The 144,179-nt window shown below is 41.3% G+C and overlaps 2 protein-coding genes across 2 annotated transcripts; one reads left to right on the plus strand and one right to left on the minus strand.

Moving 5' to 3' along the window:
• Positions 1–5,913: 5,913 nt before the first annotated feature.
• Positions 5,914–30,892, minus strand: LOC130021141 (transcriptional regulatory protein AlgP-like). The gene is made up of 6 exons (XM_056111960.1): positions 30,835–30,892; positions 16,680–16,763; positions 15,842–16,121; positions 15,186–15,244; positions 6,519–6,844; positions 5,914–6,192 (listed from the first exon to the last, which is right to left on the minus strand). The coding sequence occupies exons 1-6, from the start codon at positions 30,890–30,892 to the stop codon at positions 5,914–5,916; spliced, it is 1,086 nt and encodes a 361-aa protein (XP_055967935.1).
• Positions 30,893–31,066: 174 nt separating this feature from the next.
• On the plus strand, positions 31,067–54,851 carry ZC3H15 (zinc finger CCCH-type containing 15). Its single transcript, XM_056111646.1, has 10 exons — positions 31,067–31,266; positions 41,038–41,139; positions 45,322–45,433; positions 46,270–46,422; positions 46,981–47,072; positions 48,482–48,664; positions 50,129–50,275; positions 50,434–50,535; positions 51,567–51,690; positions 54,043–54,851. Exons 1-10 carry the CDS (start codon positions 31,192–31,194, stop codon positions 54,231–54,233), a joined length of 1,281 nt encoding a protein of 426 aa, XP_055967621.1. The 5' UTR covers positions 31,067–31,191; the 3' UTR covers positions 54,234–54,851.
• Positions 54,852–144,179: the final 89,328 nt, after the last annotated feature.

A 144,179-nucleotide genomic window follows, 5' to 3' on the forward strand; every position in this document is an offset into this window, starting at 1 on the left:
AGACACACACTAAAAACCCTTATAATTAAAGCGACAAAAACATAGAATCCTAAAAAGCAGTAAGAGAAACACAAAAATTTGCATATAAGAAAATAACCTTATAACAGTAGATTATAATAGTAGCCTTTAGTAGATTTTGCAACAGAAACTCTTCAGACCAGAGAAAGTGACATATCTATATACAAAGCGCTATCCAACAGCTGTCACATGCCTCCACCAGATTCCACTGCCTCATGACTGAGTTCCACAGAGATGCTAAACTGCTGAAGTGTCTGCTTACACGGGTTCTGGGAGGCTGAAATCTCTAGGTCTTCTCAGTCAGGATGGGCAGCTTCCCTGCACCTCCTTATACTTCCGGAAGCCCTGGCAGCCACACCCAACGCTGCCACCATGTAAGGTCATCTATTGGCGTTATTCCATAGACCCATAAATCTCAAAAGAGATCAACTAGCTTCAAAATTTTCTAGAAGATGCTGTTCTAGCTGAGACCTCTGGGGCAATCTTGGGATGGAGACAGGCCAGTTTCCCTCCCTAACAAAGTCCCAGCAGCCACAATCACACCCCAGTGGCTGCCATCATACCTCCAGCCAATCCAGTTACGTATTATAGATTCTCTGGAGTACAGAGCTGCAAACTCTATAGTGCTGGTACCCCATTAGGAGCACACTAGATTGGATGGGAATGTAATTTAGAAGCCAACTAATACCAACTAACAAAGACATTAACACCGAAGGCTTAACTTGCACCAACAGTTTAGTAAACGCTCAGACAAGGACTAAATGCTCCCATGGTGAGATAACAATAACTTCCACAAATTCTCTCCTATGGAAATATTTTTTGGTCATTTCATTAGCCACTTAGTGGCAACAAGCAATATAAAATAAATTATTTTGGACGTGCTACAGTGGCAGGCTTGATGGGTGGTTGGGAAAATGGAGACAATGTTAGAGGGAAGGGGACTGGTGGTGGGATTGGTATTGGAATACTGAATGCCTGTAACAAATAACCATTAACATCTTTGTAAATCAAAGTGTTTTAAAAAGTGTGAAGGGAGGGGGAGAAATAAGTAAATAAAAATGAGGGTAAATCATTAAATGGAAAAAAACCCTCCAAAAAAGAATATTCTACTCATCTAGGTTATCACTCAGATTTAAAGTAAGAATTTAGAGCTTTTCAGAGAAACACAGACAGAGCCATACATTCATCAACATTAAACAAGCCCTTCAACAAATACCAAATAAATCAAATAACAAATACCAAATGGCAAATACCAAGGTAAAACATACACTGCCTAAAAGTATCAGGATCTATAGGCATAAAATGTGGGCTAGAAGGTGATTAGCAATAAGGACTCCATTTTAAAGTTTATTAATTTTTATTGCTATTGCCTTTCATACTGAAAAAAATTGAATGGAACGAACAGGGTGAGAGACTGTCTGAGTTCATCATGTCAACCAGGACCATCCATGGTTATTCACAGTTCCAGAAGGCAGAATCTAAACATTGGACATGGGAGTCTCCCGGTGGACGATTCCACAATGAAATAGACCACATCACATTCAATCGGCGGTTTTGCCTAACCGATGTTGCTGTTGTCCCAAAATTCCGAACGGGATCAGACCACCGTCTCCTTCGTGCAAAATTCTACTTCACAGAGCAGGGAGAAAGGGCTGCAAAGTTCAAAAAGAGAAATCCCAGAATGACCACCAACTGGGAACTCTTTGGCACTATTGCGGCAACATGGGAAGATGCCATTGTTGACAACATTGATGAGGAATATGATCGACTGGTTCAGCACCTCCATGAATGTGCAAGGAACGCCAAGAGAGAGATAGCCACAAAAAAATGCCTGTCTTCGAAAACTCTTGAGCTAATTCGCCAGCGTGGTTTGGCGCATGCCTCAGGCAACCGCAAGCTAACGTCTGAGCTCGCAAAGCAGTGCAGAGATGCGATCAAGGAAGACTTCAAAGAGAGAAGAGCAGAAGTGCTGGCAGATGTGGCAGAAGCTGGGAAAAGTATTCGTAACGCCTGCCTGTCCTTCGCCAACTACAAGACCAAGATGACTGCCCTCCGACATCCTGATGGATCCATCACATCCTCCAGAACGGCAATGGAGATTATCCATGACTTCTACTCAAATCTCTTCAATAGCCATGTCCACTTGCCGACATACCAAATTCCACAGGATGGATATGTCGTTCCCAACGTTCTCCCTTCCGAAATCCGACATGCCATTTCATCGGTAAAGAAACAAACAGCACCAGGCCCAGACAAGGTCAGACCTGACCACCTGAAAAACCTGCCGTCAGTACTCATCAATACACTGGCTCGGCTCTTCACTCACTACCTGTCTGAATGCAAGGTTCCATCCCAATGGAAAACCAGCAGGACCGTACTACTGTTCAAGAAGGGAGACATCCATGACATTGGCAACTATCGCCCAATCTGCCTATTGTCTGTCATCTACAAGTTATTCACTCGAGTCATCCTAAATAGGATTGGCAGAACACTAGATGAAGGACAACCATGCGAGCAAGCCAGGTTCCACAAAGGATTTAGCACCATCGACCATATCCACACGATAACCAAGCTCATTGAGGTTTCTCGGGAGTTCAAGATGCCACTCTGTTTAACGTTCATTGATTTAAAGAAGGCCTTTGATTCTGTTGAGACAGAAGCGGTCATTGAAGCCCTAGCCAATCAGGGCATTCAAGCCCCATACATCAAGATCCTCCATGAGCTGTATTGCGGATTCACTATCAGGATCTCACCATTCTACAAAGAAGTGATCGTTGATGTCAAGAGAGGGGTTCGGCAGGGTGATACCATTTCACCGAAACTCTTCAGTGCCACCCTCGAGAACATCATGCGACGACTGGAATGGGAAGGAATGGGAGTGAAGATAGATGGTCGGCAACTACACCACCTCCGCTTTGCTGATGACATTGTTTTAATAACACCAAACATCAGCCAAGCGGCACAAATGCTGGCCGACTTTGACCATGAGTGTGGAAAGGTAGGACTACAGCTGAATCTTACGAAGACAATGTTCATGAGAAACAGCCTCGTTCCTGACGCCCCATTCGCTCTCAACGGAACAACCATCTCCGAATGCAACAGCTATGTGTACCTAGGTCGAGAAGTCAACATGACAAATGACCTGGCACCCGAGCTGCGCAGAAGGAAGAGAGCGGCTTGGAACGCCTTCAAGAACGTCGAAGAAATAGCTAAGAGGACAAAGAACCTCCAGCTCCAGGCACATCTCTTTAATTCCACTGTTCTTCCTGCATTAACATGTGCCTCAGAGACCTGGGCCCTACACAAATAGGATGAGAACGCTATTCAGGTCTCCCAAAGAAGAATTGAAAGAGCTATGCTTGGAATATCACGTTTCACTCAAATGAGAGAAAGAATCCAGAGTTCCGACATCCGTCGACGATCAAGAATCAGGGATGCTGTCTCATTTGCCAAGGTGTCAAAAATCAGATGGGCTGGTCACGTAATGAGATTTAAAGACGACCGCAGGACTAGAGCTGTTACCGACTGGATTCCAGGGGATGTCAAAAGACCGCATGGCCGCCCACGTACCAGATGTCAGACTTCTTCGTCAAGATCATGAACGATCGGTTTGAGGCTCTTCATGTTCCCGGAGTGAACAGATGCCATTGGGCTACACTAGCACGCTACAGGGACAAATGGAGACGTTACTGGCGCCCGCTCGAGCAAATCGACGACTAACGGGAAGTTAAGTGATTAAGTGATTAAGTGCTATTGTCATTCTATTAAAATTTCAGATATTGTATTTTTATTTGTTTTTTTGGGGGGTGTGCCGTATGAGACAGTGATTAGAGGTTGTGTCCCAGTGGTGTTAAAAGGACTATTGAGGGGCTGGAGTGATAGCACAGGTGGTAGGGCGTTTGCCTTGCATGCAGCCAACCCGGGTTCGAGTCCCAGCATCCCATATGGTCCCCTGAGCACCAAAAGGAGTAATTACTGAGTGCAGAGCCAGGAGCAAACCTTGTGCATCGCTGGGTGTGACCCAAAAAGCAAAAAAAAAAAAAAAAAAAAGAACTATTCAGTGCCAAGGTCTGAACTGGGGTCAGCCAGATACAAGGCAAGTGCTATATACCCTTGTAAAATCTCTCTGGACCTGGATATTGTATTTTGATTCTAAAATTTATAGTTTTCAAATAATACTAGGTTTTATATATTAATTTTTAGCTTATTTTCTATCCCATCATTAAATATAGTTAGATGTTTACTATTATTCTGCTGAATTCAACATTAGCCTCGAATTGGGGATTATCTAAATTGTCTGGATTCTTTGTTGAATAATTTTGGATTTAAAAAGGTGAGCATAATTTAAATAAAAAGCAGACATTATTGAACTGAAAGCGAATTCCCTGGGCTGAATTTAGAGAGCCATTAGAGACCATCAGAAATCTATTACTCAGGAAATTACACATCATTGAGAGGAACCATAGTAAATACTGTTTAGCTTAAATGAAGAAAATAATAATATTCATAAATTGCACGTCTTGATTTATTGACAAATGCCATAATAATAATCATAATGGGTCCAAGTAATATCTGAAAAAAATGTAAGTCACCCACATAAGTCAGATATTTATAAGGATTTTATGTCAATGTAGGTTGAACTGAAGTTTTAGAAAATCAAAACTCCTACTGAAAAGTTAAGGAGTTTTTACAAGCTCTATTGAAACATTGGCAAATGTTCTATAATAGTTTATTTTGGAGAAGAAAAATGTATTAACAGAATTGACTCCCTTCAAAAGCATTTTGAAGCATTTAATGTCTAAATCAAAGTAATTTTCAGTATGTATTGTCTCAATTCATAAAACAAATCAGAAATTTGTGGCCAAGTAATTGAATCTTTAGGACAATAATTTATTTAAATAACTTCAGAGTTTTGCCTTTGTACATCATAATAGCAACACCCAAATCACAATTTGGGCCTTTAAGGCAGAAACTTCTAGTTTTCTAGAACTACTGCAACAAAATAATAATTCCAGATATAGATAATATAAGAAATTTTTCTAGTATTTCTGGAGGCTAGATATACAAGGTCAAATTGTCAACAGGGTTTAGTCTTCTTGCATTGGCTATTTTCTTACTATGTCCTCATGTTATAAAGTTTCCTACGTGAAAATGGATGGACATGGAGAATATCATGCCAAGTGAAATGAGTCAGAGAGGGACAGACATAGAATGACTGCGCTCATTTGTGGAAAATAATGTAATATGAGACTAGCACCTAAGTAGAGTAAAGACAAGGGCCAGGAAGATTGCTCCATGGTTGGAGCCTACTTCATGAGCTGGGGAGAAGACAGCTGGAATAGAGAAGGGATCACTAAGTGAATGATGGTTGGAGGATCTCTTAGGATGGGAGATGTGTGCTAAAGTAGATAAAGGACCAAACATTATGGCCTCTCAGTATCTGTATTGCAAACCATAATGTCCCAAAGTAGAGAGGGAGTAAGAAGAAAAGTGCCTGCCATAGAGGCAGAGGTTGGGGTCGGTTGGGGGGTGGAGGGAGAGATACTGGGGATATTGGTGATGGGAAAGGTACACTGGTGGAGGGATGGGTGTTTGATTATGGTATGACTGAAACTCAAATCATGAAAGTTTTCTCGCTATCCCATGGTGATTCAATAAAAAAAATGTTTCCTATGTAAAGGCATTTCTACTCTGCTTATGTGTGCAAATTTCTTTACTTGGATTAAAATCTGCTCTAACAAGTTGTTTTATAATTGCCTCTTTTATAAAGACCCTATCTGCAAATAACTACATTCTGAGGTGCAGGGATGCAGGAATGTGGGGAGGCGGGGATGCTGCTGGGCGGCCTCCCCGGGGCATCCCGCCCCGCCCCCGTCTGCCTCCCGGGCTCCAACGTCACAGGCGCGGGGCAGGACCTGGGCCGGGGCCAAGCTGACAGCCGCAGAGGCACCGCGCCAACAGCCGGCGGCGGGGCGCGCTCATAATCCGGCAGGGGGCGCAGCCGCTCAGCATTTCGCCCGCTGCCAGGGGCAATGCGAAAGCCGGCCGCAGGGGATCATTCCCGGGTTCACGGGCAGCGGGGGCAACCACTTCCCAGGCGAGGCACCGGGGCTCAGCCGGCTCGCTGAGGGGCGACCGAAAGGCAGCCCTTGGGCTCCCGGATACACGTGAGTGCTGGGGCAAGTCCAGGACAAAGCGCTGGCTGGTCCCTTATCGATCACCCCCGCGCCAGGGGGCGTAGGTACGCTTGGTCCAGCAGCCAGCCCCCAACGCCTTCGGGAGCCCGGCAGCGGCCGCCAGTCGCAATGACTTCACAACCGAGACCCGGAGGACCGCTCTTCCCCTCCAGGACGGGTGGGCAGCGTGAACTCCTCACAAAGTCTCGTGGGCCGGCCCCTCCTGGCCACGCCCCCGTCGCCACCCCTTTTCCCTTCTGGACCTATCCAAGGAGGCGTGTGGCACGGGGAGGCGGGGCCTCGCGGAGGGTCGACCCGCCCCGCCTTTCGAGCGGGCAGGCACGGAAGCCGGCCGCAAGGGGGAGGGGCACGGAAGCGATCCGAGCTCCTATTGGCCGGGCGGAGCGCGGGAGAGGCGGGCCGAGCCGGCCGGGGGCTGCGATAGGCGGGGCGCGCTTGAGTGGCGGCCAGGGCCCCTGCGCTGGAAGCCAGGGCGTGTTCGCGCGGAAAGGGACTCGGCCCCGCAGGGGTAGGTCTTAAAGCGCGGCCCAGGTGGCCTCCGGGCGGTCGCGGGAAGGCGGCCAAGGCAGCCCGGGCCGCAGCGCCCCCGGCCCCGGTTCCCCTTAAACACGTCAGCCCGGCCCGCGAGTCTGCAACCCGGCCGGAGGCTTAGGGCGCACGCCCCAAAGGTTCCGCCCCGAACCCGGGGCTCTGCAGATGGGCCATAGCCCCTGCACCCCGGGGAGCCTCAGCCGCCTGCTCTGGGCGCGCGGCTACAGAGACACACTGGCACCCAGTGGGACGTGTGTGTCTGTGTGTGTGTGTGTGTGTGTGTGTAAAGAGTTCAGTATTGTTGCAGGATGGTAGCTTGCCAGACTGCATGGTGAAGCACCCTGGGGGAGAGGGGTGTGTGTGTATGCGTGTGCATACGCGTTCGTCTGTGCACAATGGAAAGTTCAGGATTGGGTGTGTGTGTGTGTGTGTGTGTGTGTGTGTGTGTGTGTGTGTATGTGTGCACGTATGCACAATGAAAAGAGTTCAGAATGGTTGCAGGATGGCAGTTGCAGAGTTGAATGGTGAAGCACCCCAAGGAGAGGGGTGTGTGGGTGTGTGTGTGTACGTGCGTGTACACGTATACACAATGGAAAGAGTTCAGGATTGTTGCAGGATGGCAGTTTGCAGGATTGCATGGTGAAGCATCCTGGGGAGAGGGGTGTGTGTGTGTGTGTGTGTGCATGTGCGTGTGTGCACAATGGAAAGAGTTCTGAATTATTGCAGGATGGCACTTTGCAGGGTTGTATGGTGATGCACTCCGGGGAGAGTGGTGTGTGTGTGTGCACAATGGAAAGAGTTCAGGATTGTGTGTGTGTGTGCACGTATGCACAAAGGAAAGAGGTCAGGATGTTTGCAGGATTGCATGGTGCAGCGCCCTGGGGAGGTGTGTATGTACGTGCGCGTGCACACATGCACAATGGAAAAAGTTCGGGCGGTTTGCAGGATTGCGTGATGCAGCACCCCAGGGAGAGGTGTGTATGTGTGTTTGTACACATGTCCACAATGGGAAGAGTTCAGGATTGGGGTGTGTGTGTGTGTGTGTGTGTGTGTGTGTGTGCATGTATGCAGAATGGAAAGATTTCAAGACTGTTGCAGGATGGCAGTTTGCAGGTTTGCATGGTACAGAGCCCCAGAGAGGTGTGTGTTTGTATGTGTGTGTGTATGCACAATGGAAAGTTCAGGAATGGTGTGTGTGCGTGTGTGTGTGTGTGTGTGTGTGTGTGTGCACAATGGAAAGGGTTCAGGATTGTCCCGAGATGGCAGTTTGCAGGATTGCATGGTGAAGCGCTGTGGGGAGAGGGGGTGTGTCTTTGTGTGTGTGTTTGTGTGTGCACGTATGCACAATGGAATGAGTTCAGGATTGCTGCAGATGGGCAGTTTGCAGGGTTGCATGGTGCAGCACCGCTGGGAGAGGGTTATATCGATTATATAGATGCAACCTCGCCCCGGCCAGGCCTGGAGGTCAGGGGCCGCTGTTTCAAATCTGCTAAAGCATCAACGTTGCTATCCAGACAGTAACATGGAGCTTGAGGACAGCGGCCCCCACCGACCCTGGTGCTGTTGGCAAACTGGGATGCATTCCATGGGGATCCTCGGGAATTCGGATCTCTGCAGATGTTACTTGTTTTGGCATCTGGAATTGTGATCTCAGCAGATGTTTCTCTACCCTCTCTCCACCCCCCAAAGTTCCGTAAAAATCTAGGGAAAATAATAAAATAAGAACGGGGGGGGGTGGCAAATACCTTGGGCCTTATTCGTGTTTCCAGTCAAGGAATAAAGATATATGATGTGTTGTTTGTGTGGTATCTGTGTGTCTGTGTATGTCGGTGTAAGACATGTGTGTCAGTGTCACTATGTATTTGGCTGTGTGTCTATATATCAGTTGTCACTCTGTGCATGTGGCTGTGTGTCTGTTTATCTATGTCTGTCTATATTTCTGTGTGTGTTCATGTGTCTGTAAGAATGTGTCAATGTATGTTTGTTTCTCTGTGTGTCTGTGTACATGTTTGTGTATGCGCATATGTCGATGTATCTGTAAATGACTGTGTGTGTGGATATGTGTGGCGCATGAGTGTGTTATTGTGTGTGTTTATCTCAGTGTGTCTTGTGATTATGCCTATTTATATATCTGTGGCTCTGTGTGTCAGTATATATGTTAGTGTGCATTTTGATGGTGTCTCTCTATATCTGTCTCTGTGTGCATGTGTCAGTATATATGTCTGTGTGTTTCTGTGTGTCTGTGTGTATATTTCTCTGTGTGACTGTGTGTGCCCACATGTCTCTGTATTGTCTGTGGGTCTACATGTTGAAATGTTTCTGTGTATGACTGTGTGACTCTCAGTTTGTGTAAGTCTGTGTCTGCATGTTCATGTCTGTGTATATGTATGTCTCTGTGTGCATATGTTTGTGTCTGTGTGCATATGTGTCAGTGCATGTGTCTGTGTGTACACACCTGTCTCTATGGTCATTTTTCTGTGTGTGGCTATAAATATGTCTGTGTGTCTGTGTATATGTCTGTGCTTGCAATTTTGTGTCTGTGTCTCCGTGTATCTATCTATGTCTCTGTGTTGATATGTCTATGTGTGGTATATGTCTGTTATCTGTGTGTATACTTATAAATGTATGTTTGTGTTTACCTGTGTATACTCTCTGCATATGTCTGTGCTGGACACATGTTTGTATTTTGTATATGGGTATATATCTGTGTTGACTGTGAATATCTGTATTTGTGTACATGTGTGTGTGTCTTGTATATATGTGTGTTTCTGAGTGTCTGTGTATATATCTGAGTATGTGTGTTCACATGTGTTTCTGTGTACATGTCTGTCTCTGTGTGCATATTTTTCTTGCATCTGTGTTTGCATGTTTTTGTGTGTTTACATGTATATGTCTGTGTTTCTATGTGTATAAATATCTGTGTATTTGTGTGTGGAGGTGTCTATGTATGTCTATGAGAGTCTACGTGTGTGTATATTTCTTTTGTGTGTGCATGCTTACATGCCTGTGTTTCTGTGTGTTTTTCTATGTTTCTATATGAATGTGTCTGTGTATATGTCAGTGTATATGTATCTATGTGTATGCATTTGTGTATATGCAGGTGTATATCTGTGTGTTTGTGCATCTGTCTCTGTGTACATTGTATCTACCTGTGCATGCTGTATATATGTCTGTGTCATTGTGTGTGCATGTGTGTCTACCTCTGTGAGTGTCTATATATTTGGGTGTCTGTGAGCATGTGTATTGTATATGTCAGTGTATACGTATTTTGGCGTATGGATATGTGTGTAACTGTCATGTGTATGTCTATGTGTACATGGGTGTCTCTGTCTGTAAATATGTCTGTGTTTGTGTGCATGTCTCTGTGTGTCTGCATGTGTGTTCATCTGTGTATATGTCTGTATGTGTATGTGTATCTATGTGTGCACCTATGTGTGTCTCTGGATGTTGATATATTTATAATTTTGCGTCTGTGAATACATCTTTTATGTTTCTGTGTGCGCATTTGTGTGTCTGTGTGTGACTGTGCATATGTATGTGACTGCATATGTCTCTGTGTGGATGTGTGTGTTTCTGTCTACATATTTCTGTGTGTGAGCAAATGTGTCTGTGTATATGTCTGTATGTGTATGTTTAGTTGTGTGCTTCTGTGTGACTTTGTATTTGTGTGTAAGCATGTGTGTCTACGTATGTGTGTATATTTGTGTGTCTGTGTATATATCTGGGTGCATGTGTCTATATTTCTGTGGATATGTCTGTGTTTCTATGTGTGCATATGAGTTCGTATGTATATATGTCTTTGTATACCTGTGTGTGCAAATGTGTCTGTGTATATGTCTATGTGTTCATGTGTGTATCTGGAAATGTTCCCATGTGTTTGTGTACACATGTTGCATTTCTGTGCATGTGCATTTGTATATAAGTCTGTGTGTGTTGGTGTAACTGTATGCATGTGTTTATGTGTGTCTCTGTGTTTATGTGTGCCTCTCTGTGTGCCTGTGTTTGTATATAGGTCTGTGCGTTCACGTGTCTCTGAATATGAGTGTGTGCATCAGTGTTTCTGAGTGTTTTTGTGTATATGACTGTGTTTCTGTGTATATGCATGGGTATGTATCTTTGTATATATCTTCTGTGTCTGTGTGTTCATGTGGGTACATGTTAGTGTATCTGTGTGTCTCTGTGTATGTGCATGTGTATGTATCTGTGTAAATGTGTGTATCATGTGTGCATGTCTGAGTGTATATGCCTATGTGTCTGTGTGTTTATGTGTTTAGTGTATCTGTATGTCTGTGTGCATCTCTATGTCTCTATGTGTATCTCTGTGCACATGTGTATCTGTGTATATCTCTGTGTTTGTATGTCTGTGTTGCAGGTGTGCATATGTGTATTTGTGTGTACATGTATGTTTATCTACATATGTCTGTGTGTCTCTGTGGTGCATGCTTGTGTCTATGTATGTCTCTGTGTATATATGCCTATGTTGTGTTGTACATGTGTGTGTATTTGAGAGTACATGTGTTGTTCAGTGTATATGCCTTATGTGGGTCTGTATGTTTGTGGGAGTCTATTTGCACGTTAGTGTGTCCATGTTTGTGTGAGTCTGTGTATATGTCCTGTGTGAGTGCATATTGGTTTGTGTGTGTCTGTGTATATGTCTATTTATATGTCTCTGTGTGAATGTGTGTGTCTATGGACATACCTGTGTCTGTGTATCTGTTTGTGTCTCTGTTGTCATTGTGTGTACATACTTGTGTGTCGGTTTATATGTTGGTGTATCTGTATGTCTGTGTATCTATGTGTGTATCTATGTCTCTATGACTGTTTTGTGTCTTGTGTATAAATGTGGGTGTATTTATGAGTAAATGTTTGTGTGGATACTAGCATATGTCTCTGTGTATATGGTTCTGTCTGTGTATACGTCTCTGTGTGTCTGCATATCTATATGTCTCGGTGTGTGCATTGTGTGTCTATATCTGTTTGTGTGTCTCTGTATATATTACTGTGTCTGTATGTGCGTGTGTTTTTCCGTATATGTTTCTGTGTGTCTCTTGTGTGTATGTGGGTGTGTACCTGTGTATATATCTCAGTGTGTATTTCTGTGTGCAAATCTGTATGTATATACGTTTGAATTGTGTGCAAGAGTATGTCTGTGTATATTTGTGTCTCTGTTGTGCATGTGTCCACCTTTATATATCTGATTGTGAATATGTGTGATTCTGTGTGTGCATGTGTGTCTGACCATATGTGAGTATCCAGTGTATGTGTCTGTGTTCTGTGTGTGCAGATGTATTTGTGTCTCTGTGTATATCTGTGTGTGCGTGTGTTTGTGTCTATATATATTTGTCTTTATGCATAAATGTGTTGTGTGTCTATGTTGTATGTTTGTCTGTATACATCTTTGTGTCTGTGTAATACTGTGTTTCTGTATGTTTTATCTTCTGTGTGCATGTGTGTCCACATGTGTGTATATGCCTGTGTCTGTGTTGTATATATGAGCATGTGTGTATCTGTGGGTATATATCTGTGTATTTATGTCTGTGTGAATGTGTGTCTGAGCATATGCCCATATATGTCTTTTGTGTGCTTGTGTCTGTGTGTATGTATTTGTGTGTCTGTGTGTACATGTCTGTGTATGTTTATGTGCTCATGCATTGTGTCTTTGTATATATCTGTGTGTATATATGTGTGTATATGTGCATTTCTTTATGTTTGTATGTGTCTTGTGTCCTTGTGGATGCCTCTTTGTATATGTCTGAGTCTCTCTGTGTGCACCTGTATATGCGTTTGTGTATATCTCTGTGTGTCTGTGATCATGTCTATGTGTCTATGTATATATCTACGTGCCTATGTGTCTCTGTTTATATAAGTGAGTGTCCCTGTGTGTGTGTTGTCTGTGAATATCTTATTTTTGTGTGTCTAACTATATGTCTGTGCATATGGGTGTACTGTTGATGTGGGCAGTTTGTGTCGCTGAATGAATGTATAAGTGTGTATAAATATCTGTGTGTATCTGCATATGTCTGTGTGTTCATATAAATATCTGTGTCTGTGTTCCTTTGTGTACATCTGTAGGTCTTTGTATGTGTGTGTCTGTGTAAATGTCAGTGTGTGTGCCTATGTTTCTATGGTTTCTATGGTTAGCTCTGTCTGTGTTTCAGTGTATATGTCTGTGTGTCTGTACGTCAGTGTGCACATATATCCGCATATGTCTGTGTTATATATCTGTTTCTCTGTGTCTGTGTCTGTCTCTCTGTATATGCGCATGTGTGTGAGTTTATGTAGACATCTTTGTTGTGTTTGTGCATGTGTGGGTGTGTCTGTGTGTGACTGTGAATGTGTATATGTTTGTGCCTGTGTATGTCTGTGTGTCTCTGTGAATGTGTCTATGTTTGTGCCAGTGTATGTCTGTGTGTATTTGTGTGTGTGCGTATCTGCATTGTGTATATACCGTGTGTGACTGTGTGTATTTGTCTATATGTATGTGTCTGTTTATGTCTGTGTATGTCTGGGTGAGCGTGTGTGTGCACTGTGTGTGTTTCTATATATGTCTGTATTGTTTCTCTGTGCTCATGTATTTTACATGGAAGTCTGTGTCTCTGGATGTGTGTGGGGAATGTTTTTCTGTGTATATGTCTGTGTGACTACCTGTTTGTGTGTCTGTGTACATAAGTGTACGAGTCTGTGAGTGTGTCTGTGTGCACTTGTGTATTTATAACTTTGAATGTCTAGAAGTATGTGTGTTGATGTGTGTGTCTGAGTGTCGGAGATTCTGTATTTATGTCGGTGTAAGTGTATGTACATGACTGTGTGCATGTCTGTGTCTCTTTGCGTGCACGCATGCTCCGGGTGTGTCTGAGGATGTCTGTGTCTCTGTGTGTGAGCGTGTCTGTATGTGACTGTGTCTGTGTCTATAACCAATTGTGTCTACCTTATGTCTATTCGTGTCTGTTTGGGCATAGGTTGTATGTGTATACATTTATGTGTGTCTATGTGTGATTGTGTCTGGGCGTGTTATGTATATATTATGTGTCTCTTTGTATCTGTGTACATGTTTGATTGTGTTGTGTGTCTGTGTATGTCACTGTGTGTATGTGTCTGTGTGTATATATGTCTTTATGTCTGTGTGCATGTGTATACGCCTGTTTGTGTCTTTGTGTTGCACTAGATGTATCCTGTGAATGTTTGTGTATCTATCTCTGTGTATATTTGTGTGTATATGTGTGTCTATATGTGCATGTGTGAGCCTGTCTGTACATCTGTATGTCTTCGTGTGCACAGGTAGATCAGCGTCTATATCTGTGTATGTATCTGTCTGCGTTTGTGTAAATGTCTGTTTGTGTATCTTCGTGTGTCTATTTACATGTCTGAGTGTGTCTGTGTGTATATATGTATCTGTGTATATTTCTGTGTGCACATTTCTGGCCCCTCTCCTCCAGGCCTTTCTTACACTCGGCCACCAGGCTGCTCTTGCTCATCTGCAGCTCGTCCACCAGGGCCAGCAGCCCCAGCTTGGCGACCTGCAGCGCGTCCTTCTCCGCACAGACCCTCTTGAGTTCCTGCTGCACCGCCCTGCCCTCCTTGAGCACTTTCTCTTTCTCCGCATCGCGGGCTTCTTGGCTGAGCCACTGCTGCTGTCAGAGCTTCTCCGTGGTGCGCCTGGCCTCAATGATCTTCTCTTTGTCTAAGAGAATCGCTTGGTTCATCAGCCAGAGCTTCCTCTGCTCTTCCCGCAGCGAAGAGTTTTTGGCCTCCGCTTCTGTGAGCTTCAATAGCAGCGACCCTCTCTCTGACTTCAGAGAGAGCTTCTCCTTCGCCAGCAATTGATTCTCTGACCTCAGGGCCCTGCGATCATCCCACATCAGCAAAATTTCCTCTTTGGCTGAGGTTAATAAGTAAGTTAATGACTACAGAAACAAAAAGCAGGGAAGAATGGAAACAAGACTGAGAACAAGCAGGCACAAGCAAGCCAAGCACTTCATGTGGCCTAAATACCAGAAATGAAAATCTCAGAGTAGTCTTAACTGCGCAAGTGCGCGCGCGCGCGCACACACACACACACACACACACGCACGCACGCACGCACGCACGCAGGATTGAGAGGCTCTAACACAGTTAGCTTCACAGGGTCAACATACTGACCTGCCTATTTGGGGGATGGGGGCCCCACACCTGGTGGTGTTCAGGTCTCGCTCAGGATTTTGTGCTCAGGGATCACTGCTGGCAGGGCCGGAGGACCATACGGGATGCTGGGGATCAATCCCCGGTTGACCGAGTACAAGGCAGCACTACCCATTCTACTATCAGCCTATTTTATTTTTTAAAAGCCGTCTGAAATTATTTCTGACAGCTCCCTGGAAGATTTACGTACAGTTGGATCAGAGGGGTTCCGAACCCAGGAGGCAAGCTCTGCTGGGGGATCCCAGGATGGCCCCCAGATACCGGCACTCTCTGCGGAAAACTCCGACGCCGTGCCCAGCAGGGGCAGGCTGGCCGCTCTGCTAAGCGTTAACAGTGCAAGAGTCAAAGCTGAATGGTGGGGCTGGAGCGATAGCCCAGTGGGAAGGGCGTTTGCCTTGCATGTGGCAGACCCAGGTTGGATTCCCAGCATCCCACTGGGTACCCCGAGCACCGCCAGGAGTAATTTCTGAGTGCAGGGCCAGGAGGAAGCCCTGAACATCTCCGGGTATAACACCCCCCCCCCCACTAAATAATAAAACTGAATAGTTCTAAACATGCCCACAAAAGGTTTGTCTTGAAACACTCGTTCTTTATCCGGCAGCTATGCAGAGGGAAGAAGACAAGGGCTGGAAGCGGCAGAGGGGGAGCCTGCCGTGAGTGGCCGACCTGGGTTCCACCCCAGCACCCCATTATGACCCGGCAGCTGTGCCAGGAGTGACCCCTGAGCAGCCCCAGGAGGGGCCCTAAGACAAAACAGAGAAACTTCTCTCCATGTGACACAGGTCAGCTGTCCTTCCTCAGATGGGGACTATTTCCGCTACCTGGGACTGGCCGTGCCACAAGCAACCCACCACCTTTTCTTCACAAATCACACAAAAAAGTGGGTGACGCTGCGACCATCCTATTGAGCAGCTGACTTGAGGGTCCATGAAGGAGCCTGAGAGATCTCAGAGAGGGCCTCAGACAGAATTCTGGGAGGGTGACTCGCGGTTGCAGGCATCACCACAGAACCTTCCGGAAAAGCAGCCCGACACACCCACTTCTCCTGCAGGCGTAGTTCATCATTCATTCTCGTCAGCTGTGACGAGTTTTCCCCGGACATTTTCACGATGTCCGCGATGTCGTTTTCCACCTTGGCCTTTGCCTTCGTCGACTGCTCTTCTCGCACATCTCTCTCTTTGAATTTGGCCTCCATATCTGAGGGGAGGGGAGGAGGGGGCGAGGGAGGGAGGGAGGGAGGGAAGGAGGGAGAGGGACAGAGGGAGAGAGAAAGTCAGGGAGAGATGCAGGGAGGGTAGGGGGGGAGAACAGCGTTGGGGTGTCGTAGGCAACAAAGCGTTCCCTGCGCTTCTGTCCCAGGCCTCCCTCCGAGGACGTTTCACTCTCTGGCCCCTGAAAACTGCTCGAACCGAGCAGCAGCCAGTGAAACCAAGGACAACTCACAAGACGGGGAAGAAACACAGGCAGCGAGCAAAGGATGGGGCCAGGACGGGGGTCCGACCGTACAAGCGCCTCATAGATGGCCCTCATGAGAGAACCTGGGGCAGCATTTGACAGTCGTCCCAGGGCCACGGTGGCCGGAGTGTCACAGGGCCCCAGGAACTGATAGGGGGGGTGGGAGGGAGGGGGACTGGGACCTGCTGTGGGGGCTCCCTAAGGGAGGACAGGAGGCTGAGGAGGGGCCGTGGGAGCGTCAGTAGGGAGGCACCTCACGCCCGGGGTGACCCTGCACGACACCCGGAGATCATCTCTTACCTGTTCGACTTCCTCGCAACTTCTCCAGTTCAGAAGACAGCGCCTTAAACTGTTCTTCTTTTTGATGTAACTTATCAACAGATTCTAGTTAGGATAAAGTTAGAAGTTTAATATATTTCACGCACCATCGGGATTATTTGAGAGTCTGTCTGGCAGGCTCCATCAAATCTCACACTGGAGTTTGAGGTCACGGGGGGGGGGGGGGGGGGGGTGGCGATAAAGCATCTCTACGGGAGAAGCCCCCGGCCGAGGGCAACACCAGGAGGTTTCGGCATGGAGACGGCGGGTCTGGCGCCAGGAGGAACTCGGGGTCTTGGCTGGGGGCATCCCAAAATCTTCCCACCCGGCCAGCTCCCTGCCAGGTCACACAGCACTTTCCCAAGCACACCAGCATGTCACCACAAACAGTGATGTAGGGACTATGATGCCACCAGCAGGTCAACCTGTACCTGCGGGGAGATTGCATCAGCAGCCTGATGGTGCCTGCAGACTTCCAGATACCCCAAAATTGCTCCTGTGCCTTTGGTCAGACCCCAACAACTTGGGGTCAAGTTTACCAAGAAATTAAACAGACAAAAGTTCAGTATGTGGGAGACACACCCACAAACCACTATATAAGCTTTATAAGCTATATAAGCTCATCTATTGGCTTTATTTCAGAGACCCATACATCTCGAAACAGATCAAAAGATGCAGTTAGGGTCAGTGGCCCGGAGGTAAACGGGAACCCGTGACTGAGAGCTCCAGGCTTGCTCAGATCAGGACTGGGCCTCCTCCCACCACATTCCCAGTTTTCCAGTAGCTTGGCAGTCACACCCACAAACTGCCCCCCAGCACAATGTAATCTCATCAATGGCCAAGATCCAGAGACTATACAGTACAACTCCCGGAAGAGAATGACACAGATATTCCTGGTCATTATATTCTAGCCATAAGAAGCAATACGAAACAAATCATCTAGCATTGCCTTTTCAGCAGGTTTGAGCGCTGGTGGGACTGGTGTCAAAATATCGAATGTAACCAAAGTAGAGAGAGAGTATTGGGGAACTTGTCTGCCTGCCACACAGGCAGGAGAATGGTTGGCAGAGGCGTGGGGCTGGTGGAATACTGGGGATTTTGGTGGTGGAAAAGGTGCACTGGTGATGGGACGGGTGTTTGATGATTGTATGACCGAAACTCAAACATGAAAGCTTTGTAACTCTATCTCACATGAATCATAAAAAGGAGGGAAATATAATAATATGGAAAATAATAAAATAAAATTAACATTCAGAACAGAATTTTAAAAAAATAAGTAATGTGGAGTACATGCCCAATTAAATCAGCTCAATCAATGGCTGAATAATTAGTAGTACTCCTACATTATTAACAAAAAAAATAAATTAAAAAAAACAATGTGTATGTGTGTGATGTGTGTGTGGGGGGGGGCTTTGTGCGCGCACATGCTACGCCCAGGGTACCTCCTGGCTCTACACTCAGGGATCAGCCTGCTGGTATCAGGGATGGATACCAGCTTGGCAGTAAGCAAGGCAAGTGCCTGGCCTGCTCGCATCTCTGGGAATGAACTTTAAGTCAAAGAGGAAAGAGCCGGAGCAAGTCAGCTGCGGGAAACGAGCGGGCAGAGCCCTGAGCGTGGCCCCCCAGAGTCCCGCCCCGGCACAGCCACCTGGTGGCCCGCACCCACCTTGCATGTTTTTCTGAACAGAGGCTGACTCTTCTGAAGCCTCTGCGACTTTTCTTTCTAGAGAAACAGAATCAGATATTCAGACCAGGTGGTTGCAAAGCAGCTTCCAATCAACAACATGGGAGACACTCCATTTTGTGATGCTGTTCATGGAAATGAACTTGCACTCCAAACGTAGATATTGGGGGCTGAAGGGCTGGCACAGGGTCCAGATGCCCGAGTCCAGCCAGCCGGTTAGACCCTGAGCCAGGAGTACCACCGAGTTAGGGGGGAGCCCCAATAAACACGGTGAACATCTGGGGGCTGGGAGAGAGCACTGGGTAAGGCCACTTGGCCCTGCTTGAATCGCGGCACTAACAGGAATATCCTGAGCACAAAGCCAGGAGTCGCCTCCAAGGACTGACACGCATGCCACTAGTCCCCCACCACTACAACCAAATAAAAAAATATATATATATATATATATATATATATACACACACACACCAGGGCCAGAGCAATAGCCCAGCGGGGAGGGTGTTTGTCTTGCACAAGGCTGACCCGCCTTTGATCCCTAGCATCCCATAGCGGATGCACCGTCAGTAGTAATTCCTGAGTGCAGAGCCAGGAGTGACCCCTGAACATCCCCAACTGTGACAAAAAAAGACAAAAAACAACAAGAACTACAACAAGAACAAAAAAACCCAGAAAACAAAAATAATCCACCCCAAACTCAGCTATCAATGCCCAGTGTGTATCTGCCTGGCAAACATGAGTGAGTTGTGCAAGTATGTATGTACTTGCTTGCATGTCCAAGGACATGTATGAGTCTGCACATGCACAGAAGCCCATGTGTGTATACTGGGGTGTGTGCATGGCTGTGGACACACGTGTGTACACATGTTCTCGACCACACACAGATAGAATGTGATGCCGCTTGTGCTTGGCCCATGCTTCCCCAGCAAGGACGCTTCCCTTGGAATCCTCCTGCAGGTTCTGAAAGGCTCCTAAGTGCTCAGTCCCGGGTCCTGACAGGATCCAGTCAGCACTGTCTCAGCAGAAAGGCCCGGCTCACCCAGGCCCAGAGACAGAGTGACAGGACAGCGGGAAGGGCATTTGCCTTGCACATGGCTGACCCAGGTTCAATCCCCAGATCCCATTGGGTCCCCAAAACTCCACCAGGAGTAATTCCTGTGTGCAGAGCTGGGAGTAACGTCTGAGCATCACCAGGTGTGACCCCAAAAGCCAAAAACAAAAACAAAAACAACGAGATGCTTTAGGTGTTTTGCTTTGTATGTATTCAACCCAGGTTCAATCCCCACCATTCCACGTGGTCCCCTGAGGGCCACCAGGAATGATTCTTGAGTACAGAGCCAGGAGAAAGTCTCAGCACAGCTGAATACAAGAAAACCCAAGACACAAACCAAAAAAACAAATACAAACAAAAAAATACTAAAAAGAAAACACACTTTGATCCAGTGCAGGAAGGTGTCTGGAAGGTTCCAGAAAAGCGGCCTTCCCAGCGAATGTCTCTCACCCCCCTCCCCTTGCTGTGAGCCCCCAGTGCTCCCAGCTGGCAGGGGAGACAGAGCTGAGGGGGCAGGGGGCGCTTCTGAGGGGAGCAAGGAGCCCGGCACTCCGGGAGCATCGCTGGCCGGTCACTGATCAGGGAGAGGCAGAGGGCATAGCGGAGACAGAGCAGCGCACCTACCTTTGCTGCCCCAACGGGGGCTCGCGCAGCCCCTGGGGTTTCCAGCTGACACGCTCGTGAGCCTCAGAGGCCACAGGGCCGAGCTCGCCTGAGGAGGCTTCGCTGTACCCTCAGCAAGGTAAAGATCAGCGTCCGGCTCCCCTGGTACTCACCAAACTCCGAAGCTCTTTCTCCAAAGCCTCGTTCATTTGGCTGGCGGAGAGACGGTACAAAGGGCTGGAGTACACACCAGGTCCGAGGTAGAACTGCAGCACCACTGGGCGTGCCTGAGATCGATCCACAAGCTGAAAAGACCCAGTACTGCTGGGCGGGAGGACCCCAGAGCCGAGAGCATGGCTTGGCGAGGAAGAAGGAAGTAAGCAAGGGAGGAGGGAGGCTAAGGATAGGAAGGAGGGAGGGAAGAAACAGGGAAGAAAGGGAAAGGGATGGGAGGGAGGGAAGAAAAGATTCTCTTTTTTTTTTTTTTTGGCCCGCTCGAGCTAATTGATGAACAACGGGAAGACAGTGACAATGACAGTGACCCTATGGGATGCTGGAGATCGAACTCACGTAGGCCGTGTGCAAGGCAAATGCCCTTCCCACTGTACTATCACTCTGGCCCCCAAGATTTACTTTCTTGTAATTTCTTGTCTGTGACTTTAAAAGTCTGAGGGGTTTCAATATGAAATTTAAATTGAAGAACCTCTAATCCACTAGACAGCAGTCACCAGAACTTGACGTTGGTTACATCTTGATGTGAACAAGTGGGTCAACTATCCCCTGCTGTGTCCTAGGAATTGATTCCGTTTGTTTGTGGAATGCCAGCTAAGGAGTCCTGAGTCCTGAGAGGAACTCCCGGGGGTCTCTGGGTCCTTCTGTTATGTCTGTCAGTCCTGTCTACAAATCCCACAGCCCTTCCATCTTGGCCAACAGAGAAGTTTCTCCAACAAAGCTCCCAGCGCCGGGGGGGGGGGGGGGGGGGGGGCGTCCCTGCCACCACAATCCTATAGGAGGAAATGGGCATTTCTCAGGGCTCCTTGGTGAGAACTGCAGCTCGCGCGGCTTGGCTCAGAACCACTGTCTTGTCCTTCCCCAAGGTCAGGGCTACTGATGTGGGCAAGTAGACAGGGAAAGGCCCTTTGCAGTGAAACACAATTTCATGGAAGAAGAATTCTAGGAAGGACCCACCTTGTGGATACAGAAAGCAAAGGCCTGATAAGACCATCCGCAGACACTCAGGATATAGGCCTCCCCATGAAATTCCTCTTTTTGGACCTCCCTGGTAACCCCTCTTGAGATGTGTCCTTTCATGCTTTCGCCTCTCTCTCTCTCTCTCTCTCTCTCTCTCTCTCTCTCTCTCTCTCTCTCTCTCTCCCCCTCCACACCTAAAAATCCTCCAAATAAAATTTGTTTTACTACTTGTCTACTCCTGAAATTCCTTTCTGTGAGGCGAGACAAGAACCCAGTAACCCTGGGTCCTGGGTGGCAGAGGCGGGTGGGGAGAAAGTGACCATCTTTCTCCTCCCCGCTTCACATAAGTCACCCGTGGGGCCCACCGACATCAGATGGCGGCCACGAAGGGACAGGCAGTGAAGAAGTCCACGAGGAAGGAGGTAATCATTGGAAAATCTGCTGTGGAGGTTGAAAGAATCCATATTAGGGCATCAAATTTTTGTGTACTTCAGCTAACTTGCAACATTGCTTTCTGTAAAACTGCTTGGCTGCTTTGCACCTGGGGGAGAGGGGACTTGGAAAGTGAACAGGGCATAACTTCTTTCTAAACCAAGTGTGACAGGATTCAGGTGTATTTACTGTTCCTGAAATGTATTGTCTCAGTAAAGCACCCTGCAGATTTGGGTAAGGATAACTCAGGATGCGGGTGGTTGGGGGAAATTGCCCTTTCCTGGAATGTATTGTCTCACTAAAGCACCCTGCAGACTTGGGTAACTCAAGAGGATGGTCAAGGGAGATTACCTAAGGCTTAATGATTCCAGCTATAACCTTGCTTGTGCTGACAATCGATGTACATGTACGTAAATGCTGATCTTTGAATCTATAGGCTAAGGAGTGAGGTACTTTTAAATGGATTGGTTAAGAAAGTATATGTTGTTACAAATCTATTGGCTATGAAATGCGCGGGCTTTGCTGTAACGGCCAGTGAAGGCCTATATAAGATCCCCTTTGAGGAAGTTCGGGGCTCTCTCAGCCACTGCCCATTTTTGGGGTATGCTGCGGAGCCCCAGCATGCTGGTCTAAATAAACCCTGTTTTTACTCCTGCAGGAATTGTGTCTATCTGGTCTCTCCGCGCCTCCCAGGGCTAGGGAACTCCCGATCCCAACACTTTCAGATATATATAGAAATGATACATTGTTCTACATCTTTGGTTTCTTTTATCTTCCTAGACATACATATTTATTAAGATTTAATTAGTTATGTCACTGTGTAATCTTAAGGTATTCGAAATGTTGACCTCTATGGAGACATCTTTAAAATGGACCTGGGAGTCATTATAGAGTAACTGCATATCCATATAAAAATATTTGGACAAGGCCAAAAAGCAATTATTTCAACAAACCATCAAGCAAACAATACAGGACTCATCCAAATTATTAGAAGTAATTATTATGGAATTTTAGCTGGAGGGTAGAATTGTTCATCTTTTCTATAGAATTGGTAACCAATTGTGTACAGTCAAAAATAAAGCTTATTAATACTAAACAACTCTATAATCACTTGCCCTATCATTATCTTACCATAAAGCCCCTAGATTTTATCCATCCTTGGGAACACATTTTAAGTTTTCCATCTGAAATTAGGTTTTCCAAACTGTATAATTCTTTGATCCCAAATAAATGCACCTTGTCTTTTTAATGGCCTCCTGAATTTCTTGACCAACAGGTTACAGGATGATTTAATATGTATATGCATACATACTGTGACATAATTATTACAATAAACTTTGCCATCTCGTATTATTTCTGGTGAAAACATTAAAACCTACTTGCTTAGTAACTTTCAAATATGTAATATAAGTAAAGGTAAAGTAAAGTAAAGGCCCTCCTGTTGATCATCGATTTGCTCAAGCAGGCCCAGTAACGTCTCCATTGGAGACTTTGTTGTTACTGTGTTTGGCATATCGAATACGTCACAGGGAGCTTGCCAGACTCTGCTGTGCGGGCGAGATACTCTCGGTAGCTTGCCAGGCTCTCCGAGAGGGGCGGAGGAATCGAACTCAGGTCGGCCATGTTGGCTGCGTGCAAGGCAAATGCTCTACCGCTGTGATAAATAAAGATGAAAGACACTTGCCCAACTGGCAAGCACTGTCCTCCAGTTGTTCATCAATTTTGCTCGAGCGGGCCCAGTAATGTCTCCATTTTGAGACTTGCTGTTATTGTGTTTGGCATATTGAATACGTCACAGGTAGCGTGCCAGGCTTTGCTGAGCGGGCGAGATATTCTCGGTAGCTTGCCGGGCTCTCCAAGAGGGGAGGAGGAATCGAACCTGGGAGGCCGAACTGGCTGCGTGCAAGGCAAACGCCCTACCGCTGTGCTATCACTCAGCCCACCTGGCAAGCAGGCATATTAAAAATAATATGTTCACTGCCATCTGTGTCAGGGAAATCCACAAGAGAATAGCAATGAGATATTATCTGACACCCTGGCACATATCAAGAGAACTTAAAGACATCCATGGCTGGCAGGAATGTGGTAAAAAATAACCCCTTTTTCACTGTGAGCTGGGAATGTTGTCTGGTTCAGTCTCTCCAGACAACAGGATGGAGACTTAAAAAATAAACAACTTGGGGGTATGGTGCCGCCAGCAGGTCAATCTGTACCTGGGAGGCAAGTGCATCAGCAGCCTGATGGCACCTTTAGACTTCCAGATACCCCAAAATTGCTGCTGTGCTTTTGGCCAGACCCCCAAAGACTTGGGGCAAAGTTTACTAAGAAAGTAAACGGCCAAAAGTTAGGTATGTGGGAGACACACCCACAAACCACCTCCAGCTTAGCTGTATCACTGGAGGCATAGTCTCTCTGGTTTCTGATCGAAATGCTTAAATCTGTCCAGATTTAATTGTCAAAATTTCGGAATTTCAAACTCACACAGCCACTACGGCAGCCGTGTGACATCATAGGTTATTCATAACCAGCAATAGAAAACAAATTGTCTAATGTTGGGGTAAAATCTCAAATAATAATGGTAGGTCTGGTGTCAAAATAGAGAATGTAATCAAAGTAGAGAGAGAGTAATTTGGAAATCATCTGCCCCACAGGTAGAGTGGGTGTGGGATGGGGGTATACTGGGGTTTTTGGTGGTGGAGTATGGGCACTGGTGAAGGTACCGGTGTTTCATTGTATGATCTAGACTTAAACCCAAAAGCTTTGTAACTACTCTCATGGTGATTCAATAAATAAAATTATAAAAAAAAATGGGAAAAAAAAGTTAGGTGGAGTTCATGCCCAATTCAATCAGCCTAATCAGTGGCTGAATAAATAGCAGTACTCCTACATAAAAATAAATAAATAAGTAAATAAATAAATAAACAACTTAATAATAGAGAAGGGAAGATAGTGCAAGGGCTTAAGCTGCTTGCCTTGCATGTGGCCAACCCAGGTTCAACCCCTGGCACCACAAATAAACATTGACCTGGGTAGCTCCTGAGTAGAGAGCCAGGAATACCTCTTGTGCACTGCTTAGAATGGCTCGATCCAATACACACACAATAACAAAAAAAGATTTTAACTAAGAATAGAGTTTTTAAAAGGCTCAAAGATTATACTTCTTGGCATCCATTTCAAGAGCATAAAAATCATTAATTCGAAAAATAATTATGCACACCTATGTTCATTGCAGCACTAGGTACAATAGCTAAAATATACAAATAACCATCCAATGACAGATGGATTAAAAATTTATTGTATGTATACACAGACTACCAGGCAGCTATAAGAAAAGATGTGATCAGATTGCTGCAACTTGCCTGGAATTGGAAGGCATCCTGTTAAATGAAGTTAAGTCATAGGAAGAAGAATAAATACCATGTGTCTCATTTATCTGTGTTATACAGAGAAATAAAATAAGGGAATAGACATATTGAATAGGAGCAAATTCTAGGCCCTTGAAGAACTGGGATTATCAGACACTGGATAGGGGAGGAAAGGGAGAGACATGGGGTCACATGTGGACAGTAATGGGAGTTCCTAGGCACTTTGACCATAGTGGAAATGCAGAAACTCTGCACATAAAAATTATGGGAGAGGAAGAGAAGGACAACATGGAGGGCAGGATCCACAGATCCCGAAGGAAAAAAAAAAAAAACAGGTTCCAAAAAGAGCCGAGATCATCGGGAAGCCCCAGATGGGGTAGGTACCGCATCCCGCCTCCCCCAGATGGAACCCCGGTGACCAGAAGCCTCTACAACCACAGCTCGAGTATGCGGGAACTAGGACTTTTCCTCAAAACCGCGCGGCCGCTTATGCGGCCGCGCGACATCTCTCTATATACAAAGTGATCCATATATACAAAGTAAACCACCCAACGTTTCTCTCTGAAAATCATAGTTAAGTTTGGAGCATGGCCATAGCCCCAGAAACACAAGGACTTAATGCAGAACCCAGCAGCTTGGAGCAGAAAAGTGAACGGACTATGCGTTAATCCAGGCCATCATGACTGTCCAGAGGGGAAAGGGTGCTGCCCCATTCGCCCTCTCCTCTCTGGAAAGAAAGATGGCGGCCACATGGGAGCCTTGTGGACAGCAGGCATGAGCCGGGGGAGTGGGGGCAACTAAAACCTCATGGGAAGGGGGGCGTTCCGGTCCATCCTTCACACCCTACCGAGGTCACCAGTTGCCCCCACAATCGGCTCTCCAGCAGGGCCACAGCCCCAGAAGCACAAGGACTTAATGCAGAACCCAGCAGGTTGGAGCAGAAAAGTGAAAGGACTATGCGTTAATCCAGGCCATCAAGTCTGCCAGAGGGGAAAGGGGGTTGCCCCATTTGCCCTCTCTTCTCTGGAAAGAAGGATGGCGGCCGCATGGGAGCCTTGTGGACAGCAGGTATGAGCCGGGGTTGTGGGGGCAACTAAAACCTCATGGGAAGGGGGGCGTTCCAGTCCGTCCTTCACGCCCTACCGAGGTCACCAGTTGCCCCCCACGAGTGGCTCTCCAGCACGGCCACAGCCCCAGAAGCACAAGGACTTAATGCAGAACCCAACAGCTTGGAGCAGAAAAGTGAAAGGACTATGCGTTAATCCAGGCCATCATGTCTGCCCGGAGGGGAAAGGGTGTTGGTCCCTTCCGCCCTCCTCCCTCTGGAAAGAAAGATGGCGGCCACATGGGAGTCTTGTGGACAGCAGGTATGAGCCGGGGGTGTGGGGGCGACTGAAACCTCATGGGAAGGGGGGCGTTCCGGTCCATCCTTCACGCCCTACCGAGGTCACCAGTTGCCCCCCGCGAGCGGCTCTCCAGCACGGCCACGGCCCCAGAAGCACAAGGACTTAATGCAGAACCCGGCAGCTTGGAGCAGAAAAGTGAACGGACTATGCGTTAATCCAGGCCATCAGGTCTGTCTAGAGGGGAAAGGGTGTTGCCCCAGTCGCCTTCTCCTCTCTGGAAAGAAAGATGGCGGCCCCATGGGAGCCTTGTGGACAGCAGGTATGAGCTGGGGTTGTGGGGGCGACTAAAACCTCATGGGAAGGGGGGCGTTTCGGTCCGCCCTTCACGCCCTACTGAGGCCACCAGTTGCCCCCCACTAGCGGCTCTCCACCACGGCCACATATCCAGAGCACAGAAATCAATTTCTTAACTATCTGACTTTCAGTAGAAATACTTCCAGGGTCAATAAGTAAAATAGCAGAAATCCAAAACCAACATATAATTCTTGAACACAGCTGTAGAAAGCAAATCACTTCACAATGCTTTTTCAGCATGTCTGATTTGGGGGGGGGGGGGGTAAACTCTAAATAAGAGTCGTGAATCTTTTATTGAAACAATGAATCTAATCAAAGCAGATAGAGTGCTAACTAGAATTCATCTGCCCCACAGGAACTGGGAGGGGTGGGGGGTGGGGTTTTATTGGGGTTCTTCATGGTAAAAAATAAGTTTTGGTAAAGGGAAATGTGTTTGATATTTGCATGACTGAGACCTAAACCTGAAAGCTTTGTAACCTTTCCCACGGTGATTCAATAAATAAATAAATTAATTAATTAAAAAAAATTTTGAAAAAATTATGGGGGAGGGGGAGTTAATGCAATTATAAACCATGTTACCTAAACTACGTAAATAAAGTGTGCCTGTGTGTATAAATACATAGAGTATCAGTAACTACATTCAGTATTAAAATCTCTATCACTAAGATAGAATCACTCCTGCCTTCTGAAATTCCATCAGCAAACCAAAATTTGACAGCTTTTTTGTCCTGTAAATACTCTGCTAGACAAGAAATAACAGTATATTTAGTCAACCAATCTTCAAATTTAAAGTCAGAGCTGGAGAGATAATACCAAGGGCAGTCCACTTGTTCTACATGTGACTAACTCGAGTTCATGCCCCACCACCCAATATGGTCCCCTGGAGCCATGCCAGGAGTGATACTAGAGCACAGAGCCAGGAGTGAGCTCTATGCTCCTCTGGGTGTGGCCCATAACTCAAACTTCAAGTCAATGCTGGACCTTCTCACCCTAAGGGTTACTATTAGATAATTTCTATTTATCTCGTCATTATTTTCTTTGTCCTACAAATGTTTCTTTGCACACAATTTTATAGTTCTGTAAGACTACTAATGGTAGAAATTATTAGTGTGTGTCATTTAAGTTGTTTTTTACTTTTTTTTGCTATATAAAAGGAGAGTTGATACTAGATAGGAAAAAGAAAAATAACTTTTGTAGTAAACTTTTAATCTCACACTACCTAGTGTCTTGTGCTTAAAAAAATAGATCCTGGCATCTTAAATTACAGAATTATGGAAATGGACTACATCCAGGGCAGTAAATTCTACCAAATTTGGCACCTACTCTACCAAATTGGACTCCCTGTTTAACGTTTTTAGGTTTTTTCCTGTTATTTTATGGAGTTCTCATTTAGTTCTTGTGAGCTCAATTACCTTAGGTTTGACCCTGTCCCCATGAATCCATTATTTCACTCATCCTAAGTGTATATTACCACTTTTCATGACATTGAAATTTGCAATCCCTGATATTTGGTTTTACATAAATTGGGTTTGATTTATAAAAGATTAGAAAGTATAGAATTCCTAACATTGTTTCCATTTACTATTAAGGCACCACAAGCAAGCACTTAAGGAAACTGTTTATTCATAGGTCTAGATTTATTTATCTTTAATCTATGAAATAATGGCAAAAGGGACCGGAGCGATAGTACAGTGGGTAGGGCATTTGCCTTGCACACGGCTGACCCGAGTTCAATCCCTGGCATCCCATATGGATCCCCAAGCATCGCCAGGAGTAATTCCTGAGCGCAAAGCCCGGAGTAACCTCTGAGCATCTCTGGGTTGACCCAAAAAGTAAAAAAAAATAAATAAAAGGATGGCTAGAAAAGAAAGAGGAATTCAATATTCAATAAGGACTATATTTAGAAATGTGTGTTTGCCACTTCAATGAGAGGATTTTTTTTTTCCGTATATTTTGGGCCACACCCAGTGATGCTCAGGAGTTACTCCTGGTTCTGCTCTCAGGAATTACTCCTGGTGGTACTTGGGGAACCATATGGTGGAATGCCAGGGATCAAATCCAGGTCTGCCATGTGCAAGGCAAAGGCCTTATCTGCTGTTCTGCTGTACGAGATCTCTCTGGCCCCAAGGGAGATTTTTCATCTTTTACAGAACACAGCAACAAAAGCAAAGGTAGGAAGAAGAGAGTTTAAGAACTATAGATTATAGTTTATAAGATAGAGCTTCTCCTATTGGTTACCTGTACCTTACAAGTTGCATTAGAATGATCACTAATAAAATTTTTCAAAAAGGGCCCAAAATATAACTTTGGGGTTGTTTGTTTACGGGTGCTCAGGGCTTACTCCTGGCTCTAAACTCAGAGATCACTTCTAGTGGGGTTCAAGCAACCATATGGGGTGTCAGTGATGGAACCCAGGGTCAGAAGCAAGCAAGAAAAATGCCCTACTCTCTGTATTCTCTCTTTCTCTCTTTTAACACCCCCCCCCACCCGGAATATAACTTTGGGGCCATTAAAAAGTGGAAGTTAAAGAAACATTTCATCCCCACAGCAAGTCCTAAAGGAGAGGATCCCCCAAAGGATCACAAGGATTTTAGTACTAAGTTAAGATGGAAGCAGGCTGCATTCCTCTATTATATAAAGGAACAGCCACAACAATAACCAAAGGAGGCCACAATAGGAAGTACTGTCACTGTCCTCCCGCTCTTCATCAATTTGCTCCAGCGGGCCCAGGAACATCTCTATTGTGAGACTTTGTGTTACTGTCTTTGGCATATTGGATACTCTCGGTAGCTTGCCAGGCTCTCCGAGAGGGGCGGAGGGATCAAACCTGGCTCAGCTGGGCTGGCTGTGTGCAAGGCAAACGCCCTACCACTGTGCTATCTCTCCAGCCCTACATCCACCTGAATATCCACCTGGAATCCACGTAGAGTCAAGTTCATAGGTGTGCTCACACACATATGGGATTCTGTCCACATTTTTCAGGAGTTTGTCTTTTCCGCAAACTTGTCTTATATACCAAGTTATTAAGCAGATCATTAGTTGTATTAGTTAAGGGACTTTTAGTTTTCTCCTTACCCAAACTAATGAAAGATGATTCTTGGCTCTACAACGCTATTTTTTTTTAAATAAAAAAGTAGGGAAGAATTGATAGTACACGAGGTAGAGTGTTTGCCTTGCACACTGCCCACCCAGTGAAGATCTGTGACATCACATATGGTCCCTTGAAGCACCGCTAGGAATGATCCCTGAGCACGGCCATGCAAAACAAAATCCCAAAACAAAAAATAATAAAAGCAACGACCAGGCATGTTTTTAAGGCATATTATAGTGCTGAGCAAAATCCATGGATCCCGTTCATCAAGCACATGGTCAAGAAGCACCTACTGGTGGTGCAAAGTTAGCAAGAGGCATTTTTTTAAAATTTGAAGACTGAAAATCTTATTTCAGTACGGTACTCTCTAGTGTAACTACTTTAGACACGTTTCTTCCTTCCTGCGTTACACCTACAAAATGCAGTTAATAACCCAACGTCCTTTTTACAAGTAAATGACATACTTTGTGCAATCGTGTCAAGGAGCTTCTGGATTTATTGAGCACTTAATGAAAGCCGGGGAGAAGTGCTTTTTTTTTGCCCTCCAGCTAAATGTGGTTGACTTCACTCACTTTACAACTCAGTGTTTACTAATGAGAATCTAAAAACGACTTGATAGGACGGGACAAAAAGAGCTCAATCCCCCTGTCTTCTTTGGGAGGCCATCCCCGTCACTCCTCAAACTACAGGAAGCCCTTGGAAGAAACGGAAACTTGTTCATTTGTCTTAAACCTTCGCAGGAAAAGAGATGCACATCGCCCTCGCCACCTATGAGCCCTTGCCTACCGAGACAACGGAAAGGCGACAGAGTACCCGGCTAGCCCTCGAGCCCTGAGTGGCCGAGGCGCTTGGTGGCGCTCAGGATGGAGCGGGTCCAGGTGGCCACTAACCCTTGCGGGCGGGTCGCGCTTTTAACGCAGGAGCAATGTGGACGAAGGAGTAGTCTATCCTCAAAAAAAAAGGGGGGGGGGTGGACCGCGCAGGGGAGGACACAAGGGCCAGCGGGATCGATCCCCCGTTCACCCAGGTCGGCCCTCGGGCTCGTCGTCACCTCCAGTGGGCCAGGCCAGCGCAGCCGCATCACGAATGACGCGCGGCCACTTTCCCACGTCTCTTCCCGCCCCCTAGAGGCCGGGCCGGCGGCGACGCACACGCGCAGTTCCGCTTCCGGGTGCCGCGCCGCGCTCCCCACAATGCCGTGCGGCTGCGACCTGTCGCAAAGGCCGCGCTCCCGCGGCGACTGAGCGGCGGCTCTTCCTGTGGGAAGCGAGCGACGGCGGCCCGTGTCCTCGTCCTCCTCTTGCCGCGGGGCCGGCTGCCCCCCCGGACGGTGTCCAGCTGCGCGTCCGAGACTGGCCAGCGCCGCCTGCGGTCTCCGCCATGCCCCCCAAGAAACAGGCTCAGGCTGGGGGTAGCAAAAAGGCGGAGCAGAAGAAGAAGGAAAAGATTATCGAAGTGAGTGGCCGCCCCCCCTCCCCCACTCAAGCCGCGAGCCCCGCGGCGGGGGCAGCGTCCCGGGGCCTGCCTGGCTCGCGTCGGCCGGGGCCACGTGTCCCCCACCCTTGGCGCCCGCCGGTCGCCCACCTGCCCCCGGCTCCAATCCCGCCGCCTCCCGGCCCACCCACCCCCGCTGACGCTCGCCACCCCTTATCGCCATAGTGACGCCGCCGAGCGCCCCCACACCCGCGGCCGGGACCGCGGTGTTGGCTCTGCGAGTCGCCAAACAAACTCGAAGGCGTCTCTCGGCGTCTCCTGAAGGGAGTGCTGCACCCCCCCTCCCCACCCCCACCCTCCCGGGGCTGGAGTGCGACCCGGAACGAGACATTTGGGCACCGGGTTGTTGTTTTTCTTTTTTTTTTTCTCCCTCCCCCCCTCCTGACCCGTCACCCGGGAGGAGTCGCTCTCCTGCTGCCTCGCAGGGCTCGCCCGAGCCGCCGCTTGTGTGGCCGCCGGCAGACGCCGAGGACTCGGAGGCGCTCCCGGGGCCGCGTGCTTTTCCGCGGCCCGTGTCGCCTTCGCGTTCGTTCTTGGCCCGCTTCGTTCTTTCGTGGCGCTCCAAGGGCCCCCCCGGGGACGCCACTAGGCGTTCTTGGTTCGTGACTCCGCGTCGCTCTTCTAGCACCCGCCTCCCGCTTAGCTGGGGATGAGTTTCCTGGAGAGAAGCGCGGGTGGGGGTGGGGATGCGGATGGGGATGGGGGGGGGGGGAGCGGAAGAATAAAATCTGAGGTTTCGGAGCCGGCTTTGGCATCGCTGGTGAAAGAGGTACCCCACCACACCACCCCCGCTGCCAGCCCCATCCCGGCCCCGGGTGCTCCGAATGGCCCACGGGGAAGCCCCGAGACTCTTTTTCCCGCAGGAAAATGCACGCATAGGTCCCGGCCCCCACCCCGTGTGCCGGTTCCCCCCCCACCCCCACCCCCACCCCCACCCCCAGAACGCGCCGCAGGGCGTTTGGGAGGTGGGACCTCTTTGAAAGCGTCACTTCTGCTCACTTGTGCTCCGCTCGCATGACAGCTTTGAGAAACAGCAGCGCGCCCGGGAAATCCCACCTGGCCTCTGGGCTCGGACTTCTCGTGATTGGTTGATTTATTTATTGAGAGTTTGTCTAGGGGTAGGAGCCATGGTACAGCGGGGTGTGTTTGCCCAGCACTCACACGGCTCACCCGGGCTCGATCCTCTCGGCATCCCATATGGTCATGCGAACCCTGCCAGGAGTGATTTCCTGAGTGCAGAGCCAGGAGGAAGCCCTGAGCAACCGCCGGGTGTGTCCCAAAAGGGGGGAAAAAACTGTTTTTACATAAATGAAAGTGTAAGAAACGTCAGTATGATGAAGTCCTTTTGGGTCTGGCCCTGGGTGTTGTTGAAGAGCCCACGTGAAGAAGACACATGATCAAAGATAAGACTGACTGATGGCCCCCTGACATTTCACACCTACTGTCTTTTGGTCAGAATTGCCGCTTGCAGAGACTTGATGGCATTCAGTGCTGTGTGAGCCAAGGAGGGCATTGTAGGGATGCCGGTTTCCCCGGCCTGGTCTTTCCTTGCATTTTGCTTGTTTTGGTTTTGGTTGGTGGAACTGGCGTTCTAAGGAATTGCACAGGAAGATTATATTTAGTGTCTTCAACTGAAACCAATAGGAATATTGATATCGTATTATCTTGTAACAAGATTATTTTCTTTTTCTTTTTTTACTTTGTGGTGCCATGGATATAACCCCGGGCCACAATTTGCAACGCATTTAGCTCTACCACTGAGCTACATCCGGGGCCTAAGAGAAATTTTCCTTTAATTTATTGAATCACTGTGGATTGCAGGGTTATTTATGATTGAGTTTCAGACATACACTGTTTGAGCACCAGTACCTTCACCAGTGACCATTTCCTCCGCCCCCCACAGCCTGCCTGAATGGCAGGCACTTTTCTCCTTTTAGGCACTATGGTTTGTCATAATGTTACTGAGAGAATATACTATCACTTTACATCCTTTCAGCGGACAGGTAAGAGTGACCACTTATCCCCTGTTGCTGTCATAGTAGCCCCTTCCCTGTCCTAACCTCCCTACCCCCACTGTGGCAAGCATCCAACAAGATTTTTTTTTATTATTTTTAGTTTTTTTTGAGTCACTGTGAGATAGACCTGTACAGTGCTGTTCATAATTGGGTTTCAGTCGTACAGTTTTCCAACACTCATCCCTCCACCAGTGCATGTTTCCCAGCGCCGGTGTCCCCAGCTTTTCTCCCATCACCTCCTACCCCACCCCCAGCTTGCCTCTGTGACAGGCACTTTCTCTCTCTCTCTCTCTCTCTCCCTCTCTCCCTCCCTCCCTCCCTCCCTCCCTTCCTCCCTCCCCACTTTTGGACATTGTATTTTGCAATACAGATAATGAAAGATTATCGTGAATATCCCTTTACCTGCTTTTAACACTCAGTTCTTTTCCTATGTCCTCATTTCCAACTATTATCATCATACTGGTTCCTTCTTTATCTTCCCTACCCTTTGCCCTCCCCCCACACACACACACCTATGGTAGATTACAACCAATAACCAGTCCTCCTTGCCCTTGTTTTCCCTGGCCTTGGCAACAGGATTATTTTTAAAGAAAAAAGAAAGCATCTGAATCATGAAGACTTCTGAAAAGTCTTTGAAGATTTCTGCAAGGAAAAGTGCAAAATACAAAACAATTTGTATGACAAAAGATAATCTTAGCAGTAGTGAAGTCAAGTACCTCTTCCCCAACAATTACTCCACAATTTGATGACCTTTTTAGCCTTTTTTAAAATGGTAGTAAACTTTTGCACAAAGTTGGAAAAGGGGGAGCGCAGTAATTTTGTGCATTGATACATATAAACTTTAACAGTAGTCAACTACCTAAGTGCTAATACAATTTTTTCATTTTAAATAATAGCAGAGCATATGCTTTAAATTTTTTAATAGTGACATTTGATTAGTTGCCTTACATACCATTTTCATCCCCTGTACTTCTACTTTCGTTGCAGCCACTGTAAGTACTTGCTAATGCATAGCAACAAGTAGCTTTTGAAAGCTCAAGAAAGGGGAATAAAAGATGACAGTTTAATAAAAAAAAGGGGGGACCAGTTTTATAGTCAGACTTAAGTTTGTGTGCCATATTTTATTTTACGGTTTCACACTGAATTTAGGTAACGTAAATTACTTGTCTCTGAACCAGTTTCTAATCAACAGAACAGAATTCTGTATTACAAAGCTGTGCAGTTGTGGGTTAAATGAGGTATCCAAAAATAAATAAGTAAATGAGGTAACAAGGTATCTGACATGGTAGACATTGTATTCAATTAGTGGTCACTCTTATCTATTACTAACATAGAAACTAGGAGAAATAGACTAACCTTCACTGTCTGTACAGTGCTTGCTTGAAGTGATCATATTGCCTGCATTTTCTTTTTCTCTTTAAACTTCCCCCAAATTTCATTCATGTGTTTGCAGTAAATATCATCTTTCTGAAATGAGTATTTCAAAATAGGTTGTTTTTGTTAGGTACTCATACTGTAGTCAAAAATGAAACTTTTAGCTTTCTTACAGTCAAAAATGTAGTGAGTTTAAGTTAGCTTTGAGAAGTGTGTTTGATTATAGAGAGAAATAATGTCAAAAGCACAAGCAAATAAAATAACTGACTTGAAGCAACAAGGAAACAGAGTTAAAGAGATGGGATCCTGCTTAAACTTTAACAGTACTGCCACTACCTAAGTGCTAATACATGTTTTTTAATTTTAAGTTCAGTTACCCTTTTCTTAGAAACATTACCTGTTTCTTAAACTCCTTTGTATTCATTTTTCCAAGTATGTAGCACAACTCTTCATTATATTCTAACTTTTGGGGATATTTTTATGGTCTGATGAGAACCAAAATTTCTCTGGTTTCATTTTAACCATGATTTGGTTCCTTGTAACTTTTTTCTGCCCTGTATCTCCAGACCCCAAAAGAAGCTTATTCTTTAGGTAACCATCCCAGAGTGATTCAAAGTGTTCCAAAATGCCATCTCAAGTGTTTAATATATCATAGTTGAAGAAGCTTTTACATCAGTTAATTAACTTGTCCAAGATTGTCATAGCTAGCAGGTAAGAAGCATATTTAGAATTCAAACCCAGAAAGTCTGGCTCCCCAGTCTTTGCCACTAATCACTGTACTCTGTTCCCACATTTCACACTACATGCCATTGAGCTTAGATTGAAACCCTCTTTACAAATAATAAGATGTAGGGATGAACGTGAGGGTCATCTGGCTGCACCATACATCTGTTACCCAGCGTTGATTTGGCTGATCTGACTGGCCTAGTAGGTGTCCCCTTGCTCCCTCCATGCTCCATGTGTGTCCTCAAAGCTGTGTCACTCAGTTGAAGAGGACAGGCTTTACTGAATAGAGATGGACCATACATCGATCTGGGTGTATATGAATAGCAGCTGCACATTCCTGCTAGAAATAAGCGTTCAAGAAAAATGTTGGGGCCAGAGTGATAGAACAACTAGCAGGGTTCTACTTTGCATGTAGCCAACTTGGGTTTGATGCCCATCACCGTAAATGCTCTCCAGAGCACGCTGCCAGGTGTGGCCAAAAAAGAAAAGAAAGATGTAGCAAAATGGTAATTTGCTCATTGCGGTTTGGGATTTGAGTTTGTGTAGTCTGGTGCCAGAGCTTGTAGTCAGCATGCTGTACTGCTTGCCCCTATTAGCAGTGCTACTTCAAAAAATTGTCAAACACTTTGGAGTTTCAATATACATGTTTACATGAAATAATCATGTGTCTTAGAATTATTAAGAGGATCCCAAAAGTTTATATGCAAGAAATTTTGTTTACTAAATGCTAAATCAGTGTGCCCTGTTCATCTGTAGAAAAAACAATTTGTTTTCCAGCCTAACTAGAGATGATTAAAACACAACTCCTTCACTCTTTTTAGATTGTTTAATTATATATAGAAGCCGTGTTAGTAGACCAGGAAAACTTTTCTTGTGGAATTCAAAGCATATCTACTTCTAGCAGATGCTGTGATCATGAATACTTTTTTTCTTTGCCTGGTAAGTTGTCCTTTTAGAGCAGATCTTATTAAATTTTTTCTGCTTTTTTGCGCAAGACATTTTTAAACAAACAGGCATATAGGCATATAAGATGGGATCAAATCAAGCATTTATTTATAAAAGAAATCATGATTTATAAAATTTCCCACAATTTAAGACATTAGATCTTAGGGGAATTTTTGTTAACTCCTCCTTAAACACTGTCTACTTTGCTATTTGATCTGTTTATTGATAGTTTGCTGCTTTTCTCTAATATATGGAACACGAGTTGAACTGTGGTCTGTTTGTTGTTGTTTTAATTGGTTTCATGGGGCCATGAAGTGCTCAGGTAGAGGCAGGGGGTACAAAGCAGTTTAGGAAATCTAATCTCATCCATACAAGTATCTCATCCATACAAGGTGTCTATTAAAGCACCTGAATTACTATGTCCCTGACCCAGGCCGGACCTCAGTTTTGCTCTTCAGTGTTGAGCATATGTAGATGCTGTTGTATGTGACCCTGGTGTTTAATTTGAAGTGGGGATAGGCTCCCAAGCAGTGCTTAGGTGATCCAGGAGCCGTCCAACAATTCTTGGCCAGTAGGTTTGTTAGTTCAGCACATGAGCCCAACAATGCAGTACTGCTAGGGTCCTGCACTGCCTGGGATATCCAGGTTCCCTCTGTGGTGCTGGGGTCTACCAGGGAAAACCACAGTGGAGGTTGGGGCCTCCAGTGCTGCTTGGGCAGGGAGGGGTGGAGGTGGGGGCGGATCCATGTGTCAGGAATTATTTGTAGGTCAGGCACCTGGCCAGGCTTATGCCCTGTATCCACTTAACTAGCTCCTATCCCAATCCTGGTATTTTTTTTTTTTCTAGAGTTTTCCTTCACCCTCCTCAAGAGCTTATTTTCTTTTGTTTTATTAAGTAGGACATTTCACACCTGGTTGCTACACCATTGATCATCTCCCCTTATGTTACAATACCTTTGCTCTTTTCTCCTAATTGAATTGTGTTAAACTCTTTTCTGTAAAAAGAAAAAGCCACCAACAAGTTCAGTGCAGAATTCAAAAGCAAGTAGATTTTCCTCTGCAGAATTCTGGTAAAAGCTAACTGGAGGACACTAGTAATACAAAAGGACAGAGGCTGATGGCGTGTGGTTAAAAATGTACATGTAAGTGCTACTTCTTACCACCACTCAGCCAGGTATTTATTCTGACAAATAACAGAAGAGGAAAGTGAATCAAGATACCTTTATTACTAACTTACAGAGAACGTAGGGATGGGTGGTAAAATGTGAGGCTGAAAATAACCCACTAAGGAGCCCTTGAGTAAACCTCTTCTCTTAGCTGGGCTTAATTGCTCCCCCACATAGAGAGTGGATTCCTCTCCAAAGAACTAGAAAGACCAAAGCAGAACACTTAAGATAATCAGTATTTGGTGGTTGGACATTCTTTTTTATTTTTTTAATTATTTTTTACTTTAACTATCCTAGTTTACAAAGTTGTTCATAATATAGTCGTTACATTCAGTTTCGGTGCCAATCCCACCAGAGTGACCTTTCCTCCACCATGTGTACAGTTTTTCAAACCCCTCCCCCCAAAATAATTTATTTTATATGGCATATTGCAACTAAATAGCTAATGGAATTACTTTTTTAAAAATGCTACAATAAAAGAAAACTTGTGAAAATTGTTTTATCACAATGAGTTCATTAGTCCTTGTCTGAGGGAATACCGAGCTGTTTGTTGTTAGGTGAGCCTTCTGTTTTATTGTTTTTGTTTATTAAGCTTAGTTGGCTTCTATGTTGTTTTCCCCATCTAATTTGGTGTGCTCCTGCTGGGATGTCAGTATTGTAGAATTTTGGAGGTGTCTCCAGAAACTCCAGGATATGTAACTGGGCCCTGAGTATAGGCAGTTTGGGGATGTTGGAGGAGGCTGCCTGCCCCTATTACAAGGAGACCCCAGAGTTCTCAGCCAAAAAAAAAAAAAAAAACTGTCATCAGTTTGATGTCTCTGCAGAGATTAGTCAGAAAGCAGTGAAGTTGGGCCATTGGCATGGCGGTGCCTGTGGGTGTAGGTGTAGCTGCTGGGACTTCACACCTCTCCTTGAGGGCACCCCAGAGTTTTCAGCTGGGAGTCTGGTATACCCATGAATTTTAGTGGCTTGACTTGCATCTCTTCCGAGATTTAGTCGTGAATCTGTAGAGCTGGGCCAATGGATGAGTTTACATGGTAGCAGCTGTGGAATGTGGGTGTGCCTGCTTAAGCTCCTGGAAGTATGGGGGTGAAATTGGGGGAGGGGGTGAGAGAGAGAAAGAGAGAGAGTGTGTGTGTTTCCCGTGAAGACCTGGAGTTCTCAGCCTGAAAACCTGTGTACCTGGAATTTTCATTGGTTTGATGTCTGGAGTGATTAAGGAACAGTGGAGTTGGGCTTTTTGCCCTGGATGTACTTATTGCAGCTGCTGGGACTTCAGCAGGGAAGGGACTTAGCTAGTGGCACCCCAGAGTTTTCAGGTAGGAAACCAGTATATACCCATACATTTTAGCGACTTGGCTTGCATCCCTTCCAAGATGTAATCTTGAAACTATAGAGCTGGGTCTATGGATGACTTTACATGACAGTGGCTGTGGGTTGTGGGTGTGGCTCTGGTTTGACATTCTTACCGTTCATTTTTTTAAGGTGAAGCCCACTAGACAGGCCACCTTTCCTAGGACTATTCTAACATTACAACAACAGAATTCTTTCTGATGTGAAGGCTAAAAATCTAAAATCACTGTATAGACAAAACCAGATTATCTCTGGAATCTCAAGAAGGAATCCCTTTTTCCTTTTTCTAGTGGTGAGATCTAATAGCTATACCAGTACCATTATCTAATGATAACCAACCTATCCATTATGACCTCTTATTTGCTAAGATAATAAAATCCTATTCTTTGGGCCTAGAATATGGATCAAATGGTGGTACACATCCTCTAATGTGTGAGGCCTAAGGTTTAATCCCCAGAACCGTGTGGTCCCTCAAGCATGCCAGGAATAGTGACTCCTAAATACTGCAAGAGTGCCTCCCACTCCAAAACAGAAAATAAAGTAAAAATCAGTCAGAGATTCTGGCTAGGCATGAAATAGAGATGGAGGTTATTGTTTGGGCCACTGTAATCTGCAGGCACATTTGTACATAGCTGTACAATTACAACTAAATAAGCCTTTGTTGCATACTTACTAAACAGTATAAATATCCAAAGATTATAATTGAAGTTTGCCTTCAATTACATATACATCATTTTTAATATTTGCATTTAGTGACAGCTAGGAATATATACATCTAATTGTTTCCAGTGGGTCTTTATTAGCTAAAAAACAGCCCAGAAAAAATCGTCTTGTGCAATATTCCCCAAAATGTATTTCAGTAGCACATAATCTTTAACATATTCTGAGGAGAATACATTTATGAGATGAAGTAAAATCTGAAATTGCTGCATATAACATCCCTGCTGCGTTAAACTATCTTGTGCTTAAGAATTTAAAGCCCCACAGGGTCAGTGCAGTAGTATAGCACGTAGCCCACTTCTCTTGCAAGCTGCTCACCTGGGTTCAATCCCTGGCATCCTATATGGTTCCCTGAGTACCACCAGGAGTAATTTCTGAATGCAGAGCAAGGAGTAACCCCGGAGCATAGCCAGGAGTTCCCCAAATTTTTAAAAAATTTAAAGCCCTGTTAAATATTCGGTTAAACTTATTTGACTGTAGGATTTTATTCTAATACAACTCAGCACATCAGATAGAACTGACACTGTGAAATACAGTGTGGAAAAGTGTTATCGAGTAACAGGTTGAATGATGGTTGTAAATATGGATTGATTATGAAGAATCAGGTGATGTTTTGAGGTCATATGTTTCCTTAATGTTTTATTGTTTTGTGTGCTTATGTATGTGTATTGTAAAGGTTTTTTTAATTTTATATTTGTGTTCGCCACACATAGTAGTGCCCAGGGTTTATTATATTCAGGGGTCTCTTGTGAGGCTCAGAGAACCATATGTGGTACCAAGGATCAAACCTTGGTTGGGCCAGGGCCCTACCTATTGTACTCTCCAGCCCCCAAAAGAAATGATTTTTACCCTTAAATGAGAATGCTTTTTAAATAGTGGGAAATATATTTGAGGTAAATAATGGAAAATATTATTAAAAATAAATAACGTAAGTTGCTAAAACTTCCCCCTTTTTTTATTGAGGTCATGCTTTACAATAACTAGGCATACAATGTTATTTCACCACACTCAACCACCAGAGTGTCAATGCCCCTCCACCTTTCTGTCCCTAAGTTTCTTCTCATCCCCATATCCTTGTTACAGTCTACCTCTCTTTCTTCATTTAGCATATTCAGTTCTGTTGGTAGAATCTGATCGTTAGTTTTCATTGACCTTTGTCTGTTCTCTTATTTTGTAAACCCCACATATAGGTGAGGTTATCTTGCATTTTTTCTTCCTCCTGATTGACGCTTAACATCCAGTTCCCCCAGTTCCAGTCAAGTTATAGTGAAATGCAAGGTTTTACCTGTTATTGGTGTTCCGTTGTGTATGTATACCACAGTTTCTTATTTATTCTAGTTGGGCACTTGCATTGTTTCCAGGTCTTGAGTTTCGTAAATAGCACTGCAGTTACATACTTTTGCATGTAACTTTTCTTGCTCTTTCCCATTCAGGACAAGACTTTTGGCTTAAAGAATAAGAAAGGAGCAAAGCAACAGAAGTTTATCAAGGCTGTCACACATCAGGTTAAATTTGGTCAACAAAATCCTCGTCAGGTAACTATAGCATCTATTAACAGATAAATGTTTACTGTCGTGTTATGCTTTAAAATTGAATCCTACTCTTAAATTTTTTGCAGCTTAAAACTCCAAGTCATTTTGATAACAGCTCGTTTATTTTAATGGCTGCTTACTGTTCTACACTGGATAGCTATGTTTATGCAATTCATAAGTTATCCTATTATTTCCACCTTTCTGATACTAAGAACAATACTATGAGAGAAACATGCATGTGTTTTTCTTTTATTTCTATGGCATAAATTATCTGGTTATACAAATTTTAGGTAAAAGAAAATTAATTTCTTCGTAATTCTGCTTTATCATGTTTTAATTTTTATTGCTTGAGTAAAGTTCTTTTTTATAGCTTCTACTTTGTGAAGGCTAATGTTTTATCTTGTTTTACTTTGTAACCCTTGCTAGGAATTTGAGTATTTTTCATATACTTTGTTAACCATTTGAGTTTTTACTTCTCTGACTTAACTTTAAATGCTTACCTTGTATTTGAATGTATTTAGGTTTTTAGTTATGAGAAACACTTTTTTCCTCTTTATTTGTAACATTTAGTTTTAATTTCAAAGTGTAATGACCTACTAACCATATGTTTCCTAATAAAGTAATACTTTCCTCCAAGTTATATTCCTTTCCTATTTCCCCTTGCCTGTTTTAGGCATTTATTAGCATATCAATTTGGAATTTTTTAATTAATTACAAAAAATAGCCCTCTTTTCCTCAGGGTTTTTTTTTTTTTTTTTTTTTTTTTGGTGGTGGTGGTGGCGGTAAAGGGGCCTACACCTGGTGGAGCTCAGGAGACCATATGTGGCATCAGAAATTGAACAGCCACATACTAGAAGAGTGCCAATATCTCCAACCCCAATACTACATTTTTCATGCCTTATTGTACCTCTGGACTTTTATCTGTAAATATGAGGTACTTGACAGCATATTTATCAATGGAAACAAGCAGCTGTCCTGCTGTCACAGCATAAGAAATGCCGTACACTACTACGCCTTATGTTTAAAATGACAAACCTACTTAGCTCGCCAGATAATGCTCTGCCTATAAACTAAGAGTCAGTGAAACCAAGTGATTTGTACCCATCCAAAGTGTGTACCATGCTTCTACAACAGTTCAGGACCTACAGTTTATGGATCCTATGTCCATTTTAGGGTTATACAGTTAGATGATAAGCCTGTGTTAGACAAGGGATTGAGAAAGTATATGTGCAAGGAGTATCAACAGAGATTGGATCAAGCACATATACTCTTGTCATCTCTTGTCATCTTCCAGTTCCATCTATATACAAGGTGAGTTGAAACTCAGGGTAAGAAGGGGAGCCAGGAATTGACTCACTTTGTTGCATGCTTCAGTGTTGAAGTCACTGGTGCTTGAGCATTTTAAATGTATGCCTATGTTAACAGGTCATAGATATATTTGCACAGTTAGTAGATAATATTTGCCAAGAAGCGTAAGATTAGTTTGATTTCTAAATTAAAATACTTGAAAGACTATCTTATGATCCTTTGTTGTTCTCTTGCTCTGAACTCTACAGATGTCTGGAAGGAATAAAGGATAAGTTTATTAAAATGTAGTGAAGTTTATTGGGGCCAGAGAGATAATACAGCAGGTAGGGCACTTGCCTTGCACACATCCAACTGGGTTTGATCCTGTCATTCCCTGTAGTGTCCTGAGTACCACTAGGAGTGACCCCTGAGCATTGATAGGTATGACCACAAAACAGCAACAAAAATTTGTTTTTTAAAAACATTTTTCCTTTTTATTGTTGGATACATCCACCATATTGACAAAAGCCAGTTATTTGCAGTATTTTAATCTCTATAGCATTTGACCATTGCCTTCATAAAATTCCCTTTTTTTTTTCATTTCCGCGTGTCCTCTTTTATGTCTTTTTTTTTTTTCCTTAAATTTTTATTAGTGAAACACCATGAGGTACAGTTGTAGACTTACAGATTTTTGTGCTTGGGTTTCAGTTATACAATGATCGAATACCCATCCCTCCACCAGTGCCCATTCTCCACCACCACCAGTCCCAGTAGCCCTCCCACCCCCCTTCCCCCGATCCCACCCTTCCACTGTGGCAGGGCATTCCCTTTTGTTATCTCTCTCTTTTGAGTGCTGTGGTTTGCAAAAGAGACATTGAGTGGCAATCTTGTTCGGACTATAGTCTACTCTCAATCCCTTGTCTAACACAGGCTTATCATCTGACTGTATAACCCTAAAATGGACATGGGCTCCATAAACTGTAGGTCCTCCATAAACTGTTGTAGAAGCATGGTACACACTTTGGATGGGTACAAATCACTTGGTTTCACTGACTCTTAGTTTATAGGCAGTGCATTATGGTTTGCATTACAGAGGTTATTGTGTTTGTCAGGGCATGTGGACATGACTGCTGGGCTTCCAGAAGTAGAGGGAGGTGTGGGGAGCAGCTTAATATTTCTGTGAGGTCCCTCTCAAGATGGTGGAGTCCTGCCAGGGGCATGGCAGCGATTTTGGATTATGGGAACAAGCAGCAGCTGGGACTCTTGTTTGGGCAGCAGCTAGGTTAACCCCTTGCCCTCCAGTGTATCCTGGTTTGTTCAGCTTGTGCAGGTCCAAGATTAATTGCAACTTTTGATTATGGGTCTCTGAAGCAAGGCCGATAAATAAGCTTGTATGTCTGGTCCAAAGGTGATTTGTGGTCATGACTTCCACATAGCTAATTTTGGCAGTTGAATTTCTTGGGAAACTTGGTCCTGAGTTGTTAAGTACAGCCAGAGGCACAGCACCGATTTGAAGTGTCACGGAACCTGAAAGCACCATTAGGTTGCTGATGCCTTGCAGCTCCCAGTTGACCTGCTGGCAATGCTGAGACCCTTGGGCCTCAGTCACAGTGGCAGCAGCTGAGGCTCAGGGCTGCTACAATTTGAGGCTCAGGTTCTCTGGGAGGGCTGTAGCCCCCAGTCCAGCAAAACCTGACCAGGGGGCACACGCTCCCATCCTTGGTTTCCAGACAGTTGGTGCTCAGGGAGGTTTTCCACCAGAAATGCTGCAGGAGGCACGGACTGGTCTAGGGAAGAAATGGCAACCGGGCCACCTACCAGTAGTGAATTACCGAGCCCTCCCCCCCCCCCCCCCACCACCAACTCCAGGAAGCACTTTCCGTGATGGTGCTGAGTTGGACTTGAAGAGCCCTATTCAGACACATTAAAACTCAGCTGCTGCCCAAAGCACCAAGGGCTGTTGTAGCTCTGCCTGCTGGCGCCACTGTCCTCACGAGTTCTATTCCGGGCCGGCGCTCTGGCTGACGACTGGCTGGTTTCATTTAATGATGCTCTCCCTGGGATAGAGTATCGAAGGGGTACCCACATTCATCCACACAGAAATTTTATGACCCTATCAGCTGTTCAGAGTCCTGAGAGTTGCCATCCTCTGTCAGCTCTGGTGCTTGCCACTGTCTTGCTCCCCCCAGACTATTAATGAACTACTGCCTGTTTTAACTTCTCTTGTTATCTTGCTTTAGCAATTACAATAGTCTGCTAATTTTTCCATGCCTTCATTCTTGGACGACTCCTAGGTTGCCCTTCACAAAGTTGCCATCTTGAGTTTTATAAAATATATCTGTTTATGCTGCTGGCTTAATTTTAAGCCCTCAAGTCTTATCACCTTACTGATAGTGTCCAGACTTCTCATTGTTTCTTTTACTTAGTTCCTTCTGGTCTCTGTCTTTGTATTTTCGGACTTTGCATATCCTTTCTTGTCCATCAAAGTGATTCTTCCATAAGATAGGTAGCTCAGTGTGATTTTCTTAGGTATATGAGCATTTCTTGTTCCCAGAGCATGATGGGTAATTGGTTGGCATGTCTTTCTTCTCACTAGATTCTAGGCTTTAAATAAGTATCTTTGTCTTTTCAACGTAAGTGCTTACAAGATTAGAAGCTTGTTTTTATTTTGTTTTTTTTTTTTTCCTAGTTTAATGACAGTAATATATATATATACTGAAAAACCATTGTAACACATGTTGAGTTCAGGGGCATACGGGTGTACGTGCACAGATTGTAGCAAGTTTCTTTGTTAAGTTTGTGATGTTATAAACACATTTAGTTTTTTATACGTTTGTATAGTGAAAGTAATTTTACTGTAAAAATTAAATTTACATACTATACCTTGGAATTTTATAGGTAGCACAAAGTGAAGCCGAAAAGAAATTGAAGAAAGATGATAAGAAGAAAGAATTACAAGAACTAAATGAACTGTTCAAGCCAGTAGTTGCTGCTCAAAAAATAAGTAAAGGTAAACTTGGAATTGTAGATGTGTCTTTTTCAGATGTCATACATGATTAAAACTCTTAATTTATTTTGATATATATTTCCTTGAGATTATAATCCCACTGTGCCTACTGTGAAAATAATGCTCCTTGGGCCTGGAGCAATAGCACAGCGGGTAGGGCGTCTGCCTTGCATGCAGCCGACCCTGTTTCGATTCCCAGCATCCCATATGGTCCCCTGAGCCAGGTATAATTCCTGAGTGCAGAGCGCAGAGCCAGGAGTAACCCCTGTGCATGGCCAGGTGTGACTCAAAAAGCAAAAAATAAATATAATGCTCCTCTTGTTAAGGTAAAACAATGAATTTTCTTTTGGTTCACTATTTTCTTTCTATGACTTTTTTCCTCTGCTACTTAATGCCATCTTTCTATGACTTTTTTCCTCTGCTACTTAATGACATTGTTTCTATGACTTTTTTCCTCTGCTACTTAATGCCATCTGTGTCGTTGTACACTGCCTGTTAGGTACCGGCAAAATATGGGATTTGCATAGTCTGCTAGTTCATTTATAATATCTATGGTAGTGGTTAAAATCTGCGTAGGTTTGACCCAGACTCTTGGTAATATACCTCTGTATTTCTCTTTTGCCTCAGGTGACTAGAATAACCAGTGTTTTATTTGTTTTTCCACCCTCTGCTCTTTAAGAATAAGCAAAACTAGATATAAAATGTTACTCCCAAAACTTGAAATACCTTATGAGTTATGCATAATAGTATGAAATTAAAGGTAATTATATTGAATTAGTAGAAACTATCCTTTGTATATAGCAGATTGTAATATGAATATTATATGACATTTAACCTAGGTGCAGATCCTAAATCTGTAGTATGTGCATTCTTCAAACAAGGACAGTGTACTAAAGGAGATAAATGTAAGTTCTCTCATGACTTAACTCTGGAGAGAAAGTGTGAAAAGCGAAGTGTTTATATTGATGCAAGAGATGAAGAACTTGAGAAAGGTATTTAAAAAACAATTTTTACGCTTATGTGATTATTTGTCTATAGTCCTTCCTCTTTATTTCTTATTTATTTAAACTTAGATAAAAATCCTTAAACTTAGATCAGAAAACATCTCAACACTGCTTATTCCTACCTTGGCGTGTTTTAAAGAAAATGTGTTAGATCGTGAGTCTACATTTTCTATTTAAGAAACACATAATCATTGCCCTGTGTTTAGGGGAAAAGAGTGGGGGGGGGATAGTTTTTTTCAGTTTTGTTTCAGACACTGTGGTTTGCAGTATTGATAAGGACAGGGTTTAATGCATAAAACATTTCAACACCACACCCTCCACCAGAGTGTCAGCTTCTTCTGCCATTATCCAGTGGTCTATTCCTCACCATCACCCATTCCCTCATAGTTCCCCTACAATGATACATCACACGATTTTTAAGTAATACTGTCATGTGTTTTGTTGTTGTTACTTGCTTTTTTTTTTTTAAATTATGCAGTGTTCAATCTCTTTTGGGAATAGTAACTAAAATTACAAGGTTTAGTCTTCATATCTTTTTTTGTTTAGATACAATGGATAATTGGGATGAGAAAAAATTGGAAGAAGTAGTGAACAAGAAGCACGGTGAGGCGGAAAAGAAAAAACCAAAAACTCAAATAGTATGTCCTTTTCTTGACTTGAGTTGCTGTGGTATTTATAATTAGAGAAAATTATATGGCAAGATATTTGCTGCTATTTTTAGTGAACTCTTATGTTACTATATTTCCTTAAAGATAAGGTGTTTAGAGCTTTGGGAATTTGTAAGTGTAAGTTATGCACAATTCAATTCTTAATTAGAAATAACCTTTGGAAACTGTGAGATTGAAGTTCTTAACACTTTTTTTTTTGGTGATCTTTCTGAAATATAGTTAAGTGATGTCATTTTAGGTAAGAATCGTTTTTATGCCAAATGAATAGAATAGAAACTGTTTAACCAATTTAAGTAACTTCCTGTTGTAATAGTAGTGAAAAATATTAAATGACATAGCTGAAATACTTCATATGAATTCCAAAAGGAATTTGTGGAAGTCAATAAATGACTCCTAATTTTCCAGGGTAAATACTTTATATCTCAGATTCTGCATGCATGTGTGTTTTTATACATAGTGTAATGATGTATAATATAGTAATAATGAAAACCTTGCTATACTGGAAACATTAGAAATACTAGTTTCTTTTAAATCTGTTGTATTTTAAAGAACTGAAGATTTGGCTTAGTGTCAGAGTGTATGCTTCACGTCTGTGAGACCCCTGAGTTTAATCCCTGGCATCATGTACACACACACACACACACACAAAAGAAATTTGCTGGGTTTTTTTTTTTTTTTTTTGGAAAACAATATTGTCTATTATTTCTTCTTTTCATTCTTATTTCAGATCTACAATATAGTTGCATCTTGGACCCATTTATGTTTTGAAGGGCTACTGTCCCTTTGTTAGGTTTTGGTACCTTTCTTCCTTCTGTGTAAGAACTTATTACATGTTATTAGAATAAAAGTCATTGATTTTATTTTTCGCTACAGCGAGTAGGGCGTTTGCCTTGCATGCAGCTAACCTGGGTTTGATTCCTCCATCCCTCTTGGAGAGCCCGGCAAGCTACCGAGAGTATCTCACCTGCACGGCAAAGCCTGACAAGCTGTTCGTGACGTATTCGATATGCCAAAAACAGTATCTCACAATTTGTTGTGAGACGTTAGTGGTGCCCGCTCGAGCAAATCGATGAGCAACGGGATGACAGTGGACTGTGGATTTTATTTATAACCGTGTATATTTATATTTTCTCTTATTTAAATAGTGACTCTTTGTAATTGCTTTTACAAATGCTAAACTAAGGCAAGACCTTTCTGTTTAGTTGAGAAAGAAGAACAGCATCCAAAAAAATTTTCTAGTTTTATCTCTAAAGAATGAGTCATCATAATGTATATTTTTAAGAGCATACATATATTTCTGTACATGATAATTATTGGCTAGAATGTGAATACATTCTCTGCTTCAGATTGAAACCCTGTTTTTGATGTTATCTCTGTAGGTTTGCAAGCATTTCCTTGAAGCTATTGAAAATAACAAATATGGCTGGTTTTGGGTATGCCCAGGAGGGGGTGATAATTGCATGTATCGTCATGCACTTCCTCCAGGATTTGTATTAAAAAAGGATAAAAAGAAAGAAGAGAAAGAAGATGAAATTTCATTAGAAGATCTAATTGAAAGAGAGGTAACCTTTTTATCCCTGTTGTTAAAAAACTACCTAAAGCAGTATTTGTTGTGAAATTTTAATGTTTGCCACTTGGGGGCAATAGCACACTACTGTTTATCTTTAATAGATTATCCCAAAATCACTTTGAACTTTTCATTTATATGTGTATGTGAAACGTAAAGTTCATCATAATAGACATAAGTTGAAAAGCATGGCATTACTTTTAGAATTATGAAGGGATCTTTTAAGTACCAACCACTGGCTTAACAAATTGTTTCCCAAGATGGACATACTGACCACCAATAGATAGCACAGTCTCCTAGCACATACTTTGCATGTGGGAGACCCTAGGTTCAGTTCACAACACTACCAGGAGTGATCCCAAGCACAGAACCTGAAAGCACCTCTGAGAGTGGCCGAAAAGAAAAGATGGCCGTACTTAGTGTTCGGATTCATTTGAACCTGAAATCTTGGGTGCTTTTCCCAGTGTCTTATTTTTCACTGTTATCATTAATGTGATAATGAGAACAACTCACTATAGCTTTTATGTTTTATTATCCTTATTCTCAAAACACTTAACTGTGCTTGCTGAAATCTTAGCTAATCTCTACAGCCTAACAGAAACGTATTCTTTAAATTAATGGGAAGGTTGTTGAGTAAAAAGATATAGCATCTGAAAGTAATAAAAGTTAACAGAAATGCTAGATTTAGCACCATATATTTAGCAGTCTACTTTGCATTATATTGGATAATTTAAATTTGCTGTGTAAATGTTTTAATATTGGGATTCTTAATTTGCTTATTCTAAAGCAGATAGATTTGTGTCTCACAAAGGAGGTAAAAAATACTATATAATAGAAATAGGTTTCAATGGGATTGTTTGTGTCCTGGTTTTAACATGTTAATTGTTAACCTTTGTTTGGTAAGTTGCCTTTATCATCTTTGCTTATTTGTGAAATCAGTGTTAAAAATTGTACATAAGTCATTAAACACTAAATGCCCAATAGATATTTAGTGACATTATATATACTTAATATTTGATTTATGGCTCTGAGGAGCAGGTAGGTGGTTGGTTTTGCTTGTTTTTTGATCTTAAGTGTGTTTCTAATCTCATGTAGCGCCAGAATGAGTCTTAGATGTCAGTACGGTGCTTTTCATATTAATTTCATCAGTTGACTCAGTAGTTAATTTTTCTTGACAAGATTACTCACCTTCAATTTTAAGAGAATACTGAAGAGGGGCCAGAATGGTAGTATAGCCATTAGAGTGTTTTGCTTGCATGTGACTGACCCAGTTTATATCCCTGGCATCCGATATAGTCCCAGGAGTAATTCCTTAGTGCGGAACCAGGAGTAATAACCCCTTAGCATCACTGATGTGACCCAAAAAAAAAAAAAAAAAACAGTGAATACCGAAGAGTACTACTATAGGTGATTTTTGAAGAAAAAAATAGCTTTTTTTTTTTTTTTTTAATGTTTTCAGCGTTCTGCCCTAGGACCAAATGTTACCAAAATCACTCTAGAATCTTTTCTTGCCTGGAAAAAAAGAAAAAGACAAGAAAAGATCGATAAACTTGAGCAAGATATGGAAAGAAGGAAAGCAGACTTCAAAGCAGGAAAAGCACTGGTGGTATGTTACAGATTTTCATGAGTAATTTATTCTTTTTTTTTTTTAACAATTTCTATGTCATGTAAAATGTTGTCCTTATTTAATCTATGAAGGTGTAAAATTACTGATCAAGAAATGGGAATTTTGTCTTGAGTTGTTATATTTATATATCTTAACAGATCAGTGGTCGTGAAGTATTTGAATTTCGTCCTGAACTGGTTGATGATGATGACGAGGAAGCAGATGATACTCGTTATACCCAGGGAGCGGGTGGTGATGAGGTAAGAGGAATCTTTGGCTCCTTATCTCATGTTTATTGAAAGGAACAACAGAGAATAATTCCAGAAGCAACATGGTTAAGAGCAACACCTCCAGGTGTCAGTGCAGGTCCTGACTTTAATCTGGAAAATGGTGTACATTGTAGGCCTCCACCAACACCTGTAATACAGACATAATAGTCTGTATCATAGGGTCCCTTGTGAAAATTAAGTGCACAAAACTCATGAACCTTTAATAGAGTTTAAGACACTGCTGGGTAAATACTATATATATTGACTGCAAAAGCTATTTCACTTCTAAGAGAAAAAAATATTTGGAAGCTTACTGTTTCATGTTAGAAAAATCGTGGGACAGCGACACTAAGAACTGTGGAGCAGAAAACAACAGCAGAATTATTTGTTTGCATGCACATTTCATAAAAGCAGAAAGCTGTTTATTTTGAATTTTTTTTTAATTTTGGTGGGTGGTGGGAGAGTTTGATTAAAAGTGATGCCTAGTGCTTACTCTTGGCTCTATGCTATGGGATCACTCAGGAGACCATACATAGAGCCTAGAATCTAAATTGTGGTCTGTTTCATGCGAAGCAAGCACTTTACCTCCTGACCTATCTCTCGAGCCCTATTTGTAATCTTTCGTTTGTTTTGGTTTGGGGGCCATACCCAGCAGGCGCTCAGGGCTTACTCTGGGCTCTGCTCAGAGGTTTCCCCTAATGGGCTTGGAGGAGTATATGGAATACTGGGGGGGTTGAAAGTGTTGTGTCAGCCATATGCCCTACCCACTGTACAATTGCTTTGACCTCTGTGTGTTTTTATGATTATAAAAAGTGTAACTTCAGGTATTGAGTTAAAAACTAAGGATGTAGTTTATGTGGAGGAAGAAGCTTCAAATATGGCATTGCTGTTTTTTCCACATTTTAAAAAGCGAGATAGCTTTTGACAGTAGTCTGTTAGTATTAGTTGAAAAGTCAAAAGTAGAGTTAAGTAATTTATGAAAATTATTCTTGTTAAGTAATAGTTTCTCTATGTTTTTACAGGTTGAAGATTCAGTGAACGTAAATGACATAGATTTAAGCCTGTATATACCAAGAGATGTAGATGAGACGGGTATTACTGTAGCAAGTCTTGAAAGATTTAGCACATACACTTCAGAAAAGGATGGTAAGTATGTGAATGTGTGTGTAAGTCTTCCAACTGATAGTCTGTCTAAATGGGTTTGAGTCAAACTTACATACTAATCAGTACCAGACTTGTAACATCAGTATGTAGAAGTAAAGGGATATTGGTATTGAAGCCATTAACTGAAACTCGGGAATAAATTTGGAGTTGTAGCTAAATTGGCATTCTCTAGGACAGTACTTACAAACCCTCTTCGCTTACACAACTCTAAAATACAGGTATGTATAATAGATACACAAATCAAATCAGTTACTGATAGCAACTCATAAAGGAGCTTATTTTAAAATGGGAAGAAATTTTAAGCTTTTTCACCACTACTTTATTCCCCCATTCAATTCTGTGAACCCATGTGAGGTCATGACCCAGGGTTTAAGAAACCAGTGCCAATAATGCTCTATAAACATTTGCAGGAGAATACACTGAAGGCTTTGGTATTGGAATTTTGTATGACTGAAACCCAATCATGAACAAGTTTGTAACTCCACGGTGATTCAATAAATGCGCGCGTGTGTGTGCGCACGCACACATGTGCACATAAAAATGTGCAGGAGAGATAAGTTTAAATGTCATCTGCTCTGATAGTTGAGTGTGAATGGACTCACCGAGACTGTAGGATAGAGAACATTCTAGAAAATTGAACCACATCATTTTTTTTGTTTGTGGGGCCACATCTAGATGTATTCAGGGCTGCTCCTGGCTGGGGGTTGCTCCCAGTGGTGCATGTGGGACTGTTAGGTGCCAAGGTTCCCATCTGAGCCTTATACAAACTGCACTCTGCCCATTGAGCTATCTCCTTTGCCCAACACCAGTGTTTGAAGAATTTTTTTAAAAAACAGCACGCTTGAGAAGCACTGAGGAGGGAGGGAAGGGTAAAATTAAGTGAAAATTGTTCTGAAAAATCAGGTAGAATGTCAACGGCAAATATTTCTCTAGTTATAAATTTGGAAAGTTGTGGATATTAAAGGATATGAGTTTTTATCAGGACTTCAGTATAATAAAAAAAAAGAATAAGGGGCCAGACCAGTAGTACAGGCGGGCAGGGAGTTTGCCTCATAGTCGGCTGACCCAAGTTCAATCTCTGGCATCCCATAGAATTCCCCAAGCACCACCAGGAGTAATTCCTGATTGCAAAGCCAAGAGTAATCCCTGAGCATCGCTGATTGTGATCCAGAAAGGAGAGAGAGAGAGAGAGAGGGAGAGATCAGTACATATCACGGTTAGGAAACTGCTTTAGGTAGTTGTGTGGTCATGGGAATAGACCAGAGAGAAAGGATCTGGGAAAGGAAGCATTTTAGGATTAAAGGACATTAGAGAAGCAGGATCAGGAAGATTTGACTAGGGTGTATAAGTTTGGGGATGGTGGGATAGTATAGCTGGTAAGATTCATTGCACAGCAAACCTGAGTTCGATTCCCAGCACTCCTATGAACCACAAGCTCTTCCAGAAATAATCTTTGAGTACCACCATGGGTAGCTCGAGCAAAAAAAAGGAAAAAGAATACAAATTGTAGCTTAAAAAACTAGCATAACCCCCTGAGATAATTGTCAGACTCATCACTCAATGCTTAAGACTTATTCACAAACATATTTGGCCTTTTTTAGAAGTATGGCTTTGGTAGCAGTAGACAAAATTTCAAATACTTAAAGAGATTATAATATCCAGGACTTTGTCATCAGGTATGTTTGATGTAACTGGAATTATATTAAGCTAATGTTTGTCTTTGTAAATACAGATTTAATTGAATAAAGTATTTTTGTGCTCCCAATCGTTCATAATTTTCAGGAGAAAGTACTAACTGTATAGGCAGTTCTTGGTTCTTTTTTGCCCGTTTGATGGCAAGATTAGGTATTTCTTTGTTCACACTAATTTGTAGCATGGTGTGAATTTAACTTTGCAAAACCAAAAGCATTAAACTTTTCAAATTATAAGAGCCATTTTGTAAAAACATAAAGTTGAACTGTATAAAAATCAAATTACTGTATCATGTAGTTAGCATAAAGTTTTATATACTGAGGCCTGAGTGATGTGTAGTGCATCGTGCACTTGCCTAGCTGGCATCATATATGGTCCCCCTAAGCCCACGTCCAGAGTGATTCCTGAGCACCACTGGGTGTGACACAGCCCTCCTCTCAAGTGTATGAAATACACAGTCATATGTCTTTAGTAAACATTTTTATACTAATAGATCGTTTTATAGATCATTGCACAAATAAACACAAAAAGATTAACTGGTGTAATTTCAGAAAAGGCTTTTTTTTTTAAGCAGTTCGTTGATTGCTAATGGAATAGTGTTTTCTGTTTTGAGGCCTTACTGATTTTGATGTTTATTTTTAGAAAACAAATTAAGTGAAGCATCCGGTGGTAGGGCTGAAAACGGTGAAAGAAGTGACTTGGAAGAGGACAACGAAGGAGAGGGACAGGAAAATGGAGCCATTGATGCTGTTCCTGTTGATGAAAATCTTTTTACTGGAGAAGATTTGGATGAACTAGAAGAAGAATTAAACACACTTGACTTAGAAGAATGACACAAAACAAATTGAGGAAAAGTTAAGTCAGCTCAGCATGAGTTGAAATTGACTACAGTAATTTTTTTTCACCTAGAATTCTTCAACAGGATGTTTATTTCCCATGCTGAATATGGAGGGCTTAGTTTCCTCCAAAAAAGGATATTCCTACATCTTGTCTTCCAACTTTGGCTACACAGCTCATAGTAAGTTAAGAGTAGTTCATGATCAATTGAAAATATAATGGGTCATTACAGAAAATGATTGTTGTAAATGTTCATTCATATAGGGAGTGTTACTGCTTCTCCAGTTTTTTTTCCCATTGGGCATGTATTACAAGAAAAACATACATTTGAAATTAGATACCTTTTGTTTAATACAGTTTTTAATGAATGATTTGTATTTATATGTTTAAAAGGATGCCTAAAATATGAGTACTGTACTTCATAAAAGGAATTACATAAGAAGATTCAGTATTGTACATCTTTGGTCAGTTAGATGGATATTTAAAATGAAACCTCTTTAATGATAGGATCATCTACAATGCCCGTTGTTAAATTGTTTTAAATTGTCCCCTTTTTCGCCAATAAAGTTGTAAATAAAGACCATCCTACATTAAAATTCAAATATGGGCCTTTTTTTTTTAAGTTTTCCTGTGAAAATTTTTTAGCATTTAAGTGTTGTTACGAACTTGCGTAGTATGTGATAGTGTGTATTAATATCTGATCACTCTTTTTCCAAGAGAGTGTAAAGGAATGTACCAGAGAAAACTGGGCTTGAAGGCCTCCTTTGGCATTGAAATCCCTGAAAAATTTGGGTGATACTTTGCAAATGGACATGACATATTTAATGCTAGTGATACCTTTTTCACTTTAGTAAGTACATTTTCAAATAGTAATACAGTGCTGCTGCTTTTTATTTGTTTTTATTTGCAGATAGAAGTGGATTTTAAGATATAGGAGCATTTAAAATGTCAGGTGACATGGCCCATAGTCGCATTTCTGCCTCAGATAAGTTACATTTGATGAGTTTTAAGTTACCATTTAACAGTTACTTATTTGCTTATAAAAAGTGCTTTTAAATTGTAAAACACAAATTGACAAATTGTCTTGATCTGTTCGGTACCAGTAATATAATCAATTCATATTTTTCCTGTATATAACAAAGAGCATGAAGTCTAAGTTTCCATCTGTCACGAAACTGTACTTAATGCTTGAGTTTAAAATTGATATCAAAGAAAGGTTTATTCCATTTTTTTAAAATCTTTCAAGTGTTACTACGTTATTCATAATGAAACATTTCAAAATAATGTGAATGGTTTGAGTTTTAAGCTACAACCCAAGTCTATCTCATTTTTATTTTTTAAGCCATCTAAAACTTCTTACAAATTGAGAAACCTTTTCTATATAATTTGTCTTCATTTGCTTTTTGGTTTTTACTTTTAGGAGGTAGAGGGTCTTTTTTGTTGTTGTGGTTGGGGGGAGTGTTTTTGCCTTTTTTGGTTTTTGGGCCACACCCTTTGGTATTTAGGACTTACTCCTGGCTCTCTTCTCAGAGATCTCTCCTGATGGGTTTGCAGGACCAAAGCGGATGTCAGGGAGCAAACCCAGGTCAGGAACATGCAGAGCAAGCACCTAACCCACCGTACTATCACTCTAACCAAGGAATCTGTTTTCTTTGGACATTAAATTGTTTGCTATTTTTTGTTTTTATTTTGAATATTTCTAAGATAGGCCTGTGTAAGTTTGTTGGAGGCCTTTTTTTCAATTTGAAGTATTATTGCTTTCCAAAGAAATGTGATTTTTGAAAATCAGCTTGTCTTAGTAAGTCATGAGTGAGAGAGAAATTCTCTACAAAAAGAAGTATTTTATTTATTTATTTATCTATTTGTGGTTCTGGGGATCAAACCCAGGGCCTAATCCATACATGGCATGAGCTATTCTACTGAGCCACTTTTCCCAGCCTTTAAGTAGTAATGTTTGATTCTGTCAGTGTTTCATTTTATTTATTTAGGTACCATGATTTACTGTAGTGTTACTGATTCAGTAATAATAGTGTTATTATACCATATCTGCTAATGTATCAGCATCCTTCCACTATAGCATCCTTCCTAGTTCCTTTTCAGTCCTTCCCCCTCCCCCCCCATACATATACACTTAGGATACTGTTAGATTGGCTTTTGACCATTGTCTGTTCCCTTTATGTTTCTTTGTACTCCACATACACGTAAGACCATTTGAATATCTGTAATTTTTTTAAATCTAGTATGGTTTCTAACTCTTTAGCCTTTAACTTTTTTCGTTTAAATACAGGATGTATTGTTCACACAACATAAATTCTATATTAATGTAGACATCCTAATACATTAATACTAAAAGCACAATAAATCTGAAATTCTTTTTTTAAACCTGTACATAGAACTTTTTTTCTTACAGTGTTTTTTTATATAATTTCCTTTGATGTCAGAGCTATTTTAAAAAATTGTGGTTTAGAAATAAATAAGCTTACAATGTTTCTCTCCATAAAAAGGAAACTATGACTTTAAACTTCTTTGTAGTCTGTAAAATTAGATTACTTTTTCAAACATAAGAACTTTGTCTTTGCTTAAATATGAAAGAGATTTATATTAGCTTATACCTTTACCTTATATTCAGCTTCTGTGATTACAGCCTATAATGCTCTCATATTTGTAGAAATTTAATTCATAATAGTTAAATTCTGAATTTTACCTTGTATTTAAGTGAGATGTGAAACCATAAGCTCTCAGGACCAATGTTAATTCTATCCAGTAAGTGGTTCAGAATATGATAGTAATAAAAAACAGACTCAGACATTTACTTAGGTATAATAGACCATAAGAAGTGTTCCATGTATTCTCAGGTTGTAACACAAAGTGAACAAAGAAAATTTGTGACTGAAATTCATACATACCATGTTGTATAATAAGCTCTGTTCATATTCTGGTTCTTAAGTTTTAAAAAGTAATCTAATTTTACAGACTACAAAGAAGTTTAAAGTCATAGTTTTCTTTTTATGGAGAGAAACATTGTAAGCTTATTTATTTCTAAACCACAAATTTTTAAAATAGCTCTGACATCAAAGGAAATTATATAGAAAAAATTTGAAGATCACAGACTACCCCTCATTCTTATCAAATTTAGGACTGTGCTTTTGATCCCATACTATTAATGCTTCAAGGTGATTAATACTGATCATACTATACCCTATAAACTCATACATGATACAGTAAGTATAAAGAAATTGCAGATGAGTAGACTGCCAAAACTTGTACCTTGAGTTTTTGTCGTTTTTAAAGTGCATATCCAAGGGCCAAAGCAATAGTATAATGTAGGGCGTTTGCCTTGGACGCAGCCAACCCAGGTTGAATATTTGACATCCCATATGGTCCCCAGAACACTACCAGGAGTAATTTCTGAGCACAGAGCCAGGAGTAGCCTCTGAGCATCACTGGGTGTGGCCTCAAAACCAACAATAAATAAAGTGCGTATCTAATGAGTAAGAGTATTTTATTTAAAAAAAGTTAACACTTCGTTTCTGAGTTAACAGAAATTAGAGATTTTAGTGGAAAAACCACAGCATTTGAACTTGTTAAATTAGAACTCAGTGACCTCTTTAAGATTGCAAAGTTTTAAAGTCTTTAGAAATAAAGTATTGAAACCTTAGTACAAAGTGCATTTTAAGGAGGTAGAGCGATAATACACCTGGTAGGGCGTTTGCCTTGCACACGGTCCACCTGGCTTCGATTTCCAGCATTCCATATGTTCTCCCGAGCACCCAGGAGTAATTCCTGAGTGCATGAGCCGTGTGTGACCCAAAAAGCAAAATCAAAAGCATTTTAATGTTTTTCCCTGTGGTAGTGTTGTGTTTTATTCTTTATATTACTTTTTGTTAACATACAAAGAGGACTTATTTTCATTCAAGCAACGTGCTTTTGTGCCTTTTTACAAAGAAAACATTCATATTAGGCACTAGACAACACGAACTGTATGACATAGTTCGAAATTTGATTTCCATTTGATTCAGGTATGTATTTTAGAAGGAGGAAAATCAAAACTGATTTTAAAATATTAAATTATGACACATCCATTAATAGAAATCCCTTTTGATCAGAATATGTGTAATCAAGCTTTTCACTCATTTTGTGTTCAGATTTTATAAGTACTTTTATTAAAAATGTGAAAATACTGATATTTTTTAGGGACAGGTATAATTTTATACTTTGTCCCCAAGCATCGCTGGGTGTCACCCAAAAAAAAAAAGCAAATGAAAAGAAAGAAACGAGCACTTCTCCGCTAGGGGCCGTATGACCTACCTGTCAGCCCTCCAAATATTCCAAGGGACCTTACAGATGAAAATTGTGTGGGTGGATGGTCACAGCATTATTTTAATTGATTGGGGTTTTTCTTTCTTGCCACCCCCCAACAGTTCTCCAGTGAGAGAAGCCTCAGCTGTCTGATAGAAGCTTTCAAGAATCTTTAGCTATGTGGAATGACTTATATACAAGTGATTTCATCCATCCCTATACCTTGGTACACCCTGATCCCTGTTCTCTCCTAGACAGATTTTTGTAACAAGTGATTTTTACTTTTTAGAACTTCATTTAATTTATAGGTTTATTGCACACATTTATGATGATTTCTATAAAAGTCAAAACTGATGAAAGTTGATAGCCCTTTTTTTTATGCAGAACCATTAGAAATGATAGAATTATCCACATAGGTGAGTTAAGAAGACAATGTAAGAAGTCTGGAATGGCATTCATAAGGACAATATTATAACATGCTAATAATCATAGACGTTTACATCCTTCATATACTATACATATATATGAAGTACACATATATTTTTGTGTACTATACAAAACTACTGTTTAAAAATACATAAGTGCAAGGATAAATGAAATCCTTAATACTGCTTCTCTTGGTAATTTCTTTGTACAGAATTGAACCATTTCATCTGGGCAAGAACACAAATGTTCTTTCCATCTTTTACACATGAGTGCATGTACATAAGGAAGTTCTTAATTGTTCTAAAACTGTATTTGAGAAAGGTTTGACAAATATAACTATATTGCGTTTCAAAATTTCTACAAGACATGATTCATTGTCACTGTCCTCCCATTGTTCATCGATTTGCTCGAGCGGGCCCAGTAGCGTCTCCATCGTGAGACTTGTTACTGTGTTTGGCATATCGAATACGGGTAGCTTGCCAGGCTTTGTCATGTGGGCAAGATACTCTCGGTAGCTTGCTGGGCTCTCCGAGAGGGGCGGAGGAATCTAAACTCAGGTCGGCCGCATGCAAGGCAAACGCCCTACCGCTGTGCTATCACTGCAGCCCCACATGACATGATTAATGCAAACTATTATAAAGCCCTTGGGTCGGCCATGTTGGCTGCTTGTAAGGCTAACACCCTACCTCTGTGCTATTGCTCCAGCCAGCACAGTGGTAGGGCGTTTGTCTTACAAGCGGCCAGCATGGCCGCCCCGAGTTCGATTCCTTGGCCCCTCTCGGAGAGCCCAGCAAGCTACCGAGAGTATCTCGCCCGCACGGCAGAGCCTGGCAAGCTCCCCGTGACGTATTCAATATGCCAAACACAGTAACAACAGGTCTCATGATGGAGATGTTACTGGGCCCGCTCAAGCAAATCGATGAACAACGGGAGGACCGTGACCGTGGTTATAAAGCGCTTAGAATCTTCCCCATTTTTTGATATTTCAAATTTGTGTTATTGTCCCCAGAGACATTGGAAAATAATTTCTGTCAACTCTCTGTCTCTACTCATGAGTAAACTAGCACTGCACTATCCTCCTGTTGTTCATCTATTTGCTCAAGCGGGCCCAGTAAGTCTTCATTTTTTGAGACTTATTGTTACTGTGTTTGGCATATTGGATACATCAAGGGTAGTTTGCCAGGCTTTGCTGTGTGGGCAAGATACTCTTGGTAGCTTGCTGGGCTCTCCTAGAGGTGCGGAAGAATAGAACTCGGCTTGACCGGGCTGGCTGCATGCAAGGCAAATGCTCGATCACTGTGCTATCCTCCAGCCCGGGTAAACTTTGGAAAATAAAAATTTTAAGAGCCAACTAGTGTACTTTTTTCAGATACCTTTGTTTCTTCTCCCACCAGTTTGATTATGTAGCTCTAGTTGTCAAAGAAATAGAAGATAAAATTAAGTGAAAGTCAGAAAAATACCAAATAGAATTATATTGTTCTTGGAAATAATTGAACTTTCAGAAATGAAATAAATTCATAATATATTCAGAAAGACATATCTACATTTTCTTCAAATCAGTATTTGCTAACTAAAACTTCAAAAAGATTGGTTCCCAAAGCATTTTGAACATTTTACTTAAAAAAAAAAAAAACCTAGTTTGAGGAGATAGCCATTTACCGCCATCACTGCCACCCACCTCTCACCCATTTCTTACACATCCCACAAATTCTATCCAGGGAGTAAAGAGATAAAGAATTTAAAGTTACTTAAAAATGGATTTGTTGGGGCTAGAGAGATAGCACAGTGGGTAGGGCGTTTGCCTTGTACGCGGTCAACCTGGGTTCGATTCCCAGCATCCCATATGGTCCCCTGAGCACTGCCAGGAGTAACTCCTGAGTGCAGAACCAGGAGTAACCCCTGTGAATTGCCAGGTATGACCCCCCCCCCCCAAAAAAAGCAAAAAAATGGATTTGTTAGCATCTTTAATAGTTTAAATAGGAAATCATTTTAAACTTAAGTTTTTATCTTCTTTCCTTTTGTGTACTGGGGATTGAGTCAGAGCCTCACATATGCAGAGCATGTATTTTATATTGGATCTGCTTTGCTGGTCTCCTTTATATAATTTTACAAGAAATCGGGGCCAGAGCAATAGTACAGTGGGTATGACTCTTGCTTTGCATGCAGCCAACCCTGATTCAATCTCTGGCACCTCATATGATCTTCCTTACCCCACCAGGAGTGACCCTTGAGTGCATAGCCAGGAGTACCTGTGTGCACCGCCAGGTGTGGCCCAAAAACCAAAGAAAATAAAACCTGTTCAGGGCCAGAGCAGTAGTACAACAGATAATGACACTTGCATTCAGACAAGCCAGGTTCTACAAACGGCACTGCATATGGTCCCCTGAACACTACCAGGAAGCACCATTGGGTGTGACCCAAAAACAAAAAAAGTGATAAGCACCTATTCGATTTAATAAGTTTTGTATGCTATCTAGAACTTCAGTTCATTTGTAGTCAAATGAAATATTAGGGTTTTTTTTAAATTTTATTTTCCTCTTGCACTTTATATAAACACTGGTTTACAAAGTCGTTTATGATGATTTGTTACTGGTATTCAATATTAATCCAAATTATTAATTAATTAATTAATTATTAATCCAAAAATATAAATCCAAATTCAATAATAATCCAAAGATTATCACAACAAGCTCCCGGGAGAGCACAAGGCAGAGTCTCCTACCCTGTGTCTGACTATCCTTGCCAGGGCCCAACAGCTGAAGACTTCCAGGCCCCAACCAAGGCCTTACTGGAGCCACTCTCCACACACTTGGATAAGCCTCAGACATAACCGAACTGGCAGAGGAACCCAGGTGTGTAGGACCCGGGACTGAGATCTCTAAGCCTGCACGGTTTGGGACGGGACCTGTCAGTAGCTAGACAGTTACACCCTCCAACTGCCGTGTAACCCCAACAAAGGCCAGGATCCAAAGATTATCACAACAAGCTCCCGGGAGCGCGCGGCCGCATTCGCGGCCGCGCGACTATTTATTTAATTTTCTCTAAATTTTCAGGATACCTTAAATATCCTTAAATATCCAACCCACACGGCAGAGCCTGGCAAGCTATCCGTGGTCTATGCCAAATAGACCAAATTGATATGCCAAATCCAGTAATAAATGGATCTCATTTCCCTAACCCTGAATATGCAGAGTCGAGAAGGATATGGAAGGAGAAGCTGATAAAACACCAAGGCAGACATGGGCTGCCAAAACGCAGAAAAACAAAAATGATTGTCTGTACTTTTAATGCTCGTACGCTGGCATCTGCTGCATCCATTGAAGACCTTATGGTACAAGCACGAAAGATCAAGTACGACATCATTGGTCTGACCGAAACGAGAAGACATCAATTCCATCATGCTGTTTTCGACACTGGAGAAGAACTGTTCCTTGGAACATGTGATAAAAGAGGCGTCGGTGGTGTCGGTATCCTTGTCAACACAAACTTAGTCACAAGCATTGATTCATTTGAATGCCTAAAAACCCGAATCGGACGATTACACTTGAATAAATGTGGCTCACTACCGGCAGTTTCTATCTTTGTTGTCTATGCACCAACATCCAGTTATGGTGAAAAAGAAACTGAGAAATTCTACATGGAGCTGGAGAAATTCTATAAAGAAGATCACACCTTCTACAAGATCATTGTCGGTGATTTTAATGCCAAGATAGGACCAAGAAGATCAGTCGATGAACTCCACATCGGAACCCATGGCCTGGAATGGAACGAACAGGGTGACAGACTGTCTGAGTTCATCATGTCAACCAAAACCTTCCATGGTAACTCACAATTCCAAAAGGCTGAATCTAAACGTTGGACATGGGAGTCTCCCGATGGACGGTTCCACAATGAAATAGACCACATCATATTCAATCGGCGGTTTTGCCTAACCGATGTTGCTGTTGTCCCAAAATTCCAAACGGGATCAGACCACCGTCTTCTTCGTGCAAAATTCTACCTCACAGAACGAGGAGAAAAGAATGCAAGGTTTAAGAAGAAGACTCCCAGAACAACCACCAACTGGGAACTCTTTGGCTCTGTTGCAGCAACATGGGAAGATGCCGTCATTGACAACATTAATGAGTAATACGATCGAATGATTCAGCACCTCCATGATTGTGCAAGGAATGCCAAGAGAGAGATAACCACAAAAAACCGTCTTTCTTCGAACACTCTTGAACTTATTCGCCAACGTGGCGTGGCACGTGCCTCAGGCAACCACAAGCAAACGTCCGAACTGGCAAAACAGTGCAGAAAAGCCATCAAGGATGACCTCAAAAACAGGAGAGCAGCAGTACTGGTAGATGCAGCAGAAGCTGGGAAAAACATTCGTAATGCCCGCCTGTCCTTCACCAACTACAAAACCAAGATGACTGCCCTCCGACATCATGATGGATCTATCACATCTTCCAGAAGGGCAATGGAGAAGATAATTCATGACTTCTACTCAGATCTCTTTAATAGCCACATCCACTTGCCCACATACCACATACCACATTATGGATATGTCGTTCCCAATGTTCTCCCTTCCGAAATCCAACATGCCATCTCGTCGGTAAAGAAACAAAAAGCACCTGGCCCAGACAAGATCAGACCTGAACACCTGAAGAACTTACCATCAGTACTCATCAATACATTAGCTCGACTCTTCACACGCTACCTGTCTGAATGCAAGGTTCCATCCCAATGGAAAACCAGCAAGACTGTACTACTATACAAGAAAGGAGACATCCACGACATTGGCAACTATTGCCCAATCTGCCTATTGTCTGTCATCTACAAACTATTCACTCGAGTCATCCTGAATAGGATTAGCAGAACACTAGATGAAGGACAACCATGTGAACAAGCTGGATTCCGAAAAGGATTCAGTACCATTGACCATATCCACACAATAACCAAGCTCATTGAAGTATCTCGGGAGTTCAAGATGCCGCTCTGTCTAACGTTCATTGATTTAAAGAAGGCCTTTGATTCTGTTGAGACGGAAGCGGTCATGGAAGCCCTAGCCAATCAGGGCGTACAAACTCAATACATCAGGATCCTTTGTGAGCTCTATTGCGGATTCACTACCAAGATCTCACCATTCTACAAAGAAGTAATCATCCATATCAAGAGAGGGGTTCGGCAGGGTGATACCATTTCACCAAAACTCTTCAGTGCCACCCTCGAGAACATCATGCAACGACTAGAATGGGAAAACATGGGAGTGAAGATAGATGGTTGGCAACTACACCACCTCCGCTTTGCTGATGACATCGTTCTAATAACACCAAACATCAGCCAAGCGGCACAAATGCTTGCGGACTTTGACCGTGAGTGTGGAAAGGTCGGACTACAGCTGAATCTTACGAAGACAATGTTTATGAGAAATAGCCTTGTTCCTGACGCTCCATTCGCTCTCAACGGAACCACCATCTCCGAATGCAACAGTTATATATACTTAGGTCGAGAAATCAACATGATGAATGACCTGGCACCTGAGTTACGCAGGAGGAAGAGAGCGGCTTGGAATGCCTTCAAGAGCATTGAAGAAATAACTAAAAGGACAAAGAACCTCCAGCTACGAGCACATCTCTTTGATTCCACTATTCTTCCTGCATTAACATATGCCTCAGAGACCTGGACCCTACGAAAACAGGATGAGAACACTATTCGGGTCTCTCAAAGAGGAATCGAAAGAACTATGCTTGGAATATCACGATTCACTCAAATGAGAGATAGAATCCGGAGTTCTGATCTTCGTCAACGCTCAAGAATCAGGGACGCTGTCTCATTTGCCAAGACATCAAAAATCAGATGGGCTGGACATGTAATGAGGTTTACAGACAACCGCTGGACTAGAGCCATTACTGATTGGATTCCACGAGACATCAAAAGATCACGTGGACGCCCACCTATAAGATGGTCAGACTTCTTTGTCAAGACCCTAAATGATCGGTTTGAGGCTCTACATGTTCCTAAAACGAACAGATACCATTGGGCTACGCTAGCACGCAACCGGGATTAATGGAGACGTTACTGGCACCCGCTCGAATAAATCGATGAATAACGGGGATTAAGTGATTAAGTGATTCAATATGCCAACATCAATCCCACCACCATTGCACCGTCCCACTACTATCATCTACAGTTTTCCCATCTACCTCTTAAACCTGCCCCCTTTACGTTACAACATAAAATAAATTACCTCATTCTTCAATAATTTATGTTATTTGTTATAATTAACAAAAAGAATAAGCAAAAAATGTTTCCTCAGAAGAAAGTTAGTGGAGATTGTTGTATCTCACCGTGGTGCCATTAAGCCCTTGTATAAGAGATTACTAAAGTTTACTAAAGTTAAGCCTGCTGTGTTGATATTTTGTTAGGGATTGAATGCCTTCTACATTACATCCTATCCTGGCTGGTGTACTGCTTCTGGTTTAGCAGTGTTGTAATTTGGAGTGTCATTCCAGGAACTTAAAAATATTTAACAGAATGGTACAGCTGGAGTTAAACTTTTAAGTGGGTGGTGGATTTAGAGCTTTGGCAAGACAGCCAGGGCTTCCAGAAGTTCAGGGAGATGAGGAGAGGTAGCCCATTGCTGACTCTGAAAGCCTTTCATTTTCAGTCACAAAACCTCTCATATTTCAACATAATATGTGGATAAGGCTTGTCTGAGCACTCGAGTCTGACCAGGAGCATGGCAATGATTATGCAGTGTCTATTTTTAAGTTTCTATAAAATGCTTGAGTATATAATGTGAGTTACCACTGAATTCCCCTAGAGAATTGCATGGTGCTGTTTTCAAATGTCTGTCTGTATTTTCCATCTTCAGTGGAAAATAGTGAATCACATTGATAGTGAAAAATCAGAAGAACAGATGCAAAATTAGCTGTCATAACTTGTCCAAATGCAAATAAAGTATAGGAAAAAATTAAAGTGAGCCAATAGGGTTATGAAAGCTTAGACAACTTAGACTGTTAACAGGTTTATTCTTACACTTAAATGTTTAAATCTGAGTTGCATATACATAATCATCATCCTTGCCTGTGAAAATGAGAATGAAGCTTTCTACATGAAAAAATTTTAGAATTTATTGTATAATGGCTTTATGTAAAATGTAAAAATAAGCCAAATTTTAACAAAGGCAAATAGACATTAGTGTTTTAATTACTTCTAGCAAAACAACTACTTTATAGATCTTTGCAGTTATGGATAGTTTGACCGTTTATTGAAGTATAATTGACACAGTAAACTCTGCATCTTAATGACAAAATTTGGTGTTTGACATATATCCATGAAGCCATAACTTCAAAACAGGCATATTCTCCTTCCTACCAAAAGATTTCCTCATGTCTTTTATAATCTTTTCTTCCCCAAGCAAGTAATTATCACTATAGATTGATTTACAACTCTTATAATTTTAGATTATAATTTCTATAATCTTATAAATAGAATCATATACTTTTCTATGAATTGCATAACAATAACATCAAGACATATGTATGTCTCATACATCAATATATTCTGTTGCATTTAATGTTTATTTGAATATAGCAATTTGTTCATTCACTAGCTTGATGACTGAATTAGGGGGCATTATTTCCCAGTTTGAAGTTGTAATAAATAAAGCTATTTTAAACATTCATGTATAGGGGCTAGAGAGATAACACAGCGGTTAGGGCGTTTGCCTTGCACACGGCTGACCCGGGTTCGATTCCCAGCATCCCATATGAACCTCTGACTACCGCCAGGAGTAACTCCTGAGTGCGGAGCCAGGAGTAACCCCTGTGCATGGCCGGGTGTGACCCAAAAAAGCAAAAAAATAAATAAACATGTATAAATCTTTGTATAAACATAATTTTATTTTGAGTAAATATGCAAAATACTTGGTTCATATATTTGACATATGTGTGGGTGAGTGTTAGGAATTGAATTCACGTGTCACGAGTGCCTTTATTATTGAGCCATGTCTCCAACCATATGTATTTATTTTTGTTGTGGGGTCACACCCCAGCACTGTTCAGGGCTTTCTCCTCGCACTGCACTCAGGAATTACTCCTGTCAGTACTCAGAGGATCATATGAGGTGCCCAGGATTGAACCCGAATTGGCCATGTGCAAGACATGCCTAACCAGTTGCTCCAGCCCCATCCAACCATGTATTTAGGCTTTGGAGGGTAAGGGGAAAGATGGGGAGAGATTGAGCCACACTCGGCAGTGCTCAGAAGCTAAATTTAATTTTTATTTCTGTCTTTACATCGACATGATACTATCTCGGTGAATAAAGTTGAAATCAGGTAGAATAAGTCATTCATTTGACTTTTGGTTTGCTTTTCAAGTTTCTTTGCATTTCTGTGTACATTTCAGAATGAGCATGATGTTTACCCAAGTTGTTAGAATTTTGATGGGGTTGACATAAAAATCTGGATGTTAGATTTGTGAAGAATTAACAATAATGAGTCTTCTGACCCGCACATACATACATACGTGTGTGTGTGTGTGTGTGTGTGTGTGTGTGTGTGTGTGTGTATTTTGGTGGTTTTGAATTTCAGCAGTTTATCAAAGAAGTTTCACCAATTTCAAAAAATTAACAAAACTACAAACCAGTTTTGGACATATATAGCCTTTGGAATCAGGATAATGTTCTCATAGAATGATTTGGAAATACTTTTTTCCCTGTTGATTTTTCTGGAAATTGCCTTTCTGAGATACTTGGTAGAATTCACCAGTGAAACTATATGTTCTCTTTTTATTATAAATTCATTAGCTTTACTAATGGTATAAATCTATTTAGATTATTCTGTGTGGACTTTGTATCTTCCAGGGAATTTATTTCATGTTTCGTGTATTTGCTTGGGAAATTCTTACATTTTTTATTACAATTATTTCTTACAGTTTTTCTTTATTATTCTTTATCTGTAGAATAGGTGTTGATATAACCTCCTTAATTCCTACTACTAGTAGTCTTATGTTTTTTCCTAATCAGATTACTTTAGAAGTAAAAATATTTATTTTAGCTTTTTGTTGTTCTTTCTCAACCAGCATTTTAGGTTCATTGATTTTTCTCTGTAATTTTACTGTTTATGTTTTATGCTTTTCAATCATTTTTTTATTCTGCTTACTTGGGAGTTGACAGCTTTTAGATTTTTAAAATGGCAGCCACAGATACTGATTTGATCATTTCTAGTCTACACATTGATTGCTATATGTTTTCTTCTACCATCTGCTGCATCTCAGAGGCCTTGGTATAGCATAAGTGTTCAATTTGGGGCCAAGAAGATAGTTATCAGGTGAGGTTCTTGCCTTGCATATGGCTGCCCCACTGTTTGATCTCTGGTTCCACATATAATCAGTCCACCAAGCACTGTCTGGTGTAAGCCCTGAGCACTGTGGGACTGCAGGGTATAAAACAAAAACAAAGATTCACTTTTTTTTTCCCACCACACTTGGTGGTGCTGAATAGTGCAGTTCACTCCCAGCCCTTGCAAGTATTTGCTCTGCAGTATTTGGCATACTCTATAGTGCTCATGATTTAACAAGTACAAGACGCGTGCTCTACCACTCCCAGCCCTTTTTTTTAAAAAATATTAGTGACTATGTCCCTGAGATGCTCAGGAGGCTAGGGTCCCACTCCTTAGTATGTTTGATTCAGCTGTGCAGAGTTAATGATTTAGTGTTCAGGCCAATGGTGATGTGCTCTTTGGGCCTCACCTCAGGGGCCACCAGGGCCACACACATTGCTACACATGCTCAGATGCTGCCAGGCATCAGTATCATTGAATGGTATAGTGCTGGGGTGACATATTATCACAGCTGAGGGAATCAGTGCCAGAGAGCATACTGAAGATCTCACATATGCTCAACTTGTTCCCTACCACTTAAGCTGTCTCCCCAGCCACCCCCATATTATTTCTAGTCTTCCAATCTGTCACATAGGTTACAGATAAGATGAGATGAATATCTTACATATGCTCTTGGTCATGTCTTTGGGGGAATGTGTATTTGGGCTGGAGCGATAGCACAGCGGGTAGGGCATTTGCCTTGCACGCAGCCAACATGGCCGACCCGAGTTCGATTCCTCCGCCCCTCTGGGAGAGCCCGGCAAGCTACCGAGAGTATTCGATATGCCAGACACAGTAACAACAAAGTCTCCAATGGAGATGTTACTGGGCCTGCTCGAGCAAATCGATGATCAACAGGAGGGCCTTTATGTGTGTTGTTGATTTTTAAGAACTTTCAATATTGTTTATGTTAACCCTTTCTTAGATTATGATTTACAATATTTTAACTTTAATATATTTGTTTTTGTTTTGCTTCCCTTGCATTAGAGTCATATCCCCAAAGATATCCTTGAGGCTCATCTGATGAAACACATCGACTGTGTTTTTGTATTTTATGTTTTTTTTTTGGTTTGGGTTTGAGGCCACACCCCGCTGTGCTCAGTGCTCAGGGCTGTCTAGACAGGCTGCATAGTTCCTCGGAGAACCAGGGAATGTACTTGGGTCAGCCATATACAAGGCAAATACACTATTGTTGGTCAACCCCATAATTTCAGGTCTCGCGTGAAAGTGGCTACCTGCTTTTTATACTTACATATTTTGAATTGCTCCATTATGATTAAAAGCAAGTCTTTAAAGTATGTTGAATTATGCAATGGATCATTTATAATCTGTTTTGCTTGTGATCTAGATTGTGTGATCAGTAATGTTAGTGATCGAATTTCATTGTTTAAATCTGAATTTTTTTCTTTTTCTTTTATTTTTTTAAGGTGTTTAATTGTTTTTTTATTGGTGAAACACCATGAGACACAGTTGTGGACTTACAAATTTTTGTGCTTGGGTTTCAGTTATATAATGATCGAGTACCCTACCTCCACCAGTGCCCATTCTCCACCACCAATGATCCCAGTAACCCTCCCATCCCCTCATCCCCCCCATCCCACCCCAGCTCAGTGGCAGTGCACTTCCTTTTATTCTATCTCTCCTTTTGGGTGCTGTGGTTTGCAAAAGAGGCATTGAGTGGCAATCATGTTCGGTCTGTAGTCTACTTTCAGCATGCATCTCCCATCCTGGAAGGATCTGTACCTTATGGTGTTTCACTAATGAAAAGAAAAAGAAAAAAAAAGAAAATTAAAAGTTAAGAAGAAAAAGAAAAAAAAATACCTGTTGCCAGTTCTCCTCAAGTTTTTCAGGAAATAGAAAAAACAGGAACTCTTCCAAACAGCTTCTATGAGGCACATATCTCCCTAATACAAAGAGCAAACAAGGGCACAACTAACAAAGAAAATTACAGGCCAATATCTCTGATGAACATAGATACGAAGATCCTCAACAAAATATTAGCAAATAGAATCCAACAACTCATCAAAAAGATTATACACCACAACCAAGTGAGATTCATCCCGGAGATGCAAGGATGGTTTAACATTCGGAAATCAACATAATACATCATATAAAAAAAGTAAAGATAAAAACCATAGGATCACATCAATAGACACAGAGATTTAATTAGAAGACTATGAGTCTAAACACTACTCACTGCTGGGCAATGAATTTGTAAGATGAATTAATTGGATGAAGGCACAGCAGATCCATTTAGAATGAATACTGAACCCTGGGACCTCCATCTTCCAGTTGTCAGGGGTCACACCCGCCATTTGCCCCCCAGCGCTGTGTAATCCCATCAAGGGCCAAGACCAGAGACTATAAAACCCAGCTCCCGGAAGCGCGCAGGCAACATCTTATCTCATTCTTACTTTGGACAACCTGGTAGGCTACCGAATGTAATCTGCCGACACGGTGAGTCTGGCAAACTCCCCATGGTGTACCCAATATGCCAAATACCAGTAACAATGATGGGTCTCATTCTCCTAACCCTGAAAGAGCCTTGAATATGACACTTTTAAAATCTCAGGGCTAGAGCGATGGAGAAATGACTGGTGCCTGCTCAAGGCAATCGAACAACAGAATGATTGTGATCATGAACATCTTGCAAAAAATGGTTGTGTACATAAATTTAGTAACATGAATATTGTTCTTTATTTTAAAAAAAGACTTAATGTCATTAGTGGTCATAACCATTAATAAAAACAGCGTAGTGGGTTAGCTAGATTTTATTTTCTTCTTCTGTAAAGAGTGCCATTGGACTTTTAATAAGGTTTTTCTTGAGTTTGTAGGCACTTTAGGTAGAATAATTCATTAAAATACCAAATATATCTTGTTTTCTTTATTTAAAAACTTATTTTAAGGGGCCTGGAGAGATAGTTCAGCAAACAGGGTGTTTGCTTTGCTTGTAACTGACCTCCATTCCATCCCTAGCATACTCTATGGTCCCCAGGAGTGATCCCTGAGCACAGAGCCCTAAGCACGACTGACTGTGCCTCTCCCCCACCTCCATGCCACAATAACATTTCCTCCTTGATTTAAAATTTAAGATCTTAAAATTTAAGTTAAACATAAGATTTTTTGTTTTTGATGCTCCAATAAATGTGATCATTTCTCTAATCCTCTTTGGATTGATAATAGTATAGATAGGTGTAATTGATTTTTGTGTGTAGGCTTATATCTGCAACTTTTTTAAAATTTAAGGGTTTTTTACTTGGGTTTAAATGTATAAGATCATCCCTTTTGTAAACAAATTTACTTTTCTTTCCAATTCAGATGCCTTTTTTTTGCTCTGGTTAACTGTCAGTGCTGTCACACGGGCTGGATTGATAGCACAGCGGTAGGGCATTTCCCTTGCACGCAGCTAATATGGCCGACCCAAGTTCGATTCCTCCGCCCCTCTCGGAAAGTCTGGCAAGCTACCGAGAGTATCTCGCCTGCCCGGCAGAGCTTGGCAAGCTACCCGTGATGTATTCAATATGCCAAACACAGTAACAACAATTCTCACGCTGAAGACGTTACTGGACCTGCTCGAGCAAATAGATAGATGAACAATGGGAGGACCGTGACCGTGACTGTGACCGCTGTCTTACAGAATACTGATGATAAAAATGGGCGAACCCCTTGCCTTACTGTTGATCTTGAAGGAAAATCTTCAATGTTTCACCATCTAGTGATAGTAACTGTGAATTTTTTATGAATGAATTTTATTACATTTGATGTATTCCTTATATTCATTTATAGAATGGTTTTTATTGTGAAAATTTTAGATTTTCATACTTTTTTTATATCAATTTAGATGATTGTGTGATTTTTGTATTCTGTTAATAGGATGTGTAATATTTATTTTTTATGTTGATTTTTTTAAGTCAATGTCAGTTTTATTTATGTCATTTTTACAAGGATTATGTATTTAGAATTCTGGAAAAAATATGTGGAAGGTACATGAATGTTTGCCACGTAAAATATCTCAAAAGTAAAATGTGTTTATGTAGAAAAATTGGAAAATATAGGAAGTATAGGAAATTAAAACCATTTATCTCACAACTCATAAATACTCAGTTAAATTTTCTCTGTTAGGATTGCTTTACTCAATATCAAGGTGTATTTTCTTTTGTACAAAACTATAAACATTATTTTAATATGTTGAGTCACAGAGTTTACTTTTTCAGTTTATGCCTAAATTTCTAAATATTCACATAGTATTTATGTACTTAAGTAGGTTAAGCACATTAATATATTTATGCAATATGTAAATATATGAGTTACTGAACTATCTGGCCCCTTAAAATTATTCTTAAAATAAAGTTTTTATATATTAATATAAAAACAAGATGTAATAATTACAACTACCAAAAATGAAAGTATTTTGAAGGATTTTTTTTCTATTTGGGCTTTGTTAGTAATGAATTTAGATTTGACTTTTTTTCTTCACTACATTGCTGGAAGGTGGGGTGGAATAGTAATAATGTCTAGGCGTTGGAGAGATAGAACAGAGGTAAGGCACTTGAATTGCATTTGGATGATTCTAGTTCAAATTTCTAGCATCACAGAAAGTCTCCCAAGCACTCTTAAGGGGTCATTTCTGAGCACAGAGCCAGAAATAACCCCTGAGCACCACCAACTGTGGCCCAAAAACCAAAATTTAAAACAATGAAAAATAAGAACAGCATTGTGTGATAAGGAAAGGAGGGGGAATTCAATGATGATGATAATGATAATAGTACTTTATTGACTACTTATTGTATGTTTACATCATGCTAAATCTTTACATGTTTATCTCATGTTTTCCATATAACTAACCCTCTGAGTTAAGAACTGTTATTCAATATTACATTAAAAGTAAATGAGGTCCAGAAAGGTTAAGAAAATGTCCCAAGGGCAAATAGCCAGTATCAGAAGCAGAATAAAATCTGAGCCAGTCTTCAGGGCATTATTTTATGAATAGTTCTTTATTCTTAACCTTAGCTAAAATACTATAGAGCTATTGTGATTACCAATATAAAACTCAACATTACTGTGATTTAATTAGAAGACTATGAGTCTAAACACTACTCACTGCTGGGCAATGAATTTGTAAGATGAATTAATTGGATGAAGGCACAGCAGATCCATTCAGAATGAATACTGAACCCTGGGACCTGCATGATTGTGCAATGAACTCCTAAAGCAAGAGCTTAGTCATTTAATGACTACATTTGTTCCATTTGTGGGTCTACTAATTCCTTCCTTCTCAGTACATTATTCTCATAGTATTCTTGATAACCAGAACTTTTTTAAATAGAATGACCAAAATACCCTCATAATATTAATAACATTCCATCATACATGTTTCTTTCACATGGTCAAATTCTTGTAGCAGAGTTACTTGAAACCTTATAGAGAAAAATGTACATACAGAAAATGGCCACTTGGTGATACATCTTAGCTCGAACTTATCAGGGAAGAAAATAAATAGTCCTTTCCCCACAATTTTGTTCCTTTGTCAAATTTCTCCACTTCTTGTATTTCTCCAGTGAATGAACACTACGTCCACTAGTACAGTTAAGCACTTACTAGACTGCAAATATTATTGTCATTTGGGGATGGTAATGGTTAAAACATAAGTGTTCATGATACATTAGTTAATGGGAAGAACAAAGAAAAGTGGGTGATTTTAATAAAATGTAAGAGAACAGTATACATGTAGTGTGAGAGGAGCACTTAAACAGGAGGGACTCAGAAGGTACAACAAAGATAACAGTACGTAAACTACTTCAAGTACAGAGGTACAGAAGGAAGAGCAAGTGTGGCTCCTAATTCAGTATTCAGAGTCTGAAGAGGACTCACAAGAGATTTCTGATTTTGTAGCTGGAAACATTATAGGAAAGAAAACCATAATTACAATTCAGTATTTTAAATATCCTTAAAGCAAGCTCTCGCAATCCAAGTAACATCAGTAAAAAAGTAAAGGTCTAGAGGGCTGGAACGATAGCACAGCGGGTAGGGCGTTTGCCTTGCACACGGCTGACCAGGGTTAGATTCCTAGCATCCCATATGGTCCCCTGAGGACCGCCAGGAGTAAATCCTGAGTGCAGAGCCAGAAGGAACCCCTGTGCATTGTGTATTAGACTTGATTTGGCTACATTGACCAAATTTTTTAAACTAGATAACTAGAAAAATTTAATTGTTTAATTTGAGAAATGAATATCATAAAGCAGTAGATTAAGCTTTAAATGTTCAGCGCTTATGGAAGTATATGGGATAGAACAAGGGCAGCCTCTTCAACAAATGGTACTGGGGAGAATGAATAGTCACATGCAAAAAAAAAGTTAAAAACCCCTGCTTTTCTGTTTTACAGGAATACACAAAAGTGGATTCTAGACCTCAAGTTTAAACCAGAATCTACGAAATACAAAATACATTAAGGGAAACATAGGTGGAACTCTTCAGGATATGGACCTGAGAAGTATCTGCAATGATTTGATTTATTGTTTTGATAACAAATATAGGATTTGATAACACAAACAAAAGTAACTGAGGCTACACCAAACTACAAGTTTTATCTTGGAATGGAGTGATAGTATAGTGGGGAGGGCCCTTGTCTTACACATGGCCAACCCAGGTTTGGTTTGGTTTTTTGCTTTTTGGGTCACATCCAGCAATGCTCAGGGGTTACTCCCATGAGTAACTGCACTCAGGAATTACTCCTGGTGGTTCTTGGGAAATCATATGGGATGCTGGGGATTTAACCTGGGTCTGCCATGTGCAAGGCAAACGCCTTACTGTCTGAACTATCGCTCCAGCCTCCCAACCCAAGTTTGATCCCTGCATCCCATAATGTCCCCTAAGCTTGTCAGGAGAGATTCCTGAGAACAGAATCAGGGGTAACCCGTGAGCACTGCTAGGTGTGAGCCCCCTCCAAAAAAAAGTAAAAATAAAAACAAACCATTCTTGTATGACAAAAGAAATGGGCTAAAATAAAATAATTCAGTAATCTACTGAATGTGAAAAAATACTTGCATACCTTACATTAGATAAGGAGCTATTATCTAAGGTATATATAAAATACAAAGCTCAACTACGACAAAATAATAACCCTATCCAAAAAAAAATGAGGTTAACACTTACCTGAAGAGGACATATGGATGGCCGGTATGCCTATGAAAGTGTTTATCACTTATTATCAGGAAAATGTAAATCAAAATGACAGTGAGGCATCATTTCACACCATTGAAAGTTACATTTATCAACAAAACTGGAAATAACTAGTGTTAATAGCATGTAGGCGGGTAAAAAAAGAACCCTTCTTCACTGTTGATGGAGATGTCATATGGTTCAGCCTTTATGGAAAACACTGGAGACTACTCAGAAAGCCAAGAATAGAGCCTCCATATGATCCAGTGGCTTCTCTTCTTTATTTCTACCAAAAGTGCACAAAAGCATTAACTTGAAAAGGTAGGTGCACACCTATGCTCACTGCAGCACTAAGTACAATAACCAGTATATAGATACAATCCAAGTGTCCAATGACAGGAATGGATAAAGAAACTGTAGTAACTATACACAATAGAATATTGCACAACTAGCTACAAGAAAAGTGGAACCTTGCATTTTACTGCATCTTAGATAAACCAGAAGGGTATCATATTCAGAAAATAAGTCAGAAGAAGGACAAGTACTAGATGAACTTTTCTTTCTAAGTTTTTTACTGAATATCCCTGAGATAGACCATTACAAAGCTGTTCATTATTGGGTTTCAGTCATCCAATGATCCAACTTCCATCCCTCCACCAGTGTACATTTCCCACCACCAGTGTCCCCACTTTCCCTCCCACCATCCCCAGTACCCCCTCCCCCTGCCACCCCAGCCTACCTCTATTGCAGACACTTTTCTTCTTTCCTCCTGTGGATTATGGTTTACAATACAGGTATTAAGAGACCATCGTGTTTTTTCAGTGTGTTCAGAATTTTTATCGGTAAGGTTAGGTTGAAGTAGGCTTTTTTTAACTGGGTGGTAGCTTTGGGGTATGAACATGATTGTTGGGGCTTTCAGAGGTACAAAAAGGTGTTGGAATAATGTCTGACTGAAACCTAATCATGAATAGCTTTGTAATGGTTTATTTATGGTTATTCAATAACAAATTATTTTTTAAAAGCATTTATAAGGGGAGGGGAGAATGGCATGGCTGTGATCACTACTAAGAGTGGGGTTTGTTTTATTTTGGTGGTGGGGGTGTTTTTTTTTTATTGACCTTCAAAAGCCACAGTGGGTTATAAAATCCAGAACTTTAGTCAGAAAGATTCTTGGCCTCAGACTAAATATTCATAGCCTATGTGTCATTTCTCTTCCCCCAGCTGTAATGCGATCTTGTTTTGCCAAGGGTTTTTCCTGTTGATGTACAGACACTGCTCTGTATATGTGTATTGAAAGGTGTGGCTGATTTGAACTTGAATAAACTTTTCCTTGGATAGTCTAACCGTGATATGACATCATGAACAACTTCCTTATATGAAAGGAGAGCTTGATTACACACTGGTGACCCCAAGTGGAGACTGACTGCTTTTGCAAAATTTAGAACAAAGTCAAACAAGCCCAAAATATGTTACATGTACTAAAGTATTGTTTTAATTGGTACGAAATGTTCATGAGGAACTTGTTCAGTGAGCCTAAAAGGGAAAGTGGGTAGTAAACTAACATGGCCAGAATATTAACAGAAAGCCATATTAAGGCTGTTGTTCTAAAAAAAAAACCCAGAATTAAGTTTTTTAAATTATGATTGTCTTTATTGTCTTTAGATACTTTAATTGAAATAACATTGTAATGCAATATATGTTTCCTATGTAATAGTACAAAAAAAGATAAGTACTTTTTTCAGTTTTAGAGTAGCTGTTCTAGCAGTATTTATATATGGATATATAGATATAGATACATATACTAGCATCATATTTAATTATTTATATTTATGATATACCCATCTGTAACATGTGTGTACAGGAAATAGTTCTTTTATCACACAAGACATATTTATCACAGAGGGTAAATATTTAAACAGGAAACCCTGCTATTTCCTCATATATCAGAATATGAGGAATGAAGCTGTAGCAACCACTGGAACACAAAAATCTAGAATGATAGCAATTTGTTGCTTCCAATTGAGGTGACATTAGTTTGCATGAGAAGTAGAGTTTCAGGCCTCTTTAAACTGTGTGTTACAAACTACTGCCAAGTACTAAACGTCCACCACAGTTCATTGACTCCTTCAATCCTTGTGATACTCCTGCACCTCCCTTTTGTAACTGCAGTTCTGCTGTCTGAATCCCTGTGATTATTTCCATTGGTTTTATCTGTTCCTGTCTTTGCTCCTCTATATCCTGCACATGCATAATCCTGTTTAAGATTTGCCTTTCCATTTGACTTGTTTCACTTAATCTGACCCCCTTTGGTTTCATACACAAAAGGTAAGATTTCCTCCCTTCTTTAAAATAAGTAGTACTTCATTGTGTGTGTGTGTGTGTGTGTGTGTGTGTGTGTGTGTGTGTGTGTACACATCACAATTTTCTCTTCTAATCTGTTGTTGGGCACAGGTTATTTTCATATTGTTGTCTTTGTAAATAGTGGTATAATAAACAAAGTGTACATTGGATTGTTTTGTTTTGTTTGTGGGCTATACCCAACAATGCTCAGCAGTTACTCCTGGCTTTGCACCTAGGAATCACTCCTGGAAGTGCTTGTGGGACCATATGGGATGGCAGGGATTGAACCTGCCCTACCTGCTGTACTCCCTCTCCAAACCCCTAACTTTTCAAATTAGTCTTTTTGCTGGTTATACACCCAGGAATGGAATTGATATATCGCAGAGTAGATCCATTTTTACTGTGCTGCATAATCTCCACAATTTTTTTCCATAGAAACTGAACCAGTTCATATTCCCACAAAGCATGTATGAGGATTCCTATTTCTTTATTTCCCTGTCTATTTTTTTTCTCCAGGAATGATGGAGTTTTTTATTTTTTTTTGTTTGTTTTTTTTTATAAATGAATCTATTCACACATACTGGAATTTTTTTTTAATTTCATTTCTCAGTATCTGCTGGAAATAGCATAGGTTCAAAGACTGGTAATAAAAATAATGTACAAGACAGATTAATTTAAAAGCCATTTAAAACCATCAGTGTGGATTGATTATTATGTGAAGGTTTCAGAAAGAATGCTTTGCCCTTTTTTCAGTTCTTGTTCCATGAAGAAAGTGAGGTAAGCAGCTTAAGTGAGTACTTTATGCACAGGATACAGGCTATCTCAAATAGCTTTTTTATTGCCTTGGACTTCACAAAAGATGGGTTCTTTCAATATGTTTACCCACTAGGGACTAGTCTGAGTGCACCATGCTTGCTTAGCACATAGTATCCAGCAGAGTTCAAAGCCCAGATTGTCACTTATTAATTTTGACTGGAGTGAATTAGCTAATTTTTTTTCACTTTGAGTTCAACTTTAAAGTTAGTCTTTCTTGGAATAAATATCAAATTATCTTTATTTAAATGTTTTAAATGTAACATAGCCTTAAACAACAATGTAATCATGGATAATTTTGGCTTCTTTTACATATTCTGTTTCTAAAAGTATTGCTCACTAAATATCTAATTCTGGGGAACCCTTAACTATATCTCTAGATACTAAATTTTACTTCATCTGGAAAGAACAGATGAGCTAGTATATTCTATTTATAGTTGATTCATATCCTCGATCATAGGATGGGTTCTGGGAAATAAGTGAAGTCTTGTTACTATGTGCAGTAACATTTCACCACTCTTTAATTTTATGAAATGCTAATGGAAATAGTTCTCTGTTTCATATTTCCACAAAGACTGAGTTGCAATATTTTAAGCTCAGTGGTAAGAGCAAGGCTACATATTATCACCCTTGACATTTGCACATTGAAAAGAATTTTTTTTCTCTTTGTCTCTGGCTTCACTCACTGACTCGATAAACAGGACTTATTTATTATAGAAAGATTTACAGTCCAAACCCAGCATGTTGAAAATGGCAAGAGGATAGGTTTTGGAGTAACATAGTACTAGTCGCAAATCCTTATTCTTATTTTAATAGCTAAATGACCTTAACTTTCTGACCTTCCTCATCTATAAAATGCGAGGAAGGTTCTCCATGGAGATGCTGTGAAGAAAATGCATGTGAAGCACTTAGTACAAAGCGTGACAGTTTATAACTATCAGCTCCCTTCCTGTCTCCTTCTCTTCTCTTTTCATGCTGCACAATAATAATGTCTTCAGAAGAAAATATTAGGCCATACATTTCTCTGTCCTTTATTTACAAAAATTATAATTCTTTCTGCTAGTACTTGTTACTATATAGTTCTACCATTTTAAAACATGAACATTAATAAATTATTATTAAAATATACTACCAATAAAAAGTTTTCATGTACAATGCCTTTCAATTTGAAGAACCTGCTAGATATGATAAAAGGTATGACTGCCTTGTCTTCATATCGACTATCTATAGACAAAACTTATCTACATGCTCAGTATATGTCATCAATAACTTGCTAGGATATAGGAAATAAAGAAACATAGGAAATAAGAAACAGTCAAACACAATAGAGACTGGAGACTGCTCTAGAGAACTGAATCAGCCATGATGTAGATGGGGTAGGGTGTAGAGGAACCAACACTGTTAAAAGGATGTGGTATTGGAATGTTGTATATATGAAACCTTATCATGAACATTGAAAATCCTCAAGCTTCAAATTTTTCAAAAAATGACTTTAAAAAAGTAAAAAAAAAGTGATGGGGAGATAGAACAAAGGACTAGAGCACATGCCTTGCATGTGTGTGGCCCCAAATTTGGTCAAAGACAGTTCATGACCTGCCACATGTGTGGGTGTAGTGGCCCCTAGAACTGCTAGACCCAAACAGCATCACTTCACCAGAGTTAGCATTGAAATGTCCTTTCAATAATCCCAAAGTATTAAGATCCCCTGAGCATTACTTGAGAGACTGACTGTCCCCTTGACATCTACCCCAAAAATAGTACTAATAACTAAACCCCTTGGTTTGTGATTTTAACTTAATCCAAAGGCTAGGTCCTTTCTTAGTAACCTTGATGATATTCAGGTGAGAGAAAATTTCTTTGAAAAAGATACTGTGAGACATAAGAAGGCATCCCAGGAGCCAAGTGAAGTAAGTATATCAAGGAAGGACATGAGCACTGAGTTAAAACCTACTCAGATTTCAAGTTGAAGACTAAAAGTTGACTTCCTCTGAGCAGAATAGAGAGACCAAAGCACAGTGGAAATGGATTCAGGAGAAGTGAGAAGACGGGAAATAGAAGCATCTACTGAGCAAAGCCAACTTCATTGAGCAGAGAAGTGTGGAGGCAGCCAGAAGGGAATGTGAGGGAGAGGAAGGATCATTGTTCTATTGTCAATTATTGGTGCAGTTGTAAACTGGGCATGTTTTAAGTGCATCTGTAAACTGTAAATTGAGTTATTTCCATCTGTAAACTGTAAATTGAGTTATTTCCTTCATCTTTCTGATAATCTATTGTTTTTGTATAAACATGCATCTACTTTTTGTATGTTGTTTTTGTGGCCTGCATTTTTACTATTACTCATGTCTTAATAGTGTTTCCATGGACTTGAAATTTTTCAACATAGAAAATAATATGATCTGCACATAATGATGTATTTCATATTTTTCTTTTCCAATTTGAATGCCCACTAGTTATTAATACTAATGAAGTTCACTTTATCCATTTTCCCCCTTGGAGAGGGGGTGGAGGATACTGGGACACGCCTGGTGGTGCTCAGGGCTTACTCCTGACTGCACACAGTAATTATTTCTGATGGTGTCAGGGACACATGAGACGCTAGGGGTTGAATTCAGGCTGACAGTGTGCAAAGCAAATGTCATACCCACTTCCTACCACTTTGGTCCTTCATTTTCCCCCTTCTTGAGTTGCATTTGGTATTATACCTGGAAAGTTAGTGTCATACCCAAGATCTAGGGGTAGGTTTCCTCTCATGTTATCCTCTGTAAATTATTGTATTACTTTTAAACATACAGAGAATTTTGACTAAATTTTTATGAATGGTAAATTTTACCTTTTAGGTGTCCGTGGAATCTATAATTATATGTCCTTTATCATTTCTCTTTCTACTCCATCTGGTATTCCTATTACATGAATGTTTTACCTTCTATAAGTGCCCCACAGTACTAGGATATTCTTTTCTAAGTTTTGTTTTTCAATTTCCTGTTTATTTTTTAGCTTATGGCCTTTGCTAAGATATTCTTAACCTTGAGACTCTTTTCTCAGTTGCTCAGTTGCATCCTATTAGCAAACAAAAGACGTTCTTTGATCTGGTACAGTTTTTGTATTCTACTTTATTTATTTTTTACTTCGTCTTAAAACGTTCATCTCTGGCCCATATGTCCTTCCAGTGCTGTTTTCTTCATTAGAATCTTAGCCTGTTAATCATAGTTGTCTTAAGTTCCTCATCTAGAGGCATTTCTAGGCAATTCCTGGACAACTCTAATATCCTTGTCTAGTTCTAATGCTTGTTGTCCTTTCAAACTTTTTTTACTTTCAAATTTTTCAAAAATTTTATTTTTCTTTCCAGTTTTTTTTCTTATAGTTTCAATATGCTTTTAGTTTTTTTTTTCTTGATCGCCAGATTTGATATGATGGATAAAAGGAACTTCAGTAAACAGGCTGTTAGTAATAAGGTGACAGTGTGGAAGAGGGAAGGGACTCATTGTTTACCTCATGTTTGCAATTTCTGTCTTTTAGAGGCTTTGTGCAGCTGAACTGTTTAATTCCACAAGCACTTCTTAGTATCTGCCCTGCTGTATGAACAGGATGACTTTAGATGACTGACTACTTCCTTTCCTTCAGATAGGTTAGACTCTGTTTAATTCCAATGATCTGGTAAAGGTCAAAAGGTAAAGGCCCTCCCGTTGATCGTCGATTTGCTCGAGCGGGCCCAGTAACGTCTCCATTGGAGACTTTGTTGTTACTGTGTCTGGCATATCCAATACTCTCGGTAGCTTGCCGGGCTCTCCGAGAGGGGCGGAGGAATCGAACTCGGGTCGGCCATGTTGGCTGCGTGTAAGGCGAACGCCCTACCGCTGTGCTATCGCTACAAAGCAGTAAATAGTACGGTGGGTAGGGTGCTTGCCTCCTTATGACAATGACCCAAGTTTGATCCCCAGCACCACTCATGGTCCCCTGAACATGCCAGAAGTGATCCCTGATCACTGAGCCAGGAGTAAGCCTTGAGCACATCCAGATAAACCCAAAAACAAAACAAACAAAAAGGTCCCATAGTTTAAACTCTGAAAAAATAGTTTGTTATGGGCAGGCCTTGTTAAGAGAATGTTCTTGCATATTTAAAAGAGTGACTCCTTTTTTCATCCCCCCTGCCAGGAGCAGGAGTAGATTGTTCTCTGATAGTCACTATGAGAACCAGATTAAGGTAAAACTCCCGTTGTTGAAATCCCCACCCCATGACTTGGTCCCACTGGAATTTTTAACCCACAGACTTGTCCACTTTCAGCCTCTAGAAATTAATCATTAGCATTTTAGTTTTTCTACCACAACCCTTATTCTCATACATATTTTTGTTCCAGCACAGCGGGTAGGGCGTTTGCCTTACAAGCGGCCAACATGGCCGACCCGAGTTCGATTCCTCCGCCCCTCTCGGAGAGCCAGGCAAGCTACCAAGAGTATTGGATATGCCAGACACAGTAACAACAAAGTCTCCAATGGAGACGTTACTGGGCCCGCTCGAGCAAATCGACGATCAACGGGAGGGCCTTTACCTTTACCTTTACCTATTTTTGTTCCAGTATATTGTGTTTCTGTATGTTCACCTCCCTCTCAGTTTGGAATGGATATAAGTTATTGATTTTTTAATTTGTTCAGCTTTTTGTTTTTTGCTTAACAGCATGAAATTGTCAAAGCTCTGTACATGCCAGACTAATAACCAAAAATTTGTTTTTGCATTCAAAAACAATATCTATGGGGCTGGAGTGATAACAGTACGTAGGGCATTTGCCTTGCACATGGTCGACCCAGGTTCAATCCCCAGCATCTCATATGGTCCCCTGAGCACCGCCAGGAGTGATTCCTGAGTGCAGAGCCAGGAGTATCCCCTGAGCATTGCTGGGTGTGACCTAAAAAGCATAAAAACAGAGTATCTAGATTGTGATGGGAATGATTTAGAAAGGCTCATAAAATTGATATGTATGAAAGAGTATGAATTTGAAAGAGAAATTCTGGAGTAAGGAGTACCTAATAAACTGTTGAATATAAGCAAGAACATCTGTAGTAAAAGGCATGAGTACACAAGACACAATGTAAGTATGGGTAGAGGTGGTGGTAAAAACATGGAAGTTCTCTTCTAGTTGTTCCACCATTGTTTTCTTATTTAAGTGGAACATAACAAGTCATTAGTAGAATGAAGACTTTGAGAAATAGTAGCAAGTTTTGAAGAGAGGAAAGGTGTGAAATAACTCAGAAAGTAGATCATATTTTCACGACTATGCACAGGATACACCAGGTCAACTGGGTGTATTTCCATCTGATATGTTCAGTTTCTCAAGTACAGGCAGCGGGAAGCACTGAGTTGAATTTTATAGTGTTACAATCAAGCATTAAGTCTTTAATCACGATCTCTGGAATCAGACTGCTTAGATTTAAATCATGGCTCTGCCCAAACAGAGCCTCAGCAGCCAAAAACCTCCACACTCCAATCTCTACCTTGCTCACAGCCAGACTCCACAAGCTCGGGACAAGCCTCATCTAGGAATAAATCTGTTGAAAAACCCAGGTATGCAGGTTTTGTGAACAAATTCTCCAGGCTCTCACCAATGGGAGCAACTTCTCCCCATTTTCCTGTTCTTCCGGGAGCCTGGCAGTCACTCCCATGAACTGCCTCTGCTACCGTATAAGTTCATTTACAGCCATGCTTCAGACTCATAGATAAATCCCTGAAGAGATTAACAGGCTGCAGAGATGTTTCCAGACCCCAAAGTCACCACCCAATTAAGAAGTTAACTTCAGCTGTATCACCCATTCAAAATTTTAGAATCCTGGAGCAACAGCTCATATTCTACACAGCTGATATATCATGGGCAGCACACAACATTGGATGGTATGTAGAGTAGAAGGCAATTTGTCTCAAGAAAATATTAGCACACAAGATAACCTGTAACAACATGTCAGTAACTTTTTATACAAGGGCTTAATGCCTCCAGGGTGAGATAAAACAATCTTCACACACTTTCTTCTAAGGAAATCTTTTTTGGTCATTTTTAGTAGATTATTCATAACAAGCAATATAAAATAAATTATGTAAGGACTGCTACTGGGACAGACTTGGGAAGTGGTTGAGAATATTGGAAATAATGGTGGTGGGAAGGTGTAATAGTTGTGAAATTGGTGTTGGAATATTGAATGTAATAAATAATCATGAACTTTATTTAAAAAATAAAATTTATTTTTAAACTTTAAAAAATAAAATTTATATTTAAAAAATTTTAAAAATTAAAAAATAAATCTTGGGCCTTACTCTTTCAACTATGTTATTGCTCTCTCTTCAGGTTTATCAATAGTGAAATGAGTACAGGCCTGTTTCCCATTTACAGAAGCATTCAGAAGAGATATAATACTTGCTTCTACAACCCTACTTTTCAACTTACCAGTACCTAAATCTAAAACTCTGCTATGTACTCGTAGGCTGTTTTTGAGTGTACTTACATTGGCTTATAACAGTGGTTAATACATAGGAAGGACACTTAACATGCTTTCCAAATAAGAGAGTAAGACGGAGGATAAAAGCAAGAACTCAGAGAATATAAAAAAAAGAGCTATACTTACCATTGAACAACTGGAATCCTTTTTTCCCTCTTTGTGTCTTTTTTCCTTTTAATCTTGTTTCATAAGATCTCTATAAGGTGAGGGATATAGCTTAGCACTGAGCACTTACCTTGCATGTGTGAGGCCCTGGGTTCAAACCCTGGAGGTAGGGGGATAACGGGATAAAAAGTTGGAAGATCTGAACAAAAATGAAGAAAATTCTGTTTAACTTCAGGGAAATCCCACAACCCAAAAGAATACTGTGAAATTTGATTTGAACACAGACGAGTGAAGCTAAATTGAAACACATGATCTCATACAGTTCAATGATGAATACTGTTTGCCAAAAGAAAAAGTATAGCAAATTTAGGCCTGAAGAGATAGGACAGCAAGTAGGGCACTTGTCTTGCATGTAGCCACCACATGTTCTATCCCCAATCTCCCAAATGGACCCCTGAGCACCTCCAAAAGTAGTTCTTAAGTGCAGAGCAGGTGTAAGTAACCCCTGAGCATTGCCAGGTATGGCCCCCAAAAGCAAAAACAAAACAAAAAATTGGCAGATGTTAATGTAAGTCAAAGAAACTGTACAAATTTTTTGAAAATAGTCTTTGTTCTTCTGTGATTATTTAGTGGTATATGATTGACTATAATCCCTGCTCAAAAACAGACTTGGAGTTGTTTTCTTACTACCAGTTTCAGAAATCTAGAGTTACACTGTGGTTTGCAGCATATCTCGAGCATTTTACGTTCATTGGCCACAAAATTATTTCCATATTCTCATTTGTTGAAGAGAAGGCAGTTTCAGTAAGCATTGTCTTGCTAGAGTTCCAGTGAGTTTCTGTACATTCTTGTGAATTCAGTCACTACATTATGTTTATCATGAGGATTTTTCTTTCCTAACATATCAAAAGAGAGTCTGTTAGGGAAGGAAGAAGAAAATGTTTTAGGAGGTAGCAAGGCCTTTGGCAGTAATGCACGCATGGTTCTGTTAGGAGTGTGGACTCTTGTGCCAGGTATGTGGTTTGGGTCGTTAAGCACATGCTCTACATGTGAGAGGTCTTGGTCCTCATAGCCCCCAAGCAGCAGTAAGTGTCGCTCCTGTGACTCTAAAATATCAGAAAAGGAAATACAAGTGAGTCTCTGAAGAAAGACCGCATAGGATCAGATCCCACCTCTCTCACCGCTATGAGCTGTCTTACCCTTGGGGATTTCTCTTGTTTTTCTCATTTGAAAGTGGGTATAATAAAAGGGTTTCACGTGAGTATTAAGTAAAAAATATACAAAGTATTCAAAATAACAGTTGACACAGTATGCACTCAAAAACTTATACAGTACAAATAAATAGCATGTGAGAAAATTAATTATTTACTGTACTTGGCAAGCTACCCATGACGTATTCCATATGCCAAACACAGTAACAAGAAGTCTCAAAATGGAGATGTTACTGGGCCCACTCGAGCAAATCAATGAACAATGGGAGGACAGTGTTTGACAGACAGGACTTTTATTTGGGGGGGATCCCCCGAGCTACCTGTGAGCTCAGAAGCTGGTCACTTATTCAGACTTTGCTCCCCATTCTGGCTCCCAACACATGAGCCACTGTTTAAGTTAAGAACAGTTAATAAGCACAACAGATTTCAATAGTTTCATGAAGAGCAGAGGCTGGAATACACAGAGCCAAATAGCAGGCACCCTTATAAAGTTGTGAACATTTCTTTTTTTTTTTTTGATGGGTTTTTGTTTTTATTTTCATATTCGCCTTTTTTTAAAATTTTTATTAGTGGAACACCAGGAGGTACAGTTGTAGATTTAGAAAGTTTTGTGCATGGGTTTTGATTATACAATGATCAAGTACCCATCCCTCCACCAGTGCCCATTTTCCACCACCATGGATCCCAGTATCCCTCCCACACCCATTCCCCCATCCCACCCTGCCTCTGTGGCAGGGCATTCCCTTTTGTTCTCTCTCTCCTTTTGGGTGTTGTGGTCTGCAAAAGAGGCATTGAGTGGCAATCATGTTCATTCCATAGTCTACTTTCAACATGTATCTCCCCTCCTGGGAGGATCCTCCAGACACCCTTTATTTGGTGCTCCCTTCTCTATCTGAGCTGCCCTTTACCCTAGAGTGCCCGGCTGGCCTCTAAGCCATGGAGTAATCCTCCTGGTACTAATCGTGGCTATTCTTGGGTATTAATCTCCTATTTTGTTACTTTATGTCCCCAGATGAATGCAATCTTTTTATGTCTATCCCTCTCTTTCTGACTCATTTCGCTTAGCATGATACTTTCCATGTAGTACCACTTGTATGTAAAATTCATAACTTCATCTTTTCTAACAGCTACATAGTACTCCATTGTGTAGATGCACCAAAATTTCTTTAACCAGTCATCTGTTCTCGGGCACTCAGGTTTTTTCCAGATTCTGGCTATTGTAAAGAGTGCTGCAATGAACAAACAAGTGCAGATGTCACTTCGACCATACATCTTTGCCTTTCTGGGATATATTCCCACGAGTGGTATTGGGTTGTGAACATTTCTTATTCTGTTCTTGCCTATGTTGCCTCCTAAAATGTAAAAAACCCTAAATTGTTTGATTCTAGTCTTTTGGGGCACATTTTTGCTTCCCATATTATCTATTCTGTAGTACTGTAGCACTGCCCTCCTGTTGTTCATTGATTTGCTCAAACGGGCACCAGTAACGTCTCCATTGTGAGACTTGTTGTTACTGTTTTTGGCATATCGAATACGTAATGGGTAGCTTGCCAGGCTCTCCGAGAGGGGCCAAGGAATTGAACCCGGGATCCTGGGTCAGCCACGTGCAAGGCAAATGCCCTACCCGCTGTGCTATTGCTCTAGCCCATTATCTATTCTATTCTCTCTCTTTCTTTTTCACCTCTTTTTTTTTTTTACATACTTTTCTAAGTCCTATGCCTTAGAATTTAACAGGGGAACATTTAGACAACAAAATTCTTTTAAAATTTTTCTTCTCTTAACATTTTTTTTTCATTTTTTTATAATTTTATTTATTGAATCACCGTGAGAGTAGTTACAAAGCTTTTGGGTTTAAGTCTCGGTCATACAATGAAACACCCGTACCTTCACCAGTGCCCATTCTCCACCACCAAAAACCCCAGTATACCCTCATCCCACACCCTATTCTCTTAACATTTTTTATGTGAGAGTTTTATTTAATAATACTTTTTTATTTTCGATATATAACAACAGGTATATAATGCAATTATTCAGTATTTATATGTATTACAAAATGGTCATCTCAATAAGTCTAGCTAACATTTGCTACTTTACTTTTTTGATCATTTTAATTATTTAAAACAGTTTTTTCATACTACTTCCACTACCCAGCCGTCGCCACACTCCAGGACGCTTTCCGGACCCGCGTGGCAGCTCCGGCCGAGACCCACGCACAACTGAAGACCCACAGAACAAGTAAGTGGAACTCTCTGAGACCTTGGACTCCAGGCTCGGCGGACCCAGGGACAGAGCTTCTCTGCTTGCTCCCACCACCACAGGTGACAAAGGGATTCTAATCAGGAGCCCCACCCTACCCTGCCCTGTCTGCTTCCATCAACCAGCCAGGGATCGAATTGTGCACAGGAGACCCACCCTACCCAGATAAATACCCCACTGGCAGACTTCCACTCTCGACACTACTTCCACTACCCAGCCGTCGCCACACTCCAGGACGCTTTCCGGACACATCATAAGACACTAAATACCCATATTCTGGAATTGTCGTACCATATTTGATAGGGTTCAAATATGGTAACACCTACAAGGGTGATTAGAGGTCACCCCAAAAGCCTCTATACCTCTCGGAAAGACTGGCAAGCTACCGAGAGTATTCCGCCCGCACGGAAGAGCCTGGCAAGCTATCCGCTGTGTATTCGATATGCCAAAACCAGTAACTACAACTGGTCTCATTCACCTGACCCTGAAGGCTTCACCGACATGGCAGCACTGAGAAGGATGAGAAAGGAGAGGCCGACAAAATCTCAAGGCCGACCTAGGCTGCCACAACGAAGGAAGACAAAAATGATCGTCTGTACTTTCAATGCACGTACGCTAGCATCAGATGCATCCATCGAGGACCTGATGGTACAAGCGCGAATGATCAAGTACGACATCATTGGTCTGACCGAGACAAGAAGGCACGAATCTCACCATGCCGTTTTCGACACTGGAGAAGAATTTTTCCTCGGAACATGCGATAAAAGAGGTGTTGGAGGCGTCGGTGTCCTTGTCAACACAAACTTGGCCAAGAGCATTGATTCATTCGAATGCCTAACAACCCGAATCGGACGTTTACATTTGAATAGATGTGGCTCACTGCCTGCAGTTTCTATCTTCGTTGTCTACGCACCAACATCTCATTATGATGAAAGAGAAATCGAGAAGTTCTACATGGAGCTAGAGAAGTTCTATAAAGAAGACCACACCTTCTACAAGATCATTGTGGGTGATTTTAATGCCAAGATAGGACCGAGAAGATCAGCTGAAGAACTTCACATCGGGACCCATGGCCTAGAATGGAACGAACAGGGTGAGAGACTGTCTGAGTTCATCATGTCGACCAAGACCATTCATGGTAACTCACAGTTCCAGAAGGCAGAATCTAAACGATGGACATGGGAGTCTCCCGGTGGGCGATTCCACAACGAAATAGACCACATCATATTCAATCGACGGTTTTGCCTGACTGATGTCGCTGTTGTCCCAAAATTTCGAACGGGATCGGACCACCGTCTCCTTCGTGCAAAATTCTACTTCACAGAGCGGGGAGAAAGGGCTGCAAAGTTCAAAAAGAGAACTCCCAGAATGACCACCAACTGGGAACTCTTTGGTACTATTGCGGCAACATGGGAAGATGCCATTGTTGACAACATTGACGAGGAATACGATCGACTGGTTCAGCACCTCCATGAATGTGCGAGGAACGCCAAGAGAGAGATAGCCACAAAAAGTCGCCTATCTTCGAAAACTCTTGAGCTAATTCGCCAGCGTGGTTTGGCGCATGCCTCAGGCAACTGCAAACTAACGTCCGAGCTTGCAAAGCAGTGCAGAGTTGCGATCAAGGAAGACCTCAAAGAGAGAAGAGCAGAAGTACTGGTAGATGCGGCAGAAGCCGGGAAAAGTATTCATAACGCCCGCCTGTCCTTCGCCAACTATAAGACCAAGATGACTGCCCTCCGACGTCCTGATGGATCCATCACATCCTCCAGAACGGCAATGGAGAAGATTATCCATGACTTCTACTCAAATCTCTTCGATAGCCATGTCCACTTGCCGACATACCAAATTCCACAGGATGGGTATGTCGTTCCTAACGTTCTCCCTTCCGAAATCCGACACGCCATTTCGTTGGTAAAGAAGCAAACAGCACCCGGCCCAGACAAGGTCAGACCTGAACACCTGAAGAACCTGCCGTCAGTACTCATCAATACACTGGCTCGGCTCTTCACTCGCTACCTGTCTGAATGCAAGGTTCCATCCCAATGGAAAACCAGCAGGACCGTACTACTGTTCAAGAAGGGAGACATCCATGACATTGGCAACTATCGCCCGATCTGCCTATTGTCTGTCATCTACAAGCTGTTCACTCGAGTCATCCTGAATAGGATTGGCAGAACACTAGATGAAGGACAACCATGCGAGCAAGCAGGGTTCCGCAAAGGATTCAGCACCATCGACCATATCCACACGGTAACCAAGCTCATTGAGGTTTCTCGGGAGTTCAAGATGCCGCTCTGCTTAACGTTCATTGATTTAAAGAAGGCCTTTGATTCTGTTGAGACGGAAGCGGTCATTGAAGCCCTAGCCAATCAGGGCATTCAAGCCCAATACATCAGGATCCTCCGTGAGCTGTATTGCGGATTCACTACCAGGATCTCACCATTCTACAAAGAAGTGATTGTTGATGTCAAGAGAGGGGTGCGGCAGGGTGATACCATTTCACCGAAACTCTTCAGTGCCACCCTCGAGAACATCATGCGACGACTGGAATGGGAAGGAATGGGAGTGAAGATAGATGGTCGGCAACTATACCACCTCCGCTTTGCTGATGACATTGTTTTAATAACACCAAACATCAGCCAAGCAGCACAAATGCTGGCCGACTTTGACCGTGAGTGTGGAAAGGTAGGACTACAGCTGAATCTTACGAAGACAATGTTTATGAGAAACAGCCTTGTTCCTGACGCCCCATTCGCTCTCAATGGAACGACCATCTCTGAATGCAACAGCTATGTGTACCTAGGTCGAGAGGTCAACATGACAAATGACCTGGCACCCGAGCTGCGCAGGAGGAAGAGAGCGGCTTGGAACGCCTTCAAGAACGTCGAAGAAATAGCTAAGAGGACGAAGAACCTCCGGCTCCGGGCACATCTCTTTGATTCCACTGTTCTTCCTGCATTAACATATGCCTCAGAGACCTGGGCCCTACGCAAACAAGATGAGAACGCCATTCAGGTCTCCCAAAGAAGAATAGAAAGAGCTATGCTTGGAATATCACGTTTCACTCAAATGAGAGAACGAATCCGGAGTTCTGACATCCGTCGACGATCAAGGATCAGGGACTCTGTCTCATATGCCAAGGTGTCGAAAATCAGATGGGCTGGTCACGTAATGAGATTTAAAGACGACCGTTGGACTAGAGCTGTTACTGATTGGATTCCACGGGATGTCAAGAGACCGCGTGGCCGCCCACCTACCAGATGGTCAGACTTCTTTGTCAAGATCATGAATGATCGGTTTGAGGCCCTCCATGTTCCCGGAGAGAAGAGATGCCATTGGGCTACACTAGCACGCGACAGGGACAAATGGAGACGTTACTGGCGCCCGCTCGAGCAAATCGACGACTAACGGGAAGTTAAGTGATTAAGTGATTAAGTGAAAACAGTTTAGACACCATAATTTGCAATACTGTTAATGAAAGGGATTCATGTATACAGTATTCCCACACCACACCCTCCACCAGAGTGTCGCCTCCTTCCACCATTGTTTTAGGATTGCTTCCTTCAGACACCACCACTCCCTCCCACCTTCTTCCCTCCAATCTTCCTGCTGTGGTAAACTCTGTTCTGTAGAGAACTTTCAAAAGTTTTTCTGCTAGCAATATCCAAACATACAATACAGTATAAAGTAACTTCCCATAACTTATTTAGTTCTTTGGGCGGGAGGGTAGTACTACTCAGGACTTCCTCTTGGCTCAGTGCTCAAGTTCACTATGGGGTGCTCATAGGGACCTTAACATATGAGTTAACCTCTGTACTTATCTCTCTGGTTGAATTTTTTAACTAAAAAAATCTAATTGAATCACAGTGATATATGCAGTTACAGAGTTGTTCATGATTGGGTTTTAATCACATAATGTTGCAACACCTGTCCCTTCACTAGTGTACATTTCTCACCACCCCGATGGTTCTATTTTCCCTCCCACCCACTCTCACCTTCACTTCCCTCTATGGCAGATACTTTTCTTCTTTCTTCTCTCTCTTCTCTCTCTCTCTCTCTCTCTCTCTCTCCACTCCCCACCCCTCCCCCCTCTTTCTCCCTCCCTCCCTCCCTCCCTCCTTCCCTTTCTCTCTCCCCTTTTGGACCTTATGATTTGCAGCACAGATAACAAAAGGTTATCAGGTATATCCCTTTACCTACTTTTAACACTCAGTTCCTGTCCAAAATGACCATTTCCAACTATTATTATTATTATGCTGGTCCCTTCTCTATCCTAACTGCCCTTCTCCCCTCACAAATTCCTGTGGCAAGCTTCAACTATTGGCCAGTCTTTACTCTGATCTTGGATTAATAGACTATATATATATTATATATATATATTATAGTAGATAGTATTAACTACATATATTATAGTAGATAATATATATTATAGTGGACAGTAGAATATATATATATATATATATATGTATTTACTCAACAAATGAATGCAGTCATTTTACATCTGTCCCTCTCCTTCTGACTTTTAAAACTAAGCAATCGGGTCCAGAGAAACAATAAAGCTATTTGAGCACTTGCCTTGCACGCAGCCTACACAGGTTTGATCCCCAGCATCCCATATGGTCCCCTGAGTACCACCAGGAGTAATTTCTGAGTGCAGAGTCAGGATTAAGCCCTGAACATCAAAGGGTGTGGCTCCCAAAACCGAAATAAATGAATAAATAAATAAAACCAAAAAGCAATTTTTGCTTTGTTATTTTTGTTCCTCCCCCTTCCACAAAACCCGCTCTGCTTTAGCTGTAGTGCTCGCATCTGTGCTCGCTGAATTCGTGCCCTTTCAGGCCTGGCTCTTGCATACATTCTGGTTGTAGTGCTTACCTAGGGTCTCTGAGATAATGCACAGGTGCTCACTGGGGCTGGACTTCCTGGCAGTGCTGTTCACATTTTAGCTATTCTGTTCTTTGTGGGGATAGGTCACAGCGTCACACACATCGCTGTAGTATTTCTAGAATTTTCTTGTGGTACCAGGGTTCATCAGAATTTCCAGACACAAAGAACAGAACCGCCAGGACTGAACTCAGTACATGTGGCGGTCTTGTTGATTGAACTCACAGCCTCATGCATGCAAGACCTCTTAGCCATTGAACCATCCCCTGGACCTTGACTCTTGTTTTTTTCAAATAATACCTGGTTTGTATTTATGAGAATTGTCTCCTCTCTTGAAGATAGCTCTAGAAATGAAGGGGCAGAAAATGGCAAAGCAGAGAGTGGAAAAGAGTAGCAGGAAGCCTGAGGGAGAACTCCTGGTCACCCAAATCATTTGCCAAGTCCTCTCTTTCCTTCTGAGTACCTTGAGGATACAGTGTCCCTCACCACCAAGTGTCACAAATACATTGTGCTACAGGAACCCTGAGAATGCTTGTGTTCTGCCTGGAATGCTCTTAGCACTTCAACCCACGCTTTCCATTTGCAACCCCTCTTCCTCCTCCAGATCCAACTCAGGTGTTGGTTCTTCCTGAGAGAAGCTATTTTTGACTCCTTAGTCAGGAGTTCTTTGTTTGAGGGAAACTTCCTAGCACTTATCTTCAACTGTAATCATGCCTATAGCTACTTGGTTAGTCTGTCTTTTTGTGGTTAGTATAACACATGATAAGCAATCTGTAAGTATTTATCAAACAATGAATATTGCACCCACTCTCTAAATTGGAAAGTCTTATCTTTCTTCCTAAATCCTTCACCATTAATGGTTGACTTAAATACATAAAAAAATGAGATGAGGGGTACATTACTGGAGTAGAACAGAGTAAGGAATTAAACTCATATAAAAATGTTGAACTGGGGCCATCTTTACAGCATACAGCTGAAGAGAAGGGCCACATGCAGGGCTGGCTCCACAGCCCCCGGAGGAAAAACCAGGTTCCAAAAAGAGCTGAGATCATCGGGAAGTCCCAGATGGGGAAGGTGCCGCATCCCGCCTCCCCCAGATGGAACCCCGGTGACCAGAAGCCTCTACAAGAATAGCTCGAGTATGCGGGAACTAGGACTTTTCCTCCAAACTGCCGGGACTATGGCTTCCAGGTAACCTCTGATTCCGGAAGTCACGCCCACAGCCCGCCCCCCAGTGCCATCTTTACAGCATACAGCCGAAGAGAAGGGCCACACGGAGGGCTGGCTCCACAGCCCCCGGAGAAAAAACCAGGTTCCAAAAAGAGCCGAGATCATCGGGAAGTCCCAGATGGGATAGGTGCCGCATCCCACCTCCCCCAGATGGAACCCCGGTGACCAGAAACCTCTACAAGCATAGCTCGAGTATGTGGGAACTAGGACTTTTCCTCCAAACCGTGTGGCCGCTTATGCGGCCGTGCGACATCTCTCTATATACAAAATGATCAATGGGAAGTAAATCACCCAACGTTTCTCCCTGAAAATCAGTTAAGTTTGGAGCACGGCCACAGCCCCAGAAACACAAGGACTTAATGCAGAACCCAGCAGCTTGGAGCAGAAAAGTGAATGGACTATGCGTTAATCCAGGCCATCATGTCTGCCCAGAGGCGAAAGGGTGTTGCTCCCTTCTGCCCTCCTCCCTTTGGAAAGAAAGATGGTGGCCGCATGGGAGCCTTGTGGACAGTAGGTATGAGCCGGGGGTGCAGGGGCGACAAAAACGTCATGGGAAGGGGGGTGTTCTGGTCTGTCCTTCACGCCCTACCGAGGTCACCAGTTGCCCCCCATGAGCGGCTCTCCAGCACAGCCACGGCCCCAGAAGCACAAGGACTTAATGCAGAACCCAGCAGCTTGGAGCAGAAAACTGAAAGGACTATGCGTTAATCCAGGCCATCATGTCTGCCCGGAGGGGAAAGGGTGTTGCCCCATTCACCCTCTCTTCTCTGGAAGGAAGGATGGTGGCCGCATGGGAGCCTTGTGAACAGCAGGTATGAGCTGGGGGTGTGGGGGCAACTAAAACCTCATGGGAAGGGGGGCATTCCGGTCCGTCCTTCACGCCCTACCAAGGCCACCTGTTGCCCCCCATGAGCGGCTCTCCAGCACAGCCACGGCCCCAGAAGAACAAGGACTTAATGCAGAACCCAGCAGCTTGGAGCAGAAAACTGAACTGACTATGCGTTAATCCAGGCCATCATGTCTGCCCGGAGGGGAAAGGGTGTTGCCCCATTCGCCCTCTCTTCTCTGGAAAGAAGGATGGCGGCCGCATGGGAACCTTGTGGACAGCAGGTATGAGCCAGGGGTGTGGGGGCGACAAAAACCTCATGGGAAGGGGGGCGTTCCGGTCCGTCCTTCACGCCCTACCAAGGCCACCTGTTGCCCCCCACAAGCGGCTCTCAAGCACGGCCATAGCCCCAGAAGCACAAGGACTTAATGCAGAACCCAGCAGCTTGGAGCAGAAAACTGAACTGACTATGCATTAATCCAGGCCATCATGTCTGCCCAGAGGGGAAAGGGTGTTGCTCCCTTCCGCCCTCCTCCCTCTGGAAAGAAAGATGGCAGCCGCATGGGAGCCTTGTGGACACCAGGTATGAGCCGGGGGTGCGGGGGCGACTAAAACCTCATGGGAAAGGGGGCGTTCTGGTCCGTCCTTCACGCCCTACCGAGGCCACCAGTTGCCCCCACGAGCGGCTCTCCAGCACAGCCACAGCCCCAGAAGCACAAGGACTTAATGCAGAACCCAGCATCTTGGAGCAGAAAAGTGAACTGACTATGCGTTAATCCAGACCATCATGTCTGCCCAGAGGGGAAAGGGTGTTGGTCCCTTCTGCCCTCCTCCCTCTGGAAAGAAAGATGGCGGCCGCATGGGAGCCTTGTGGACAGCAGGTATGAGCCGGGGGTGTGGGGGGCGACAAAAACCTCATGGGAAGGGGGGCATTCTGGTCTGTCCTTCACGCCCTACCGAGGTCACCAGTTGCCCCCCACGAGCGGCTCTCCGGCACGGCCACGGCTCCAGAGCACAGAAACCAATTTCTTAATTATCTGACTTTCAGTAGAAATACTTCCAGGGTTAATAAGTAAAATAGCAGAAATCCAAAACCAACATTTAATTCTTGAACCCAGCTGTAGAAAGCAAATCACTTCACAATGCTTTTTCAGCATGTCTGATTTGGGGGGGAGAGGTAAACTCTAAATAATAGTGGTGAATCTTTTATTGAAACAATGAATCTAATCAAAGCAGATAGAGTGCTAACTAGAATTCATCTGCCTCACAGGGACGGGGAGGGGTGGGGGGTGGGGTTTTATTGGGGTTCTTCATGGTAAAAAATAAGTATTGGTAAAGGGAAATGTGTTTGATATTTGCATGACTGAGACCTAAACCTGAAAGCTTTGTAACTTTTCCCACAGTGATTCAATAAATAAATAAATTTAAAAAAATGTTGAACTGGGAGATATGATCTAGTTTCACTTCTTTGATGTTGATAGCAAGGAAATTCAATATATAGGATTTTGGTCAGGAAATTTAGTTAGCCATCATTCAGGCAAAAGCTCCATGAATACAGTGTTAAAACATGTTTCAAACTATAAGAGTTTAAATGTGACTCATCAACATCTGCTTTCTTTAAACATTTTCCTCTTGGAGACCTGAAATCACTTATAAGAGTAAAATAAATTCTTGCAATTTAACAGAAAAAAAAGATTTTTGTGATACTTCTTTTTAATCCCCTCATTTCGTATCCCAGACAATTTTATCATAAGTTTCTTTTGTGAACTTCTGAGTTCAAAAGTTTCTGTTCTGGGGCTGGAGCGATAGCACATCAGGTAGGGTGTTTGCCTTGCACTTGGACAACCCGAGTTTGATTCCCAGCATCCCATACGGTCTCCTGAGCACCGCCAGGAGTAATTCCTGAGTGCATGAACCAGGAGTAACCCCTGTGCATCGCTGGTGTGACCCAAACCCCACTCCCAAAAAAAGTTTCGGTTCCAAAATGTTTAGGGGAAAATGCTTTATATCACTAATCATCAGGAAAATGCAAATCCAAACAAGAAGATATCACTTCACACTAGAGAAACTTCAAAATAGAGAAATTTCAAAATAGAGAAAATTCAAAATAACAACAACCAGTTTTGGTGTTGGTGTGGGGAAAAGGGCAGGGCAGGAAGGGACCTTCTTTCACTGCTGGTGCAAATGTCAACGAGCCCAATTATTTTGATAGACAATATGGACATTCCTCAAAAAAACTAGAAATTAAGCTTCCATGGGACCCACCAATTCCATTCCTGGGAATATACACCCAAAGGTTCAAAAACTTGGTATGGAAAGGATGTAAAGTGGCATGCATGATAGCCTATCAGTAACAATACTGTAAACTAAGTGTTTAAAGGAGGTGGGGGAGGAAAAGAAAACAGTGCCTGCCATAGGCAAGATGAGGGGCAGAAAACAAACTGGGGACCTTGGTGAAGGTAAGTGGACATTGGTAAAGAAATTTGTTTTGAAACATTGACAACTGAAATTCAATCATGAATGAATTTGTAATTCAGCTCTACCAGGAGTAATTCTTGAGTGCAGATCCAGGAGTAACATCTGAGCATTGCCAGGTGATTTTCAGTGTGGCTGAAAAACAAAAAACTAAACAACAATTTTTTTTAAGTTTCTGTTGAAGAATAGCTATAAGATTGCTTTACGAGGCTTTAAGAAAAAAATCTAATTTCTGTGAAAAATTACTACTTTTTTTACATTTTTTATATTGACCAAGCACATTTCTAAATATTGAATATTAAAGAAATTTAGCAAAGAGGAGATTAAAAAAAAGTGTCAGTTTGTTTTAACAGTATTTCTTGTCTTCTTCCTTTCTTCATTCTTGACAGGAAACTTACTCTGAAACTGCATCTTTACTACCCCAAAAATCTCTATTAATTTTTTCAATATCATAGACCATATGCAGTATTTCCAATTTTTTTAAATTTTATCTGCATATCTCATTACTTTCAATAAAAGTTAATGGTAATTTTTTTTTTGGCCAGAGAATGCAAACATTGTTAATGTGTTTGTAGGCGAATATCTTCTCTCAACGAGATAATAAAACCCTTGAGTCTGAGTTCTTGGAAAGTACCTCAACAGTGACTAACATGGGGAAATTCACTCATGACACCAGATTCATGGTGAAATGTATTTGAGCAACTAAGCCTTTCTCTCCTAATCTTTCAAGTAATAATACTCTGTGTCATTTTCTTTCTGTGACTTTGCACAAGGCTGATGCTGGAGATCAAGTTACTGACCCAAAACTAGTCTAAGAGGAACGCAGGAAGTTTTGTGAAAATAAAATTATTTTCTACAATTGATACATCAATGAAGCTAAAAGATAAAGGATACCATAGACAGCAATCACATGGAACACAAACTTTCCCATAGAGAAGCAAAAGTTATAAGAAAGTCAGAGAAAATCAAATATAGTAATCCATAAACATTTCTGTAGGTAATCATTTGTTACCAGGAAAATGTACACTGAAAGAATAATCCAATATATTTTTTCACTTGCCATAGTAGCAAAATATTTACAAGTCTAATTTTATTTAAAATATTTTATATGCTATTGAGAGTATAAAGTGAAAAACTGTTTCTGTATGATTCTACAACATTGCAAATGTACTTTCTGGAGCAATTGTAGGGCATTTGTTTTGCATGAGGTCAATTGGGGTTAAATCCCTGGCACCCTATATGATCTCCTAAAACCACCAGGAGTAATACCTGAGAACAGAGCCAAGAATAAGTCCTGAGCATCACCGGCTGTGGCTCAAAGTAAAAAAAAAAAAAAAAAAATTAAATAACCGAACAAAATAGGGAGGTTTCTTAGGGAAACTTGGGTATATTGGTAATGTGGGGAAGTGGTTAACTATATATACAAACCACAGACTCAAAAACTTTGAAAAACAAGAGATCTAAACTACAACCACCAAACTTTAAAATGAGCCTGTCAAGATGGGAGGCTAGAGGGGTGGAAACACTGGCGGAGGGTAGTTGACATTGGTAGTAGGATTCCTTCTAGAGTATTATATGTCTTGGGACCAGAACAACAGTACAGCAGGTAGGGTGTTTGCTTTGCATGCATCCCACCCGGGTTCAATCCTCAGCACCACATATGGGCCCACCCCCAACACCAGGTATGGTCCAAAAATTTATATGTCTAAAGTTCAGCTTCAATAACTTTGTAAATCACAGTTATTAAATTTAAAAAATAATAAATGTGCCACGTTTGGAGGTAACCATAGCTTCCTATTCATACTAAATAATACTTTGTATATCTATGAGGACACTTAGGGCAACACCATTTGTATCACAAAATATTGAATGGGTACTTCTGTATTGTCTTAACTCTCAAAGTGAACTCAATAGCTGTAATTCATTCCTTGTGATACCTGAAGCAGCAGCTACAACATTGGACATTCCCATTGTTGGAAATAGGCTAAGAAGAAGCCTCAGGATGGACCTCCCCAAAAATCTGGTGAGAATTTTGGTATGCGGGTTTTGTGACTGAAATCTCCAGATTTTCTCGGGGTCAGGATGGGCTAATCTCCCCACCACCTCCCTGTACTTCCAGAAACCTCAACAGTCACATTCACACCCCAAAGCTGCCACCCAGTTGAAAGACTACTCCAACCTTACCATCCTGATAAAAATACTGAATGCCCTGAACAAATACCATGACATCTTGGCACCTGTATTGCAAACCACAATGCATAAAAGGAAAAGGAGAGAGAGAGCAAGAAGGAAAGTGCCTCCATAAAGGGCATTGGTGGTGAAAATGTACACTGGTGGAGGGATGGGTGCTGGATCATTGTATGACTGAAACCCAATTATGAACAGCTTTGTAATGGTCTAACTCATGGATATCCAATTAAAACAATTTAATAAAAGTAATGTGAACTTCATGCCCAGTTCAATCAGCTTAATCAATGACTGAATAGCAGTATTCCTACATTTTTTAAAAAAGAAAGATACATAAAAAATCAATGCCTCTTTTTCTGACCACAACACCCAAAAGGAGAGAGAGAACAAAAGGGAATGCCCTGCCACAGTGGCAGGGGGGGATGGGGGACATGGGGGGGAGGGATATTGTCCATGGTGGTGGAAAATGGGCACTGGTGGAGGGATGGGTATTTGATCATTGTATAATCGAAACCCAAGCACATAAAATTGTAAATCTACAACTGTACCTCATGGTGTTTCACTAAATATATATATATATATATATACATATGTATATATATATATATATGATCTGGGGCTGGAGCGATAGCACAGCAGGTAGGACAATTGCCTTGCACGTGGCCAACCCGGGTTCAATTCCCAGCATCCCATATGGTACCCCAAGCACCTCCAGGAGTAATTCCTGAGTGCATGAGCCAGGAGTAACCCCTGTGCATCAGTGGCGTGACCCAAAAAGCAAATATATATATATAATCATACCAATAGATGCAGAGAAAACATTTGACAGGATTCAGTACCCATTATGATGAAAACTTGCAACAAATTGAAGTTAAAGAAGCATTCCTCAATGTCATCAAAGCTGCTATAAGCCCACAGCAAACATTATTCATCATTTTTATTATGGAAACATTATTATGGAAAAAAACTAAAAAGCTTCCCTCTAAGATCAGGCACAAGAGAAGGGTGTTGACTCTAAGCACTCCTATTCAATATAGTACTGGAAATACTTGCCATAGCAGTCATAAAAGAAAAAGATATCAAGAGCTTCGGATAGGAAAAAAAGAAGTCAAGCTTTCTGTCTTTGCAGATGGCATCATACTATACTTAGAAAATCCTAAAGACTCTACACAAAGCTCCTAAAACAGTAGATTTTGTATAGTAAAGTGGCAGATTACAAATGTCCATGGCTACCTTATATATAAATAATGAAAGAGAAGAAAGAGACATTAAAAAAAATCCCATTCACAATTGTGTCCCAGAAAATCAAGCTTAATTAAAGAGGTCAGGGATCAATGCAAATGAAACTACAAAATACTACTTCAAGAAATGAAAGAGAACTTGAAGAAATGGAAACATATTCCCTGCTCATGGATCGGGAGGATTAACATTGTCAAAATGGTAATACTTCCCAAAGCACTCTACAGATTCAATGCAGTCCCATGACATTTTTTAAAGAAATAGACCAAACACTCCTGAAACTCATATGGAATAGACTCCCATGCATAGCTAAAGCAATCCTTGGCGGAAAGAAGATGGGAAGAACCACCTTTCCCAAATTCAAACTGTATTATAAAGCAGTAATAAATAAAACGGCATGGATTGGAATAAAGACAGACACTCAGATTATGAAATAGAACTGAATATCCTGACACTGACCCTCAAATATATTATCATTTGATCTTTGATAAAGGAGCAAGAAATATGACGTGGAGCAAGGAAAGTATCTTCAACAAATGGTGCTAGGAAAACTGGGCAGCAACATGTAAAGAAATGAACTCAGACTTCTATCTAACTCCATGCACAAAAGTCAGATCTAAATGGATTAAAGACCTCAACATCAGACCTGAATCCATAAGAAACATGGAGGGAAATGCAGGCAAACCCTTTCATGACAATGAAGCTAATGGCATCTTCAAAGATGAAATACCACTGACCAAGCAAGGGGAAGCGAAGATACACAAATGCAACTACATTAAGCTAAGAAGTTTCTGCAGCTCAAAAGAAATGGTGACCAAGATACAAAGACCATCCATGGAATGAGAAAAAATATTTATCTAATACCCATCTGACAAAGGATTAATATCAAAGATATATAGATAAGGCACTGGCAGAACTTTACAAGAAAAAATCCGCCAACCCCATCAAAAAAATGGGGAAAATAACTGAATAGAAACTTCCTCAAAAAGAAATTCAAATATTCAAAAGGCATATGAAAAAATGCTCTATCTCACTAATCATCAGGGAGATACAAATCAAAACAACAATGAGATATCATCTCATACCACAGAGAATGGCACACATCAAGAAGAACAAGAACAACCAGTGCTGGTGTGGATGCAGGGAGAAAGGGACTCTCATTTGTTGGTGGTGGGAATGTTGATTTCTCCAGTCTTTTTGGAAAACCATATGGACATTACTCAAAAAATTCTAGAAACTGAGCTCCCATTTGACCCAGCAATACCACTTCTGGGAATAACCCTGGGGACCCAAGACCACACAGCAAACCACAATCTGCACTTCTATGTTCATTGCAGCATTGTTCACAATAGCCAGGATATGAAAACAACCTGAATACTTGAGAACAGATGAATGGATAAAGTCACTAAGGTACATACAGATAATGGAATACTATTTAGCTGTTAGGAAAAACAAAGTCATGAAATTTGGTTATAAATGAATGGAAATAGAGAGTATCATGCTGTGTGAAATGAGTCAGAAGAAGAGAGACAGATATAGAATGACTGCACTCATTTGCGAGATAGAAAAAAAAAAGTATGAGGCTAATATCCAAGGCCAGGAAAAGCAGGCTAGGAGGACGGATAAATGGTTGGAAACTTGCCACTGTGTGCATAGGGGGACGAAGAGCAATTAGGATAGAGAAGGGACCAGTGTGACGATAATAGAAATAATCATTCTGGACAAGAACTGAGTATTGAAAAGTAGGTAAATGGATATACATGATAACCTTTTTGTATCTGTACCATAATGTCTAGAGAGAGAGAGAGAGAGAGAGAGAGAGAGGCAGTTGGTGGCAGGGGACATTGAGGAAACGAGAAATTCGGGACATTGGTGGTAGGAATGTACACCGATGAAGAGATGGGTGTTGGAACATTACATGACTGAGACCCAATCATGAACAATCTTGTAACTGTGTATCTCACAGTGACTCAATAAAAATTTTTTAATTAAGTATTGACTCAAAAGATTAAAAAAAATCTTGATGATCTTTTTTTCTCAAAGTACTTGGTTGAGATCTACTTCATCTGTTTTCCCTTACCAGCCTTTTAACTATTTTCCCACCCGTGGTTTATAATACCTCCACTACCTCCACTACCCAGCCTCCACCACGCTCCAGGACTCTTTTCGGACGCTAGAGCTGAGACTCATGCACGACTGAAGCCCCACAGAACAAGATAAGCAGAAATCTGAGACCTTGGACTCCAGGCTCAACAGACCCAGGGACAACGGATCCTCTGCTTGCTCCCACCAACCACAGGTGACAAGGGATTAAAATCAGGAGACCCACCCTACCCTGCCCTGTCTGTTTCCACCAACCGCCAGAGACCCAGGGATTGATTGCGCACAGAAGATTCACCCTACCCCTACGGGTACCAGATAAATACCTCACGGCAGATCTCCATTACCTCCACTACCTCCACTACCCAGCTGCCTCCACGCTCCAGGACGCTTTCCAGACGCAGTTGCGTGACACATTATAAGACACTTAATATCCATCTTCCAGAATTGCCACACCATATTTGATCAGGTTCAAATATGGTTTGAACCATGGGAACACCTACAAGGGCGATCAGAGACTGCCCCAAAAGCCTCTATCCTTCTCGGAGAGCCTGGTAAACTACAAGGTTAGAGTATCCCACCCAGACGGCAGAGCCTGGCAAGGTATCCATTGTGTATTCGATATGCCAAAACCAGTAATTACAATGGGTCTCATTCCCCTGACCCTGAAGTCGTCACCAATATGGCAGCGTTGAGAAGGATGAGAAAGGAGAGGCTGATAAAATCTCAATGCCTCTATTGCGGACCACAACACCCAAAAGGAGAGAGAGAACACAAGGGATTGCCCTGCCACAGAAGCAGGGTGGGATGGGGGAGATGGGGGTGGGGGGAATATTATCCATGGTGGTGGAAAATGGGCACTGGTGGAGGGATGGTTATTTGATCATTGTATAATCGAAACCCAAGCACAAAAAATTGTAAATCTACAACTGTACCTCATGGTGTTTCACTAATAATAATAAAAAAAAAATCTCAAGGCCGAACTAGGTTGCCAAAACAAAGAAAGACAAAAAATTATTGTCTGTACTTTCAATGCACGTACACTAGCATCAGATACATTCATCGAGGACCTGATGGTACAAGCGTGGAAGATCAAGTACGACATCATTGGTCTGACTGAGACAAGAAGGCATCAATCACATCACGCCGTGTTCAAAACAGGCGAAAACCTGTTCCTCGGAACATGCGATAAAAGAGGTGTTGGTGTCCTTGTGAACACAAACTTGGCCATGAGCATTGATTAATTCAAATGACTAACAACCCGAATCAGATGATTATACTTGAATAGATATGGCTCACTGCCGGCAGTTTCTATCTTCGTTGTCTACTCACCAACATCCAATTATGATGAAGGAGAAATTGAGAAGTTCTACATGGAAAAGTTCTATAAAGAAGACCACACCTCCTACAAGATCATTGTCAGTGATTTTAATGCCAAGATAGGATCGAGAAGATCAGCCGAAGAACTCCACATTGGGACCCATGGCCTAGAATGGAAGAAACAGGGTGAGAGACTGTCTGAGTTCATCATGTCGACCAAGACCATCCATGGTAACTCACAGTTCCAGAAGGCCGAATCTAAACATTGGACATGGAAGTCTCCCAGTGGACGGTTCCACAATGAAATAGACCACATCATATTCAATCGAAGGTTTTGCCTGACTGATGTCACTGTTGTCCCAAAATTCCAAATGGGATTGGACCACCGTCTCCTTCGTGCAAAATTCACCTTCACAGAGCGGAGATAAAGGACTGCAAAGTTTAAGAAGAGAACTCCCAGAACAATCACCAACTGGGAGCCCTTTGGCACTATTGCTGCAACATGGGAAGATGCCGTCATTGACAACATTGACGAGGAATACGATTGACTGGTTCAGCACCTCCATGATTGTGCGAGGGACGCCAAGAGAGAGATAACCACAAAAAACGCCCGTCTTAGAAAACTCTTGAGCTTATTCACCAATGTGGTTTGGCGCATGCCTCAGGCAACCACAAGCAAATGTCTGAACTCGCAAAGCAATGCAGAAATGTGGTAAAGGAAGACCTCAAAGAGAGAAGAGCAGAAGGGCTGGTAGATGTGGCAGAAGCCAGAAAAAGCATTCACAAAGCCCGCCTGTCCTTTGCCAACTACAAGACCAAGATGACTGCCCTGCGATGTCCTCATGGATCTATCACATTTTCCAGAAGAGCAATGGAGAAGATTATCCATGACTTCTACTCGGATCTCTTTGACAGCCACGTCCACCTGCCCAAATACCAAATTCCGCAGGATGGATATGTCATTCCTAAAGTTCTCCCTTCCGAAATCTGACACGCCATTTCATCAGTAAACAATCGAACAGCACCTGGCCCAGACAAGGTCAGACCTGAACACCTGAAGAACCTGCCATCAGCACTCATCAATACACTGGCTCAGCTCTTCACACACTACCTGTCTGAATGCAAGGTTCTGTCCAGTGGAAAACCAGCAGGACTGTATTACTGTACAAGAAGGGAAACATCCACGACATTGGCAACTAATGCCCAATCTGCCTATTGTCTGTCATCCACAAGCTGTTCACTCGAGTCATCCTGAATAATATTGGCAGAACAGTAGATGAATGACAACCATGTGAGCAAGCTGGGTTCTGAAAAGGATTCAGCACCATCGACCATATCCACATGATAACCAAGCTCATTGAGGTTTCTCGGGAGTTCAAGATGCCACTCTGTCTAACATTCATTGATTTAAAGAAGGCCTTTGATTCTGTTGAGATGGAAGCGGTCATTGAAGCCCTAGCCAATCAGGGCATTCAAACTCAAAACATCAGGATCCTCCATGAGCTGTATTACGGATTCACTACCAGGATCTCACCATTCTACAAAGAAGTGATCATCGATGTCAAGAGAGGGGTTCAGCAGGGTGATACCATTTCACTAAAACTCTTCAGTGCCACCCTTGAGAACATCATGCGACGACTGGAATGGGAAGGAATGGGAGTGAAGATAGATGGTCGGCATCTACACCACCTCTGCTTTGCTGATGACATCGTTCTAATAGCACCAAACATTAGCCAAGCAGCACAAATGCTGGCTTACTTCAACCATGAGTGTGGAAAGGTCGGACTACAGTTGAATCTCACAAAGACAATGTTTATGAGAAACAGCCTCATTCCTGACACTCCGTTTGCTCTCAATGGAACGACCACCTCCGATTGAAACAGTTATGTGTACGTAGGTGGAGAAGTTAACATGACAAATGACCTGGCACCTGAGTTGTGCAGGAGGAAGAGAGCAACTTAGAACGCCTTCAAGAGCATCAAAGAAATAGCTAAGAGGATGAAGAACCTCCAGCTCCAGGCACATCTCTTTGATTCCACTGTTCTTCCTGCATTAACGTACACCTCAGAGACCTGGGCCCTATGAAAACAGGATGAGAACGCTATTTGGGTCTCCCAAAAAAGAATCGAAAGAGCTCTGCTTGGAGTATCACATTTCACTCAAATGAGAGAAAGAATCCAGAGTTCCGACAACCTCTGTCTACAATCAAGAATCAGGGACGCTGTCTCATTTGCCAAGCCATCGAAAATCAGATGGGCTGGACACATAATGAGATTTGGAGACAACCGCTGGACTAGAGCCGTTACCCACTGGACTCTACGGGACGTCAAAAGACTGCGTGGCCGCCCACCTACAAGATGGTCAGACTTCTTCGTCAAGACCCTGACCGATCAGTTTGAGGCTCTTCGTGTTCATAGAATGAACAGATGTCATTGGGCTACACTGGAACATGACAGGGACAAATGTAGATGTTAATGGTGCCCGCTCGAGCAAATCGGTGATTCACGGGAAATCAAGTGATCAAGTGGTTTATGATAACTGCAAATCACAAAATATGCTCTTGATTGTACAAATTTTAACCTATTCTTGACTTCTTTTGTTACCCAATTACCCAGTCACTAAATATTACTGATTAAAATATAAGTTGTTGGGGTATGGTGCCGCCAACAGCTCAATCTGTACCTGTGAGGCGAGTGCATCAGCAACCTGATGGTGCCTTCAGACTTCCAGATACCCCAAAATTGATGCTGTGATTTTGACCAGACCCCAACAACTTGGGGCAAAGTTTACCAAGTAAGTAAATTGCCAAAAGTTATGTATGTGGGAGACTCACCCACAAACCACCTCCGGCTCAGTTATATAATTGGAGGCATGGCCTCTCTGGTTCCTGATCGAACTGCTTAATGGCCACCCCAGGTGGGAATAGGTTTTGTGCCTTGGCCTGTTCCCCCTGGCGGCCCAGTGACCATCATCCTCCAGAGACCACTGGAGAGTCAGGTTTGCATTCACAGTGCTAAGACATGTGGGGTCTCACGGGATGGGTGTGGAGCTGGCCCTTTCCTCCCCACCCCAACGAGATCCCAAGTCACTACCCACAAACAGCCTCTCTGGCTCTCAATCAAGCCGCTTAATGGCCATGATCCCAGAGACTTAGAAAAAAATCTCAAAAACCAATGGCTTTGGGCAGAAATGTGTCCAGTTTCCTGCAGTAGGTTACCGGTGTTGGGTCAACCCAGGTGGGAATAGGTTTCATGCCTTGGCCTGTTCCCCATGACTGCCCGGAGGCCACCATCCTCCAGAGGCCACTGGACAATCAGGTTTGGGCCCACAGTGATGAGACATGCAGGGCTTCATGGGATGGAGGTGGATCCGGCCCTTACCTCCCCACTCCAAAGAGACCCCGAGTCGCCACCCAAAAATGGCCTCTCTGGCTCCTAATCAAGCTGCTTAATGGCGATGATCCCAGAGGCTTAGAAACAAATCTCGAAACCCAGTGGCTTTTGGCAGAAATGCATCTGGACCTGCGGTAGGTTACTGTCGCTGGGCCACCCCAGGGGGAAGGGTCCTGTCCCTCCACCTGCTCCTTCTGGGCGGCTCGGTGGCTGCCATCCTCCAGAGGCCATTGGACAGTCATGTTTGGACCCTGAGTGACGAGACACGTGGGGCCTCACGGAATGGGGGTGGAGCCGGCCCTTACCTCCTTGTCCCAATGAGACTCTGAGTTGCCACCCAAAAATGTCCTTTCTAGTTCCTGATCACGCTGCTTAATGGCCATGATCTCAGAGACTCAGGAACAAATCTTGGAACCCAGCAGTTTTTGGTAGAAATCTCTCCAGATTTAATTGTTAAAATTTTGGAATTTCAAAATCACACGGCCACTACTGCAGCCAAGGAACATCATACGTTATTCATAACCAGTAATATAAAACAAATTGTCTACTGTTGCCTTTTCAGCAGATCTGAATATTGGGGCAAAATCTCAAATAATAATGATGGGTCTGGTGTCAAAATATTGAATGTAATCAAAGTAGAGAGAAAGTGATGTGGAAATCATCTGCCTCACAGGTAGGAGAAGAGTGTGGGCTGGGGGTATACTGGGGTTTTTGGTAGTGAAGAATGGGCACTGGTGATAGTACAGGTGTTTCTTTGTATAACTGAGACTTAAACCTGAAAGCGTTCTAACTGTTCTCACAGTGATTCAATAAATAAAATTATAAAAAGTGAAAAAAAAATGTAAGGTGGAGTTCATGCCCAATTCAATCAGCTAATCAGTGGCTGAATAAATAGTAGTTCTCCTACATTAAGTAAAAATAAGTTGTATTTAAGTTCACACAGCTAGTCCTTAGTAGACCTGGAATTCAACCAGTTTCCCTTGAGAACCAATGTACTCATAAAGTGAAAAGAAATTAATGACCTCATTAATAATCCTGTGATACCTACACTGTCCCAAATCATGCTTTAATTTCCTACTTTCAAGAGTTTCAATAACTCATGGTCTCTCATTGTCACAAATAGTTTTGTGCGTGTGTGTGGTACTCTACAAATGAAGATACCTGTTCTTGTGTGCTCATGTCATTAGATGGCTCATAACTAATGAAATCCTACATTAAGTTCCTTGATCTAGATGACTTTATGCAAAGCAAAGAGCTTTGTTCACTTGTTCTAATTTTTACTGACATATTTTTACTTAGCTGCTTTTCTATTATAAAATGTGTATCTTACTGTTAAAATTTATTGTTCAAAAATCTTTCTTCGTTGGCCTCATTTTTGTTTCCCAACTCATGTATGTTGCTTTCTTTAAAACAAACAAACAAAAACCCTTCAATTTACTACTAAAACACTTTGCTTAGCTAAGAAATCTTGATAGAAACTCTGGCATGAAGGCATTTGCACGGGGATAAAAAAAATTCTTGCTGATTAAATGCGGGCCAGGCTGACTAGAATGAATGTCTTTTGGGAGATACTGAGTTAGCTCTAATCAACTTCAATGTGTTATGAAAAGAAGTAGGTACATAAAACATGCAGTTGTTGAGATCAGTTGTCTCCAAAGCTGCTTTTAACCACTGCAAATCACAAGAAAGACCCCCACCCCTACCTCTTCCCACTACCACACACCTAACACCAGATAGCAATCTTGGCCCCACATTGCTGCCAGCAGAGATGTAACTGCATCCAATTTAGAAGTCCCAGAATACCCTGGAATGCATGAGTGCAGTAGGGCAGAGCAGGGTAGGTCAGGGTAAGGAGGGAAAAACTATACACAGAGGATACTTTTCATAATAGCACACTTACTCAGATGATAATTAGTGAATGATTCATGAAAAAGCAAGCTTTAAATTATCTTTGAAACATGGACACAATCTAAATATAACATGCATTATCACACTCCTCAGCCCCAACAAAGGCCTTAGACTCTCCATTGCCAGAGTCATAATTTTACTAAGCTTCCAAAGGAGTTCTCTGGATCTGTCATCCATGCCCTATTCCTCTTACTTTTTTTGTAAATATAGTGCCATTGTTAGTCAATCGACTTTATTGAGCAATGCTTCTACAGAAAATAATCACAGTACCTGCCCACATTCAATCCTAGTCAACAGGAAGAGAACACAGTTTCTTTCATAAAGTTCTTATTTTATAGTAAATGCTAAATATAATAAACATCTCTTCCTTGTCATAGTTATTATTATTATCATCATTAATTTTCTCTTTCTTTTTAAATTGTCTTTCTAGTATTTCTTACCTGAGTTCAATTTCTCTATTCCTTAGATCTAATCTTGATGAACTGTGATTCTGCTTCTGACAATTTCTAAGGTTAACCTGAGTTACTGGATGGAATTTATAAATTTCCACCACTCTCTGCCCTTGTCTTTATCTCTGCCTCTCAGATACAAGTACCCACACACCGCTTCCAGCACCAGAACTCAGGCTCTGATTTAAACAGCTACTTCTCAACTTGTAAACCCGTGAACATACACCTTAGTTATAACTGAAAGGGGAAGCAATACATGATTGTGTTCTTAAAAAAGGTTCTTTGTTGAAAAGCAGTAGTAAGAATTTTTCTTCTAAAAACAGACTGGTAAACTAATTGCTTAAACTTTTATTTCCACTAAAATCCTAAGTGTTTTATTTCCACTAAAACCCAGAGCAATTGCTTTGTTTAGGGACTGAATCTTTCCAGTCAGCAGGATGTTGTTCAACATGTCTTTCTAAAAAAAAAACATGAGTTATGATGACTTCACTTTTGCTAAAAAGAAATATAATTCCTATTTTGATGCCAGCAGAAGCTCAAATGCTTCTGACTGTGTCAGATCTGACTGGAAACAGAGCCCTTAAGTGAATGAATCACGGAACAAAATAATTTTCTAACACTGCATAATGTAGGGCGTAATGTTCTAGATTAACCCCCTCACCCCCGCCAGCCCTCCATCTCTTCTGTTAGCTTACAGTTTACAGCAAGACATAATCTGGTTAGATAGCTCAGTGCATACATTCATATAGACATATGCTTGTACTTAGATAAACACATATGCACTAAAGAAAAGTCTAAATGGAGTACTATTAGCCAGTACTACTAAGATTAGCTAAACTGGAGTGTGAAACAATTGCTGTTACTCTACCCTTTAGGGAATTTTTACACCTAATGCCAGAGCAAGGATATTATTTTTCAGCATTCTCTCTGTGGTAATACATTAGCAAATCTATACTGCTTAGAAACATGAAGTGATTAAAAACAATAGGAAATGTAGTGACCTTTATTTCTGGCTACCCAACGTGTGTGTGTGTGTGTGTGTGTGTGTGTGTGTGTGTGTGTGTGTGTGTGGTTTTGAGGTCAAACCCAGTGGTGCTTAGATGTTACTCCTGGTTCTGCATTCAAAACTTATTCCTGGTGGAGCTCAAGGGATCAAATAGGATGCTGGGGATTGAACTTAGGTTGTCCACATGCCAGGCAAATGTCCTACCCACTGTACTAGTGCTTTAGACCCTGCCCAACATCTATTTACCCTTCTCCTTGATAACAGTCCATGCCCATGCTGCCTAAACATTTAATTCCACTTTCAGCTTTGGAGAGACCAGGCTTGGCTGGGACATGATTTTATGTGGAGTTCATTGCCAATTCTGAAGTAGGCCAAACATGCTAATGAAAATCTTAGGTTTTTGTTGGGCCCCAATAGTGGCATACTCCTTTCCTGACGAACTCTTCCCTAAAAACTGTAAAGCTAGCAATGCATCAGCCCTCCAGAGATCACAAAGTCTTAAAATGAAACCTGAGCCTGTCACACATGGATCCTCACAGAGATTCATGCCAAGTTAAGATGTGGACAGAAGCCAGCAGATTCCTGTCCCTGAAATTTTCAGTTATGTGAGTCAGTAAATTCCTTTCTTAAGCTAGTTTATGCTTGAGAGTTTTTAATGTTTTGTTTTTCTACCTAACATAATTTGAACGCTTGTATTTTATCAGATGTGAGCAGTGGCTAATTCAGGAGCCAGTCTTTAAAGAAACCCTTTTTCTCACCAAAACATTGAATCAGTGTTGTTTCTTCTCCAGAATCCTTCTCCTTCTCCTCCTCCTCCTTCTCCTTCTTCTTCTCCTTCTTCCTCCTCCTCCTCCTCCTCCTCCTCCTTGTTCTTCTCTTTTTGGGTTATACCCAGAGATGCTCAGATCCTCATGGCTCTGCCATTCAGGAATTACTTCTGGTGGTGCTTGGGGGACCAAATGGGATGCCAAGGGATTGAACCCACATCAGCAACAAGAAAGCCAAATGCTCTCCCCTCTGTACTATCACTCTGTGATAAATCTCCAGATTTATTTCACTTGACAGTCGAAGTGGTGATCCTCTCTCATATTCCTAGTTTATGGTACTGCCACTTACTGCAAAATCTTGGAAAACCCTCTCTCTATTTGCGTCTTCTCCTTTTTAATCATCATATGTACCATGCTTGTTCTCAGCACTTCTCTTGTGTGATCAGCACTGAAGAAAGGTCTTGCCTATCCCTGGAAAATGAGCATAATTAGTGTTCTGTTTTGCAGGCAAGTTAACAGATGAATGAAATCAAGAGATAGTCTACTAAACATTTTAAGAAGATTACCTCTTTTTGCCCTTTCAACTCTCCTGATGTATGTATTTTATATTATTTTCACTTTACATATTAGAAAACTTAAGTGTAATTCATTAAAATATTTTCCTAAGGTCACACAATCAGTAAGTACCACTGGACAGGTGGAATGGAATATTACATCCTTATGTCAATCTTGGTAATGCTTTTCTGGACTCCAGTTAGATAATGAACATTTCTATATGTGACAGGACTGGGAAGGAGAAGAGACAAAATTATTCTTTGAAGTAGAAATGAAGTAAAAGAATGTATACAAGGTACTTTGTATGATTGAAATCCCATCATTAACAGTATTATAAACCACAATGCCACAAAGAAAACTTTAAAAAATATAAAAATAATCATTTAGTTATAACAAGAAACTTTTAAAAATTATTTTGTGCCTACTAAGGGGGCAGCAGGCTTTGGGGGTGGGAACAATGGTGGAGGAACGGTACGTTGGTGGTAGGATTGATACTGGAACATTGAATTCCCATAACCAAACCAAAATGTTTGAACAAAGTATACATATATATACTTTATTGAGAGTTTTTAATACATATGTGGATAGCAAAAAATGTATTGCAAGACTATTCCGGAAACATGTGATGCCTAACACATTCATGAATCTTTTAATTTGACAAACCCATTCCAGAAATTAGATTTCATCAGAATAATTTATTATCTGTGTGTTCTCTATATGTTCATTTAATTAAATAATCAAATATTTATCCCTTATTCATTGTACACCAAGCATTATACTAGGTATGGGACTACCATCACTGATCTAAAAGATGAGAGTGCCTTCCCTAATGACGCTTGTACTTAGCACTTCTCTTGTGTGATCAGCTAGTATGCCACACCAAAAAACTAGTATATTTCTCATCATCTTTTCTTAAACCTAGGTGTGGCCAAATGACTAACTTTTGACAACCAAAGCATAAATAGAAATTTTATGTAAGGAAGCTTCCAGAAAACTTCCTTAAAGGCAGCTAATATAGGCAAATTCTGTTTATCTTCTATGTCTCCTAATCTTCCTTTACGGTTAGCATACAGATACAATCTACGATAGAAAAACGCATTCCTATTGTCCTTTCTGAGTTGTCTTATACTCAAAACTCTTCACAATATGTCTGGACCCAGATGTATGGATTTTCCACATGTCAAATAATTCTGCAGCACCAGCTTGAATGTCTGAACATTCAATTCAGTTCTGACACTGTATGCCTGACATTGTATGTATCAGAGCACACTAGTTAAGGGCTCAATGCAACAAGACAAATCCTACGCATCCCCCAACACACAAAATATGCACTTTTTAAAAATGCCACAAATCTAGGGCTTTTTTTGTTGCTCTGCTTTGTTGCTTCTGAAGGAATAAATTAAAATTCTCATAATCCCTTGCTTGGATTCAATTAATTTGCTAGCATGGCTGATGGAAGTAAAGAAAACTATTTTAATGATTAAATTACCAGTTTATTATAAAAGGCTGTAACTCAAGAAGAGCTACATGGAAGAGATGGGACAACATATGTGAGAAGGGGCAAAAAGATTCCACACCTTCATTGGGTGCTCTCTCTCATCAGCAATTAATTATAGTTGGTTCTACTGGCAATCAGCCCCATTATCAGAGACTTCTCAAAAGTTACTCATTAACATAAACTCTACATGATTAAAATTGCTTTTTTATTTTTTTTGAGGGGATGCTGGCAGAGGGGTGCAAACCCAACAATTCCCTGTATTACCTATTTTAGCACATTGCTCAGGGGCTTACTCCTGGCAGTGCTCAGGGGACTGTGAGGTATTTGGGAACCAAATCTAGAGCTCCTGTATTAAGAGCATGGCTAGCACACTAGCTTTTTGACGTATCTCCCCACCTCATAAGGTTGGTTATTATGAATAACAACAGATACCCTTTTATCTTTGATCAGTTAGGAAAGTTCTGTTTCAAATTTCAACTTAGGAAATTTTAAGTATTTAAAAGTTCTATACCAGAAACCAAGATGAACACTAAAAATATGTTACTATAAATCACAGTGTGCCAAAGGTATCTTCAAAAATGAAACACCACTGACCAAGCAAAAGGAACCAAATCTAACAAATGGGATTACATTAAACTAAGAAACTTCTGCACCTCAAAAGAAACAGTGACCAAAATACAGTCACAGTCACAGTCCTCCCATTGTCCATCGATTTGCTCCAGCGGGCCCAGTAACGTCTCCATCGTGAGACTTATTGTTACTGTGTTTGGCATATTGAATACATCATGGGTAGCTTGCCAGGCTTTGCCGTGCGACCGAGATACTCTCGGTAGCTTGCAGGGCTCTCCGAGAGGGGCGGAGGAATCAAACTCGGGTCAGCCATGTTGGCTGCGTGCAAGGCAAACGCCCTACCGCTGTGCTATCGCTCCAGCCCCACAGAAAAAGTCACAAAATGGGAAAAACTATTTACCCAATATCCATCAGATACGGCCTTAATATCCAGTATATATGAGACACCAGTAGAATTTCACAAGAAAAAAACCTCTAACCCCATCAAAAAAAAAAGGGAAATGAAATGAACAGAAAGTTTCTCAAAAAAGATACTGAAATGGCCAAAAGGCATATGAAAAAATGCTCTATGTCACCAATCATCAGGGAGATGCAAATCAAAACAACAATGAAATATCATCTCACACCACAGAAACTGGCACACATTAAAAAAGAACAAGAACAACCAGTGCTGGAGCAGATGCAGGGAGAAAGGGACTCTTCATTTATTGTTGGTGGGAATGCCTACTGGTCCACCCATTTTGTAAAACAATATGGGCATTCCTCCAAAAACTAGAAATTGAGCTCCCATATGACCCAGCAATACTACTTCAGGGAATATATCACAGAGATGCAAAAAAAAAATAGTAGAAATGACATCTGCACTTGTATGTTCATTGCAGCACTGTTTACAATAGCCAGTATCTGGAAAAAACCCAACTGCCTGAGAACAAATGATTGGTTAAAGAAACTTTGGTACATCTACACAATGGAACAACTATGCAGCTGTTAGGAAAGATGAAATAATAAAATTTGGATATAAGTGGATGGCCATGGAGAGTATCATGCTAAGTGAAATGAGTCAGAAAGAGAGGGACAGACATAGGATGACTGCACTCATTTGTGGAATGTAAAGTAAAGTAATAGGAGACTAATACCTCAGGACAATAGAGATAAGTGCCAGGAGGATCACATCACATCTTGGAAGCCGGCCTCACATGCTTGGGGGAAAAGCAGATGGGATAGAGGAAGGGATCACTAAGTAAATGTTGGTTGGAGGATCACTAGAGATGGGAGATGTGTGCTGAAAGTGAACTATGAACCAAACATGAATGGCCTCTTAGTACCTGTATTGTCAACCATAACACCCAAAAGGAAAGAGAGAGCAAAAGGGAATGTGCCAGCCACAGAGGCAGGGGGTGGAAGGGGTGGGGCTGGTGGGAGGAATACTGAGAACATTGGTGGTGGAGAATAGGCACTGGTGGAGGGATGGTGCTCGATCACTGTACGACTGAAACATAATTATGTGATTAATTAAAAAATCAGTATGATATGACAGCTGGAATTAGGGCAGCTACTTAGCCCATGAGGTGATCTGAAAAAGAAGTCGATAAGATAAGTCGATATTTTAGGGGGTGGGTGAAGAGCCTTGAGTTCCAAAATAGAATTGTTATATTAGCCCTGCACTGCCTATCTATTAAGAAATAAACTTTGATCCTGCTTAGGTCACATTTTGTTTGTGCACCTGATCTTCTCTGCCCAATTTAGTTCCAACTAAAGAAATGACCTTCTAGGAAAACCCCCTCAAAGTGGATCTGACATTAGCATACAGTTCTTTTGTGTTTCCACTCTTCTTTCTGCCAGGAATGTGGATGTGAGGCATTGGCAACTATTTTATTCAGTTGTTTTTTTTTAATGAATTGATAAACCTTTAACGTGGACCTACGGCCAGTGCTTTTCAAGCATTCCCAGGAAACTGAAGAACAGAAACATTCCCAAACAGAATCCCCAAAGCAAATATTGCCCTGAAATGAAAAGCAGACACCACACAAAGAAAAGAATTACAGGCCTATATCTCTGATGAACATAAATGGCAAAGATACTCACCAAAATTCTAGCAAATAGAATCCAACACTCATCAAAAATATTACATCATGACCAAGCTGGATTCATTCCAAGGATGATTTTTTTTTTATTGAATCACCGTGAGAACAGTCACAAAGCCTTTCAGTTCAAGTCTCGGTCAGTCATACAATCATCAAACACCCATCCCTTCACCAGTGCACATTTTCTGCCATCAAGAACCCCAGTATACTCCCCTTCCACCCACTCTACACTTGTGTGGCAGATTTCCACTTTACTCTCTCTCTCTACATTGATCAGTCAATATTACGACCACAGACCCCAAATTGTTATGTGAAATTTTCCCCAACATTCAGACCTGCCACAAAGACATCATCAGAAAATTTGTTTTCTATTGCTGATTATAAAGAGCATATGATGCTGTGTGGCCACAATAGCGGCCATGTGAATTTGGATTTCTGATATTTTAGTAATAAACCTAGAGGGATTGCTACCAGAAGCCTCTGAGTTCCGAGATTGGTATGTGTGTCTCTGGGTTCATGGTCGGTCAGAAGCCAGAGGAAGTATTTGAGGGTGGCAACCTGGAACATTGTCATGGCGGGAACCAGGGCCATTTCCACCCCCCATCCCATGAGGCCCCACGTGCCTCATCAATGCAGTCTCATACCTGGCTGTTCATTAGGCTCTAAAAGATGCAGGCCACCATGTCGCTGCCGCAAAAGGGGACAGGCGGAGGGACAGACACCCTTCCCCTCCCAGGGCGGCATAGCACCATAGTTAAATACACAGTACAGATGTATTTCGGTTGGGCATTATATTTTTCTCAGGTTTTCACACCACCATTCAAGCCTGATTTTCAGGGACAAACACTTTCCATTGATCACTTTGCATATCAGGAAATGTCACTCAGCCGCATAAGTGGCCAAACGGTTCGGAAAATAGTCCTGGTACCCGCATGCCAGAGCCATGCTTGTAGAAGTTCATGGTCACCGGGATTCCATATGGAGAAGGTGGGGAGACAGCACCTACCCCCTCTGGCACCTCCTGGTGATATGGGCTCTGTATGGGGCCCGGAGATTTCTCCGGGAACTGTGGGGCCCTCCAGCAGTTTTTCTTTGCTGCTGTGTGTCTATTTTATTCAGTGTGTTTATTTTATTCGGTTTTAAAAAGGAAAATCAGAAAAAATACTGGGTGTCAGGACGTGGAACTGCTTTGCCAGATTTATCATTATTTGCAAGGAGAGAAATACAAACCTCTCAGATTCTTCAATACTGAACACATATCATAACTGATAAAATTTGTACTTTTGTAATGCGTCTCTTGCTTATCAATCTGTTTAACTTGAATGTAGCACTGTCCTCCTGTTGTTCATCAATTTGCTTGAACAGGTCCAGTAACGTCTCCATTGTGAGACTTGTTACTGTTTGGCATGTTGAATATGTCACGGGTAGCTTGCCAGGCTTTGCCGTGGGGGCAAGGTACTCTCAGTAGCTTGCAGGGCTCTCCAAGAGGGGTGGAGTAATCAAACCTGGCTCAGCCGGGCTGGCTGAGGGCAAAGTAAATGCCCTACCGCTGTGCTATAACAAAAGTATTTTAAAGTTAAACAAAACTTTGTGATTATCATTGTTTTTTTTTTTATGTAGGAGTACTGCTATTTATTCAGCCACTGATTAGCTGGTTGAATTGGACATGAACTCCACCTTACTTTTTTTTTTTTCATTTTTTAAAATTTTATTTACTGAATCACCATGAGAACAGCTACAAAGCTTTTGAATTTAAGTCTCGGTCATATACTGAAACACCCGTACCTTTACTAGTGCCCATTCTCCACCACCAAAAACCCCAGTATACCCCCATCCCACACTCTCCCCCTACCTGTGGGGCAGATGATTTCCACATTAATCTCTCTTTACTTTGATCACATTCAATATTTTGATACCAGACCCACCATTATAATTTGGGCTTTTGCCCCAACACTCAGATCTGCTGAAAAGGCAACAGTAGACAATTTGTTTTCTATTGCTAGTTAAAAATGACATATGATGTCGTGCGGTTGCAGTAGTGGCTGCGCGATTTTGAAATTCCGAAATTTTAACAAGTAAATCTGGAGGGATTTCTTCCAAAACCTGCTGGGTTCCGAGATTTGTTCCTGAGTCTCTGGGATCATGGCCATTAAGCAGCTTGATCAGGAGCCAGAGAGGCTGTTTGTGGGCGACAACTTGGGGTCTCATTGGAGTACGGAGGAAAGAGCCGGCTTCACCCTCATTCCATGAGGCCCAACGTGTCTTGTCACTGAGGGCCCAAACCTGACTGTCCAATGGCCTCTGGAGGATGGCAGCCACCAAGCCACCAAGGGGGAGCAGGCGGAGGAGCAGCACCCTTTCCCGCTGGGGTGGCCCAGCGACAGTAACCTACTGCGGGTCTGGACGCATTTCTGCCAAAAGCCGCTGAGTTTCAAGATTTGTTTCTGAGTCTCTGGGATCATGGCCATTAAACAGATTGATCAGGAGCCATAGAGGTCTTTCGTGGGCAGTGACTCGGGGTCTCATTGGGGTGGGGAGGAAATGGCTGGCTCCACCCCATCCCGTGAGGCCCCGCGTGTCTTGTCACTGCGTGTCCAAACCTGACTGTCCAGTGGCCTCTGGAGGATGGTGTCCACCAGGCCACCAGGGGGAACAGGCCAAGGCATAAAACCTATCCCCACCTGGGGTGACCCAGCACCAGTAGCCTACTGCAGGGACCTGATGCATTTCTGCCAAAAGCCATTGGTTTTTGAGATTTGTTCTGAGTCTCTGAGATCATGGCCATTAAGCAGTTTGATCAGGAATCAAAGTGGACATGCCTCCAATTATCTAGCTGAGCCGGAGGTGCTTTGTGATTGTGTCTCCCACATACCTGACTTTTGGCCCTTTACTTTCTTGGTAAACTTGGCCCCAGGTTTTTGGGGTCTGGCCAAAGTCACAGCATCAATTTTGGGGTATCTGGAAGTTTGAAGGCGCCATGAGGCTGCCGATGCACTCACCTCACAGGTGCAGATTGACCTGCTGGCGGCACCATACCCCCTGTGATTATCATTGTTAATGCAAGCATTTTTTTTCTTCTAAATTTTGTTTTATTAAAGCACTGTGATTTACAAAGTTCCTAACAGTTGAGTTTTAGACATACAATGTTCCATCATCAATATTGGTATCAGTGTCAACATCCCTCCACCAGTGTTTCTAGGTTCCCTCTCCCATTCTCCATCCCCAGCCCCAACCTACCATCTTGATAAGCACCAGCTCAAGTTTGGTTTACTGTAATATGAGCTTCACTATTTCAGTGTTGTTGACTCTGTGATTTGGAAATTTAGCGCTATCATTTCTGAACACCACCAATGTTCCTAGACCTTTACTCCCTATTGCTTCTCTGTTTCCTTTCCTACCACCCAAACTCCTTGTCTTTTTCTACCTCCTATATGTTGGGAGCAAGGGTAATCTAGGTGCATGCTCCCAGACTATACACACAGACTTTAAACCACTGCATTTCCTCATCTGGTAACTCTAAATACCATATATAAGTGATATCCTATGAATATTCTTTTTTCTGGCTTACTTCATTTAATGTATCTTACAGCTCTATCCTTGATGCACAAAATAACATGACTTCATCATTCCTTACAGCTGTATAGTATTCTATTGTGTAATGAACCCCATCTTCATGATCCATTGTTCTGTTGTTGGATATTTAGGTTTTTTCCAAATCTTAGATAATGTACTGAGTGCTACATAGTCAGATTGATTTACATTCATCAAAATTAATGGTTTTAAAATTAATCAAGCCATCAAAAATAATGATTTACACACATTCTTTTGAATAAAAAGTTTTTCTTTCCTGGGGGTAGATACCCCAAAGTGAAATTGCTGGGTCATATGTCAGTTCAATTTTAAGTTTCCTGAAAATCCTCCATACTGTTTTCTATAAGGGTTGAACCAGATAACATACCCAAGAGCAGTGTATGAGAGTTTCTTTTCTAACTCCTGCCCCCTGCCCCAACACATTGTTTGCAGTATTTTTTTTCTTTGACTAGATTCATTGTTTCAACAAAAGATGCACCATTATTATTTAGACTTTACACCCCCAAATCATACATTAGACATGCTGAAAAGCCATTGTGAATTTGTTTTCTACAGCTGGTCACAAGAATCAAATGATTTTGGATTTCTGGTATTTTACGTATTGACCCTAGAAGTATTTCTGCTGAGAGTCAGATAATTATGAGATTGGTTTCTGTGCTCTGGAGCCATGACCGTGCAGGAGAGCCGCTCATGGGGGGCAACTTGTGACCTCGGTAGGGTGTGAAGGATGAGCCGGGAATGCCCCCTTCCCGTGAGGTTTTAGTCACCCCATCACGACCGGCTCATACCTGGCTTTCCACAAAGCTCCTAAGCGGATGCCATATTTCTTTCCAGAGGGAAAAAGGCAAGCATTTGTTTTTAAACCATATTTTATTACACCATTATTTTATGATGCACCAGTTTGTAAAAAACAATACAGGCCAATTTTTCAGAAGTTTCACAATTTTCCCTATTATTTAATTGACAGTCTACTTCATTCTTAGAAAAGCACTCCACTGTCAATGTATTACATAAGTCACTTTCTACCAAGAGCCACTTTTCCATCATTCTATTTACACCACACCAGGCTATTTTCTGAAGGAAGTTAAATTTAGGCCTAAACAAATCCAATGCCCTTAGAGTTATCCTCTCTACTTCCAAAGAGAAGTGAATTTAAATAGCATACAAAAAATAATTGCATTCACTTCCAACAGTAGATCATAGTCTACCACATGTGTCCAATTTCAAACTTTCTGTTCTGGCTTCCTGATTTTTGCTTGAAGCCTAAATTCTGTTTACTTACCAACTTTCTGCTGAACAACATTTTAGTTATACCCTCTAACAGAATTTTCATGTTCCCAGAAAACATTATATCTCTATCTACTACATTTCCTATAGCATGGGCATCCACATTATCTCACTATTTTATCCAACCAGGTGATTCCAGGAATAGCAGCAGGTAATCTCTGAGAATTTGTGTCTTTTTTTTTTATTTACTTGGATGAATTTGGTGGCAGAGACCGAGGTGCTTGGTGTTCTAGGTCCTAGATGCTTTTCATACTTCCAGATGCATTTATTTGGGGTCTGATTTTGTAGGAGGATGGCCCAGTGTTGTCCTATTGACTGGGGATTTATGTATTTTGAGCGTCCAAATTACTCTTTAGAAATTGGAGTTTTCCTTTTCTCTTCTTTTTTAACTCCTTCCTTTCTTCCCTCCCTCCCTCCCTCCTTCCTTCCCTCCCTCCTTCCTTCCCTCCCTCCCTCCTTCCCTCCTTCCCTTCTTCCCTCTCTCCTTCCCTCCCTCCCTCCCTCCCTCCCTCCCTCCCTCCCTCCCTCCCTCCCTTCTTCCTCCTTCCTTCCTTCCTTCCTTCCTTCCTTCCTTCCTTCCTTCCTTCCTTCCTTCCTTCCTTCCTTTCCTCCCCCCCTTTCTCTCTTCCCCCTTCCTCTCTTTCTCTTTTTCTTTCTTTCTCACCACCATCAGTGGAATTTAGTCTGCTCAGGAATCACCCGTGAATGTGTGTATTTGCGAGTAGGGGCTGGAAGAGACACGGGGATCATATGTTTATGTCAGAATCAAACTGGATCAGCTGCATGCGATTCAAGTGACTTAACCTCTGTACTATTTCTTTTTTCACACTCTACTTTGTTTTGCTTACACATAAAATTCGTGTAGGTGTTTGCCTGGCATGCTGCAGACCCAGTAGACCCAGATTCGATTCCTCCACCCCTCACAGAAAGCCCGGCAAGCTACTGAGAGTATCTTGCCCGCTCAGCAAAGCCTGGCAAGCTACACGTGATGAATTCGATATGCCAAACACAGTAACAACAAGTCTTACAATGGAGATGTTACTGGGCCTGCTTGAGCAAATCAATGAACAATAAAACAGTGCTACAGTTCTATTAGACCAACTTTGTTATTCTGTACATTGAAAGATGCTTCCCATATCCCCAAAATATGACCCAACTTTAATTTTGAATTTTGGATTAATGGTCTTCAACAGACTGAATTCGTAATATTTAAATTTAGTATATGTTTAATTCTTTATCCTGGAAATTTATATAATCTAATCTAATTTATCACCAATCATGTTGATTTTTATTTACAATATGTATTTTTTTTTACTGACTCCTCACCTTCATATAGGATTGCCTTTTAAAAATTCTCATTTTGGGTCTGGAGCGATAGCACAATGGGTAGGGCACACAGCCGACCCGGTTCCAATTCCCAGCATCCCGTATGGTCCCCTAAGCACTGCCAGGAGTAATTCCTGAGTGCATGAGCCAGGAGTAACCCCTGTGCATCACCAGGTGTGACCCAAAAAGAAAAAAAAAAAGATTCTCATTTTGCCACACTTCAGATATGAGGTATATTGTTAGATGCTATCACAAATTCACCCCAGCAGCTATTGCACCTAATAGAGTAAAATCGCCAATGTGAATTGCAATGGGCCTATCAAATTCTTGATCTTTTAAAGTGTTAACAGTCATATTAGAGTGAACGCTGACAGAACATTTAGCCAGTAAAATATTATTACAACACAATTCATTAATTCCTTAATTCTGGCTTGAGTATCTTTCACATGTACAAGGAAATTATGTACATAGGCACTACCATTCTTATTTTGCTTTAACTTTATCATAACCACATGTGATATATAGATATATCCAACATTTGATGAGCCAAATTTTTAAATGAAGTGATATTATAGATTTTATATATATATATAGATTATTAGATTATGTATAGAGAGAGCCTTACTATCAGTACCAAGGACTTACTCTTGGACAAAATATATTGTTATAAATTGTATTTTCAGTACCCAGGTAAGCTTGTAACAAAAATAAAAGTGAAGAGTCGAGGGATAAACTACCTGACATTAAAAGAGATATAAAACTTTGTGTGTTGAAGTGAACTAACTGACACTATATTCACATGTTTTGATTATTAGTTTGAAATAGGCCTCCTTAATGAATAGAGATTTGAAACTTTTAACAGAAACAAGAGGAAAAGTGAAGAGTTGAAATAGAGACTTGTAGGTGAATCAAGATCTACAAAGTTCCCTACACTCAGTGAATAAAGAACAAGAAAATGTCCTTGAGCTCTCTAGAAACTGTAAGAAAATGTACCTATTCTTGGACAATTTGGTTCTGGATCAGTCAAGTGGTGCTTGGAAGAAACAAATGAATGAACATCCTGAAGAAAGTTTCATCAATAGAGCCATAATAAGTGTCCATAGAAAAACTGACACACAAAGAATTCTAAGATTTTTTTTACCAGCAAGAGTCAGCAGATACAGGGTCAGAGCAACACCACGAACCTGGGTATGAATGTTGGCACCACATATTTTCTGAACCAAATTAATAAATTTCATATTAAAGCTCCAATCTTTTGACTTGACAAAAATCTCTTTTGATTGAGCACATCACCAAAAAGAATGGGTAAGGATCTGACATAAGACAAAACTAAACTCTTGCTTTTGTTCTATAGAAAATTAACAAATTTCCTTCCTTCCTTCCTTCCTTCCTTCCTTCCTTTCTTTCTTTCTTTCTTTCTTTCTTTCTTTCTTTCTTTCTTTCTTTCTTCTTTTTGGGTCACACTCAGCGACGCTCAGGGGTTAGTCCTGGCTCTGCACTCAGAAATTAGTCCTAGCAGTGCTTGGGGGACCATATGGTATGCCAGGTATTGAACCGCTTGCAAGGCAAATGCCCTACCCACTGTATTATCCCTCAGGACACAGAAAATTAACACATTTCAACAAAAAAGATTCTAAAATTAATAAATCCATCAGGAAGATTCTTTTACATCATTCAGTGAACGAATCTATCAGCAGCTTTAGCAATGAAAAACAAAAACTCATTGATTTTTCCTTTATAGTTCTCTACTTTTTGTCATTTGTTGTGTGCAGTTAGTGGGATAAATGCTATAGAATTGGGAGGGGTAAAGATTAGGAAGAAATGAATCATTGAACTTTGCAGGTGATATTTAAGAAAGGAGTTGTGGGCATTTATTATTTTTGAAAAATTTATATTCTGCTTCAATTAGCTCTCTTCTTTGTTTACCAGTCTCAACAAATAGTTTATGGTTGATTAGCCCAAATTCAGCAAATATTTGTGCCTGGGCGTTTTCTGTGAGTATTTGTTAGAGTTTATTCCTCCAGAAAACTGACAATAAGTAAATAATGGAACACTGCTCTTCTGAGCCACATCCAAGTCTCTGAGCTATTAAAAAAAATTTAAGTATGCGAGACATTTAGTATAGATTCAGTAACATGAAATCATATCCATTCCTGTATTGTAGGGTAAGAATTAATCTTTAGGGACTAGAGAGATCATGCAGTGGGTAGGGCACTTGCCTTGTACACAGCCAACCACGGTTTGATTCCAAGCACCGCCAAGAGTAATTCCTGAGTGCAGAGTCAGGAGTAACCCCTGAGCACATCTGGGTGTGGTCCCCCCAAAATAATTAATATTTATTTGCCAGATTATGTAGAGGAATCTTTAATTCTAATATATAGCCATTTAAAAGAAATATTTTTCAAATTTCAATTGAAAAACATCTATTACTAATAAAAATGATAGATGCATTTTTCCTCATACTTATTTTTCTGTGAACAGCCTAAGTTATCTATAGCCAGTGTTCAGTATTTCAAGATTACATCATTGAACTTACAGTGCATCAAGATTAAGCTTACATTTGAATACCCAGAATATTTATTAACCTTATGAAAATAAAATAAATCTTGTGAAAATAAAACTTTAAAAAGATCTTGAGCATTCTTAGCGCTTACACTTAATGAAAGGTAAAATTTGTCACAGAATTATGTTAAATTTTTAGTAAATAATTCAGCTTTTCTACAGATTAAGTTATCAAAAAGAAAGATTAAACTTGACTCCTTTAAACCTGTTTGCAGATTTGATAAGTTTCTAATCCACTACTCACTGACAGCAGTAGGTAGATATCTTGACATCATTCTGTCTATTTGAAAAATAGTGTGGCTCTTTAGAAGCATAAGTCATAAAGCAAGACATGTAAATTAAATAAAATTTAACTGATATTTTTCTTAAGTTTATTTATAAACTATTCACAAGGTTTGCTCAGCTACTTGAGAATAATTACATTTCTTCTTTACTTGGACACTTTTAATGCAGTAACTTCAGGCTTTATTTTAAGCTATTGGCTAAAACAATCACATTCCTAAGGAAAACAAAAATAGTGAAATATTTAGCTTGAATCAAAGCCCAATCAAACAGACTGACTTATATCGAGTGTTTCTACCTCCATTTCAGTAACTTCAGTGCCAGTGCACTGATGTTCATCATAGACTTCAGGGTAAGAATGCAGTCCCTGGCCCTGTACTTCTCTAACTGGAGGGAGACTATAGTCTACATCACTCACACTTGCAAATGGATTGAAAAAAACTCTAATATCATATTCCAAGCAGTTGTGTGCAGAATATTAATAATCAATTAATTGCAATCACCTTATTTCTCACTGTAGATCATATTCTTATGCAAGAGATAATTATGACTGCAGGTGAGCCTGGATCATGGAGATCCTCCTTCATCCTATTCACTCCTCTTTTTCTGGTGGGGTGGGGGGAGGGGTCACACCCACAATGCTCAGGGTTGACTCCAGGCTCTGCCCTCAGGAATCACTCCTGGCCCTACTCTAGGGACCACATGAAATGCCAAGGATTGAACCTGGGTCGGCCGCTTGTAAGCAAATGCCTTACCCGCTGTACTGTCACTGCAGCCCTATTCACTTCTTCTTAAAGAATCTGACAGCCCAGAGGAATAGCGAGCAGTGGGGGCAGCCCACAGAGACCTGGAGAGCAATTATGGGGGAGTAGTGGAGGATGGGCAATGATCATCATTGTACTTAAGAACCTTTTATTAATAGTTTCATCTGCAAGTCCTACGAGAGTAAAAGAAAATATGTTCCCATTTTCAGCCATAGAATTAGGTTAGGGATGCTGCATAGATAACATGGTTTTTGCATGTGAACTTCCTGGCTCTTTGCTGAGTAGGCATTCTCTGGATTGGGGTTTCTTCTTGTATAAATTAAAAGCACAATTTATTACTGGAGGTGCAACAGATGCGTGGCGTGCAGCCACGTGCAAGCAGTACTAGGAAAATTCCCCCAACGATTGCACAGCGTGTAAGGTATTTGCCTTGCACGCAGCCAACATGATTGACCTGAGTTCGATTCCTCTGCCCCTCTGGGAGAGCCTGGCAAGCTACTGAGAATATCTCACCTGTGCAGCAAAGCCTGGCAAGCTACCAGCGACATATGCCAAACACAGTAACAGGTCTCACAATGTTACTGGGCCCGCTTGAGCAAATCAATGAACAAAGGGAGGACAGTGACAGTGACTCTGTTTCCATCAGTTGGCAAGGGGAATTACCACCTGCATTGTGTTATCACACAACAGCCAACACATTTACCTTGAATCCATTCACCTCCTGCCTTAAAGAATTCTTTAAGGAACTCTTTCACCGGAGAGTCCATCTGTAAGAAGCTGCCAGAGTGGAGGCCGGCGGGGGTTGGGGGGACTCTTCCCGAGGGTCCCAGTATAGCTAAAAGTATGGTGGAAATCTCAGGAAGGGAGGCCCTTCCTCCCCACCCATCTCAAGGGAGCTAGGTATGATAGGGAGGCCCCTAGTCATACCCACTACTACCACGACAACCAGGGCTTACAGTACCCCAAGAAGAGATGATGCAAACAGCCCACAGAGAACAGGAGAGCACTGGGGGCAGCCGTTGTGGGGAGGGGGGAGGGAGAATGCTCATAGTTACATTGCCCATGACAAATTTTTGTTCCATTTTACCCCACAATCTGAGGCTGCTAGAAAAAATTTTGTCATCAAACTTTTCCTACAAGGCCAGGGCTGTAACTTAGTAGTGGAGCATATATATATATATATGTATATATATATATATATATATATATATATATATATATATGCCTCTTGTGTGTGAGACCCTGAGTCTGATTCCCAGAGTTGCAAAAATTGAGAGAGAGAGAGAGAGAGAGAGAGAGAGAGAGAGAGAGAGAGAGAGAAACTGGGAGAGCAGAGAGATAACTCAATTGACTGAGTGCGTGCTTTCCATGTGGGAGCTCCCAGTTGACCACAGCACCTCATAGTCACCACTAGATGTGAGTGGCCCCCAGCTCCTATATGTGACCCCCCCAATATCAAAAGACCAACCGAACTTTTCTTAGATTTGTTATATTGAATATTTAGCAAATACTTTGTTTTCAACATAACATAGTTTACAGTACAAGGACCTATAAAGGTTATTATTAATGGCAAACTCCTTATTTTGACCTTCCTTTGGATTGTGATCATTTTAGAAGAGTCTAGCTCTCTATTCCCAGAATCTCAGTCAGTGTCCAATACTGTGTGTTCTTTGCACTTTAACTTTTCCTCCAGAAAGTCATCTTATACATAAAACCATTGAAAATACTATCAAACACACAAAGGATTTGGATGTGAGAATGCTGTGACTGATTTCAGGTGTTAAGCAGTAATAAAATGAACTCAATACATAACCCTCCTTGTAAGCAATGCCTGATTACAGGGTGGATTGTGTCTACTCTCCTCCAAGCATGCCAGAACCTTCAACAAGGCATTTATTAAGATGTGAATCATGCAGGTAGGGGTTTAAATAATATATACACAGCTAGTAAGAACTAGCCTTGTGTTATCTATTTTTCGTGCATGTGTCTCCTTAGTATATAATCTGATTTTAATTTTTGTCAGGTAACCAGGATCTAGAATAGTGGAGGTCATTAAAACTGAGCCATTATTTTTCTCCTGGACATGTCCAGTAACAAAGCAGAGCTGATCTTGCAGATAAGTGTTCCGGAAAAGTGGCCTTGCAGTTAGTCATTCAATGTGAGAAGGCAGGTTGGTCATCCTTTCAGACCATAATTGCATTCTCTTCCAGTGACCAGTGATAATAAATGTACTTTGTACCCAATGTAAAAATAAACAAACAGAGGAAAGTGTAGTGTCTATGGAGTGCCACAGGCATTCTTGGAATTTAGGATTATTTCTTTAAATGGTGCAAAGGAAGTGCAAACCTCACTTTCTCCCAGAATAAAAACAGGTTATAATAGGCATCTGATCTCCTCTGATCTCTAATAGTTCCTTCTCCCCTCCCCCAAGTGAGTCTTTCAGTTTGATATCTTTTTATAGCAAAAGCAGAAAATGTACAGAATAAAGCGCTAACACTGCTTTACATGCTATCAAAAAAAAATCTACTTGATCTCAGGGTGACTAAAAAAAATGATAATAAAAAGAATGTAGAATCAATATGATAAAAAAAAGTTGCTTATACAGACACTCCCAGAGTTTCACCTAGACAAGCACATTAGAAAAAGGTAAATCAATATGCAAACGCTTGAGGAAACATTTTGTGTAGAATCACAAGAAGCTAGGAGAAATATTTTATTTTATTTCTTCAGGAACAGACTTTTTATTTCTTCTTTTCTGTTTGTTTTGTTTGGGGGTCACACTCAAGGGATGCTGAGGGACTTCTGACTCTGTGCTCTGGAGGTGGCTTCTGGTGGTGCTCAGGGGACCAGGCCTTGTCAGGGACTGAATCAGACTTCCTGCCTGTAAAGCATGCACTCGGTGCATTGAACTCTCTGACCTTCATTTCTGTTGAAACATTGTCATGTACTAGTAGAAATAAGATTATAAACTCTCTTTTTCTCTCTCACTCTCTTGCTCTCTCTCCTCCCTCCCTCTCTTTCTTTCTTCCTCTCTTCCTTCCTCTCTTCCTTCCTCTCTTCCTTCCTCTCTTCCTTCCTTCCTTCCTTCCTTCCTTCCTTCCTTATCCTTTCTTTCCTTTTTTCTTTCATTTTTTCCTTCCTTCCTTCCTTCCTTCCTTCCTTCCTTCCTTCCTTCCTTATCCTTTCTTTCCTTCTTTCATTTTTTCCTTCCTTCCTTCCTTCCTTCCTTCCTTCCTTATCCTTTCTTTCCTTCTTTCATTTTTTCCTTCCTTCCTTCCTTCCTTCCTTCCTTCCTTATCCTTTCTTTCCTTATTTCTTTCATTCCTTCCTTCCTTCTTTTTACTCATCCTTAATTTCTCTTTCCTTCTTTCTTCCTTTCCTTCTGTCCTTCTTTTTTCATTCATCCTCTTTTTTATTTATTTCTTTCCTTCCTTCCTTCCTTCCTTCCTTCCTTCCTTCCTTCCTTCCTTCCTTCCTTTCTTTTCTTCCTTCCTACTTTTTTCATTCGTCCTCTTTCTTTCTTCCTTCCTTCCTTCCTTCCTTCCTTCCTTCCTTCCTTCCTTCCTTTCTTCCTTTCTTCCTTTCTGTACTTACCTTAGTAGAGACTTTAGGTATATTCACATATTAGTTAATACGGACTCAGAGTTTTACCTCTTACTTGATTTCTTTCAATGGATTCACCTCTGACTTTACTATACAGGTATCTGTGTCACCATGACAACACATTACTCTTCAAGCTTCAGTTTCTTTATTTTTAAGATTGGAGGAGAACTTGGCATTGTTTAAAAGATTTAAAGGTCTAATGTACATGAAACCAGAATTGCAAATGGCCAATAAATATTAGATAAGTAACTGTTTATTATATCATATACTCGTACACTGCTACATTGTACGTTAAGTTTTTATAAAACATGTATTAAGTCTCTCTTGGCAGAGAGGGTAAACTGGCTGTATTTAGAACAAAAACATTCTGGGGTATCTAACGTGGCATGTAGGACAGATTCAGGTTAAATTTCTCTTCATTCTGCACTTATACATACGATGTTCTTCCCCAGGCAAAAGTTCTCTGAAGAGCACACCAAGATCCAGAGTGAAGAATTTCTGCAACAATCTGCCACCTGCCCTCTTAGGCCTTCTGTGACTTTTCCTATTGGCACCTTTCAACTGCTAATAGGGCCACCCAGGGGCCCCAACCTGTGTAGGCATCTTTAACTACTTAACTTCTTGACTACCTAGCTACTGCTGGAGTAGGTGAGGGAGGCAAATCAAGTAAACTGTGGTTGCAGATTCCAGAATGTATTGGCACAAAGTGTCAAAGTGAGCAGACAAGAGATGGGGGTGTAGGATGGAAGAGAATGCATGATGAATGAGAAGCAAAGAATAATTAGTCTGGGGACTGGAGAGATAGTACAGCTAGTAGAGCATTTGTCTTACATTCAGCCAGCCCAGGTTCGATCCTTGGCACCCCTGAACACTGCCAGAGGTAATCTCTGAACATAGAACCAAGAGTAAGCCCTGAGTACTTCTGGATGTGCTCCCCAAACAAAATAAAACAGAACTAAATTTTGGGGGCTAGCACTATAATGTAAAGAAATAGGAAGAAAAAATATTTTTTAGAGCTTAATAATACAGCAGAACAGGTGGTAATTTAAGGAAGATAGCATAAAAATGAATAAACCACAGTGACAAAGCTAGAAGAAAAAGAGGAAAGTGTGTGGTTAAGAATCAAGGCTTTTTATAGCTGCTTCCCACAGCTGACTTTATGTCAGCATAGGTTTTATGCAGATAAATGTTACAATCGATGCTATATTTTTACAGTAGTTTTGAAGGAACAATTTTATTTTTTGATATACCTTTATGTAGAAAACAAGAACTTAAAGATTTGTCTTCCTTAAATCATTCTCTGATTTTTGCCAAGTATTACAAAAAGAGTAACAGATGATAAATTCCAGTCTTTTCCAAGCCAGACAGACTCTGAAGTAGTGACTGTTTGGTTTCCATTAGAAACATTAAGAGAAATAAATTATTTTCAACTCATGAAAAAATGTATTACAGATATAAAGTTTCCAAATTTGGAAGATATTTAGTGGTCCAAGAGTTAAAATAACAAAATCTATCTCTTTCTCAGTTGCTTAGAAAGCATAACTGATAGAGTAACAGTACAGTGGGTAGGACGCTTGCCTTGCATAAAGCCAACCTGGGTTTGATTCCTGGCATACCCATAAGATCCCCTGAGCCCATCAGAAGTAATCCCTAAGCACAGAACCAGGAGTAAGCCTTCAGTACCACCAGGTGTGACCCCAAAACAAACAACAACATAAAGCAAACATTACCAAAATTGGACATATTGAAAAACTAATGGTGACACAAAGAAATAGTACAGCAGATAGGGCATTTGTCTTGCACACAGCCTCCCTAGTTTGATCCTGGAAACCTCCGAGGATGCCCGGAACCCTGACAGGTGAAATCCCTGAGCATAAAGTCATTAAAGAGTAACCCTAACACTAGGTGTGGCCAAAAAACCAAAACAAACAAGCAGAAAAAAAACAACAAACCCCCAAACTGGTAGTTCTTTCATGTGTCAGTTTCTCAAGATCACAGTTAATATATAACAACTATTATGTCAATTTAAAAATGCTTTACATCCCAGTCATGCAATGATAAGTATAACCTTGCCTCAAAACAGATATGAGAAACTGGTTCTCCATTTTGTCTGCACACTAGAAGCAGTTGAGGTATTTATAAAACATTGGCACATCACACCCACCCCTAGCAATTCAAATTTAACTTGGATGTTATGCAGCTTGGTCACCAAGAGTTTGAAAAGCACCTCAGATAGTTCTAATATGCAGCAAAGTTTGATAAATCTTATACTGACCTAAAACCCTTGCTACTGAGAATTGTACTGCAGATTAGTAGCATTGCTATTACTTGGAAATCAAAAAAATACAGATGTCAGAATCCACCTCAGGCTACTGAATTAGAATTAGAATTTTGCCAAGATTCCTGTGTTGGTTATAGATAGGCACATTAAAGTTTAAGAAGCACTGCTCTGAGGAATTCTTGTCATGAATAATCTTTTTCTGTCTCTGATGTTAGACAGAAATTGCATGATTAATAAAAGATGAAAGAAAAATAACTCAATGTTTGCTTTCTAAAACTCAGAAAAACACCCTTTCATCTCTATGACATTTTCCAGAGCAGTAAAAAGGAGATTAAATGCAAAGAGATTCATTTGTGAAGGGCTGACAGATTAAATATGGGATATTCATTCAATGTCAATTTCAGAGAAATCAAATTATTTGGGGGGGTATTTTCTTTTAAAAATTAAAAATATGCCACAAATATTAATGTGAAACATATACTAAAAAGTATGGATCATTTATCTGAAATTCACATTTAACTGGGAATCTTCTACTTCTATTTTCTAAATCGGGTAATGCTACATATAGTCCCAGAAATTCTCTCTTTGCTCTCTAGACTCTCTTGTATAAAAAAAAAAAAATTAGGGTGGGGGTGGGGATGATACCATATATGGCCAAAGTGGCTATTCGCTTGACTGTCTAGACTGATTGACTGTAATGTTGTTTCTCATTCCTCCCAGACAGGATTATGACTTCCCTAAGCTCAGATGGTGACTCACCCAACAAGGAGAGTAGTGGGAAATTTACATGCTGACTCAGGAGGACATAAACCCTGACAAACTTTTTCTCTGGTCTAAACCAAAAGAGAAAATTTTCTAAAGCAGACATTAGATACTGTACAATACATAAAACATTGTCATTTCAGACAGCAGGCAAATCAAATGGATTGTCATCTCATGTTTTCTGTTAGTTGGCTAAAAAACGTTTTTATGGTTTGTTCCATTATTTCATTCAAAAGCTTATTTTCTTCTATGAATTACTACTTCTAAAGTTGTATTAGAGGCCACTTTCCAAGAACACATTTTAGATTACTTCTCAAGACTACAAGTAGTTTGCAAGTAAAATGGTAAATTTGGGGGTTAGAAAGTCACCCTTCCTTAATCATTCATTCACTGTATTTTTGTTTTTCTTAACTGTAGGTCAATCTGCTATCTCAGTTCTTTCTCCTGAAATGATTGTTAAATACTCTGTAACTAACCTCTCAAATCAGTTTCAATACCCTCTTTATTCTATCCCACTATTTCAGCATTTTTAAATTAGAAACTATCACAAATCACTAAAGAAGAGTAGGCATAAAAGAGGAAACTAAATTTATATTAATCAATTCTGGTTTTTCATTAATTTGCAGTTTTTATTAAGAATATCTGATAAAGTCATGAACACTGGTGACTCTGTTGTTAATAATTAAGAAATAATCCCATAGCTGATTTTGAATAGGTTCAAAATGCATGTATAAATACCAACTGTATTTTTAACTTTCGAATTCTTTTCTTTTTTTTTGCTTTCGTTGAACGCATATTTAACTAAACATAATATAGATAATACTGGTTTCAGAACTTGAAAACAATGCAGTTTGTTTCTAGCAAACAAAGGCCAAAATATTCACTTCAAAACAAAGTCTACAGGGGACTAGAGAGATAGCACAGTGGGTAGGGCGTTTGCCTTGCACGCGGCCGACCCGGGTTCAATTCCCAGCATCCCATATGGTCCCCTGAGCACCGCCAGGAGTAACTCCTGAGTGCAGAGCCAGGAGTAACCCCTGTGCATCGCCAGGTGTGACCCAAAAAGGGGGGGAAAAAAAAGCAAAGCCTACAAATACCATATTCAGTAAGTTTCATAAATAGCTCAATCCCTGCAGACATAATGAGAAAAACTAAAAATATTAAGTAACTAATGTATAATTAACATTTGCTGTGGTGTTTGAGTGTGTACAGAAAATCAAGGTGAGGATTCAATCACAGATGCTTTGCCTTTCAAGAAATGAAAACCTGTTTTCTCATACTCTGAACCTGTTTTGTAATTTGTTTTGGCTAAGGAAATACAATGAAGGTGGTGTTGTACTAGCAAACCCTGGGCCTCAGGAGAAAATAAAGCTTTTACCTTTGTCCTTTTGGAACACTGCCTCAAGAATACTATGTAAGAAATCATTCCTGGTCTGAAGAGCCCAGGGAAGCCAGCAACGGGAGGAGTTACTACAGCCCAATGTTTCAGATGTGAAAGTAATATTACATTATGCCTTAAAATCAAGTTGAATAAGCTTCTTTATCCTGGTTGTGTTTCATAATCCCATCAATTCTAGAAGCGTTGTTCTTTTGGGCCCGCTCTTTTTAACCAACCAGAAAAAATCTGTTAAATCTGGAAGTGCTGTCATTTAGGTCTAGTCTTATTTGAAAATGAGAGAGGCATTCCAGAAAGGAAGAGCTCTTGAATATGGTGAGAGGGAAAATGGAAACGTTTAGAAATGATGATGCCAGAGCAGGTTCCTTTTTTTTCTCCAGCGAACTTTATATATTATAATCCTGTGGTGAATTTTGGATAGTAAGAACTGTGCAAATTCAGTACAGAATGTAGCAGAGAATGGAGAAATAGTACTTAAACCACTTACATTCACAAGTTGGGAGAACAAAATTGGAAGGGAATTTCGAATCTATTACATGCTTTTTCACCTCTGTATGAATACATCTATAACTATATTCAACTTAAGGGAACCATTTCCTACATGTGGCTATTAAAATCAACTAAGATTTAAGAGCTAAAGAGATAGTGCAGCAAGGACAGTGTTTTCCTTGCATGCAATCCACCTGGGTTCAATCCTATGCACTTCATATGGTAAGGTATCCTAGGCTCATGCCAAGTACTTAATAATTACATGTAGGTAATTCAAGTACTTGAGATAGTGCTGATGCAGAATATTTCCATCATTATAGAATGTTCTATTAGAGAACACTGATTGCCCTAGTTAGACAATAAATTATTTGGTTCCTTTATCACCAAGACTGGATTATCTCAAACTTTTTTAGGTTCTGTGCAAATTATCGAACTTTTGGATGCTTATTGCATTAGTTATCCATTGTCAAATAATGAATTATTTTTAAAATACATTGACCCAAGAATCATTTCTCTCACAGTTTCTGTGGGTTGGGCAGTGATTACAGTTTAGATGCATAGTTTAGAATTCAATGTGTCTTTTGAGGTTAGATCTTTGTGGAGACTGCTGTATCTAGTGATAACCAGGAAGAAGAATCTACTTTATCAATTTTTAATATATATATATACATATATATTGCTTTTTTAAATCACACCCAGCAATGATCAGGGGTTACTCTTGGTTCTGCACTCAGGAATTGCACTCATGATGATGCTCAGGGGATCATTTGGGAAGCAGGGATCAAATCTGATTGGCTGTGTGCAAGGCAAAAGCCTACCCACTGTACTATCATTTGACCCCTATTGATTTTGTATTAAAAACACCATGATTTATAAAGTTTTTCATTATACAGTTGTTGTTTCAAGCATTTAATGTTCTGGCACCACTAGTATCAACTTCCCTCCACCATATCTATAATTTTCCTTTCAATCCCAACCTGCTCACTTTGGCACATAAAAAAATTTACTTTATATATTGCTTATTCCAACAATAAGCAAGAACTGGCAAATAGAATAATCAGAAAATAAATAAGTCAGTAAGGGCCAATTAGTGATTACTATATAATTTTAACCTATGTAAATATGAAATCAAAACCATTTGGTACAATATTTTAAAATGCTTATTATCATTTACATATATATGTTTTTAACTACATCACTAATCATCAGAGAGATGCAGATCAAAACCACAATGAGATATCATTTCACACCACAGAGACTGGCCCACATCCACAAGAACAAAAGCAACCGGTGCTGGCGCGGATGTGGCGAGAAAGGGACCCTCCTTCACTGCTGGTGGGAATGCCGGCTGGTCCAACCCTTTTGGAAAACAGTATGGACGACTCTCAAAAAATTAGAATTTGATCTGCCATTTGACCCAGCTATAGCACTCCTGGGAATATATCCCAGAGAGGCAAAAAGGTATAGTCAAAGTGACATCTGCAATTGTTTGTTCATTGCAGCACTCTTTACAATAGCCAGAATCTGGAAAAAACCTGAGTGCCCAAGAACAGATGACTGGTTAAAGAAACTTTGGTACATTTACACAATGGAGTACTATGTAGCTGTTAGAAAAGATGAAGTTATGAAATTTACATACAAGTGGTACTACATGGAAAGTATCATGTTAAGCGAAATGAGTCAGAAAGAGCGGGATAGACACAGAAAGATTGCATTCATCTGGGGAACATAAAGCAACAAAAAGTGAGAGTGACACACAGGAATGGCTGAGATTAGTACCAGGAATTTTGCCCCATGAATGGAAGGCCAGCCACAGGCTCTAGGTGAAAAGGAAGCTCAGATAGAGAAGAGATTACCAAATGAAGGGTGTTGTGAGGGCCCTCCCAGGGTGGGAGAAGCATGCTAAAAGTAGTCGATAGACCAAACATGATTGCCACTCAAAGCCTCTCTTGCAAAACACAGTACCCAAAAGAAGAGAGAGAGAACAAGGGGGAATACCCTGCCACAGAGGCAGGATGGGACGGGGGGGGGGGGGCGGATGAGGGGGGGGGATGCTGGGACCCATGGGGATGGATGACGGGCACTGGTGGAGGTATGGGGACTTGATCATTGTATAACTGAAACCCAAGCACAAAATTTGTAAGCCTATAACTGTACCTCATGGTTTTTCACAAAAAAAAAAAAAAAAAGAAATCTAAAATATAATACATTAAATTTTATTTTATACTTGGATCTTGTTATGGTAATAATCATGTCTCATCTGTCATTAATAACACTTTTAAATTCATTAAAAGCACTTTTAAAGAATTTTACATGGGATAGGTAAGGTCTACATATGTAAATTTTCCCCTTATACTTTATATAAACAGTGTAGTTTACAAAGTTGTTCATGATTATTTGTTACAAGAATTCAATATTTTAATACCAATTCCACTACCATCAAACCTTCCCTACACCATTGTCTCCAATTTTCCCAACCATCCCTTAATCTTGTCTCCATAGTAGGCCTCAAAATATATTTTATATTGCTTACTATCACTAATTTGATAATAGAATGATCAAAAAATGTTTCCTTGGAAGAAAGTGAGTGAAAATTGTTGTATATCACCATTGAGCCATTAAGTTCTTGTATAAGAGATATTCAGATCCTGTTACCAGTAAACCTTCTGTGTTTATGTTTTGTTAATAGAGATTGGTTGCTTTCTACGTTATATCCCATCCAATCTGGTGTGTTACTATTGATTTATCAGTGTTGTAGAGTTTGAGATGTCACGTAGGAAGTCTAGAATTTTTTTTATTTATTTATTTTTATTTATTGAATCACTGTGGGAAAAGTTACAAAGCTTTCAGGTTTAAGTCTCGGTCATGCAATTATCAAACACATTTCCCTTCACCAATACTAATTTTTCACCACCAAGAATCTCAATAACCCCCCTGTCCCAACCCTCCCAATGCCTGTGAGGCAGATGAATTCTAGTTAACACTCTATTTACTTTGATTAGATTCATTGTTTCAACAAAAGATGCACCATTATTATTTAGAGTTTATACCCCAAAATCAGACCTGCTGAAAAGGCATTGTGAAATAATTTGTTTTCTACAGCTGGTTACAAGAATCAAATGATGTCACGCGTGATAGCGGCCGCGTGATTTTGGATTTCTGGTATTTTACTTTTTAGGCCTGAAGTATTTCTGCTGAGAGTCAGATAATTATGAGATTGGTTTCTGTGGCTCTGGAGCCATGGCCATGCTGGAGAGCCGCCCTTGGGGGGCAACTCCTGACATGGGTAGGGTGTGAAGGATGAGCCGGGAACGCCCCCCTTCCCATGAGGATTCAGTCGCCCCGTCACGACCAGCTCATACCTGGCTTTCCATAAAGCTCGGAAGCGGCTGCCATCCTTCTTTCCAGAGGGTAAAAGACGGAAGGTGGAAGTCTAGAATTTTTAAAGTTTTGATACAATTGGGGTTAAATTTTTAACTGGATGGTGGTTTTAGGATGTGTGCACGACTGCTGGGGCTACCTGAAGTACCGGGAAATTGCAGGGAGATAGCCCATCCCAACTGCATGAAAGCCTTGGAGATTTCGTCACCTGCATGCCTGAATTTTTCAGCAGATTAATTTCTGGGTGAGGCTCAGTCTGAGGTAGTGGAGATGGCCAGGGTGATGGCAGTGTGTTGGTGCCCAACCATATCAGGAAGATGAGTCCGTGGATGCTGCCCTGCAAACAGGAAGCAGAACCAGAAGCCCACATTGCACTCATTGGGCGAGCATAAACTTGAGAGTCTGATTGATATGGAAAAGGCAAAACTAACCCTCTGTGGCCAACAAATTCATGTAGCACAGAGAATTCATGTAGCACAGAGCAGCAGCTTCCCCTTCTCACATGTTTCAGGCCTAGCTAAACTTTAGATGTAAAACATACTCTCCCATTTTTCACAGACTCCAGTGTGAGGAGGTCGTGATGTAATTTACATCATGCGAGGAGGACAGTGACCTATGTAATTGACCATGTTTTTCTTCTTATAATTGATTATGTCTCTTTTCATTTAATTGATCATTTTCTCCTACCATGTTGTTGAATTTCATTGGTCATTCTTACCATGCTGTTAAATTCGTTGGATATGATTATAATAAGCCAGCAAATAAAAGGAGGCTGAAAAGACTGTTCTTAGTCACAAGACCTGAGTGAATCTTGTGATCCTCTGTAAACCATAATTTCTTTTCAGCATCTCAGACTGCCTAACCGAACGTTCGTGGAACAGCAGTGATTGTGGATTGTGAGAGCTTTTGGCCATTGGGGCTCTGTTTGTGTAGGCACTGAGCTGACAAAGCCCCTCTCTAGGGTGCCCCGGATGACCCAGTCATGCATGGGTGTCTGAAAGAGTTTTCTGGTTCTTGTTGTTCTCTTTCGAGATTTATTTATGAGTCCCTCAAAGGTCCACTTTAAAGAAAATTCAATCACTTAGCTGTTAGAAGAAGACTTACGTTCTCACCATGTGTGGACCTGACCAAGGGTTGTTTGCCTGTTCTCACCACATGGTGGGTTGGTTTCCAAAGAACAGAAAGCAAAAGGAAACCACAGTGTCTTTTGTGACCTAGTCAACAAAGTTACAATAAAGTTACTTCCTCTTTGTTCCATTCATTAAAAGAAGTTCTTGAAGTAGGTTCTCCTATTGAACCAGAGCATACTTGAACATTATAACATTTTATTGTTCTCACCTGCAAATTGGGTAAAACTATCCACATGTAGAAACTATATTGGTATGAAGAGGCACTATTGATAATTAAATATTTTAATAGAGTACTTTGCAAATAGCAAAACATATCCTTAAATAAACATTTGCTAATAGTATTTACTAAAATATTTGACTAATGTTAGTAGGTTCCTGTCAGGGATCATGACTAATTTATTTTGGTAATTCAAGTTTCAATTAAGGGGCCAGAGAGATAGTACAGTGAGTAAGTTGCTTGCCTTGCATACGGTTAACACCTGAGTCACCAGGTATAATTCCCTCTGCACAGAGCCAGGAGTCGACTCTAAGCACTGCCATTTGTGGCCCCAATTTTTTTAAAAAGTGTCAATTCTACATCTCCGCCCCAAAGTCACTGTCATGCCTTTTACTGGAATCCACCACCTCAAGACTAAGCCTCACAGAGAACCTAATCTGCCAAAAATTTCAGGTACATGGATTTTTTTTTTTTTTTTACTGAAAACTCTAGGCCTTCTCAGAGTCAGAATGGGCAACCGCCACCTACTTCCCCACACTTCCAGAAGCCCTGGCAGCCATTCCCACTTCCCACCAGGCCACCATGTAAGCTCATCTATCTGCCTTATTCCAGAGAGTCCAAAGTAAATTTCAAAAGAGATCATACCCCTTGTTCCCGGCTGAGACTTTGGGGTGTTCTCCGGAAGGGAGCAGGTCACCTCCCACCTTACCACTTCCCCCAGCTGCAAGTCGCATGCATGCCCCAAAGCCACTGATATGCCTCAGGTATGATTTCCCAGTTATATATTCTGGAATTTCTGGAGCCACATCTCCAAACTCTGTGATACTGACATCTCAGTAGTAGCACACCAGATTGTAAAGAATTGTAGAAGTCAACCAATCTCGACTAACAAAAACACTAAAACAGAAGACAACTTGAAATAACAGCTTAATAAACCCTAAGACAAGGACTTGATTTCCCCATGATGAGCTACAATTTTTACAAATTTTCTTCTATGAAAATATTTTTTGATCATCTCATTAGCTATTTATTGGTAACAAAGAACAAAAAATATGTTATTTTGGGCCTGCTACAGGAGCAGACTTGAGGGGTGGTTAGGAAAATGGAGAAAATGGTGAAAAGAATGTGTTGGTCATGAGATTCGTGTTATATTGCATTCCTGTAGCAAATCATTGGGCTGGAGCAATAGCATGGCAGGTAGGGTGTTTGCCTTGCAGGTGGCCGAATATATAACCTGGGTTCGATTCCTCCGTCCCTCTCGGAGAGCCTAGCAAGCTACTGAGAGTATCCCACCCTCACAGCAGAGCCTGGCAAGCTCCCCATGGCATATTTGATATGTCAAAAACAGTAACAACAAATCTCACAATGGAGACGTTACTGGTGCCTGCTCAAGCAAATTGATGAATAGGATGACAGTGCTACAGTAACAAATCATTACATACCACATTGTAATGCATGGTCTTTAAATAAAGTGGAATAAATAAATAAATAAAATGTGCCGATTGAAATGCTATACACTTAAGGGATGTTTATTAAAATATTTGAGAAATAAATGATTAACATATTTTAATTAGGCAAATTAAGTGAAGTATTTCTAAATGAAGAACGAACATGCAATAATCACTGCCACTGTCCTCCCGTTGTTCATCGATATGCTCAAGCGGGCCCAGTAACACTGTGAGACTTCTTGTTACTGTATTTGGCATATCGAATACGTCAGGGGTAGCTTTCCAGGCTTTGCTGTGCTGGGAAGATACTCTTGGTAGCTTGCCCGGCTCTCCAAAAGGGGTGGAGAAATCGAAGGCAGAGGAATTGAACTCAGGTTAGCCGCGTTCAAGGCAAATACCCTACCCACTATTCTCTCACTCCAGCCCATGCAATAATCATGTAAATAAACTTGTTTTACTTAAAATGTTCTATAAAATTAGACAGAAAAAGTACATACTAATGTAATAGGTACTAATTTACAAAAGTATAACCAATAGTACTTACTAGATGTGATGATGTTTAGTAGTTCTAATTTCTTCTACAAAAATGTGTTTGTAGATATCACTTATCACTTAATCACTTAATCCCCATTATTCATCGATTTACTCGAGCGGGTGCCAGTAACATCTCCATTCATCCCGGTTGCGTGCTAGCGTAGCCCAATGGTATCTGTTCGTTCTAGGAACATGCAGAGCCTCAAACCGATCATTCAGGGTCTTGACAAAGAAGTCTGACCATCTTGTAGGTGGGCGTCCACGTGATCTTTTGATGTCCCGTGGAATCCAATCAGTAATGGCTCTAGTCCAGCGGTTGTCTGTAAACCTCATTACGTGTCCAGCCCATTTGATTTTTGATGTCTTGGCAAATGAGACAGCGTCCCTGATTCTTGAGCGTTGACGAAGATCAGAACTCCGGATTCTATCTCTCATTTGAGTGAATCGTGATATTCCAAGAATAGCTCTTTCGATTCCTCTTTGAGAGACCTGAATAGCGTTCTCATCCTGTTTTCGTAGGGTCCGGGTCTCTGAGGCATATGTTAATGCAGGAAGAACAGTAGAATCAAAAAGATGTGCTCGTAGCTGGAGGTTCTTTGTCCTTTTAGTTATTTCTTCAACGTTCTTGAAGGCATTCCAAGCCGCTCTCTTCCTCCTGCGCAGCTCAGGTGCCAGGTCATTCATCATGTTGATTTCTCGACCTAGATATATATAACTGTTGCATTCAGAGATGGTGGTTCCGTTGAGAGCGAATGGAGCGTTAGGAACAAGGCTGTTTCTCATAAACATTGTCTTCGTAAGATTCAGCTGTAGTCCGACCTTTCCACATTAACGGTTAAAGTCGTTCAGCATTTGTGCCGCTTGGCTGATGTTTGGTGTTACTAGAACGATGTCATCAGCAAAGCGGAGGTGGTGTAGTTGCCGACCATCTATCTTCACTCCCATGCTTTCCCATTCCAGTTGTCGCATGATGTTCTCGAGGGTGGCACTGAAGAGTTTTGGTGAAATGGTATCACCCTGCCGAACCCCTCTCTTGATATGGATGATTACTTCTTTGTAGAATGGTGAGATCTTGGTAGTGAATCTGCAATAGAGCTCACGAAGGATCCTGATGTATTGAGTTTGTACGCCCTGATTGGCTAGGGCTTCCATGACCGCTTCCGTCTCAACAGAATCAAAGGCCTTCTTTAAATCAATGAACGTTAGACAGAGCGGCCTCTTGTACTCCCAAGAAACCTCAATGAGCTTAGTAATCGTGTGGATATGGTTGATGGTACTGAATCCTTTTCGGAATCCGGCTTGTTCACATGGTTGTCCTTTATCTAGTGTTCTGCTAATCCTGTTCAGGATGACTCGAGTGAACAGTTTATAGACGACAGACAATAGGCAGATTGTAGATATAGGCCTAACAATGTCTTGTTGAAACATGGAGATTTTTTTTACTTTAAAAAATGTAAATTGTGCAGGCAAAGCAATAGTACAACAGGTAGGGGGCTTGCCTTGCACGTGGCCAACCCTAGTTCAATCCTTGCATGCCATGTGGTCCTCAGGAGTAAGCCCTGTGTGCAGAGCCAGGAGTGATCCCTGAACACTGTTGGGTGTGGGATTGTAGAAAAAAAAAAGAAAAAACAAAATAAATAATAAATTAAAATGTATTTAAATGAAACAATGCTAAGTATCACCAGAATGAACGTATGAGGAAAAAAGTTCCAGTAATTATTCAAACAAATGTATTATGTATAGTGTTTTATCATTGTTGCATTGTTATGCCTTTTGCTTTGCTCTGTGGGCCACAGTCAGTGTTGCTCTGCGGCTATTCCCAGTATGATTTCTCCCTGAAATGCTTAAGGGACCATGCAGTGCCAGGGATTGAACCTGGGACCCTCACATGCGAAGCATGTACTCAAGTTGTTTATACTAGTCTTTTTCTTGCCATATTTT

Source organism: Sorex fumeus, unplaced genomic scaffold, assembly GCF_029834395.1.
Source record: "Sorex fumeus unplaced genomic scaffold, SorFum_2.1 ptg000014l, whole genome shotgun sequence".
NCBI lineage: Eukaryota > Metazoa > Chordata > Mammalia > Eulipotyphla > Soricidae > Sorex > Sorex fumeus.

Coding starts and splice junctions, on each gene's coding strand:
- LOC130021141 (XM_056111960.1), bottom strand. CDS start 30,892: ATGCGGCTGCGCTGGCCTGGCCCACTGGAGGTGACGACGAGCCCGAGG. Junction 15,245..15,841: donor GCTCCTTCATGGACCCTCAA/GTCAGCTGCTCA, acceptor GTTAACGCTTAG/CAGAGCGGCCAGCCTGCCCC. Junction 6,193..6,518: donor CGTGCCTGCCCGCTCGAAAG/GCGGGGCGGGTC, acceptor GACTTGCCCCAG/CACTCACGTGTATCCGGGAG.
- ZC3H15 (XM_056111646.1), top strand. CDS start 31,192: ATGCCCCCCAAGAAACAGGCTCAGGCTGGGGGTAGCAAAAAGGCGGAG. Junction 31,267..41,037: donor AGAAGGAAAAGATTATCGAA/GTGAGTGGCCGC, acceptor TTTCCCATTCAG/GACAAGACTTTTGGCTTAAA. Junction 47,073..48,481: donor AAAAACCAAAAACTCAAATA/GTATGTCCTTTT, acceptor TTATCTCTGTAG/GTTTGCAAGCATTTCCTTGA.